The sequence below is a fragment of the Dryobates pubescens genome, chromosome 27 (assembly GCF_014839835.1).
Source record: "Dryobates pubescens isolate bDryPub1 chromosome 27, bDryPub1.pri, whole genome shotgun sequence".
Taxonomy (NCBI): Eukaryota; Metazoa; Chordata; class Aves; order Piciformes; family Picidae; genus Dryobates; species Dryobates pubescens.
Genome location: NC_071638.1, coordinates 3,524,890 through 3,655,987, shown reverse-complemented (window position 1 = coordinate 3,655,987; position 131,098 = coordinate 3,524,890). Strand labels below are relative to the sequence as shown.

At 43.8% G+C, this 131,098-nt stretch overlaps 3 protein-coding genes across 4 annotated transcripts; 1 reads left to right on the top strand and 2 right to left on the bottom strand.

The window, feature by feature from the left end:
- Positions 1-48,254: 48,254 nt before the first annotated feature.
- RIBC2 (RIB43A domain with coiled-coils 2) lies at positions 48,255-62,233 on the bottom strand. The gene is made up of 6 exons (XM_009897219.2): positions 62,117-62,233; positions 59,079-59,160; positions 57,249-57,593; positions 56,515-56,633; positions 51,739-51,966; positions 48,255-48,425 (listed from the first exon to the last, which is right to left on the bottom strand). The coding sequence occupies exons 1-6, from the start codon at positions 62,231-62,233 to the stop codon at positions 48,255-48,257; spliced, it is 1,062 nt and encodes a 353-aa protein (XP_009895521.2).
- A 383-nt stretch (positions 62,234-62,616) lies between these two features.
- Positions 62,617-102,289, top strand: SMC1B (structural maintenance of chromosomes 1B). Of its 2 annotated transcripts, XM_054173912.1 has the most exons (25): positions 62,617-62,725; positions 64,802-64,990; positions 65,519-65,631; positions 66,731-66,934; positions 67,392-67,630; positions 68,136-68,391; positions 69,706-69,846; positions 72,525-72,607; positions 73,573-73,780; positions 77,981-78,166; positions 79,867-80,046; positions 83,087-83,233; positions 84,326-84,463; positions 84,981-85,097; positions 86,088-86,194; positions 87,741-87,882; positions 88,647-88,792; positions 90,437-90,590; positions 91,241-91,339; positions 92,231-92,387; positions 94,851-95,005; positions 98,516-98,667; positions 98,913-98,982; positions 100,899-101,009; positions 101,768-102,289. In XM_054173912.1, exons 1-25 carry the CDS (start codon positions 62,617-62,619, stop codon positions 101,876-101,878), a joined length of 3,714 nt encoding a protein of 1,237 aa, XP_054029887.1. In that variant the 3' UTR covers positions 101,879-102,289. The 2 variants fall into 2 exon arrangements, with proteins under 2 accessions (XP_054029887.1, XP_054029888.1); XM_054173913.1 differs by lacking the exons at positions 98,516-98,667; positions 98,913-98,982.
- Positions 102,290-105,167: 2,878 nt separating this feature from the next.
- FAM118A (family with sequence similarity 118 member A) lies at positions 105,168-119,824 on the bottom strand. Its single transcript, XM_054173780.1, is given in 8 exon segments — positions 105,168-105,760; positions 107,405-107,437; positions 112,697-112,982; positions 114,724-114,852; positions 115,236-115,457; positions 118,791-119,073; positions 119,075-119,123; positions 119,788-119,824. Coding segments are annotated over 8 exon segments (1,143 nt in total). The 3' UTR covers positions 105,168-105,656.
- Between the last annotated feature and the right edge of the window lie 11,274 nt (positions 119,825-131,098).

Sequence of the window (131,098 nt, the reverse complement as noted above, 5' to 3'; positions counted from 1 at the left end):
GAGGTGGTTGAATCCCCATCCCTGGAGGTATTTAAAAGAGAGATGTGGTGCTAAGGGGCATGGTTTAGCAGCAGACTCGGTAGCTATGGCTGGACTCAATGAGCTTAAAGGTCTTCTTCAACCAAGGTGATTCTGTGGTTCTATGATTCTGCAATAATGTTATACTCTGGGAGTGGGGCTGGGATTTACAAAATGCCTACACAAGCCTGAGCAGTGGCTGTGGGAGGGCACCTTATTACAAATTATTTCAGAGGTTATTGTAGTGTAGAAAAGCATCCAGAAGACAAATATTATAAACTTACCGTATTTTCTGGCAGGATTCTACAGAAACTGGCTGACATCTGGCATATGCAAAGCTGGTGAACATTGCTGCTTAACAGGCAGGGTGGATGGATCAGAATACCTTTGGACAGCAACAGGAGTAAAAATGCACAGATTTCCCCTATTAAATGAACCTAATGGATTAAGCTGTGCCGTGCTGCGTGTACCTTTAATTTCCCAGGTCTCAGGACAGACATTTCCATTTGTATACACTACATCATTAGCCTATGTAGATGAGGAGACTGGCTCAGAGGCGTTGGAGAAGAGTGTAGTACACTTTAAGCTTATTTTGCATTAAAATTGGGAGTTTTGTTGGTCAAGGACTACTCTCAGACTCTCTTTAGCTTCTGGCTGAGCTGTGAAAGCAGAGCTAGAAACAGAATTCAGGTTTCACCTAAAAATAGCTCAAACCAGCCAGCCCTGTACTACTCACTTTATCAAAGAAAGCCCATTCTTCTCACTCTCCTTTCTTGCAGCTGTGATCTCACAACTGTTCTTAGACCTAGTCGTGGAGTTTGGTGGTGGGTCAGTGAGGTATTCCTATGAGAGGGAAGACCAGTCCACAGTGCAATCTATAAGAAAGTGTATATGACATACAGACACACAGCAGCAATTTGCACCAAAAGAAGGCAGAAAAAGCATGCTTAATCACCTCTCAAAAATAACACCTCATGACCTCTAACTATTTAGGAATTAATTACCTGGGAGAAATATGGTTTCCTAAACAGGAAGTTTGAGCAGACTTTACCAGAGATTGTCTTTTCATCTCTCTGGTGTACGAGATGTCTTTTGGCAAGGTATTTTACTTCTTTGTGCAATCTGATCTATGAAGTGTTTTGAGCATCATACAATTAAAATGACAGAAAGTTAGGGGTTGGAAGGGACCTTCAAAGATCATCTAGTCCAGCCAGCCTGCCTGCCAGAGCAGGATCACCTAGAGTAGGTCACACAGGAATGCATCCAGGTGGTTTTGAATGTCCTCAGAGAAGGAGACTCCACAACCTCTCTAGGCAGCCTGTTCCAGGGCTCTGTCACTCTCACAGTGGAAAAGTTTTTCCTTATGTTCATGTGGAACCTCCTCTGCTCCAGCTTGCACCCATTGCCCCTTGTCCTGTCATTGGACATCACTGAGAAGAGCCTGGCCCTGTCCTCCTGACACTTGCCCTTCACACATTTATAAACATTAATGAGGTCACCTCTCAGTCTCCTCCAAGCTAAAGAGACCCAGCTCCCTCAACCTTTCCTCAGAAGGAAGATATTCCACTCCCTTAATCATTTTGGTGGCTCTGTGCTGGACTCTTTCAAGCAGTTCCCAGTCCTTCATGAACTGAGGGAACCAGAACTGGACACAATATTCCAGACGTGGCCTCACCAGGGCAGAGCAGGAGGGGGAGGAGAACCCCTCTCGACTACTAGTCATACTCTTTTAATACACCATGGAAGGCCATTGGTCATCTTGACCACGTTGCTGGCTCATGGTCATCCGTCTGTCCACCAGGACCCCCAGGTCCCTTTCCCCTGTGCTGCTCTCCAGCAGGTCAGTCCCGAAACTATACTGGTCCCTGGGGTTGTTCTGTTCCAGATGCAAGACTCCACACTTGCCCTTCTTGTATTTCATTAAGTTTCTCCCTGCCCAACTCTCCAGCAGGTTTCTCTGAATGGCAGCACAGCCTCCAGGGGTGTCAGCTGCTCCTCCCAGTACGGTGTCATCAGCAAACCTGCTGACAGTGCACTCTGTTCCCTCAGCCAGGTTGGTGGATATATTGAATAGCACTGGTTCCAGTACCAGCCCCTGAGGGACTCCACTAGATACAGGCCTCCAATGAAACTCTGTCCCAGTGAGCACAGCTCTTTGACTTCTTTCTTTTAACCAGTTCACAGTTCACCTCATTTCATCCAGCCCACAATTCCTCAGTGTAGCTGAGGGGATGCTGTGGAAAACAGTGTCAGATGCTTTCCTGAGATCAGGAGAAACCACATCCACTGCTCTACCATCATCTCTCCACCTGCTTATGTCCTCATAAAAGGCTGTCAGGTTGGCTGAATGTGACTTGCCCTTGGTACAACCATGTTGACTGCTCCCAATGACCTTCTTTTCCTTGACATGGCAAGACACAGGGCTGAGGATAAGTTATTCCATCACTTCCCAGGGCTAGAGGTGAGGCTGACCAGTCTGTAGTTACCAGGGTCTTGCTTCTTGCTCTTTTTGAAGGCTGGAGTGAGATTTGCTTTCCTCCAGTCCTCAGGCACCTCTCCTGTTCCCCACAACTTACCAAAGACAATGAAGAGTGGCCTAGGAATGGCTGCTGCCAGCTCCCTCAGCACTTGTGTGTGGATCCCATCATGACCCATGGATTTATGGATGTCCAGACTGCTTAACAGATCCCTAACCCAATCCTCATCAACCCAGGCAAACTCCCAGGCAAACTTCTCCTTTATCCTGTCTTGCTGTGGGTCCTCTGGGGTCTGGGGCTTGTGAGGACAGTCTCCAGCAGTATAGACAGAGTCAAAGGCAGCATTCAGTGGCTCTGCCTTCTTTGCATCCTCTGTCAGCAGGGCACCCACCTCATTCAGCTGTGGGCCTGCATAGCCCCTGGAGTTGGTTTTGTCTTCTATGTGTTTGGAGAAGCCCTTTCTGTTGTCCTTGACCTCTCTTGCAAGGTTCAGTTCTGAGGAGGCCTTAGCTTTCCTAGCTGCCTCCCTACATCCTCTGACAACCATTCTATACTCCTCCCAAGTGGCCAGCCCCTCTTTCCATGATCTGTAGTCTCTCTTCTGCCACTTGACTTTGCCCAGCAGTTCCCTGTTTAAACATGTCTCTCTTCATTCCCCTCATACTATGGGATGCAGCTTCGTCTCTAACTGTCAAACAAGCTGCATTAAGAGTTAGCTCTTAAGAACCTGGAGCTACCGACTTCTCATGAATGTGGTATGAGGTAATTTAGGCCAATTTTAGCTTTCCTTCTATTCCCTGTAATTAAAAGCAGCATCCTACATATTTGTCTACATTGGAATAATGTTAGTGTTCAGAACAGTTCTCATAGTCTTTTCTCTAAACTTGGAAATGGACAGCCAGCCAAATTTGTGGCTGAATACCATATGTGTGTAAACAATAGCTTCACTGCAAGTCAGAAAACAAGCTTCTTTCAATATATTAGGGTTCCCATTAAATAGGTGTATTCCCTATGCATTTGGAAGCAATAGAAATTGTGTCATAGCTATCAAAAAGCACATAGCTAAAGGGAAAAGCATTTGCAGAATCAACATATAATGTAGGCAAAAAAAGCTTCTTTATTTGTAAGTTTCACTTTCCCCTTCAGTTTATGCAATATACTGTATTTAAAAGCTCTGCTAAAGATGAGTAAAATCTTGGCTCTATGGAAATCACTGGCAAAATCTCCACTGACTTCAGTGGGGCCAATACTGCTGTGAACTCTTCTCTACAAGGAAAATCCAGAGCACCTAAGAAACTGACCTGCCTCTGTTAAGACCCCAGTCCAGGTTGCTTACAAGTTGAACTGACCTTGGAATAGTTACTAAAATTGTTATTTTTGTGCATTTGCAGGTCCTTAACACAAAACCAGCACCATAAATTATCCCCAAACTTCCACACTGCAATAAAACAAATATTCTCCTTTTCATAAGTGAAAGTACCTACATAGACTTCAGTCTTCCAATAGTTTCACTGACAGTTTTGCTTTTATAGACATTGAAAAAGTCATTCTCAGTTTCAGAAGGAAACTCATGTTTCTTAATTAATGCTGATGAAATGTTTTGCCTTCAGGTCCAACATTTCATTATAAATACACTAATATATGCAAAAATTGGTGAAATCACAGAATCACAGAATCACCAAGGTGGGAAGAGACCTCAAAGATCATCTAGTCCAACCTGTCACCACAGACCTCATGACTAAACCATGGCACTGAGTGCCACATCCAATCCCCTCTTGAACACCTCCAGGGACGGTGACTCCACCACCTCCCTGGGCAGCCCATTCCAATGATGAATTACTCTCTCCGTGAAGAACTTTCTCCTCACCTCAAGCCTAAACTTCCCCTGGCACAGCTTGAGACTGTGTCCTCTTGTTCTGGTGCTGGTTGCCTGGGAGAAGAGACCAACCCCCTCCTGGCTACAACCGCCCTTCAGGTAGTTGTAAACAGCGATAAGGTCTCCCCTGAGCCTCCTCTTCTCCAGGCTAAACAATCCCAGCTCCCTCAGCCTCTCCTCACAGGGCTTGTGCTTGAGGCCTCTCCCCAGCCTCATTGCCCTTCTCTGGACACATTCAAGTGTCTCAATGTCCTTCTTAAATTGAGGAGCCCAGAACTGGACACACTACTCAAGGTGTGGCCTAACCAGTGCTGAGTACAGGGCACAATGACTTCCCTGCTCCTGCTGGCCACACTATTCTTGATGCAGGCCAGGATGCCATTGGCCTTCCTGGCCACCTGGACACACTGCTGGCTCATATTAATTTATTACTTTGTACCTCCTGAAGCTGTCAGAATTAAGGATAATTTAAATATGTTTTACACTGGACCATTAATTCCTGTGACTAGTATGTTTCAGCTTGCTTGTTCCCATGTAGAGGTGACATGAGAATAGGAAAAAAACCTCACTTAAAGGACATCCATGCACAAAGTATGAAGACACACTGATTACACTTTCACACCCTCCATTAAATACTTAGTAATCTACTTCAGTGATCTACTGGAATCTACAGGGCATTAGTATCAATCATAACTTGATCTTATAGTGCATATTCTACTACTTAGCTGTATCACAGTATCTCAGAATGTTAGGGGCTGGAAGGGACCTCAAAAAAATCATTCAGCCCAGCCCCCCTTGCCAGAGCAGGTTCACCTATACCAGCTCACACAGCAACTCATCCAGGCAGGTCTTGAATATTCATCTCCAGGGAGGGAGACTCCACAACCCCCCTGGGCAGCCTGTTCCAGTGTTCTGTCACCCTCACAGTGGAAAAATTTTTCCTCATGTTTCCATGGAACTTCCTATGCCTCAACTTCCACCTGTTGCCCCTTGTCCTGTCATTGGGCATCATTGAGCAGAACCTGCCTCCACTCTCTTGGCACTCAGCTTCATGTATGTATAAACATTAATGAGGTTACCCCTTACTCTCCTCTTCTCCAAGCTAAAGAGCCCCAGCTCCCTCAGTCTCTCCTCATAAGGAAGAGGTTCCACTTCCTTAATCATTTTTGTGTCTCTGCACTGGACTCCTTCACGCAGTTCCCTGTCCTTGAACTGAGGGACACAGAACTGGACACAATATTACAGATGTGGCCTTACCAGAGCAGAGAGGGAGGAGAACCTCCCTTGACCTACTGACCACACTTCTGCTAATACACCCCAGGCTACCATTTACCTTCTTGACCGTAAAAGCACATTGCTGGCTCATGGCCAACCTTCCATTCACTGGGACTCCCCAGGTCCTTTGCTTTTTCAGTGCTCTCCATCAGGTCAGTCCCCAAACTATACTGGTCCAAGGGGTTGCCCTTTCCCAGGTGCAAGACACTACACTTGCCCTTGTTGAACTTTTAAATTTCTCCCTGCCCAACTCTCCAGCCTGTCCAAGTCCTGCTGAATGTATATTACAGTCATGACTGGTTTGCTTTCTGCAGTGCATCACGTGTGACTTAATTCTGCCAGTTCCCTGACCAATACTGAAGGAATGAAAAACAGGTTCCAAGCTGTCACCAGATACCCAGAAACTCTGCATCCAACAGGTAACAGAAAATGGAGCAACGATGTCATAGTGCAACAAACCCCATACAAATCTATCCATGGAGAGTTGTCTATAACAATATGCTGAGGATCTTCCATATCTAAAGTGCTATGTTAAACTTACTGAATGCTGGTATGTGTTAGTGGTCTCCCTTTGATAAATCTTTCTAGATGCCTAGATGCATTTTTTTTTTGGCTCTGGGAGGTTTTGCAATAGATCTTAAAGCAGCCCTATGGAAAAGGATTTGGAGGTGCTGATGGATGAGAAGCTGGACATGAGCAGGCAATATGCACTTGCAGCCCAGAAGGCAAATCACATCCTGGGCTGCATCGAAAGATGTGTTGCCAGCAGATCCAGAGAGGTGATTCTGCCATTTTACTCTGCTCTGGTGAGCCCTCACCTGGAGTACTGTGTACAGCTCTGGAGCCCTCAATATAGGAAGGATATGGACCTGATGGAGAGGCTCCAGAGGAGGGCCATGAAAATGATAAGGGGGCTGGAGCACCTCTGCTACGAGAACAGGCTGAAGGATCTGGGGTTGTTCAGCCTGGAGAAGAGGAGGCTCCAGGGAGACCTAATAGCAGCCTTCCAGTACCTGAATGGAGCCTGCAAGAAGGATGGTGAGAGTCTGTTTACAAAGGCCTGCGGTGGCAGGACAAGGGGCAATGGCCTCAAACTAGAGAAGAGCAGATTTATATTGGATATTAGGAACAAGTTCTGTACCATGAAGGTGGTGGAACACTGGAATGAGTTGCCCAGGGAGGTGGCTGATGCCCCTTCCTTGGAGATATTCAAGGCAAGGCTCAACAGGGCTCTGGGCAACCTGATCTAGTTGGGGATGTCCCTGCTGACTGTGGGAAGGTTGGACTAGATGACCTCTGGAGGTCCATTCTGGCCTGGACCATTCTATGATTCTATTGCTGTTCTCTCCCTAGGTGAAAGAAATTAGATTGTTTGCTCTGAACCAGCAAAGCTAAAAATAGCTTTAACTGTGCAAGTGACTGCCACTGAAATAAATGGCAATATTTCTACTGGAGTGCTTGTTCCCACGAGACGGTATGTAGTCTGATTTCAATACAGCAGAACACCTCATCAGTTTTTTAATAGTCTTATTAACTTTAGTGGGATTACTCATACACCTTCATTTATATGTGCCCTTAAATTATTTTCTGAACTGGGTTGTATGAGGTGTCCTAAACAGAAAAGCTGACTCATGCTTTTCATTTTCCAAAGTACATGTTGCCTTTTCCAAAGTACATGTAGCCTTTCACAACTGTTTCTCAAGTGCTATTTAAAAGGGTAGCATTTGCCAGACTCCACCATGCGTCAGAAGAATCTTTTTCACATGCATGCTACTCATTCCTCCTTCCATAATTTCTGACAGCTCACACAATTTCAGGTCCTTTTGACTTCAGTTGTTGTTACAGTGACCTAATTCCTTTTTTAGCAAAGCCTGCCTTACTAGAACTGTCTGTAAATTCTCTCCTGTTTTTCTGTTAACATTTCTAGTAACAAAATCCATGCTGGACTTCCTGAAGTTTTCACTGCTAGATTTCTATTCAACTTACTACTGGAGAAGAAGACTGGAATAATAATTTCAGCACTGGTTTTGTGTATCTCAAACTGACGTTCAATTTTGAAAAGGTGGAAGAGTCTCTCTGATATTTTGAGTTTGTTTATTTTGTGAAGGAAGCAATGATTGTTTTCCTTTATAAAGATCTAGTTATCTTGTCATGCAGCTTTTGTTCAGAAATTACTTTCTTGCAGAACAAGAGTATGTGTGCATCTTGGGAAACTCTGTATCTCAGGAGTGAGACACAATAGTAGGGACTTTGAGTAAACTACAGGCAAATAGACTGTCACGTTACATAGAATACATAGAATAAACCAGGTTGGAAGAGACCTTCAAGATCATCGCGTCCAACCCATCAACCAATCCAACACCGCCCAAACAACTAACCCACGGCACCAAGCACCCCATCAAGTCTCCTCCTGAAAACCTCCAGTGATGGTGACTCCACCACCTCCCCAGGCAGCCCATTCCAATGGGCAATCACTCTTTCTGTATAGAACTTTTTCCTAACATCTAGCCTGAACCTCCCCTGGTGCAGCCTGAGACTGTGCCCTCTTGTTCTGGTACTGGCCGCCTGGGAGAAGAGACCAACATCCTTCTGTCTACAACCTCCCTTTAGGTAGTTGTAGAGAGCAATAAGGTCACCCCTGAGTCTCCTCTTCTCCAGGCTAAGCACCCCCAGCTCCCTCAGCCTCTCCTCGTAGGGCTTGTGTTCCAAGCCCCTCACCAACTTTGTTGCTCTTCTCTGGACTCGTTCCAGCAAGTCAACCTCCTTCCTAAACTGAGGGGCCCAGAACTGGACACAGGACTCGAGGTGTGGCCTAACCAGTGCAGTGTACAGGGGCAGAATGACCTCCCTGCTCCTGCTGGCCACACTGTTCCTGATGCAGGCCAGGATGCCATTGGCCCTCTTAGCTGCCTGGGCACACTGCAGGCTCATGTTCAGTCTACCGTCGACCAGCACCCCCAGGTCCCTCTCTGCCTGGCTGTTCTCCAGCCACTCTGACCCCAGCCTGTAGCTCTGTGACTGTTGTTTACTGTGTTAGCTAATGAAAGCTGCTTCAGGCATGGTTGTACATGGGAGAATCACTCCTTTATTTGATTGCACAGACATCAGCTGTATAGTGTAGAGTATCTGGCATGGTAGCATCTCACTAGTAAAGACACATAACCTAGGTACTGTTGCTTTAAACAGTAACCTGCAGTAGTAATGACAGTATACTACTGCCTTGCCAGATCAGCTGCATGTCACTGCAAGCCAAGGGCATTGAGATAATCCTTGTTCCTCCACAGCTCCCTTCTTGGGATGGGGAAATTTTTCTGGAAGACTCCAGAAGAATAATTTTCACCATGAGAACAGCTGGACATTGAAATCATCTCCCAAGGGGAACATTGGATTCTCTTACACTGGACAGTTTTAAAACTCAGCTTGACAGGGTGCTGGGTCAGCTCATTTCAACTACACTATCACCTAGAAAGGTTGGACCAGATGATCCTTGGGGTCCCTTCCAACCTGGCATTCTCTAACTCTGTAACTCTGTACATGTACTTTCAATAGAAATGTTGGATGGTAGCCTGAAGAATTCTTTTCATCTCTTCTATCTTCCTACATTCCATGGCTCCTCCTTATACAATATACTTAATATTTGGCTTAGACACCAGTTAAAAAGCTTCAAACCATGAAAACTGCTAACAGCTTTTTAGGAGATTGAGGGCTATTGAGATGGAAAATTAACTAGAGAGCTTTCTTATTTGAAGGACGAGTCTACTCTTAAGAGCACTGCCAGGATGGACACAAGAGCTAATTGTGTATGTGACTGTATAGGGTCCTCACTGCTATGCTAGCAGGATAGCAAGGCCAAAAAACTACTTACCAGCATTTATGCTGCATTCAGCTCAAGCTTACTGTGAGTATTCTGTATGTTTTCCTACAGTGTTAGGTCCTATATGGCCCTACAATCCTGACATATGATGTCAGGAAAAACTCAAACTACATCTTCCTCATTTTGTTTTTTAATTGTATTTTTAATTAACATAGGTCCTAGAGAAAGCTTCTGTCATATCTATGAACACAGTTACGCTTTGTTTCTGTGGCACACTGATTACTAAAGTCACTTTAAAGCTCCTTTGTTCTCTTTAGAGTCATGCAAAAGGGTTTTATGATCCCTTTCTTATTAACAGAGTTGAGCAGCATATACAGCAGCTTGCAGCAATTTTAAGTTATACATTATGACTGCAAAGGCCTTTATGCTGCTTGAGAACCAGCATGCACACATAATGATTTCTGCCTGAACCTCTGTCTGTTCCATATGGCAATATTCAAAAGCTGCACTTACTTTTTTCCTTCCCCCCCTTTTTTTTAACATGAGAAAGTGCTCAGCCAGTGTGACTTTGGCTGGCTCACATTTTACTGAGTCTGTACTGCTTTTGGCTTCGGCCATTCCCATACAACACAAGTTGTATTTTATTTACAGATATTTCCACAGTGCTTCTCTCTACTTCACAGGACTCCCATAAAAGTAAAATGAATAGCTGGCTCCCATTCTACATAGGACAGTGGGCTGACACTTCCTTTGGAATGTGGGATTGGAGCTTTCACTATAGCATGTATAATGACATTTATATAATGAATTGTGTAAGCACTCTTAGCTATCACAAGAACAGGATATGATTTTTTGTAAGATACACACAAAAATACTTAACTTATCACCTTCTCTTTTTGACCCTTTTTGGTTTTGGATGGTAGTCTGAAGAATTCTTTTCTATCTTCCTACATTCCATGTTTCCTCCTTATACAATATACTTAAAATTTACTTTAGACACCAGTTAAAATAGGCACACATATGAAAAGCCCTCACAATTATTTGTGGAACGTGACCAAAATGCTAAGTCTTTATTTGCTTGCATTTATCCACACATGAATGTATTTTTAGGCTGGCCTGTTGGGGTTTTTTTTGGTTCAGCACATCCCCAGTTCCATTGGAAATGCATGGAAGGTTAATGTTCAGTGTCTTATTTTACAAGATCATTTGTACATTTCGGCAAGTAAGACATGTTTGCCTCAGGACCCCTGCACTCCAGACAATTTCAGTGAAAGATTGAACAGATACTCATAGTCTAAAAAGTCATGAAGAAAACCAGAAGTTGTATCATAATCCAAAAAGCAAAGTATAAGTGTATATATATATATATATATAATGTGTTGATTCTCAACTGTCTAATGGCTCCACTCATTTCAACAAAATTGTGTCAAGTTACAGAAGAGGATTTCCAATGCTTAGTGTTAAAAAAAAAAAGGAGGTGTAGAATCCTACATATTTATGTATTTATATATGTAGGGTAGGAAGCAAAGACCTCGACCAACTGGACAGATGGACAGAGTCCAATGGGATGGCATTTAACAAGTCCAAGTGCCGGGTGCTGCACTTTGGCCACGGCAACCCCATGCAGAGCTACAGGCTGGGGTCAGAGTGGCTGAGAGCTGCCAAACAGAGAGGGACCTGGGGGTGCTGATTGACACCCGCCTAAACACGAGCCAGCAGTGTGCCCAGGTGGCCAAGAGGGCCAATGGCATCCTGGCCTGCATTAGGAATAGTGTGGCCAGCAGGAGCAGGGAGGTCATTGTGCCCCTGGACTCCGCATTGGTTAGGCCACACCTTGAGTCCTGTGTCTAGTTCTGGGCCCCTCAGTTTCAGAAGGACATTGAGACACTTGAACGTGTCCAGAGAAGGGCAACAAGGCTGGGGAGAGGCCTTGAGCACAGCCCTGTGAGGAGAGGCTGAGGGAGGTGGGGTTGTTTAGCCTGGAGAAGAGAAGGATCAGGGGTGACCTCATAGCCCTCTACAACTACCTGAAAAGTGATTGTAGACAGGAGGGGGTTGATCTCAGGTCTCAGGCAACCAGCACCAGAACAAGAGGACACAGTCTCAAGCTGCGCCAGGGGAGGTTTAGACTCGAGGTGAGGAGAAAGTTCTTCACTGAGTGAGTCGTTCGTCATTGGAATGTGCTGCCCAGGGAGGTGGTGGAGTCACCGTCCCTGGAGGTGTTCAAGGGGAGATTGGACGTGGCACTTGGTGCCATGGTCTAGTCGTGAGGTCTGTCGAGACAGGTTGGACTTGATGATCCTTGGGGTCTCTTCCAACCTTAGTTATACTGTGATACTGTGTGATACTGTGATACTCTAGCTAAGAATATTCTAGTTTTAAGACATCCCAGCCGAAGTTTTGAAACTCGGACTTGGAAAAATACTCTTCGCTGTACAATCAGACCTTTAATGCATTGTGCTATAAAGCACTCTGATTAGCTGTAATGCTTTAAAATATTCTGACACTGCCTGCAAAATCATACATAGGACCCAGATTTAAAGTTCTTTCTGTTATTACATTTCCCATCTCCTTTTTTTTTAAATGTATTTTTCTTTTCCTGTTTTTGGTTGGGTTTATTTTTTATTTTTCCCTTCTAGTCAAAACTTCTTAAAGCTTCTGCTTCAAATGAAAGAAAAATCTGGTCCCAGATGTCACTAATTGGGAACAGGTTAGCAGAGACATTTTAACAGAGAAGCCTGAAGTTACAATTCACGTGGGATCCCACAACAGTCTATTTTACGCAGCTCTTTCATTTAGTTTGTATGATAATAAACCTTAACTAATGCTGCACAAAACCTAGAGGATACATTTAAGCAGAAAAACTGCATTAATACAGGTGCTACTACATGCTGTTATTGTTTGCAATATGTGGAATACCATGTAGACATCTCCTTTCTATCCGTAGGTTTGGCATAAGCACAGATCAAAAAGGAAATCCATTAAGCACAGTATTTTGTTTCTCTCCTCAAGAAAACTGTTTCATAACTTGGCATTTAAAAGGTTTAAATTGAAAGACCTCAATGTCTTTCAGCATGAATTCTACACAGAGAGAGTGATTGCCCATTGGAATGGGCTGCCCGGGGAGGTGGTGGAGTCGCCATCACTGGAGGTGTTCAGGAGGAGACTTGATGGGGTGCTTGGTTGCCATGGTTTAGTTGATTAGGTGGCACTGGATGATAGGTTGGACACGATGATCTTGAGGGTCTCTTCCAACCCTCTTTATTCTATTCTATTCTAATACTTACAAGGTTTTTACTCCTACAAGGTAATAATGTAGTTGAATGCATGGCATGCTCCAAATGACAGTATTTTGTGAACATTCTTATCCATTGTCCTGTGTCTCATTAACACTGTCATTGGTAGTCCATTAACATTGGTGCTAATTGTCAGCAACATATAGAATAGAATGGAATAGAATAGAATAGAATAGAATAGAATAGAATAGAACAGAATAGACCAGATACTGATAGGCAATACAGTAGCACAGTATCACAGTATAACTAAGGTTGGAAGAGACCCCAAGGATCATCAAGTCCAACCTGTCCCAACAGACCTCACAACTAAACCATGGCACCAAGTGCCACGTCCAATCTCCCCTTGAACACCTCCAGGGATGGCGACTCCACCACCTCCCTGGGCAGCCCATTCCAATGACGAATGACTCGCTCAGTGAGTCCAACTCTCTTTCCTGTAGTCTTTGCTTGTACTGACACACTGTGGTGTATTGTGGGACCCAGACAACCAGGGGCCATTGAGGGAGGTGTATCCCCTTTGTAGGCTTCAGCTCAGGAAGAAGGAGAAATTAAACTCAAACTTGAATTTCAACAAAAATGGAGATTTTCCCTTAAATAAAAAGGGATAGAAATTTTTCATTCAGTGCAACTTGCAGCTGTAGCTGGATTTGAACTTGGAGTCATGCTCCTGCTGGGTTAAAAAGATTTTGTAGTTTTTCTGTAGTTCCTTCTATGGGTTTATGTAAAAACTCTGACTAGAGGAGCTTGGAAGACTTAACCATGTAGGTGAAACGGAAAAAAGCAGACTGACATCTTCTAATAATAATTTCGTGAATCGGCCAAGTAAGGCCATAAGTAAGTTTTCACCATTTTGTCTTATAGGATGTTTCAAGATCTCAAAGAAAGCGTCCAAAATATCATTTAATGCTCAGAAAATCTCACCTTCAACATTTAGTGAGGAAACAAAATAATATCCACTCAGAACAATGGCAGAAGTGGCAGCTTCGGCTCGTGGTGGGAAGAAAAGGAAGATCGAGCACAAGCCCTGTGAGGAGAGGCTGAGCGAGCTGGGATTGTTTAGCCTGGAGAAGAGAGACCTTATTGCTGTCTACAACTACCTGAAAGATGGTTGTAGCCTGGAGGGGGTAGGTCTCTTCTCCCAGGCAATCAGCACCAGAACAAGGGGACACAGTCTCAAGCTGCCCCAGGGGAAGTTTAGGCTTGAGGTGAGGAGGAAGTTCTTCACAGAAAGAGTTGTTAGCTATTAGAATGTGCTGCCCAGGGGGGTGGTGGAGTCACCATCCCTGGAGGTGTTCAGGGGGGGACTGGATGTGGCACTTGGTGCCATGGTTTAGTAATCATGAGGTGTTGGTTGACAGGTTGGACTTGATGATCTTTGAGGTCTCTTCCAACCTTACTGATTCTATGATTCTATGACAGGAACTGCCATATCTGCCTTGTATGTCGATATGTAGCCGTTCACCTCCACACCAGACTGGGACAGCAGTAGGTAAAACCACAGGAATTTTCAATGCATGCAGCAATCTTGCATGAAGACTTAAATCAGATCCTCATCACACAAACCACTGAGGTAGCAATATCATACAGAGTGCAGAAACATTTTCTTGCCCCATTACCCAGAGAAGGCAAACACTGACATCTGGTACTCATGTCCCATCAAATTATAAATATGTAGGTGCAGTGTGACCAAACAGTAGACAGACATGAAGCACAGCAGTCCAAAGGGCTAGCCAGACACAGCATAACTAGAGGCTGATATCTTACATCTAGTAATGTGGATATACAGAGGGCGAGAAGCAAAGCGTTGAAGTACTCACTCAGCTGTACTGAATTTAGGCTCTTCTCTTCCAGTTTTGTGGCTCTTTGTATGAAGTCCAGAAAGCCAATCATATCCTGGGCTTCATCAAGAGAAGTGTGGCAAGCAGGTCAAGGGAGGTGATTCTCCCCTTCGATTCCACTCTGGTGAGACCCCACCTGTAGTACTGTGTCCAGAACATGCTGGAAGGTGTCCAGAGAAGGGCCACAAGGATGATCAGAGGGCTGGAGCACCTCTCCTATGAGGACAGACTGAGAAAATTGGGGCTGTTCAGTCTGGAGAAGAGAAGGCTCTGGGGAGACCTCATTGTGGCCTTCCAGTATCTGAAGAGGGCTACAAGAAAGCTGGTGAGGGACTTTTTAGGGTGTCAGATAGTGATAAGACTAGGGGGAATGGAGCAAGACTAGAAATGGGTAGATTCAGATTGGATGTTAGGAAGAAATTCTTCATGGTGAGGGTGGTGAGACACTGGAAGAGGTTGCCCAGGGAGGTGATAGAAGCCCCATCCCTGGAGGTTTTTAAGGCCAGGCTGGATGTGACTGTGAGCAACCTGATGTAGTGTGAGGTGTCCCTGCTCATGGCAAGGGGTTTGGAACTAGATGATCCTTGAGGTCCCTTCCAATCCTAACAGGTCCCCATCTGAGGGACTAGAAGTGGAACATTATTCTATCGTGGACTTTGGATAAGTCAGAATGAAAAGTGTTAGTTGGAGGGAAAAGGTACAAATGCTTTTCTGGTTTTATGACATCCATGGTGTGCTCAAAGCATTACCAGCAGTTATGAGTTGTACATTAAGTTAATTATGGAAATTAAATACAAACACTGAGATTACTATGAGTGTGAAAATGAGCATTATAGCATTTTTACAATCCTATCAGTCACCTAGAAGTACTAAGAGAAGAAGAAAGAGACATCCTGAAGTAATTTAAAAGCAATTCCTTTTGTTTCTACCTGCTGTGTCTGCTTTCAAACAGCCAGTTTGGCTTAGCAGTAAGGAACAGGAAAAATAAACCTACAGTGCTGATCAGAAGTATAATGTTCAAATCACATTCACTTCATATTAAAAGATAACCACATGGATATCACAGGTCTCAAATCTGTCCCACGGAGCTAAAGAAAACCAAGGCAATGCAACTTCTGCTGTAGACTTAAAATTGTTGTTACTCCTAATCTAGCTATTTGCAATGGCTTTAGAATCTGGAATTCAAAAAGATTTGCCTGTACCAGGCCTTCAGATGTTTTTAACAGTATGAGAGACAGGATAGTGTAGTATTTTGGGCAATTTGCCTGAATCTAAACACATATCAACTGCTGGCAAAAAAAAATAATAGTTTGGTTATGTCAGAAGTGGCAAACATTAAGGAACAAATCCCCTGTGCAGCATGGAATTTAAACACAAATGTAAATGTAAATTTGTCCAACAGGATGGCATTCAACAAGTCCAAGTGCCGGGTGCTGCACGTTGGCCACAACAAACCCATGCAGAGCTACAGGCTGGGGTCAGAGTGGCTGGAGAGCTGCCAAACAGAGAGGGACCTGGGGGTGTTGATTGACAGCTGCCTAAACATGAGCCAGCAGTGTGCCCAGGTGGCCAAGAAGGCCAATGGCATCCTGACCTGCATTAGGAATAGTGTGGCCAGCAGGAGCAGGGAGGTCATTGTGTCCCTGTACTCTGCATTGGTTAGGCCACACCTTGAGTCCTGTGTCCAGTTCTGGGCCTCTCAATTTAAGAAGGCCATCGAGACACTTGAACGTGTCCAGAGAAGGGCAACAAGGCTGGGGAGAGGCCTTGAGCACAGCCCTGTGAGGAGAGGCTGAGGGAGCTGGGGTTGTTCAGCCTGGAGAAGAGAAGGCTCAGGGGAGACCTTATTGTTGTCTATAACTATCTGAAGGGTGATTGTAGCCAGGACGGGGTTGGTCTCTTCTCCCAGGCAACCAGCACCAGAACAAGAGGACACAGTCTCAAGCTGTGCCAGGGGAACTTTAGGCTGGAGGTGAGGAGAAAGTTCTTCACAGAGAGAGTTGTTAGCCATTGGAATGGACTGCCCAGGGAGGTGGTGGAGTCACCATCCCTGGAGGTGTTCAAGAGGGGATTGGATGTGGCACTTGGTGCCATGGTTTAGTTAGTCACGAGGTGTTGGGTGACAGGTTGGACTTGATGATCTTTGAGGTCTCTTCCAACCTTATTGATTCTATGATTCTGTAATTCTGTTCTTACACTTTGAGTCCTGGATGGACTGATATTGTTAGCAGAATTCTTAAAGAGTTTTCCCTCCTTCACTGAAAACTTCAGAAATACTCTTATTCCAACACAAACAACTTTATTTTTTTACTAGATGCACAGACCAACAGGTTGTTGTCTACTACCTGATACTGTTTCATCACACATTAATCTGACATTAAGAACCAAGTTGATGTGCAACACTTACAGAAGACTATGATTATTGAGGGTAATATACACTGTGACCAACAAATAGAATAAGCAAAAGCCTTAATCTAGTAAAATGATTGCAAATTTTATCATAAATCTTGTACTGGATGGCTAGATATACATACAGATATATAAACATTTAATATTCTAATCATTCAGCAGCAGTCTTCTGAAGTGACAATGTGAGCCTAGGTGAACCTCATGAAGTTCTACAAGAGTGAATACAGGGTCCTGCACCTGGGCCAGAACAATCCTCACTATCAATACAGACTGGGAGATGAGGTGATAAGAAAGCAGCTATGCAGAAAAGGACTTGGGGTTGCTGATGGATGAGAAGCTGGCTGTGAGGAGACTGTGTATGCTTGCAGCCCAGAAGGCCAGTGGCAGCCTGAGCTGCATCAAAAGACTCGTAGCCAACAGATGAAGAAAGGTGATTCTGCCACTTTGGTCTGGTGAGATCTCACCTGGAGTACTGTGTGCAGGTTGGAGCCCTCAATACAGGAAGGACTCTGATGGAGAGGGTCCAGAGGAGGCCCACAAAAATAATCAGGGGCTTGGAGCACCTCTGCTACAAAGACAAGCTGAGGGAGCTGGAGTTGTTGAGCCTGGAGAAGAGGAGGTTCTGTGGAGACCTAATAATGATCTTCCAGTACCTGAAGGAGGCTACAAGAAGGATGGAGAGAGACCGTTTAGAAGGCCTGCAGCGAAAGGACAAGGGGCAGTGGCTTCAAACTAGACAAGAGTAGATTTAGATTGGATGTTAGGAACAAGTTCTTTCCATGAAGGTAGTAGAACGCTGAAACAGGTTGCCCAGGGAGGTGTTTGGGGTCCCCTCCCTGGAGATATTCAAGGTGAGGCTCGACAGGGCTCTGGGCAGCCTGATCTAGTTGAGGATGCCTCTGCTGACTGCAGAGGGGGTTGGATCAGATGACCTTTGGAGGTTCCTTACAACTCAAGCTATTCTATGATTCTATAATCCTTGTGCACTAACTTAAAAGACTTAACTGTGAACTAGGTAGGCTTCTTAATGATGGTGAGTGTGGTGGCATATGGATAGACTGAATTTTGACTGGATAGGTAGTGAATAAATAGCAATTCAGCTAGTTATCCCTTCATTAGTAGTTTTGTGCTGATATAATGTTATATTCAAATCCCAACCTTGCATAAACTGAATGAAGTTGAACAAAAAAAAGAAGATTAATTGGTGTAATGGCATTAAGCTGAAGTTGATAATATAAAATACACTGTTTTGAAATCCCTGGAATTTATGAAAGAAAATGTTATGCATTGTAGCTGTGGTGGACTGGAAGTTAATCTAATGCATATGCTTTGGGAATGTCCATTCATACATAAATTTTCAGATGAAATATTTGAAAGCATTAATATAATCTTGGACAGCAATATTCTTCTAGGTCTTCAAATGTTTAGTTTGAGGTTTTAAGAAATACATGCATTAAGGAAGCACATAAATTTGTGTTGAGTCTTAGCTGAACAAAAAAGTCACAGTTGCCTCTTCAGAAAAAGACATTATAAAGGGCTACAGCTTCCAGAGTGTTACAGCAGCCTCAATGAATCAGCAAATGCAGTGAGAACTACTCTGCTTGAAGGAACCCCAGAATACTTTATGAAACAGCCATGGAAAATCATGATTAACATCAGCTTGGGTTTGAACTTTGGTTGTTTGGGTTTTTTGATCATAGTAGGCTTTGAAATTTTAAAACTCACTCTGTATTGAAAGGTGTATGGCAGCTTAATAGCCATAAACACTAAGAGAAGAGCTGAATCCCTAATTAAAGTGCAGAAGTCAATACAATTTTAGCTGGAATCATATTTCTCTAATATTGCCTGCATGTTATTTTATGCCCCAGTTTCCAAGGAGAACAAATACAATGAAATATCAAAGCCTGACTGCAATTCAGCCGGATTTGGAATCAGGCTCCCTTAATGTCAGCTCTCTTAATGTCGGTGCCAAGTTCTTAATTAGATATCCCCATAGCCTCAGAACACAGAACACCACATGCTCAGCAATCTCTAGCTTGGTGACTTTGGTCTTTACTGGTTTTAAAAAACCCAGCATGTTATTTCTACTCCCTCTATTCCCATCAAGAGTGCTCAGCAGCTGGGCTGGAGCAGAAGAAATAAGGCTCATATGAGACCAGAAATGCATCTATGGATTCAAACCAGGGGTCCACTTAGCCTAGTATCTTATTTTTTCTAATATTAGCCAGAAGTGGATGCTCAGCAAAGAGCAGAAGGAAAATCAGACTTGACTATCCCTGCAACAGTCCCTCAGTCTGCAAGCATATTCACATCACACAATTTCCTTAGCTTAATGGCATTTTTCTATTTGGTAATCTTCTGTGGATTTCTCTTCTAAATGTTTGTTCACTCTCCCTAAAATACACAGAAATTTGAGCATCTACAATGCCTTTTGGTAAGCAAATCCATGGCTCAACTACCCTTTGCATAAAGGGCTACCATATTACATTTGTTTTGAAGTTGGCTTAGCCAGCTTTATTTGATGGTCCTTAGTTTTTGTATGAGATGAGACAGTGAACAGCTGATGTGCATCAACTGTCCCCATGAAAGCAAGGACTCACACAGAATCACCAAGGTTGGAAGAGACCTCAAAGATCATCGAGTCCAACCTGTCACCACAGACCCCATGAGTAAACCATGGCACCAAGTGCCACGTCCAGTCCCCTCTTTGTGCGTTTGTTATCAGCTCTCCAAATTACCCCTTTACAAGTTAAAAAATACCCAGCCTGCTAATCCAGCCTTTCTCTGGGAACTCCATACCTTCAGCACCTTTTTTTTCACCTTCTCTGAACATTTTCCAGTTTCAGTATACTCTTTTCTGAGATCCAGGGATCAGAAGTGGCACATTATCCAAACCATGGCTGAATTATAAATGTACATGCTGGAATAATGGTGCAGCATAATGGTGTTCTCTGTTTTAAATCCGGAAAATGCCTGAGAGTTTATTTGTTCTTTTGACTGTCATTGAGCAATGAATCAATGTTTTATGAAACTGAAGATCATAACCTCAGCATCTTGCTCTTGAGTGGTAACAGCTGGTTCATTTTACATGTAACTCCAGAGTTATTTTCACCATGTGTATCGCTTCGCATTTAGCTAGACTAGATTTCAGCTTGGTTTTGTAAGTTCTTCACAGTCTTCTCTTCTCCTTTCTATCTGGGATAACCTAATACCTTCCACAAAATTTTCACCTCACTAGTCACCTCTGCTTCCAGGATATTTATGAGCATGTTGAACAGAGTAGATCACAGCACACACTGCTGCTGTACGTTTGCAAATGAACATCCAAGTACCAGGTTGTACACATTGGCCACAACAACCCCATGCAGTGCTACAGGCTGGGGTCAGAGTGGCTGGAGAGCAGCCAGGCAGAAAGGGACCTCAGGTTACTGGTTGATAGTAGGTTGAACACAAGCCAGGAGTGTGCCCAGGTGGCCAAGATGGCCAATGGCATCCTGGCCTGTATCAGGAACAGTGTGGCCAGCAGGAGCAGGGAGGTCATTCTGCCCCTGTACTCAGCACTGGTTAGGCCACACTTTGAGGACTGTGTCCAGTTCTGGGCCCCTCAGTTTAGGAAAGATGTTGAGTTGCTGGAGCGTGTTCAGAGAAAGGCAACAAAGCTGGGGAGGGGTTTGGAACACAAGCCCTATGAGAAGAGGCTGAGGGAGCTGGGGTCGCTTAGCCTGGAGAAGAGGAGGCTGAGAGGAGACATTATTGCAGTCTACAAGTACTTGAAGGGAGGTTGTAGCCAGGTGGGGGTTGGTCTCTTCTCCCAGGCGACCAGGACAGTCTCAAGCTGTGCCAGGGGAGTCTTAGGCTGGATGTTAGGAAGAAGTTCTTCATAGAAAGAGAGATTGGCCATTGGAATGTGCTGCCCAGGGAGGTGGTGGAGTCACCATCACTGGAGGTGTTTAGGATTAGTGGATGGGGTGCTTGGTGCCATGGTTTAGTTTATAGGTAGTGTTGGATGATAGGTTGGACTTGATGATCTCAAAGGTCTTTTCCAATCTGGTTTATTGTATTCTATTCTATTCTATGAAAACTATTTGTTGTAAAACTGACTTTTTAAACTTATCCTCCTTAGTCAATACTTCAGTCAACTATTTAGCTATGCAAAGACCTTCCTTTTTGTTCTATGGCTGATTAATTTTCTCAAAAGCTTTCAGTGAGGGACTTCATTAAATTCTCTAACTACACAGACTACATTTCCAGCAACAATGTTGTGTTGGTCCTCTGGAAGATCACCCAGGGAGAACTTTCCTTTATAAAAGCCATACTGAGTCTCATATGCGGAACATATTTAGAATAGAATAGAATAGAATAGAATAGAATAGAATAGAATAGAATAGAATAGAATAGAATAGAATAGAATAGAATAGAATAGAATAGACCAGGCTGGAAGAGACCTTCAAGAGCATCACGTCCAACCCACCATCCAACACCACCTAATCAACTAAACCATGCAACCAAGCATCCTGTCAAGCCTCGCCCTGAACACCCCCAGCGACGGCGACCTCACCACCTCCCCAGGCAGCCCATTCCAGTGGGCAATCACTCTCTCTGTGTAAAACTTCCTCCTAACCTCCAGCCTAAACCTCCCCTGGCACAGCCTGAGACTGTGTCCTCTTGTTCTGGTACTGGCTGCCTGGGAGAAGAGACCAACCTCTGCCTGACTCCAGCCTCCCTTCAGGTAGTTGTAGAGAGCAATAAGGTCACCCCTGAGTCTCCTCCACTCCAGGCTAAGCAACCCCAGCTCCCTCAGTCTCTCCTCGTAGGGCTTGTGTTCCAAACCCCTCACCAACTTTGTTGCCCTTCTCTGGACACGTTCCAGCAGGTCAACCTCCTTCCTAAACTGAGGGGCCCAGAACTGGACACAGGACTCGAGGTGCGGCCTAACCAGTGCAGTGTACAGGGGCAGAATGACCTCCCTGCTCCTGCTGGCCACACTGTTCCTGATGCAGGCCAGGATGCCATTGGCCATCCTGGCTGCCTGGGCACACTGCAAGCTCATGTTCAGTCTACTGTTGACCAGCACCCCCAGGTCCCTCTCTGCCTGGCTGCTCTCAGCCACTCTGACCCCAGCCTGTAGCTCTGCATGGGGTTGTTGTGGCCAATGTGCAGAACCTGGCACTTGGATGTGTTCAATCTCATGCCCTTGGACTCTGCCCATCTGTCCAGCCTGTCCAGGTCCCTCTGCAGAGCCTCTCTACCCTCCAGCAGATCAACTCCTGCCCCCAGCTTGGTGTCATCAGCAAATTTACTGATGATGGACTCGATGCCCTCATCCAGATCATCAATAAAGATGTTAAAGAGCATGGGGCCCAGCACTGATCCCTGGGGCACACCACTAGTGCCTGGCCGCCAGCTGGATGTGGCACCATTCACCACCACTCTCTGGGCTCGGCCCTCCAGCCAGTTCCTAACCCATCGCAGTGTGCTCCCATCCAAGCCATGGGCTGACAGCTTGGCCAGGAGTTTGCTGTGGGGGACGGTGTCAAAGGCCTTGCTGAAGTCCAGGTAGACTACATCCACAGCCTGCCCCACATCCACCAGGCAGTCACCTGATCATAGAAGGAGATCAGGTTGGTCAGACAGGACCTGCCCTTCCTAAACCCATGCTGGCTGGGCCTGATCCCTTGGCCATTCTGTAAGTGCTGTGTGACTGCACTCAAGATGACCTGTTCCATAATCTTGCCTGGCACTCAGGTCAGGCTGACAGGCCTATAATTCCCTGGCTCATCCAACCGGCCCTTCTTGTGGATGGGCACCACGTTGGCCAGCTTCCAGTCCTCTGGGATGTCTCCAGTGAGCCAGGACTGCTGAAAAATGATGGAGAGCAGCTTGGCCAGCTCATCTGCCAGCTCTCTCAGCACCCTAGGATGGATCCCATCTGGTCCCATGGACTTGTGGGGATCCAAGAGGCTAAGCAGATCACCAACTACCCCATTCTGGAACAGAGGAAAACCATGCTGCTCCCTGACTCCTTCTGCCAGCTCTGCAGGCCAGCTGTCTGGAAGACATTCTGTCCTGCTAGTCAAAATTGAGGCAAATAAGGTGTTAAGTACCTCTGCCTTTTCCTCATCCTTTGTTGCAACATTCCCCTCCGTGTCCACCAAGGAGTGGAGGTTGTCCCTGCCCTTCCTCTTGCTATTAATATATTTATAGAAGGACTTTTTGTTGTCCTTCACAGCAGAGGCCAGGCTAAGCTCCAAAGGTGCTTTTGCCTCCCTAATTTTCTTCCTACAAGACCTAGCAACATCCTTAAACACTCCATGGGTTGCCTCACCTTTCTTCCAAAGATGGTACACCCTCTTTTTTTCCCTTAGTTCTTTTAGAAGCTCATCACCCATCCAGGCTGTCTGCCCCAGCGGCTCATCTTCCGGCACACTGGCACAGCCTGATCCTGCACCTTCAAGAGTTCTTCCCTGAAGTAGTCCCAGCTCTCCTGGACCCCTTTGTTTTTAAGGGCTGTTTCCCAAGGAACCTTCTGAGTTAGTTCCTTGAGTAACCTGAAGTCCTTCCCTCTGGCAGTCCAGAGTGGAGGTCTTCTTGCTGCCCCTCTTAGCTTGACTGAGTACTGAAAATTCAATCATCTCGTGGTCGCTGGCCCCTGAACAGCCTCCGACCACCACATCACCCACCAGCCCTTCCCTCTTGGTGAAGAGGAGGTCAAGCAGAGCCTTGCCCCTGGTAGGCTCACGCAGCACCTGGGATAAGAAGCTGTCCTCCATGCAGTCTAAGAACCTCCTAGACTGTCTCCTCTCTGCTGTGTTGAGTTCCCAGCAGATGTCAGGCAGGTTGAAGTCGCCCATGAGAACAAGGTCAGGCGATCTTGAGATAGCCTTAAGCTGCCTGTAGAATGCTTCATCAACATCTTCCTCCTGGTTGGGTGGTCTATAACAGACTCCAACCAGGATGTCAACCCTGTTGGCCTTCACTCTAATTCTCACCCACAGGCACTCAACCTGATGGTCCCTGATCTCCAGCTCAATGGCATCTAGTGCCTCCCTGATGTACAGGGCCACCCCTCCACCCTTTCTTCCTTGCCTGTCTCTCCTGAAGAGCCTGTAGCCATCAATTGCAGCGCTCCAGTCATGTGAGTCATCCCACCACGTCTCTGTGATGGCAACTACATCATAACTTTCCTGCTGCAGCAAGGCTTCCAGCTCCTCTTGTTTGTTGCCCATGCTTCGTGCATTAGTGTACATGCACTTCAGCCGGGCTGCTGGTTTCACCCCTGGCTCAAGCTTATCACCCCAGACTCCTGCCTGGGGGGACTGGTTTCAGCCCCTTCCCCCTTCGAATCTAGTTTAAAGCCCTATCTATGAGACCTGCCAATTCCCTTCCTAGACACTTTTTCCCTCTGAGGGATAGGCCATTCTCATACACTCTGATCTTTCCCCTCCTCTGGGACAGATGTGCTCCATCTGTTGCCAGCTGACCTGGTGCAGTAGAAAGTTTTTCAAGATCAAAAAACCCAAAATTCTTTTGACTGCACCAGCCTCTAAGCCACTTGTTGACTATGGCTGCTGTCCTGTTCCTTATGGTATTCCCTCCCACAACTGAGGGTATAGATGAGAAAATTATTTGTGCACCTGACCCCTCAACGAGATCCCCCAGGGTCTTAGTCATTCTTGATAGCCCTGGGAGTTCTGGTTGCAGCATCATCATTCCCTAACTGCGTAACTATTAAGGGGTAGTAGTCAGAGGGCTGCATCAGACTAGGCAGCCTTTGGGTAACATCTCTAACTTGAGCTCCTGGGAGGCAACAAACTTCCCTGTGAGTAGGGCCTGGCCGACATATGGGGCCCTCTGTTCCCCTCAGGAGGGAATCACCAATGACAATTACCCTGCTCTTTTTTTTAAGGGAGCAGGTCCTGATGCCAGGGGAAGGCTGTTCAACCTTAGGCTGCTTTGCCTTAGGCTGTTTAACCTTAGGCTGTTGCCTTAGGCTGTTTTGCCTCAGGGAAAACCCCAGATGGTGTGTCCTCCAGCATCAGAATCACCTCACCCTTGACCTCCAATGCCCTGTACTTGTTTTCCAAGGGCAGTGGGGAAGGTGATGGGAGGCAAGGAGGTTTAACCTTGCATCTTTTGAGAGGAACCTGTGTCCATTCCCCTCTGCTTTTTGGATAACCAGCCTCTGCCTGGGGGGCCTGCAGAGCCTGGTTACTCAGGTTCATCTCCCTTCTACAATCTCTTACATCTCCAAGTCTAGCAACCTCGTCCTTCAGTCTGGCCACCAGGTTAAGCAGATAGTCGATCTGCTCACATCTTATGGAAGAGTTGTCCCCACTACCCTGCATCTCAAGCGCCAGGCTCCAGCACTCTCTGCAGCCAGATGCCTGGACACCTACCACTTGCTTATGACACCTACCTACCTGCTTATATTCCCCCTCAGTCTGAGTCGAGACTGATTTTTTAAAGGAGTTATTGCGGCGAGTTCCCACCATGGCCAGCCCTGCCCGCGGCACCTGCTGGACAAAGGTTTAGAAGTGCAGTGGCGCGCGTCTGAGCGAGAGGACGGGCTGACCGCTGGAACGGACCCGCCCGGGAGGCACCGCCAGCTTTTAAAGCCCCGCGGCAAACGCAGGGAGCCCAAGCGATCCCGAGCACGTGGAGGATCGTTAGGTTTCCACTCATTATAATCTTTTATTAAAGGTATAAGAGAATTCTGCATGGAACAGATGACTGCACATTTCAAGCTCTAACAAATTAGTATTTCTAAACCCAAACAGGTAATTCTTTTTAAATGTATGAGGCCAATAAGGCAATCATTGACTTAAAGAGACTCAGATGATACATCCTTTCCATGGTTCCGATGGGCCACGGTATAAAGGATGACTGAGGGAGCTGGGGTTGTTCAGCCCAGAGAAGAGGAGGCTCAGAGGAGACCTTATTGCTCTCTACAACTACCTGAAGGGAGGTTGTAGCCGGGTGGGGGCAGGTCTCTTCTCCCAGGCAACCAGCACCAGAACAAGAGGACACAGTTGCAAGCTGTGCCAGGGGAAGTTTAGGCTTGAGGTGAGGAGAAAGTTCTTCACAGAGAGAGTTGTTAGCCATTGGAATGTGCTGCCCAGTGAGGTGGAGGAGTCACCATCCCTAGGGGTGTTCAAAAGGGGACTGGGCGTGGCACTTGGTGCCATGGTTTAGTAGTCATGAGGTGTTGGGTGACAGGTTGGACTTGATGGTCCTTGAGGTATTTTCCAACTTCATTGATTCTATGATAATAATTCATTGTCCTGCAAGATTGCTGAGGAAGAAATTATGGTTCAGAAAATAAGACACTTATTCTTGCTGTTTTGGCATTTCAGAGGAATTCAAACTGGCTCATGGGCTACACTAGCTGTAAATTTGCACTGTAAATTTGCTAAGGGTAGCCAAGTTCAGCATGTAGCTCACCAAAGCTACATTTAATTCTTGTCTCTGTTCCTCTGGATGGCATGTCATCCCCCAGGTATGCCAGCTGCACCACCCCTAGAAGCATCCTGTCTATACATTCAAGAAAACAGAGCTAAAACTTAGAAACACAACTATACTTCCCCTGAGAAGTATGAATTAAAAAAGGACTTCTGAGGCATCTGATTTGTGCACAACTTACTCAGAGCCTGAGGCTTCAACCTTTGAATCTCTCTTGCACACAGTTCTAATTGGGATCCTAGTATGACACTGCTGTTTAGTCAGATGATCATAATTGGATTATTCTGCGCATCTAAGACCTCATGTTTCAGCATTTTAAAACTGTTAACATGGCTCCACGCTAAAGATAAACAACAGTCCCTAGACACAACAGCAGCTTTGGTCTGCATAAATGCTTTTTACTAGATCTTAGCAGCATTTGAAAACCGTGCATTCTTTATTTAATGTTACTTGCCAAGAATGAGAAGACCATTTGGGCTGCAATCTTAGAGACATCACTGTTAAAGAACCAACTGATTTTCTCATCTACTTAAACAAACCCTGGATGCTAGATAATGTTTAAAAAAGGTGATCTCCCTTGTCTGTTCCTAGTATTCACATTTCCAGTAATTTACATTTCCTAATGGATACACCTATTTTTAGAGAGGTCAAACGGATCATGCAGAAGGTAAGGTTCCTATTTGCTTCTTCCTCTATGCACTGGAGTCAAAGGAAAAACAAAACTAGCATTGAAAAATTGCCAGTTGGAAGGAAATACAAGAACATGAACTACCTTTGACAGTAATCCACACTATTTGTTTTAGAAAAAAGTAAAAGACACACACAAGAGACTTTCTAAAGAACCTGCCCATAATTGTGTTACTGTCTAACACTCAACTATTAGGTCCTGAGCCAGTAAGACACGTAAGTGCATACCATCTTTAAGCACAAATAGGTCCATTGCCTTCAGTGAAATCATGCATGTTCTTAGCATGCTTTTGTGATTTATCAGATAGTGCTGATAATTATATATTATATAAATATATTAGTATATTATAGTGCTGATAATTTATCAGATAACTGGCTTCAGTCCTGAAATGTGGCTGTTTACATAATAATTTTCACACCATGCCTGAAGTAGTCCAATAGATTCTCATTAACTGTACAAAGTTCTTTTAGATTTTATTAAATCATCTCAAAGATTGCATTTCCTTACATTGTGTGTTGCTTTCAAACATTTCCTTCTACATTTTTAAGCATATGGCCTTCTTATTCATTCTTTTCTGTCTTATGTTATCAGAGAACAAGTAAGATGGTCCATTCACTTTGTCTGTGTTCTCAGCAATCCTGTTTATAAAAAGCTTGAGTGACTGGAGACACCTAAGCTAGCTCTAACCAAGCCTGATTCAGATTGCAACTCTGTATGAATGCAACTGCTCTACTTTTGAAGTTTAGCTGCATTTCAGAAGCAGTTGGTGGTATCACATGAAATAAATCCCTACAAACCTGAGAGGATGCCCACAAGAGCCACAGAAATACTAAGTGCAAATAATGTAAGACTTGTAATAGCTCAGTGTTTGTAAGCTGAGATATTTGGGCCTTCCACCTTGAAGTGTATTGAACCTATCAATTTATCTTAGGATTTTTGTATATTTATCTTGTTCTAGTCAGTTCTGCTTTAGCAGTGCTTATAATTGATGCCATTATTTAATCTTAAGATTTGACAGCAGTGCTGTGAGATAGTCTCTTCAAATTTCAGGTGAGCATAGTAAGTAGGAGCAGATATAAGGATTTGCTTATATTATTTCCCACAGAATTAGTCTGATTTTGCAGACTGGAAATTGAAGTGGAGAAAGCTTAAAGAATGCTCTTGTGGTCAGACATGAAATGCGTGGCACACCAAGGCTATGCAATCCTGCTACTTCAAATTTTTTGACAGAGGACAGTCAGAACTGAGCATAAGGTATTGGATCATCCATTACTGAGTCACTTCATTCTTAGTCTGTCTGGGGTCTGGGGTAGTGACAAGCTGCCTCTAAGACTTCCAGCATCTGTCTGTATGGTATTTATGTTGTGTCCATGGATCACTGTGGCTAGCTTGTTTCCTATGGAACTAAGGCATGCACAATCACAGTGCCCATATTGCCTGTCTTGCACTCCTGCTTTCTCTTCACAGTGATAAACTGAATCTCTTTGCCAGTTTCAACCAAAATAAAAGAAAGTTTTCCATTTCCTTTGGATTTTGCAAATTGAGCTTGAAGAAGCTAGAACAAAACTCATTGTACTTACTGTTCAGGGAAAGGATGTTGCAGGAGCTCAACACATCTGATCAGCGTGAATTTGTAGCAACTAAGTCAGCATACTTGTAACTGAACAAACCCCAGAGCTCGCGGTTAGGTGGCAGAGGTGGGTGTCATGGGGTTAGCCAACTGAACCTGCTGATGCAGTATTCAATACCATGCTGACATCATGCTCACTGCAAAGAGTAAGGGCTGGCTGGGGGTGAAAGGGGTTTATGGTGTTTGGAATCTGTCCTATGCCTTGTGAAGCTTCCAGTCCCAGGTTCTTCTTGCTTTTCCCCCACTTGCAGGCAGGTGTGCCTCCCTTTTGGCTTGGGTTCACTGGTGCGGGCACTTTGCATTTTGTCTGTGCCCCTGCTGCTACATACACCAGTCTTTTTCTTCGTATTTTCTGGTACCACTAAATCTCCCTTATCTCAGCTCTGCCTCCTGTGGCCTTTTTCCTTCTTGCCCACCCAGGGGGAAGTGGTGATGTGGAGGGGAAGAGGAGCATTACATTGCTGGTGCAGTAGCAGAAGCCTTGCCTGCCACGGGGGTTCAGTTCCCAATCTGGGAATGTATGTGAGCAGACTGTTAGAGCACAGCTGCCAGCTCAGTTAAAACCAGGACAGTGGGAGACTGGGAATTTTATTGCAAAATTGCATCATTGCAGGGTAAGTTTAAATACTGTTCTTTTATGTACCAGTGAAGTCTTTTCTATAACTGTAACATAATATTGGAGTACAGCAAGTGTCATATGCTAGAGACCTATTCTACAACTGACTTTCAAGTGGAGATGCTAACATTACTCAAATACTTGATATTTACTTCATTAGAACATCAATAATCCACAATATTTCATCCTAAAGTAGCTAATTATAGGCTATAGAATTTTCCAGCACACTGAAACATGTGAATTAACACAGACAATGAAACTGAAGTAACACTTAAATTTATGGTAAGGCAGCTGAATAAACTCTGGCACAGCAACTGGTATACAGGCATCTTTAACAATCCATTTTGCCAAGAAATAGTAGAATAGCTAGGGAGAAGTTATTTGCTGTGCTGGCCAAGCTTGGAACACTTCTATTGTTCATTAGCTCTTTTTAAGTGGGATGTCTTCCCTGAAAAGGTTGTCAAGCCCTCAACAGGCTGCCCAGGACAGTGGTGGAGTCACCACCTCTGGAGGTGTTTAAAAGCCATGGAGAGATGATGCTGAACAACATAATTTAGTGGTAACCTGGCAGTGCTAGGTTAATGGTTGGACTTGATAAATGTCTCTTCCAATCAAAACAATTCTATGGTTCTAATATTAATTTCCCTGAACCTTTGCTAAGTTGAGCTAAAGAAACGAGGCTGGTGAGAGGCTTCAAGCACAAGCCCTATGAGGGAGAGCTGAGGCTGAGATGAGCTGGGATTGTTTGGCCTGGAGAAGAGGAGGCTCAAGGGAGACCTTACTGCTGTGTCTACAACTACCTGAAAGATGGTTGTAGCCAGGAGGGGTTTGGTCTCTTCTCCCAGGCAACCAGCAGCAGAACAAGAGGACACAGTCTCAAGCTGTGCCAGGGGAAGTTCAGGCTTGAGGTGAGGAGAAAGTTCTTCACAGAGAGAGTTGTTAGCCATTGGAATGGGCTACCCAGGGAGGTGGTGGAGTCACCATTCCTGGAAGTGTTCAAGAGGGGATTGGATGAGGCACTTGCTGCCATGGTTTAGTTAGTCATGAGGTGTTGGGTGACAGGTTGGACTTGATGATCTTTGAGGTCTCTTCCAACCTTGTTGATTCTATGATTCTACCGACTGCTAACTTCGGAGCATATGGGTTTTAGCTGACAGAAATGTAAAATTTATTTTCTTTAGCACAAATATTTCCAGAAGAACATGTACTATGTCTTTACAATCTTTTTAGCCTCACTAATGTCTAGCAAAGGCTTTTTTCTGTTCCGTTCTGATGCATCTCCTCAAACCGAATTACTCCACACTTCTGTGGCTTATTTATAGACAGGCTAGATTTGAAACTGATGCTGTAGTGCAGACTTAATATGACAAGAGCTTTTGTCTTCAGTAAGGATGTAGTATCCTTTGCTTTCTCAAAGCATGAAATTCAAAACCTAAGATTTACCAGGAAGAGAGGAAAGACAAAAAATTGCAAATCTGGGGAACACTGCAGCAAGATCATCTTTTTCTATCCTATTCACTTCTTGTGCTTCACTTATTCCAACATGAAATGTAACTTGAAATACAAGCCCATTTGGCAGCCTGTGATTCCTTCACTTCTACACAACCTGGGTCTTGAATATAATCATGCAGGAAGAAACCTGAAGATTTGTGTTCAATGTCTCAAAAAAGTATCCAGATTGTAAGAGGAGTAAGTCTCGCCAGTGCAGGATATGTAATTACATTTCAAGCCAGCAGGTATAAAGGAATGAGCAAGGCAAAGATTACACAGGTCTGGCAAACCCTGACAACTTTGTGAAATACCAGTGAAGCTGGAAAACAACAGAATAACAGGGACAAACTTAGAGAGAGAGAGAAGATACTGAAACTGTTGCCTTCCATTTTCTTGAGCTTTGTACATGCTGCATTGCATTTTTTGGGAGAGTGGTCACATAGCTATAGCCAAGAGTGTCCAGATCCAAAACCTCAGTGATCTCTGCTCTATTTTTTCTCTGTGGGCTTTCTGCACCACCCCCTCCCCCCCCATTTCTTGGTTAGAGATCTCAAAACATAGACAATGTAGTTAACTAGCATGAAATCTGTTTTCTCTTGTCTAAACCAAGCCTTGCCACTAATGTCTATATCAGTGAAATCCTATCACATAATTTTACACAAAATTAGTTATATTCTATACAAGATGCTAACCACTGGCTTGTCATTCTAGTACCAGGTGGCAATTAGGAATGGAAAAAACCTGCTGGTTTGTCAGCTCCACGTTGTGTGTTAATATTTTTCATGAAATACAAGTCCTGTATTTGTCAGGAAATACCAATCCTGTGTTTTTCATTAATACACAACTTGAATTAAAATTGTGCAGTAAGCAACCGCTTTAAATGAGAACAAAGTGTTCTTCAGCTTTAAAATTAAAGGTATACATTAGGTGACAAACTTTTACCCACTAACAGTATTAGCAGCTTATTCATTTGGTGGCTTTTTGAAAGCTTCAGAGATTTCCTATTTCCTTTTGGTTTCAAGTATCTTAAATAAACATTCTTGCATTTTTACCCTACTGCCATTTGTTGATTGTTTAGATCTGTTCCCTCTTCTTTCCGTGTAATGTAGGTCTGGAAAGAAAGAAGAGTTCATAACCTCTTCCCTCTGTGTGTTTAACTCTTCATGCTTCCTTCTGTTGTTTGATATGGACAGTCTAACAAATGAGGCTCTAGTAAGGTCATCTGCTTTTGATTTATATAAAATCTACCTATGGAAGACCTTATGTAGAGCTTATTAGGGAGAAAAGGGAAACAAAACCAAAAGAGATAAGTACTAGACAAAATGTTGGTTCTCCTCAGGCATTAGGCTTTCACATATCTGTGTTTAAAAGGTCAAGCATACATCGTCAGGGCTCGTTTTGAGACATACATGATTGGTAAGAACTGTTACCTACTGAGGTCTGAAAAATAGTCGTTAGACACTGCCCTAATACAGTTCATTAAAGAAAGAATCTGTTTCCCAGCTCTGGACCAGCTGTATAACACTTGGCTAGCCTTGGCAGAATCTCTCATTCTTCAGTCAGTTAAGCTTTCAATGAATAACATTTTCTTTGTCCAAAAAGCTTATAGTCTCTGTCAAAATGAAATCTGATGCTGGCCAGCTTTCTGGAAGCTCAGTATTACTTCTTCTTCTTCTTTTAATTTAAAGTCATCAAGAGCTAAACAAATAGCTTTGAAAATGGCATTTTGATTTACCTGTATCACAGAATCATAGAATGGCCTAGGTTGGAAGGGAACTCCAAAGGTCATCTAGAACAACTCCCTCTGCAGTCAGCAGGGGCATCCTCAACTAGATTAAGTTGCCTAGAGCCCTGTCTCTCCAGGGATGGGGCCCCAACAACCTCCCAGGTAACCTGTTCCAGTGTTCCACTACCCTCATGGTAAAGAACCTGTTCCTAACATCCAGTCTAAATTTGCTCCTCTCTAGAACCTCCACTCCTTACTGGACCTGGAGGGGAACATGGTGACCAAAGACGAGGAAAAGGCTGAGGTCCTGAACGCCTTCTTTGCCTCAATGTTTAACAGCAAGGTAGGAGTCCAGGATGAGTGGCCTCCTGAGCTGGGTAATAGGGTCGGGGAGCAGTGTAATGCCCCAGAAATCCATGAGGAATTAGTCCGGGACCTGCTGAGCCACTTGGACACCCATAAGTCCATGGGACCGGATGGGATCCATCCTAGGGTGCTGAGAGAGCTGGCAGATGAGCTGGCCAAGCCGCTCTCCATCATTTTCCTCCAGTCCTGGCTCACTGGAGAGGTCCCAGGTGACTGGAAACTGGCCAATGTGGTCCCCATCCACAAGAAGGGACGGATGGAGGAACCTGGAAACTACAGACCAGTCAGCCTGACCTCAGTGCCAGGGAAAGTGATGGAGCAGATTATCCTGGCGGCAATAACTGCGCACCTGAAGGATGGCCAAGGGCTCAGGTCCAGCCAACATGGATTTAGGAAGGGCAGGTCCTGCCTCTCCAACCTGATCTCCTTCTATGATCAGGTGACCCGTCTGGTGGATGTGGGGAGGCCTGTGGATGTAGTCTATCTGGACTTCAGCAAGGCCTTTGACACCGTCCCCCACAGTAAACTGCTGGCTAAGCTGTCAGCTCGTGGTTTGGACCACAACACTCTGTGCTGGGTTAGGAACTGGCTGGAGGGCCGAGCCCAGAGAGTGGTGGTGAATGGTGCCACATCCGGCTGGCGGCCAGTCACCAGTGGCGTCCCCCAGGGATCAGTGCTGGGCCCCATCCTCTTTAACATCTTCATTGATGATCTGGATGAGGGGGTTGAGTCAGTCATCAGCAAGTTTGCAGATGACACCAAGTTGGGAACAGATGTTAGTCAGTTAGAGGGTAGAAAGGCTCTGCAGAGGGACCTTGACCGACTGGACAGATGGGCAGAGTCCAATGGGATGGCATTTAATAAGTCTAAGTGCCGGGTGCTGCACTTTGGCCACGGCAACCCCATGCAGAGCTACAGGCTGGGGTCAGAGTGGCTGGAGAGCTGCCAAACGGAGAGGGACCTGGGGGTGCTGATTGACACCCGCCTAAACATGAGCCAGCAGTGTGCCCAGGTGGCCAAGAAGGCCAATGGCATCCTGGCCTGTATTAGGAATAGTGTGGCCAGCAGGAGCAGGGAGGTCATTGTGCCCCTGTACTCTGCATTGGTTAGGCCACACCTTGAGTACTGTGTCCAGTTCTGGGCCCCTCAGTTTAGGAAGGACATCGAGACACTTGAACGTGTCCAGAGAAGGGCAACAAGGCTGGTGAGAGGCCTTGAGCACAAGCCCTATGAGGAGAGGCTGAGGGAGCTGGGATTGTTTAGCCTGGAGAAGAGAAGGATCAGAGGCGACCTCATTGCCCTCTACAACTACCTGAAGGGTGGTTGTAGCCAGGTGGGGGTTGGTCTCTTCTCCCAGGCAACCAGCACCAGAACAAGGGGACACAGTCTCAAGTTGTGTCAGGGGAGGTTTAGACTCGAGGTGAGGAGAAAGTTCTTCACTGAGCGAGTCATTCGTCATTGGAATGGGCTGCCCAGGGAGGTGGTGGAGTCGCCGTCCCTGGAGGTGTTCAAGGGGAGATTGGACGTGGCGCTTGGTGCTATGATCTAGTTGTGAGGTCTGTTGGAACAGGTTGGACTTGATGATCCTTGGGGTCTCTTCCAACCTTAGTTACTGTGATACTGTGATACTGTGTGATAGTTTGAAGTCATTGCCCCTCATCCTGTCACTGCAGGCCTTTGTAAACAGTCTCTCTCCATCCTTGTAGGCCACCCTTCAGGTACTGGAAGGCTGCTATTAGGTCTCCTCGGAGCTTCCTCTTCTCCAGGCTGAACAACCCCAGCTCCCTCAGCCTGTCCTTGTAGCAGAAGTGCTCCAACCCCATGATCATTTTTGTGGGTCTCCTCTGGACCCACTCCATGTCCTACCTATATTGAGGGCTCCAGAGCTGGACCCAGTACTCCAGGTGAGGTCTCACCAGAGTCAAGTGTCAGTAAATATGAGCAGCTACACTGAAACATCACATGATCATATATAAATAGTAGCCAAAAAGCCTGATGTACTGCAAAATTTCAGTTATCCAGAATCACAGCTTACTCAGATAAACACAGATACAGGGAGACCTGACTCTCCCAAGAATTCACAACTCAAAATTTTCATTGCTTCAGAGGGACTGTTATCCCAGCAGGAGTATGAACCTGGGAAATGACAGTGAATCCTCCTGCATGTGAAAAGACTGACAGCATTTTGTGTCTTCCTGGAGACTGTTGAATAGCAAATGGGTAGATCAATCAAATTGCATGTCTGCGCAGTTTCTTTTAACTGAGATTTCTCAAACAGTATTAAACTGTTGACCAGTTTTACTGTTTTCTCATCTATCTTTTCACTGCTTTCCTCACTCATCAGAACTGCAGAACTGTGTCATTGGTTGCAAGCATTATAGATGTCATGAAAACTGCTTATGTTTTAATATCTCATCACTTGATTACCAGTGACAGCATGAAAACAACAATTAATATTTCAACACTGCCAATGAAATCTTTTACCATATTTTTATGCAGCTGGCTGCTTCTTTTTGTCACATTTTCCTGCATATGCAGTATTTTTTTTCCAATCCTCTCTTCCTTCCTAGCTTCAATTAAGGGAGTGGTATGAATTAAATCTTAAATTGCATTGATGGCAAAGGGTCACAGAAAATGTAATAAAGCTCAAAACTAAATTTTCATTTTTATGTGGTGTCATGAATAGCTAGCTAGGACTTAACACTACCCTTCCTTTTCTAACATACTTCAAATACCACCCCTGTAACAGCAAACACGCTGTTAAGAGAGCCATGACGCATATTGGAGTGCTGTTTTGTTTCAACTTGGTGCAGTAATGATGTAGGATCTGGATCCTCAATATTGCAATAATACAAGAGAGTGGAAAAATGGCAATTAGATTAGATTATGTATTATTACAAAATAACTACTTACCCTTGTCCATCTTTCTGAGGGAGATAAAGTAGGCAGCTATTAGGTTTTAGATCTTAGCATGAGTTTCTGCTGGCTGGACGGCAATTGTGCAATTCCTACTGTGACGTTCAGTGGCTGCTATTTATTTTCTGTGGTTTCTTCTACAGACAAGACTTTTTGTGGTTTCTTCTGTGAAGAACTAGGATTGTTAATAAGATGCCAAAGGAATTAGATTTCTCAGGATCAGAGTTCACTATCATTTTGCTAAGCAGCACTAGATTTCTGAGTTACGACATCAACAAATCAACAACAAACTTTCTAACAGTAATGTCCTCCTCTCCTGACAAGCAAACACTCCTGCAAATACTCTCCATACATCAGTGAAATAACCAGTGCACATTTCTCTAGATCTGGGACAACTACATATTCATATAGCATTCACTGTTCATGACTAGGCTTCTGTACACATTTGATCAATTCTCCTGGATGGTAGTTAGTCAAGAGCTATGGCTTTTAAACTGCAGTAAGGAGTATCTTTCTGAAGCTGACTGCATCAAAATGCAGGTAGTGCATACAATCAGTAAGGTCCTGTTTAATAACTCTTATAATAGATCTAGAAAAGGACAGTATATTTGAAAAAGTATTTAAACCAACAAAAAGTATGCTAAAGACCTAAAAAAGCATTCAGAAATTCATGCAAAAATAGGCTCAGATACCTATCTGTAGCAACAGAAACTTCCAGAACAGTAGTGATGATGTATTTAATAGTCATTTAATAGCCAACAGATTATTAACAGGTCGCCAAGAATGATTAAGACAGCAGTCTGTGGCTCAGTTGGTAGCACATAAGACCTTTAATGGGGAAGGTCGTGAGTTCAAGCCTGCAGTGGGCACTAGTGTCCTCCCTACTCTAGTCATGAGGTCTGTGGTGACAGGTTGGACTCGATGATCTTTGAGGTCTCTTCTAACCTTAGTGATACTGAATATACTGAATACTGAATCTGCTTTGAAAAGGACTCAGGAAGTCCCACAAGCCCTTGTCCTTGGTAAAATGCTATTCAACATACTGATAAAGGAGGCAGATATTTTGATTATATACTTTACTGAACATAACAACCTGCCTGTGTAATAAAAAGATGCTGAAAAGAGCTGCACAAGAACTTAGTGACACTGAGTGATGGGGAGAGAAAATGGTAGGTGAAGCTTGACACAAAAACCATCCAAAGTGACATATATGAAAAAACAAACAAAAACTCTACTCAACTCTCGTTTTAGATACATTTTTGGGTGCCCTGAAATAGCTGATACCACTGAGAAAAAAGATCTCCAAGTCACAAGATGGGAGGTCTATGAAAATTCATCTTTGTCCTCAACAAAAGCCAAGAAGACAAAACTAGATGCTGGGAAATATATGCAAATACGTGTATTATGCACGTACGATGGAAAACATGGAGTAGCCCCAAGAATGCCATTATGGCTGTCTTCTAACCCTTTCATCTCAGAAAATATATATTAGACTGTAGAATATTTTTTTTAAGTACAGAAACAGGTAACAAGGACTGAGAAACCAATGTGACAGCTATTTAAGGAGAAACAACTGCACCAACCACGGAGTCTTCAGACCAGAAAAATGTAAGATTTAAATGGCGATGTGACAGAGGTCTGAAAACCAGTCAAGAATACAAAGAACATCTGTTCAGGTTTTAAAAATATTTTCATAAAAAGGATAACAAGAACCAAAAAAAGAAGCTTGAGGATGTCAGGTTCAAAAAGAAGCAAAAGGTATGGAGTCAAAAAGCATATGACTTTTTTTGTCTTGATTGCTGATTGCAGTAACAAATGCTTGTAGCTGTGGAAGTCCCCAAGAGAGTTTGCTGGAAGAGATACTTAATTCTGTCAATTTCCTTAGTCCCTCTTTCAGGAAAGGAATGCAATAAGGGTAACCATACACAGAACTTTGAAACGCATTTGCTCACACCAATTATCACTTCAAAGACTTAACTGTGCACTTTGATCTGTCATAAATAGTGAGATACACTGCAAAATACATCTCATTTACATATATAATTAGCTATTTCATGTTCCAACTAAATACAAAACTATTTACACCAATCCAGTGTAAACACTAAAGAACAAGAAAACACTGAATGCCATAAAAATCTTTTGCACTAACCAAGAATTTCTAAACAAGGGTTAGACCTTTGCTCCATGTTTCAGATGGAGAAAATCCTCACAGCAGAGAGCAAGGTCATTTAACATACTCTCATGCCTTCTACAACAGCCAGAGTAATTTTGGGGGGGTTTTGTTTTGGTTTGGTTTTTTCCCCTGAAAGCAATCACCATTATCCAGCTCAACAGCATCATCATGGACTTGCACTTCTCTAGAGTGCACGTAAATTCTATTAATACCAACTTTCACTCTTCACCTTTTCTACCTGCCTGCATATGTTCAGCTGTTGTTGTGACTCAGGAAGTATACAGCAACCTTAAAGCAGATGAGAGAATGAACAGACCAGGCAGGAAACAATCATTATCCTTGTGAGCCAGGCAAGTTTTACTGTCATTAACACCCATGAATTTAATAGTATGAATAGAATAGAATAGACCAGGTTGGAAGAGACCTTCGAGATCATCGTGTCCAACCTATCATCCAACACTACCCAATCAACTAAACCATGCAACCAAGCATCCTGTCAAGCCTCGCCCTGAACACCCCCAGCGACGGCGACCCCACCACCTCCTCAGGCAGCCCATTCCAGGGGGCAATCACTCTCTCTGTGTAAAACTTCCTCCTAACCTCCAGCCTAAACCTCCCCTGACACAGCCTGAGACTGTGTCCTCTTGTTCTGGTACTGGTTGCCTGGGAGAAGAGACCAACCTCCGCCTCACTACAACCTCCCTTCAGGTAGTTGTAGAGAGCAGTAAGGTCACCCCTGAGTCTCCTCCTCTCCAGGCTAAGCAACCCCAGCTCCCTCAATCTCTCCTCATAGGGCTTGTGCTCCAAGCCCCTCACCAACTTTGTTGCCCTTTTCTGGACACGCTCCACCAAGTCAACCTCCTTCCTAAACTGAGGGGCCCAGAACTGGACACAGGACTCAAGGTGCGGCCTAACCAGTGCAGTGTGCAGGGGCAGAATGACCTCCCTGCTCCTGCTGGCCACACTGTTCCTGATGCAGGCCAGGATGCCATTGGCCCTCCTGGCTGCTGGGGCACACTGCAGGCTCATGTTCAGCCTACCATCAACCAGCACCCCCAGGTCCCTTTCCACCTGACTGCTCTCCAGCCACTCTGACCCCAGCCTGTAGTTCTGCATGGGGTTGTTGTGGCCAATGTGAGAAAACGTTGTTTGCTTATGTCTCTATAAAAAGAATCAATCTCCTGCGAGCCTTTCTTCAGGGAAGGCAATGAAAGTTCAACATAATATAATATTCAGAGAAATATAGCTTAATATGAAAATGCCTCTAATATGAAATGAATTACTTTTCAGTTGTGCTTCTAGGCATCAGCCAAAAGGTTTTGTGACAACACTTTATGAAAGTATTGAAAATATTCATGTAAAATATCACAAGAAAAAGTAGAATACTAGACTCAGTTCTACCACTGCAGCTTCTTTCTTAATATACCTTTTCCCAGGTTATTATCCAAAGTAAGCATCAGGAGTCTGGTAAACTGATACAACCAACATTGAAAACAAAAAAAATTAAAACAAACGTTAACATGATCAGTACTGACCATCATTTTCTTCCCTGAAATCAGATTATAGCACATTACATCCTGCCCAAATTACTTAAATGGTCTCCGTGGAGCAACACTCAACATGTGGCAAACCACATTGTATTTATATCTAATTAGGCTACTTGTAAAGATAGCAATAGGAATTGATCAGTGTTAGGAATTTCTTCTGCAGTCCTCGTATTTGTTTAAAAAAAGGTGCAAAATAGAATTTTATTTTATTTTTTCTATGATGAGAGAGTTGGTAGCCCTCAGCTTCTGGGCCCCTCGATTTAAGAAGGGCACTGAGACTCTTGAACGTGTCCAGAGAAGGGCAACGAGGCTGGGGAGAGGCCTCGAGCACAAACCCTATGAGGAGAGGCTGAGGGAGCTGGGGTTGTTCAGCCTGGAGAAGAGGAGGCTCAGGGGAGACCTTATTGCTGTCTACAACTACCTGAAGGGAGGTTGTAGCCAGGAGGCGGAAGCTGTGCCAGGGGAGGTTTCGGCTTGAGGTGAGGAGAAAGTTCTTCACAGAAAGAATTGCTAGCTGTTGGAACATGCTGCCCAGGGAGGTGGTGGAGTCACCATCCCTGGAGGTGTTCAAGGGGGGGATTGGATGTGGCACTTGGTGCCATGGTCTAGTAGTCATGAGGTGTTGGGTGACAGGTTGGACTTGATGATCTTTCAGGTCTTTTCCAACCTTATTGATTCTATGATTCTAACAGCTGTGATTTATGTTTATTCCAATTAGCTGTCCATATCCTCATATGGAAGACACTATCTTTTTTGCTGCTCTAATTACTAGTAATAGCTACAAATATCACAGAGACTACCTCAGTAATGGAAAACAGCAACCATTTTCAAACAACACCTACAATCAGTCAATCCTCTTTTAATGCATCTTGTCTACTTCATTCAATATTCAGCAGTAAAAGTTAACACAGTGACATTTCAAAACAAAGATATCAGACCATATCTTGCTTTGTATAGAGCCATACAGCTTTGAGAAGTTCCTGCAAGCACCTAATCAGTTAAGAGAACTCTCCTTTTTGTAACTTCCTATAAAAGGTTTTCAAGCAAGTGAGTAGGTAAATAAATGCTTTAATCAGAGTCCTTCCTTAAGGAAGCTCAAATGTCATAGAATCAATAGGGTTGGAAAGGACCTCAAAGACCATCAAGTCCAACCTGTCGCCACAGACCTCATGACTCCTAAACCATGGCTTCAAGTGCCATGTCCAGTCCCCTCTTGAACACCTCCAGGGATGGTGACTCCACCACCTCTCCGGGCAGCACATTCCAATGGCTAACAACTCTCTCTGTGAAGAACTTTCTCCTCACCTCAAGCCTAAACTTCCCCTGGCACAGTTTGAGACTGTGTCCTCTTGTTCTGGTGCTGGTTACCTAGGAGAAGAGACCAACCCCCACCTATCTACAACCTCCTTTCAGTCATCTAATTCCAACCTGTTTTACTTAAATTGTACAGCTGTCAAAGTCTGTAAACACCTACTCAAACACGTTGGACAAATGAAGACAACTTCATGACCTTTTCAACATTTTATTCATTCTTCTGTTAGGTAACTAAAACTTTAGTTGAAAAAAACAAGTCAGAACCTGAAATAGTCAACACAGATCCAAATCAGCTTTAGTTAAGAGAAAACTACTATAGCTAGCTGACTATTTTACCCTCCCACCTCGTTTTATGGCCTTTCTATTCCAAGTGCCTCCAAGTGTAATTTAATGTAGTATTTGGTAATAGTACAAAGACATTCAACTGTGTGTGAATCCTAGTTTGACAAATAAATAGATCTCCAAATACTATCACATTGGAATCTCATGAATATCATCCTGTCTTACTTTGTAGTCCAGCTCATTATTAATGGTGCAAATGTAATCCCCTCTCAGTTTCATCTTCCAGCTTTTCTGACTAGCCCATTCTGCAGTTCCTGCATTGCAGCCACACTGCTTTTCTGCCCCGTTGTATTAACATACTAAAACTGGGACATTTATTTTGCTATGAGTTATCCTGTTCCAAGACACAACTTGAACCATTTTTATATTCTCCTTATTTGATTTTCTTCTTCCTCTCCATCTAAAGGGATTAACATGATGGTCTTTTCCAAACTCCTGTTATTATTACCTGGTTCAAAATGGTAATTAGTCATATCAGCCTGATCCCAAAGGGCCACTATATTCAGCTGAGCAAACAGACTTGTTTGAAAAGAGTCCCCTTGGAAGGAATGTGAATAGAACTGCTTGAACAGGTCTTTGTTTGATTTAAAAACAAACAAACACACAAACCACAACCAACCAACCCCAAAACTTCCTGTCTAGGTCATCTTTCTTCCTTCCCAAGGGACCTACCAAATGTGCACCACTTGTGATCTATGTCAGGCAGCATTCCCCTCTGGCCAAGATGCACAAAGTAGCATTATATTTTAAGTTGTGATTCCCTTCCAGAAAGTCCTTTCTAAAGGCACAGATAATGTAAATATTAGTTAAGCCTGAGACACAACACCCAAACAGCCTACTACTGAATCTCCCTAGTTCTTTTTGGGAAAAAAAACCAACATTACAATGCTTTCCTCTTCTTCGAGCAGATGTGGCCTAGCAGACTGCCCTTTAGTTTGAGTGCACTGTTAAAAACAGACAAGGAAGAGATTAAAAAACAAAAACAATCTGAAATAAAAACAATGAAGCATGGGATTTCTCAATTGAAAAAAATAATTTAATAGTCTACATACTTCCATATATTTCAGGTTGTTTTAGGCAGAATGTCATCGGCTGGTTGTATTAAACTGTGCAAAATATTGATCTGTGGGTACATTTGCATACTCCTCTTCTTTAAGATATATGTTCCTAGAAATAAATAAATAAATAAAAGCATGCAGTTAGTAAATGCTTCCCCATTGAAGCTGAGAAACCTAAATAGGATACATAGAATACATAGAATACACCAGGTTGGAAGAGACCTTCGAGATCATCACGTCCAACCCATCAACCAATCCAACACCACCCAAACAACTAACCCATGGCACCAAGCACCCCATCAAGTCTTCTCCTGAACACCTCCAGTGATGGCGACTCCACCACCTCCCCAGGCAGCCCATTCCAATGGGCAATCACTCTCTCTGTATAGAACTTTTTCCTAACATCCAGCCTGAACCTCCCCTGGCGCAGCCTGAGACTGTGTCCTCTTGTTCTGGTACTGGCTGCCTGGGAGAAGAGACCAACATCCATCTGTCTACAACCTCCCTTCAGGTAGTTGTAGAGAGTAATAAGGTCACCCCTGAGTCTCCTCTTCTCCAGGCTAAGCAACCCCAGCTCCCTCAGCCTCTCCTCGTAGGGCTTATGTTCCAAACCGCTCACCAACTTTGTTGCCCTTCTCTGGACTCGTTCCAGCAAGTCAACCTCCTTCCTAAACTGAGAGGCCCAGAACTGGACACAGGACTTGAGGTACGGCCTAACCAGTGCAGTGTACAGGGGCAGAATGACCTCCCTGCTCCTGCTGGCCACACTGTTCCTGATGCAGGCCAGGATGCCATTGGCCCTCCTGGCTGCCTGGGCACACTGAAGGCTCATGTTCAGTCTACCATCAACCAGCACACCCAGGTCCCTTTCCACCTGACTGCTCTCCAGCCACTCTGACCCCAGCCTGTAGCACTGCATGGGGTTGTTGTGGCCAGTGTGCAGAATCTGGCACATGGATGTGTTCAATCTCATGCCCTTGGACTCTGCCCATCTGTCCAGCCTGTCCAGGTCCCTCTGCAGAGCCTCTCTACCCTGCAGCAGATCAACTCCTGCCCCCAGCTTGGTGTCATCAGCAAATTTGCTGATCATGGACTCAATGCCCTCATCCAGATCATCAATAAAGCTGTTAAAGAGCATGGGGCCCAGCACTGATCCCTGGGGCACACCACTAGTGCCTGGCTGCCAGCTGGCTGTGGCACCATTCACTACCACTCTCTGGGCTCGGCCCTCCAGCCAGTTCCTAACCCATCGCAGTGTGCTCCCATCCAAGCCATGGGCTGACAGCTTGGCCAGGAGTTTGCTGTGGGGAAATAGGATGTAATGCATAAAACCCTCAGACATACTCGTAATGCTCAGAATTCTTAGCTATTAAATTGCATTTCTAGGTAATTTATTGTCAAAGTGCATGCCATGTCTCAATAAACCACATTTTTTTTGGACCTAAAATAACCTTCAAAAAATAATCTCATAGTGAAAAACTAAATTAACATAATTTTGAAATTTTTAAATTGAAATGGGTTAGGAACTGGCTGGAGGGCCAAGCCCAGAGAGTGGTGGTGAATGGTGCCACATCAGGCTGGCAGCCAGTCACCAGTGGTGTCCCCCAAGGATCAGTGCTGGGCCCCATGCTCTTCAACATCTTCATTGATGATACGGATGAGGGGATTGAGTCAGTCATCAGCAAGTTTGCAGATGACACCAAGTTAGGAGCAGATGTTGGTCAGTTAGAGGGTAGAAAGGCTCTGCAGAGGGACCTCGACAGGCTGGACAGATGGGCAGAGTCCAATGGGATGGCATTTAACAAGACCAAGTGCCAGGTGCTGCACTTTGGCCACGGCAACCCCATGCAGTGCTGCAGGCTGGGGTCAGAGTGGCTGAGAGCTGCCAAACAGAGAGGGACCTGGGGGTGCTGATTGACACCCACCTAAACATGAGCCAGCAGTGTGCCCAGGTGGCCAAGAGGGCCAATGGCATCCTGGCCTGTATTAGGAATAGTGTGGCCAGCAGGAGCAGGGAGGTCATTGTGGCCCTGTACTCTGCATTGGTTAGGCCACACCTTGAGTACTGTGTCCAGTTCTGGGCCCCTCAGTTTAAGAAGGACATCGAGACACTTGAAGGTGTCCAGAGAAGGGCAACAAGGCTGGGGAGAGGCCTTGAGCACAGCCCTATGAGGAGAGGCTGAGGGAGCTGGGGTTGTTTAGCCTGGAGAAGAGAAGGATCAGGGGTGACCTCATTGCCCTCTACAACTACCTGAAAGGTAATTGTAGCCAGGAGGGGGTTGGTCTCTTCTCCCAGGCAACCAGCACCAGAACAAGGGGACACAGTCTCAAGCTGTGCCAGGGGAGGCTTAGGCTGGAGGTGAGGAGAAAGTTCTTCACTGAGTGAGTCGTTCATCATTGGAATGTGCTGCCCAGGGAGGTGGTGGAGTCACCGTCCCTGGAGGTGTTCAAGAGAGGACTGGATGTGGCACTTGGTGCCATGGTCTAGTCATGAGGTCTGTTGAGACAGGTTGGACTCGATGATCCTTGGGGTCTCTTCCAACCTTAGTTACACTGTGATACTTCTGAATTTTCTGCTGTCATAATAGGAAAGCATTAGATAGTAGAAACTCTTTTGGAATACTGAAGTATGCATGCATGATGTGAAAAAAAAACAAAAAGAAGTGGAAGAACAGAAGGCCAAGTCACTTGGTTTCATTGTTTTCCTTCACATATTATCTTCTTCCCTTCCCATTACAGTAGACACAAGACCTCTCCACCAACATATGTGCAGTGGTTAGCTGAAGAATCATCCATTTTTGTCAGACAGTGGGAAAAGCTCTGTTTGTGCCATTAGCTTAACCCTGAGCTATCAGAAACTGGTAATCCCACCGATACTCATCTTTTTCATTTCAGAAAACTATAGTAAATTAAGGAAACATACAGCTGGTAACATAATTTTCTGCAGAGTTAGTGTATTTATTCTCCACTTTTGAGACAGTTTTAGGCCATGCCTTTAAGGAAGGGACAGTTACTGGAACACTCTGGCTGAATGTTTTGGTGCGAAAAGGAAAACAAAGATAATTCTAAACGAATTTCATTGGTAGAATGCAACTTTAAATTTTAGGTTCAGTTCAGTTTGAGTCTCAGTCAGTTCTCTCTGTTTCAGTCTGCCTGAGCAGCTGCTGTCTTTCCTCTGTGCTGGCTGGAGATGACCTTGAGTTAACGAGATAAGAAACGAATTCTTTTCTTCCCTTAACATATGCTTTGAGCTAACAGAATTTCCTCCTTAGTAATTGCTTCTCTCTCTCTCTAACCCTTTTCAGGGAAAAAAGGGAGGAAGGGAGAGAAGGGGGTTTTGGGGGGACCCTCCATGCTGGAGTAGGGCAGGTTTCCTGTGTTACATTCTTTGCTATATATTTCTGTATATACTGTAAATATTGTATATTGTGTATATATTCATTGCACTTCATCCTGCTTGTAAAATATAGCTCTTTCCCATTTTTGCTTCTCCGACTGAGTTAGCCGTGGTTTGGGGCAGGGGCAGGGGGAAGAACTGAACTCTCTCTCACCACCACAACTTTGCTATCATAGACTCATAGAATCAGTAAGGTTGGAAAAGACCTCAAAGATCATCAAGTCCAACCTGTCACCCAACACCTCATGACTACTAAACCATGGCACCAAGTGCCATATCTAATCCCCTCTTGAACACCTCCAGGAATGGTGACTCCACCACCTCCCTGGGCAGCACATTCCCATGGCTAACAACTCTCTCTGTGAAGAACTTCCTCCTCACCTCCAGCCTAAATTTCCCCTGGCACAGCTTGAGACTGTGTCCTCTTGTTCTGGTGCTGATTGCCTGGGAGAAGAGACCAAGTCTCACCTGGCTACAACCTCCCTTCAGGTAGTTGTAGACAGCAATAAGGTCTCCTCTGAGCTTCCTCTTCTCCAGGCTAAACAATCCCAGCTCCCTCAGCCTCTTCTCATAGGGCTTGTGCTCCAGACCCCTCACCAGCGTTGCTGCCCTTCTCTGGATACGTTGAAGAGTCTCAATGTCCTTCTTAAAATGAGGGGCCCAGAACTGGACACAGGACTCAAGGTGTGGCCTAACCAGTGCTGAGTATAGGGGCACAATGACCTCCCTGCTCCTGATGGCCACGCTTTCCTTGATGCAGGCCAGGATGCCATCGGCCCGTTTGGCCACCTGGGTACACTGGTGGCTCATGTTCAGCCAGCTGTCAATCAGTACCCCCAGGTCCCTTTCTGCCTGTCTGCTCTCCAGCCACTCCGACTCCAGCCTGTGGCACTGCATGGGGTTGTTGTGGCCAAACCACAGCACTCAGCACTTGGACTTGTTGAATGCCATCATGTTGGACTCTGCCCATCTGTCCAGCCTGTCAAGGTCCCTCTGCAGAGCCCTTCTACCCTCTAACCAATCAACACCTGCTCCCAACTTGGTGGCACCTGCAAATTTATGGATGACTGACTCTATCCCCTCATCCAGATCATCAATAAAGATATTGAACAAGATGGGGCCCAGAACCGATCCCTGGGGGTCACCACTAGTGACTGGCCTCCAGCTGGATGCAGCACCATTCACCACCACTCTCTGGGCACGGCCTTGCTATCTATACAAACCATCTGTTGTCAGTGTAATGCTTTTAAGAATTACAGCTACTACATGCAAGTCAGTAAAAATACATAAAATATGTAAAATACATGTAAGTCAGTCAAAATCATAACCTGCTCTTTGAAAAATCATTTAAATAGTACTGAAAAACACACTTGAGCTGAATTAACTTTTTGAAATGTGTAAGCTTGTCACATGCTGTGGTGGTTCAGGCTGGGTGCCCCCCCTGGTGCCACCACACAAGCTACAGCTGTGGTGTCCCAAAGGGTCCAGCCCAATGGGTGGGCACGGGAAGTTATGTATTTCATCCCATAATGCCCTGATCCCTTATAAGACATCAGCGAGGGTCCTGCACTTTCTCTTTCTTCCCTCACCGCTACCTGGTAATGGGGTGAGCCATGCTGCAGCCTCTTGGGCCTGGCCTGGCTGCTGTTCCTGCTGGCTAGGCCCAAGGCCTGGGGAGGGGGAAGAAAGAGCCCTGGGGGTTTTGGGTATACCCTCAGGTGGGGATGGCATACTTTTGGGTATGCTTTGGGATCTCTTTTGTCACTGTGCTTGTGGTTCTCTGTAAAGTTTTCACGTCATAGAATACATAGAATAAACCAGGTTGGAAGACACCTTCGAGATCATCGCGTCCAACCCATCAACCAATCCAACACCACCCAAACAACTAACCCATGGCACCAAGCACCCCATCAAGTCTTCTCCTGAAAACCTCCAATGATGGTGACTCCACCACCTCCCCAGGCAGCCCATTCCAATGGGCAATCACTCTCTCTGTATAGAACTTTTTCCTAACATCTAGCCTGAACCTCCCCTGGCACAGCTTGAGACTGTGTCCTCTTGTTCTGGTACTGGCTGCCTGGGAGAAGAGACCAACATCCGTCTGTCTACAACCTCCCTTCAGGTAGTTGTAGAGAGTAATAAGGTCACCCCTGAGTCTCCTCCTCTCCAGGCTAAGCAACCCCAGCTCCCTCAGCCTCTCCTCACAGGGCTGTGTTCCAAACCCCTCACCAACTTTGTTGCTCTTCTCTGGACACATGCCAGCAGGTCAACCTCCTTCCTACACTGAGGGGCCCAGAACTGGACACAGTACTCGAGGTGCAGCCTAACCATTTAAGCTTTCCACCACTTTTGCAATCCGTTTGTCTGAGTCTTTTCCTTTTGCCCATGGTGGGAGGATTGACCTTGTCAACCTACCACACAAGCGTATCAAAAAAATGAAACAAGCAAGTTAAAAAGCTCTTTGAAAGCCAAGCGGTTGTGTTAGTGGTTAAGCATTTCACAGGGGAAGAAGAAAACTCTCCTGTTACTTACTTTGATTTCTGCTCCTGAGATAGCTCTGCATTGATGCAATCTAAAGCTCGGCGGCATTCCCGACTCTGCTGTTCCTGCTGGCGCTCTAAAAGCAGCTGTGCTCTTGCAGCCTGTATGCGCTGCCTGTCCCATTCAGCATCTCGTCGGCGTTCTTCCTCGGTTAGTCTCTACACAAGTGAAAAAGCGTGCTTAATTTTCTCTTTGTTCAAAGATAGAAGACTTGCCCCTGTACTTAGCACTTGGCATTTGAGGCTGCACCTCAAATACTGTGCTCAGTTTTGGGCCCCTCATTACAAGAAAGACATTTAGTTGCCAAAGTGTGTCCAGAGAAGGGCAAGGAAGCTGGTGAAGTGTCTAGAGTGGAAATCTTCTGAGGAGTGGGATTATTTATTCTGCAGAAGAGGAGGGTGAGGGGAGACCTCATTGCTCCCTGCACCTACCTGAAAGGAGGTGACGGTCAGTATCAAGACACAGAAAGAGAGGAAATGGCCTGAAACTGACCACTGGAACAGGTTACCCAGGGAGGTGTTGGAGTCACTGTCCCTGGAGATGTTCAAAAAACCTATAGGTGTGGCACTACAGGACATGGTTTAACAGCCATGGTAGTGTTAGGTCGATGGTTGGACTTGATCTGAGGGGTCTTTTCCAACCAGAACAATTTTATGATTCTGTGAAAAGGCTGTATAACAAAGTCTAGTTGATAAATTCATCCAGACAAACTTGCTTACCTTTACTCAACACTAGAAGTAGCATTTTAAATAAGGAGAAAAGTAAGCATGTTCAAACTAGGCAGGAGGCCAAGCATTAGGCAGAAGTAAGATACTGCAGATGAAAAAGCTATTGTTCTCCAGGGACCAAGAGAGTCTCCTACCTCTGTACGTGTTAGGAAAACTAGGATCTGCTACCTGGCAGAAGTAAGCTCATCAGTAAATAACTACCTCTACCTGACATCTTAGCTCCCTCTAAAATCTAGAGTAGCAAGATAGATTTATTTACTTTTAAGTTCTTGTTAGCAAGAGCTGTAACTTCTGAAGGTCAGTAGTTAGTAGACATCCGTACTGCTTATGACATAGCTAATTCTGTGTAATAAATAAGCCACCAACACCAAACAAGTAGGCACAATCTTTTTTAAACTCTACTCTTGTTCTATCATCACTTCCTCACTTCTTGTCTGACATCACATTGAACTGATTCAAGAAACCAGGCCTCCAAAAAAATCTCACTCTTCCTGGTGGGTTTTATTTTCTGCCAACTGCTTGAATGAGTTCACTTCAAGGTTTTAAGAGAGCTAGGAAAATGCCCATCCTACCTTCAACAGCAGTAGACAGGGCATACTGTAACATACTGCATTGCAGAGATTAAGAACCAGAACTGAACAGCTCTTCATCAGCTGATATGAATCTAGCCTCTGCACTGAGTGAGGGAAGTATCTTCCTACTTACAGTATCTAGGCCTTTACAGTCATGACTGCATAGGAAGGGTAGATTTCTGTACTCTGAGTGCCTGTTTCTATGTATCTTTAAAGCAGTGGGTATAAGCAATATTGAGGTTTTTTTCTGTATTTCAATCCCAGAGCATGACTGAGAGCTGTGTGAGATGGTGGAAATTCCATTGCATTCATGAACTTTTAAGACTCTCTGATTCTGTGACATATGCACAAGCAAGATCACCGGACCTGCTCTATTTCTATTGCTTGAGTACTCCTGAGCAGGAAAACATTGCCCTGGCCTGCCCTGCTCTCAGTCTCAGCTCCTAGCCCATTCCCTATGGAGCAACCTGCTCCTGCCCATCACTTGCAGGAAGCTCATGCAGCCTCAAGTCCTGAACTGCACTGTGGCACCTGGGTCTAGGGCTGTGCAGGACGTTGCTACTCAGCTGAGCCACCACAGACCTATGATCCTCCAGGCTCGTTGGCCCTGGACTCCATAGCTATCTTCCACCCACGTCTCTAGCCCACTCCTGCTGTTCCTTGTCATTTCCCAGGTGTTTAATAGACACTGTGTTCACCTTGACTGATGCTCAGTGCCAGGCAAGATTATGGAACAAGTCATCTTGAGTGCAATCACACAGCACTTACAGGATGGCCAAGGGATCAGGCCCAGCCAGCATGGATTTAGGAAGGGCAGATCCTGCCTGACCAACCTGATCTCCTTCTGTGATCAGGTGACTGCCTGGTGGATGTGGGGCAGGCTGTGGATGTAGTCTACCTGGCCCTCAGCAAGGCCTTTGACACTGTCCCCCACAGCAAACTCCTGGCCAAGCTGTCAGCCCTTGGCTTGGATGGGAGCACACTGCGATGGGTTAGGAACTGGCTGGAGGCTGAGCCCAGAGAGTGGTAGTGAATGGTGCCACAGCCAGCTGGCAGCCAGTCACTAGTGGTGTGCCCCAAGGATCAGTGCTGGGCCCCATGCTCTTTAACATCTTTATTGATGATCTGGCTGAGGGAAGTGAGTCCATCATCAGTAAATTTGCTGATGACACCAAGCTGGGGGCAGGAGTTGATCTGCTGGAGGGCAGAGAGGCTCTACAGAGGGACCTGGACAGGCTGGACAGATGGGCAGAGTCCAAGGGCATGAGATTGAACACATCCAAATGCTGGGTTCTGCACATTGGCCACAACAACCCCATGCAGAGCTACAGGCTGGGGTCAGAGTGGCTGGAGAGCAGCCAGGCAGAGAGGGACCTGGGGGTGCTGGTTGATGGTAGGCTGAACATGAGCCTGCAGTGTGCCCAGGCAGCCAGAAGGGCCAATGGCATCCTGGCCTGCATCAGGAACAGTGTGGCCAGCAGGAGCAGGGAGGTCATTCTGCCCCTGTACACTGAACTGATTAGGCCACACCTTGAGTCCTGTGTCCAGTTCTGGGCCTCTCAGTTTAGGAAGGAGGTTGACTCGCTGGAGCGTGTCCAGAGAAGGGCAACAAAGTTGGTGAGCGGTTTGGAGCACAAGCCCTACAAGGAGAGACTGAGGGAGCTGGGGTTGCTTAGCCTGGAGATGAGGAGGCTCAGGGGAGACCTTATTGCTCTCTACAACTACCTAAAGGGAGGTTGTAGACAGGTGGGGGCTGGTCTCTTCTCCCAGGCAGCCAGCACCAGAATAAGAGGACACAGTCTCAAGCTGTGCCAGGGGAGGTTTAGGCTGGAGGTTAGGAAGAAATTCTACATAAAGAATGGGCTGCCTGGGGAGGTGGTGGAGTCACCATCATTGGAGGTGTTTAGGAAGAGACTTGATAGTGTGCTTGGTTGCATGGTTTAGTTAATTAGGTGGTGTTGGATGATAGGTTGGACGTGATGATTTTGAAGGTCTCTTCCAACCTGGTCTATTCTATTCTACTCTATTCCAGCTTGGACAAAATTCAGATCAATGGAAAACATGGTCTTCTAATTGGATGTGCAAGGCAAAGAGCAGTATTTTCTTGTAAAGCCACTTTCTGTAATATTATTAGAAACAGGAACACAGAATATGCATGTAAGCTTAAGTACCTGTTTCTCCAGAACTTGTTGCTGCTGGGAGTAACGGATTGCCATCAGCTGATCTGGACTCATTCCCTTCCACCTATCTGGGATCACACGGTGTCTACCAAAGGAACTCACTGCTTGCTCAGGGTTTTCAGACAGTAAGTCTCCTTGAAGGAGGTTTGAAATTTCATCCATGTCTTCTTTATTTTTTTGACGCTTTTCCAATTTCTTTCTCTCAGCCATTTCAGAAGCCTAAATTCAGCGAAAACAGAGAACAGAGTTTTTCCACAGTAAGTTGAGGGATGCAAAGTTAGCACATCATAACAGATTTCTTTCCCATTTGCATATGTTGTCAACAGCATCACACATGATTACTAGGGCCGTGGTCCCATTGGCTAAGATCATTATTTTGGTCATTTTATTCAATGTCATTCCACTGTGATCTAGCAACAGGTGAAAAAAGGCACTTAGGCCTTGCAACCTTACCTTTGTCAGCCAGAGGGAGAGCCTACAATTTCTGAGTTGCCTTGGAATATTACAGAAGGAAACTCTCACCTCTGTGCACAGTGATGCATGTAGCAGCACTATGCAATGGTTAATCACACTGCAAAATAAGTATTTTAAACAAACAAAAAAAGAAACCACCACATTTAATCAAGTCACATCCCCAAGAAAACATAATTCATTGCTGCTGCACTAAAAAACCCAAAACAGACACACAAATACATGCTTTTTATTTTGATTTGTGCTCCAACATTACATATCTCCCTTGCTACCAAATACTTCTTTTGATATTGATTCAAGTCATAAAGCAGAAGAGGAAATGCACATAGAAACATTATGAGGCCAGGATTTCACATGCTTGAAGTAACACCAAGTTTGAGTGTGTGAGGAACTAATTGCTGCTGTGCTAAAGGAAGGCACAACTCCTGAAGTCCTTATTTTTAAATCACAGAGCTCACAGATGACCAGAGTCATCCATCCAGGGCACTTGTGAAAGAAGTAGTATTACTTTGTATACTGAATGTAATCCCTTTGTCTATATTATGCAGATAACGAATGTAGACAATTGTACATCGTAGAATCATAAAATGGTTTGGGTTGGAAGGGACTTCTAAAGATCATGTAGTCCAACTCCCCTGCAGTCATCAGAGACACCCTCCACTAGATCAGGTTGCTCAGAGCCCTGTCAAGCCTGACCTTGAACATCTCTGGGGATGGAGTGTTAACCATGTCCCCAGGAGCCTTTTCCAGTGTTTCACCACTCTCATGGTAAAGAGCTTGTTCCCAACAGCCAATCTAAATCTGCTCTTCTCTAACTTGAAACCATTGCCTCTTGTCCTATCACTACATCCAGCCAGTTCAAGCTAGGAACTTCTGCTAAAAACCAGAATGTGCACTATGCTTCCTCTTGCATGAAAGCATGGTTAAAATGTTGAAATATTTAATATTAAAATGTTGAAATATTGATGACTCCTAAATACTGAATCCTCTTGAACACTGTATATTAAAAATAGGATGCAAGTGATGAAAGATTTGCACAGCACACTTCAAAGAATGATAAAAAGCTACTCTTCTATGTTTAAAGCAGTGATGTATTTCATTTCAGATGGAAAAAAAAAGGCTCCACAGTTAAAGCACATACATAATTTATTAAAAGCCTGGAAAAAAAAAATACTTCTCTGAAGTAGCTGCAGGTTCTGAATGTGTTACTAGCAGTGTAATGTTGAGTGTATAAAGAATCAGAATAATGCCACTGAACATCCATGATTACATTATCAGGGAAACTATCAAGCTGTTTTGGTGTGCCTAGGAATAAATTCTACTGACATAAGGCCTACGAGATAGTTAAACAGTCTACAATATGAGGACATTAAGTTGCAGATCCTCTGTAATCACATCCATTCCTTTTCTTAGCATTACCTATAAAGTGCCTTGGAAAATATTTTCTTTCCAATTATATCATCCTTAGTGCAGAACATCCTTCTGCAACAGTAAGATTCTGCTATGGAATCATAATCACATCAAAAGAAAAATAACCATTCCAGTCAGAATCCTGGGTAGCCTTAATTTTTTTACCCAGCTTGCCAAATTAAAATGATTACTACTGCTGTATAAATAATTTCAGCAGGAATCACTGACAGTTTAAGCTTGTAGAAGCCTTCTGCTATACCCAGGACAAAAGCAACATTGGTGTTCCCAGTTAATACATACGTAGGTAAGAGAAAATCTGAGAGGAATGATATTAGTAATTTTCTGCACATGAAAGATTTATCACATCAATTACAGAAAACATTTGGTTGGAAGGAAGAGACCTCAAAGATCATCCAGTCCAACCCTCAACCCAGCACTGAAGGGTCAACATTAAACCATGCCCCTAAGCACCATGTCCACACACTGCTTAAACGCCTCTAGGGATGGTGACTCCTTCACTGCCCTGGGCAGACCGTTCCAATGTTTGAGAACCCTTTCTGTGAAGAAATGTTTCCTACCATCCAGGCTGAACCTCCCCAGCACAGCTTGAAACCATTCTCTCTAGTCCTAGTTTATAGTACAGGATCCTTCAGCATTGGAGAACCAAAGAGATCATCAATTCATTGTCCTGATAATTAATCCCTGAAGAACAAAAGAGCCATTAGAGGTAACCTTCTCAGCAGTGAAGTCATTGGCAATGGTACTGTGGTTAAGTGGAGCAAGGTGAACCACTGTCACAGGGACAGCAACACCAGACCTTGTAACAAAGCAGGCTGTAAAGAACTGAGATAACCTACCCTGAGTATTGTATCTGCTAGGATTCTTTACTAATTAACTATCAAACTGACCAAACCATGTTTTCTCCTGAAGTACATGATGTGCTGGGGAGATGGAGCATTTTGTTTTAAAGAAAAATTATTTCATTCTTTACATCCCCTAAAGATACTGACAACCATAAGGACTACAGGACTAGGTTCACAGAGTATCTGACTGGAAGGAACCTCAAGGATCATCTAGTCCAACCTTTCAGACTATAGTTTAAATTAGTTGGCCCAGCATCCTGTCAAGTTGGGCCTTCAAAATGTCTAAAGTAGGGGAATCCACCATCTCCCTTGGGAGTTTATTCCAATGTCTACTAGTTCAAATGGTGAAAAAAAAATTCTCTGGCATCCAGTCCAAATCTCCCCAGTAGCAACTTGTACCCACTGATGATGGCCATTGAGACTGAGATAGATCCAAAGCCAAATTGTAGGAAATTTCTTCTCGATTTCCCCTATTCTTTATCTAAGTTACAATAACTGAGGGTTGCCTTAGGAAGGGTGGGTTTGTGCTTTCCTTTCCTCTACTGCCATCTCAGACTTTGCATTCACTCTTCCCAATGAGATCTACCAATCACTCATTCTAGAACAGAGTTCATTTTCTTTTCATTTGATAAGTGATCTAACAAATGCTGAAGTTTCATGATCATTAGACTGACAACATCAGTGAAAGGTGTAGCAACCTGAAACCTCTGGCTTGCATGCTTAACAAAAAAATCCCAACAACATAATTTTGGGGAAATAGAAGGGCTTCTCAAACACTCAAGAGCTAAACCAGAGGACACCTGAAAAAAGTATCACGGTCTTAAAAAAGAAAAAGAGCTGCAGGCTGTAACTTAATCTATACAGCAGAGCAAGAGACAATAAGAACTAAATGAAAACTGTTGCCCCAGCCTCCATTATCATGCCCTTGTGTCATTAAAAAAAAGAGGAAAAAATCCCAAAGAGGATGACTTTTAAACATACTTAACAAGTACACCCTTCAAGCAGAATCTGTGTATCTAAAGATTAAAACCCACACCACACATGAACTTCTTATGTCATCCCCAAACCCTGTCACAAATTCAGGAATTTTTACATGGAAACAATTGGTATAACAAAAACTACTTGGGATACTACAGCTACCCCTAAGTGCCCCAGCCACTTGCAGTACCTTTATGGTTATTCATACAAAATAGTTCAGTAGCCGTGACTTGAAGCAACAAAAGCCTTTGCAATTACCTTTAGCTATCTATAAACAAAATTACAGGCCAAGCATGCACTTAAAGGCCCAAACACCACTTACACAGGCTTGCATGCTTATATATTTGAACTAAAAGATACCATATTTGAGGAAGGTAATTTTAACATGGCTTATTTTGAAGTGAATACATAAAATTTAAAGCCAAGTCACACCAAATAGTTTAACCAAACCAACAGCATCCATGTAACCCTTTGAGCTTTATGTACAAGATGAATGGGGGAGGGGGGAACCAAACAACCAAACCAAATACTGTGCAGTAAGATAAAAAACTAGAGCATGGCAGATTGTTTCCATGTTTCAATAGGTTCCAAACCTATTGAGCCAACCTTGGTGAGCAAACACCAAGTAGCCAAAATGTCAGAAACAGCAGTGGTGGGGAAATTAGCACAAGCAATGAAGACAAAAAGCTACTGTTAGTAATGTTTCCACATAAGCCAAGAGAAAAGCAGGCAGACACAGCTAAAACTATCTAATGACTGATAAAACTAGAAGGAAGCACAGGATGCTTTTGTCTACAAGTCCCTGAGAGGCTGATGAGTTGTTGCTGCCCTCTAGTCAGCAAGCTGAGTACCAGGAGAAAAAATTTTGACAGAAGGTGAGTAGTTAGAGAGCGAGATCCTTGGGGAGGACAAAGTACTGAAACAACTTTGGAAGTTAGCTGCTAAGCAATCTCCATGAAAACATCATCACTCATTGTACTTTTGTGCATCTTATTTTCTTTGTCTCCACTTTTTTTCAAACCAAACAAATCCAATATTAATTTACCTGGGTTCTATTGAAATCTTTAGTAGCCGCACAAACAGCACGCCTTTTTTCTTCTTCTTTACGTTGTTGTTCCATCGTATTTCGGTCAACTTCGATCCTATTCTTGTCATAAAGGTAATCTAAATTAAATTAACATTAAATTTAGACAATATTTACTATAAGACAGAGGAGCTACAGGTACAACAAGCTGAATAACGTAACTATTTCCAAATCCTGCAACTGAACTTTTCCATCTTGGAGTTTCAGGGGCCTCATTAAATCAGTTTATTATGTAAACCATCTTATCAGTTAAAACAATGTTAAAATTAAAAGCATGTTACATTCTGCAGAAAAAAAAGTGGTACACAATGCAAGCCAGAAAAAAAATCAGTATTATTCTGTCTGCTCTGGAACAGCAAAGGCTAGACAATTTGGTCTGATGAAGTGAACATACCACCTAGCACGCAAACCAGATGGTTCCTCAGAATGTTCCTGATACTTCACCCAAGGCATAAAATAGAAATTAAACTCAGGTAATATTAGAATTATCACAATAATAAACATAGATTTCTTAAGTGAGATACTGGATACATTAGAGCCTGTAAAGTAAAAAACTGCTGCAATATTTCTAACAGTCACATACTGAAGGTACTAAAACACTGCTATGTCAAGCTGACACAACAGGCATATTTGCCAGATACATCAGGATTTCATACAAAGCAGATTAAAACCTTATTAGCTTCTTCTTTTGTTACCTGCAAATTTTTGATCAGCTAATGCATTCTTCCAGTCTCGCTGTTGCTGAAGAGACCACTCCCTGAACTGCTCCTTTTGAAATTTCATCCTCTGATCGTAGTTTAAGTCCTCACCCATAAACTTCTGCAAGCCAGATACCGTACACCGAGGATCATTGTCTGAAAGACGAGCAGGTCTGTCCTTCTTTAAGGCCTGTGGATCAGACAGGTCAAACTCACGTCTTGTTTCCGGCGCCTGAAAATTCTTCCAAAATTCACTGAGAGCCTTGTTTATGTTTCTGATCTCATTTTTCTGTCGTTCCTCTAACATGCACATGATCTTGTCATTTTGCTTGCTTTCATTAGCTAGAGAAAAGGCAACATAATGAAAACACAACTCTTAGAAGTGCACGCCATGGACCTGTACACGTAAGATGGAAACTAAAATTATGGAGAAAGAGTAAGACTTCAAACTCTTATACTTTAAGGAGTACTTGATTTACCAGCCCAGCAAACCCACCAATGTTCATAATATTTACTTACAAAGTACTTGGGGTTTTTTAGCATCAATTCTCTTATTAATGTTACAATGACTTCATGTTTGCAGTTACAATATGCATGTGAAACAGACAATCAATAAATGCTTCTAGATCTATGAGTTTTCATTTGGTTAAAACTTGCAGTAACACATGAAATGCACTGTATACTAATACTTCTGATTTACTCTTAGTTTACAGTTCCAACCAAAATACATGATGTTGCTTCTTAAGAAGCAAAGAAATAAATCAGACTCGCAGTAAAAGGAATACAGATAGTTGTTTCATAGTTCCAATGATTCTTCTAACCGTAGCACTAAAACAACTGGCTGGCACTAACAGTTTTTGAAGAGCTAAATAGCTCTTGCCCATTTAATCAAAATTATGTAATTGATTTAAAGAAGAACAAAAAACAAAACCTCTCCACCTGAAACTAGCCATTTTAGCCATTTAAATACAATTCACAAGCAAGGATCATTTCTTCTGTTGCCACCCTACGCTTCTGGTGGTTTCTTGTAAGTCAGAGTCTGACAGGTATTCTGCCATAAAAATCACAAGCAGCCATAGAATCACAGCATGGAATTTGGCAGCACCATTGCAGATCTTTCTGAAACACACAGAAACATCTGTGGGACCTTTCACACGATACCACAGGAGAGCCTTTCAAACAGAGGGACGCCACAAAGGGTTCTGAGGTCAGGGAACACGAATGAAACATCTGTGTGGCTACATGCTATGATTCAGCAGTGGCTCCTTCTGACAGCCCTGTTGTGCAAAACTCATGCTCCTAGCAGTAGTAATCCACAGAGGATTCTATAGAATATACATATATTGAATAATGGCTAGACAGAACATGGGCTTACTCTGCAGAAAAGCTACCAAACAAATTTGCCATTGATATTCTGAAAAGAACAGTATTAAGTTTTTGTGGTAAATTCTCCTGTATCTCCAGGTATCTAACAGTGCTGTGTGTCAATATTTATTAAAAGAAGACAGTGGAAATTCCAGACTATAAGAAACATGGAGCAGTTTAATCATGCCAGCATAAATCTTAAGATACTCAGGAAAATGCACGTGTATCAATGCAAACTATAGCATTCAGTTCGGATGTCTGAATTCAGAGAAAAGCCTGTAATTGTGCAGATACACATACATGCATATATAAAATCTTGATTGATAGCTTTACATGGATAGAGCTGTATAGCAAGATTCAAGGAGATAGGCTCTATGAAACACATGAAGGGGGAAAAAAGCAGGAGACAAAGGGTAAATTACATTTACTTCACAGAAATGTCATTAATAGCTATGAATATACCAAGTTCTTCATTTCGTGCTTTTTCAGCTGCTTCTTGAATTTTTTTGTCCTTGACCTGGCTATCCAATGCATCTTTATCAACCTGTTAAGATGAAAAAAGAGGCAGCTCTTTAAGAGACGCTATATTCCAATGACTAAAATCAGGCATTGTCAAGCTACATTGATACACAGTTGTACAAGACAGATATAAAGCCACTAGCAAGAGAGTATATACACAACGCTATTCAATGTTGGTCACTTACAAAGAAAATCCAGAAACAATTTTATTGATGTGTTTTTACGACAGGTATATTCCTGCACCTAACCAGAACAAAACACCACACTGTCATAAAAAAAGGATTTAATGAAAGAGCAAAACAGAATGCAGTATAATATATAAAAAGTTACACTCAGCCCAGTGAAGGTGCAGCAGTCACAACACCTAGAAAGGAAGAGAAGCCCGAACAGAAAGTTGCTCTCTCTGCAGCAAACTTCCTCCTTTATACTGAGTGTGATGCTCATGGTCTGGGATACACCTGTGAGCTAACTCAGGTGAGCTGTCCTGGCTGGGTCAGAACTGCCAATGGCCTGTAGCCCAGGACTGACCTGTGGTTCTGTCCCTTCAAAACCAGGACAACCCTACTTACAGATTTGTGGTGTCCAAGTCAAATACCACCTTGTTTTTTTTTTATTTTGTCAGCTCAGCTAAACTGCTGAGAGAGAGAGAGAAAGCAAGCAAAGAATCTAAAAGTACATTGGAAATACTCATATCTCTCCATATAGATCTATTGACTTCTCATGCTTTGCACTTGGTCCGACTTCAAAGCACAAGCGCAGCCCTTCCTGTCAGCAGTCACTGTTCAGCCATCATGCAAGGTACACCAAATGATGTTAACAAAAATATTTACAAAATTCCTCCAGTGGGCTCTCCTTCATGTTAGATCTTTCTCTCCTGGAAATGGATCTATCAAAAACTGTATGAAAAGTCAGTTCTGCAAAAGCATTTGGGAAAGACCTCCAGGTGGTGGGCTTCAGTACTGCTCAACAAAGTGTGTTAAGAGATGCTGTTTTGTTCTCAGCTATCTCATTAGCTTAGAATATATGCTTTACATTTAATTTTTAAGGCTCTACAAAAGCAACCTTACAGGAAAATTATGTATTTCCAGATGAAGAAATATGAACTACCTGCCTATACATAAATCATATCTGTTAAAAAAAGGGTTCCTGGCTCCTTTCATTTGAGCATATTGTTGCCTACCACATATCAGGACACTGTATCAGGTAGACAACCTGTGTTGTTCTTCAAGTGGTAACTGCTCTATAACCATGACTTTTTCATAAAAGTGACATGAAAAAAATCCAAGGCACTACAATTCTACCAGTCCAACAAAATCAACAAATTTGGTTTATTTTCACCAATTCTAAATGTGGTTCTACAGTAGTTAACTCTACAGCACTTACATGTGATGTGTGCATAAGTATACAGCACTTAAATCATTCTGCAAGCAAAACTTAAAAGTTACTTCACCTCACAGCACTCTTCATATGCATACATACAATGTCAGCATGGGCCTTTGGACACGTAACAGGAAGGGTGAATAGAATAGAATTAACCAGGTTGGAAAAGACCTTTGAGATCATTGTGTCTAACCTATCATCCAACACTATCTAATCAACTAAACCATGGCACCAAGCACCCCATCCAGTCTCTTCCTGAACACTTCCAGTGACGGTGACTCCATCATCTCCCTGGGCAGCACATTCCAATGGCCAGTCACTCTTTCTGTGAAGAACTTCTTCCTAACATCCAGCCTAAACCTCCTCTGGTGCAGCTTGAGACTGTGTCCTCTTGTTCTGCTGCTGGTTGCCTGGGAGAAGATACCAACCCACTCCTGGCTACAACCTCCTTTCAAGTAGTTGTAGACTGTAATAAGGTCTCCCCTGAGCCTCCTCTTCTCCAGGCTAAGCAACCCCAGCTCCCCCAGCCTCTCCTCACAGGGCTGTGCTCCAAACCCCTCCCCAACTTTGTTGCCCTTCTCTGGACACGTTCCAGCAACTCAACATCTTTCCTAAACTGAGGGGCCCAGAACTGGACACAGGACTCAAGGTGTGGCCTAACCAGGGCTGAGTACAGGGGCAGAATGACCTCCCTGCTCCTGCTGGCCACACTATAAAACACAACATCATTTCCTCATGTTCAGGGTGCAAACTGCATAGATCAATGTACAGAAGACCCACCAAAATGAAGCTATGGTCCCCACAGATCTTCACAGACTGATGTGTATTCACATTCTGACATCCACTCCAAGAAAGTCAGACATCAGTCATCTCCATATACATAAATATGGCCTGATGGATCCATCCTATTTTCCCTGCTGCAAAATAGGGACCAATTGTAGAATCCCTTCCAGCAATAAATCTCTCACTGATTCCAGCTTCTAGTGAGACTCAAGCAGATGAGGGTAGAAGTGTAAAAAACATCATTTTGTTCATGCCACATGGTGTGAGCTGACTCTGCAAGTTTCTTGATTACCTCAAGGTAAAGCACACTCCTACACAAATAAAGCTAACTCCTAAATAAATACTGCAACACACAGTTTGATCTTTGTGTCCTGTTCAGGAAAAAGAAGTTTTGCCTTTGCACCCTGCAAATACAAGCTCCCCCAAGACTCCGTCACACACGCCAGCGACAGATGTCGAAAATAACTTTTGAGGATGCCTAGAGTACAAATGGCTTTCACTAGCAACTTTTTAAAGCACCTCAGCCCCGTCAAACCCGCAACAGAGCGTTTCCCTCCCGCTACCCCGTTGCTCTGCTGGCAGACACCTAGGAAGCCCTTAGGGGGCCCACTGGGGCAACCGCCTGCCGCCCTTCCTCGGAGCTGGGCTCGCCACCCTCTCTCGTCCGCCCGCGCCGGCAGGGCTGCCCCTTCTTCAGGCCTGCCCTAGGGGTCACCTCCGCTTTAGAGCGGGCTCCACACGGGTGCAGGGGGAGGTCGGCGCCATTCCTCCTCGCTGGCACCGCAGCCCGGGACGAGAGCTGGGGGCCGCGCCCTCACCCCTATGGTCCGGAGCCGCACGTTGAAGATGCGATTCTGCCGCTGCAGCTCCCGCTGCCGCCGTCGCTCCAAGGCGGCAGCCTCTTGTAAGTCCCGCTGGAACCCCAACCTGTGCATGGCTTTCAGAAGTTAACCGGCTACCGGCGCTGCGCGGGCTGCAGGCAGGAATGAAGCACGGCCGCAACCTGCCGCCGAGTCCGGAGAACAACACAGGGGGTCACCATGGGAACGGGAGCCCCACCCCCTCCGCCGCTTCCCCGCGCCCTCCGCATCGCCGCCAAGTATGGCCGCCGGCCCGCAGGCACGAGGCGGGCGCTAGCGGAGTGGCGCGAGGGACGGCGCTGGGCCTCGGCTGCTGAGGGGAGAGGCTGGGGCGGATCGCGGGTGGAGGGGCGAGAGAAGGCGGACTGATAACGTACTGCTGTATTGTTTAAATATTGGGTTGGTGTTGTAAGCTCGCAGCTAACAGCCTCAGCTGTTCCTTGCCCAGGGCTGCAGGAATGGGTTACCTGAAGCTGCTGGTGGTGAAGGATTTCAAGTCCTGGCGGGGGCAGCAGGTTATTGGCCCCTTCATGAAGTTCACTTGCATCGTGGGGCCCAATGGATCAGGTAGCAGGCTGAGGCATGTGGGGAGGCTGGCAGTGGGAACCGGGTGGCTCTGTGTCTTCATTGTAGCTGTTAGGCTTTGATTTTCTGGTCTTTGCCAGGTCTTTTGTGTGAACACCACAGGCCTGAGGGGGAGCAAAAAGCAGTAGTGCATGTGCAGGCCCAAGAAGAGGGCCAGCATGCCTGCTCTGAGTGGGTGAGGGCAGCAGGAGTTTGCCTGTGGAAGACCACAGGGGTTGATGGAGGGGAAGTAAAGACTTGCTTAAAATCTCTTCATACACATCTGAAGGTGTGGCAGCAGAAGCAGTGTTTTGGAGGCTGCTGATCAGCCAATGTGTTTTGAATTTTTTTACCTTAAGGCATAGATATTCTCTAGCATGGGGGGACAGAGGTGATAGGGTTGAAATGGTTCCATTTGGTCTACTCTTTTGAGCCTACCTTGCCTTTGCCACTCTAGTTTGTAGTTTAGCTTACTGAGGTCACATAAAGGTGGGTTTACTTTATTGTTATGAGTTGTAAGCTGTAGCAGTAAAAAGCTGCTTCTTGATTTGGCCCTGTGATTTTTGTCATATGAGTAAATAAATGCCTTTGGAAAGGAGATAGTAGCTTTTCAGGGTTGCAGCTGCTTTGTAGTTTAGCCCACAAAAGCCTTGGTTTATAGACTCCACTTTGTTATCCTGTGAGTGCTGGAACTTCAAAAATTTTATTCACTTCTGAAAACTCCAGTGAACAATTGGGATTTTTATCATCTATTTGACAAGAGAACAATACAACAGGAAATGAAGGTTGTCTGAATGAAGAACCCCAAGGATTCTTGTAGTCTTCCCCACATTATTAATGATTTAGTTTAAGATTTAGTTTTTGTTGATTTGCTGGAGGGTATGAAGGCTCATCAGAGCGGCCTGGGCAGGCTGGATCAGTGGGCTGAGGCCAATCATGTGGACTTAAAGTCCTGCACTTAGGATGCAACAGCCCCATGTAACACAGCCTTGGGGCTGAGTGGCTGGAAAGCTGATCAGCAGAAAGGGGCCTTGGGTTGTTGGTCAACAGCTGGCTGAACGTGAGCCAGCAGCATGCTCACATGTCCAAGAGGTTTAAGGGCATCGTGGCCTGCATCAGGAGTAGTGTGGCCAGCAGGAATAGGGAAATGATTGTCCCCCTGTACTTGGCACTGGTGAGGCCACACCTTGAGTAATGTGTTCAGTTTTGGGTGCCACAGTATAAGGAGGACATGGAGGTGCTGGAGCAGGTCTATGGCAGGGCAACAAAGCTAGTGGAGGGTCTTGAGAATAAGTCTTATGAGGGGCAGCTGAGGATGCTGGGGTGGTTTAGTCTGAAGATGAGGGGGCTGATGAGAGACCTTACCACTTTCTACAGCTACTGAAAGGAAGTGTGGAGAGGTGGGTGTTCATCTTTTCTCAAAAGTCATAGCTGATAAGACGAAGTGGCATCATTACCAGGGGAGGTTTAAATTAGACATTAGAAAGAAATTCTGTACAGAAAGGGTTATCAAAGGCTGGAACAGGCTGCCCAGGGAAGTGGATGAATTGCCATCCCTGGATGTATTTAAAAGTTGTCAACATATGGTGCCCAACCATATGGTGCAGTGGTGGCCCTGGTAGGGTTAGATAGTGGTTGAACTTGATGATCTTGAATGTCTTTTCCAATCATAGTGATTCTTTAGAAGATTTCTAGTGGCCAAGTTCTAGTTATGCAGTAGAGTGGTTATGTGGGAAACCTTGCTGACTGCATTGCAGAAATGAAAATATCAAGGATGATGATGTTGCTTGCTCAGTTTAATGACATTCAGAGATACCTTTGTAAGGAAAATTTGTTCCACAAGACTGAACATATCGAATCTGTGGTGATCTTTCTTATAGACAGCCTTACTGTCTGCTGCCAGGATGTTACATCTTAGAACTGGATTTTCTCCTCACATGCAATATTTTTTTCTTCAAATGGAGCACTAGAAATATTATTAATTATGGATTTCACATTTACATATGGGGTTTAGTTAATAACTAATCAGTTGCCTCCTTTGATTTCTGCTATGTCAAAGCAAATTATTATTTTTTTAAGGGAAATCTAACATAATGGATGCTGTTAGTTTTGCAATGTGTGAAAAGACATCTAATTTGCGAGTTAAAAGCGTTCGAGAGCTCATTCATGGAGCACATGTTGGAAAACCAGTTTCTTCTGTGGCCAGTGTGACACTGGTGTATTCTGAAGAAGATGGGGAGGAAAAGAGATTTTCAAGAGTTATCCGTGGTAGGTAGCAGATTCTGTTAAACCTGCTTTCTGTTGCCTGATGTGCAGAAAATAGAGATCAAGAATACTCAGCTTTGAATTTCAGATGCTTAATATTCTTTTGTGTTTGGGTGGATTAAGCCCCTCAGTATTGCAATACTTGTTAGGATCCTTTGGTAGCATTTTGATAGGCACATGTTAAAATGGGAAAGAAACATATTGGGGCAAAGTTAAAAAAATCAGTGAGTGTGTTCTTTGGTTCAGACTTTGATATGTAGATGTTCACTTGAAAAATACATAGATGGTGTAGGCTCTAGAAAATGGGATCTGACATCTTGCTGCAGGCATGTGCGCTCCAGGATCTGTCAGTACTTCTGGAAGTTGCAGCTAGAGTTTTCATACAGAACAATGAAGTGACTAAGGGACTAATTGATGTCTGTTTTCTTCTTTGAGGAAATTGCTCAGTGAAATTGTTTCACTAGTTTATTTTTTTCCTATGCATTTTGCGTTGTTTGTTGCTTGGTTTGTTTTTACATTTCCCCTTTTTAGGTAACTGTTCAGAATTTCTTTTCAATGATAAATCTGTTGGCCGATCTACGTACCTCTCTGAGCTTGAAAAAGTTGGCATATTTGCCAAAGCTAGGAACTGTCTTGTTTTTCAGGTGAGTATTTAAGGTAAAGAACATAAAAACAGTTGAGGTGATTTCATAGGAGTACACAGTTATCTATTTGAAAGAAATGAGGGCACCCTGAGCGAATTTCCAAGTCAATGCATGACTTTCTTCACCTCAGCCAAGAACTAAAACACTTAAAAATGGAGGTGATGAATTTTGTGTGTATATGAGCGTATTAGTAGGACAAAAGCTAATCTGGAAGCAATGGTATAGTCTTATTATTCAGAGACTATAAGAAAATGTGGATCTCTTTTTCTTTTCTTTTCTTTTTTTTTTTTTAACATAATGTTTTGTGTCTTCTAAGAATCCTATAAGTGGAAAAAGCTAATTTCATCTTAAAACACTCCTATTAGTCAAGATGCATGAAAATATGTCAGATTTTTTATTAAGAGATTGCATATCCTACAAGGTTCTCAAGTATTTGACTGTCTAGGTCAGAAATGCTGCATATTTAATTAGACTATATTTAACAGGATTGTCTTCCTTGCAGTTGATAAGGAAAATTCCCAAGGAAGAAACTTATTTCCTACTCCTTACTGAAAATAGTAACTCCTTTGTGTCAGTGAAAATTTGAGCAGCCAGGGCACAGACAAAGACTCTGCTCCCCTTTACCCTGGCAGTGATGTAGTCTTCTAGTGCATTGATTTTTGCCTGTTTTGCTTTTGTAATACTGAGGGAGGTGTTACTTCATTTTTCTCTGTAAATGAGTTTCAGTTCCTTTAATGAGGCTAAGAAGATTTAATTTTCCCAATGTGATACTGTGCACTGATTTGTGCAGGTGGATTTAGTTGGAAGGTGTTTTTCATAGGTCATATATGACATTCTAAATCTTTTAATGATGTAATTTAATTAGGTGGGGTGGATGGGGCGATACTCCTTTTGGTATTAAATGTTTTGTTGAGTTTTGAAAAACATTTCCATAGCATTCTGTTAACCATAAATATATCCAAAGATAAATCTGTATTATAAAGAGATTCATTAGACAACATAATGACCTACAGTGCTTAATTTGTTTATATATATGTGTGTGTGTGTGTGTGTGTGTGTATATATATATGTATAATGTTTCTCCCAATTTTTACTTTAGGGAACAGTAGAATCAATTGCAATGAAAAAGCCAAAAGAGAGAACTCAACTTTTTGAACAAATCAGCAATTCATGGGAGTATGCTGAAGAATATGAACAAAAGAAGAAACAAATGCAGCAAGCAGAAGAGGATGCACAGTTTAAGTATAACAAGAAAAAAAGTGTTGCAGCAGAACGCAAACAAGCAAGGGTGGAGAAAGATGAGGTAACTCAAAAATTACTTCTTTTTTGCTTAAGATCTCAGATTCTGCATGTTTTATAACCTTAAATACTGATTTTTCTCATGAAAAGCCTGAAGAATTGTTGTTTTAAATCTAGTATTTTTAAGTATGGTATACTATATAATTTATAGTATTGTATACTGTATGCATTCTTTATGTAGTATGCATACTAATAATGTGCTGTATTTTATATACATACACAGTATATACTATATTACATGCTGTATCATCTCAAAGGATAGAGCAACACATATAATAAAATCTAAATAAATGAAAGTAGTTTTTCCAGTCTAATTAAAGTGTTGACTTACATGTTTGAGTTCTATGATCAGTGCACATCGCTGGAATTAAAACTGTTCTATCATCTTTGGACTTGAAATCAGACTGTTCATAGCTGAAAATACTTTTTTACAAACCATAAATAAAATTGAATGTTGATAGGCAGAGCATTACCAGATGTTTATAAAGGAACTTGATGAAGAAAGGATACAACTGCAGCTTTTCCAGCTTTATCACAATGAAAAAGACATTGACTTCCTGCGAAAAAGTTTGGATGAAAAGAATATGGACATTCATATGAAGAAAGAGTCTCTTTCTGCAGCAGAAGATGCATTTAGAGCCAAGAAAAAAGTGTTTGGTGTGCTAAGCAGAGACCAACAGCACATGGAAAGAGAAATGAAGTAGGTTTTCCAATCAGGTTCTCTGGTAGCTGAGTTAAAGCATTGTTTGCTCTGGGAATTGCTTGGAAGGTTTGTATTTCCTGTTAAGGCAGTTGGGTAGTATCCTAACACTATGGAAGTCAGCATAAGTAGTTTACTAAGGTAATATCTAGACATGGATTTCATCTCCACCACCATGCCCAGGTTGTCAGTAAATTCTTTACATAATACTTGTTTGCTGTTACATTTTTTAGACAGTTATGCTTCACTTCTTGTATTTGTTTTTCCAGTGGATAATAAAAAATGGCCTCTGGGTATGTAACCTTGAAGCTGACACCTGATTATTTGTTTGCATGTGTGGTTGGGAGGGGTGCTTTTCTGTTTGTTGGTGTGGGGTTTTTTGTTTGGGTTTTTGTTGTTGGGGGTTTTTAGTGTTTTCTTAATATATATTTGTTGTTTTGGATGTGTTTTTTGCTTGTTCGGTGATTGGGTTGTTTATTCGTTTTGGGTTGTTTGTTTTGGTTAGGACTCTGGAAGCATCACTGATTCAGCAGAGACCTCTCTATATAAAAGCAAAGGAGAACACTTCCTACCAAATCAAGAAAGTAGAAATGTCTAAAAAAACTCTAAGGGAGAAGGAGAAATCTTGTGATAAAGAAAAGCAGAACATAAAAGAACTAGAAATAGAACTAAATGATATTGAGAAGGCATGGAGAGCATTTGAGAGGAAGGCTGAAAAGATACTGCAGGCAGCAGCAGATGTTGAGCTGAGGGAAAGTCAGGTGAGTGAGGAGACCAAAAGGTACTGTTTACTAGTGAAGTCCAAAAAGCCCTGGTGATGACAGAGAAACTCTTCTTTCACTAATAACTTGTAATTTCTGATGATCTTTAGGGCACTTGAGCTTAAACAAACATCAAACTATTTCTAAATAAAAGTTAACAATTTTATTGGATGAGAAGAAAGGATAGTACAATGTGGAGGGAGTGGGCCATTTCCTTTCTTGGTGGGAAGTCAGATCTCACAGAAGTTCCAAAATGTGGGGCACTTCTAGGGAGTAAATCCTAACTTGTGTAGAGATGTAAGAATTCACCATTGTGAGATTAGAAGCAATATGCTTCCATCCTAGGGTGTGAAGTGCATATTCTAATTGATGTGAGAGGATGCAGTGAATTTTCAGTGAACAAAAAGTTGAGGGGAGTTTGATAGAAACTTCAGAATGGTTGTATACAGGGGCTGTCATCTGTGTGTTAGAATTATAGCTACATGTAATCCATGGTTAGGTTGTTCTTTGACTATTTTTTTAACCTTTATGAAAGTGCACATGGTACACTGGTAAGTTTTGAGGAGTGACTTGTCAGCTGAGGTGCAGGAATTCAGTTAGGAAAAAACAAGACTGCAACAAAAATGCAAGCCAGATGTAACATCTACTGTGGGTCAGAATCTAAACTGGGTAGCTTCCTTGTAAGCTGTTTTTAAGGTATTTTAAAGGGAAGGGCTGCATCACTTTACAGCAAATTCACTTTAAAGGAAGCTATCTATGCATCCATATTGCCAGAAGTGCTTCTAAAATGAAGTGCTAGCTACTTTTCACTATTGTCTCTTCCTTAAAATGCTTTCTGATCAATTGAGGGAGAATCTGTAGAGCTGTTCTTTTAGTTTGCGAATCTGTGCTTCAGAGACATTTGGTCATTTAGTCATCACTTTGCAGGACTGTGTATAATGTTTACCTTAAAATTGCTTGATAATATGAGCAAAAAATATATATAGCAAAACTTAGAACAAGTTTGGGCTGTGCAAAAACTTAGTGCTAACCTTAAAACTGATTGTGAAGTACTGCAAATTTCAGAAATGTTCCTGAAAAATAAGAGTAAACAGAAGCCTAACACAAGACCAGAGGCAAAAACTGTTAACTGTAAGCTTTGGGTTGAACCTTTAATAATATGTAACTTCTTAAAATGCATTTAGTAGCTAGTAGGACCTTCTGGAGGGTTTGGTGGTTTTCACATTCTTAATTATCATAATGTAGGCAATTACTGTTGGAGGTTGTAACAATGCTTTCAGTGGAGTGGATTTTTTTTGTTTGTTATTGATCCAGTTGGAGCGTTACAAAGAGCTAAAGGAAATAGCAAGAAAGCAAGTAGCTACAATAACTCAGCAGCTAGAAAAACTTCGTTGGGAGGATAAAGCAGATCAAGAAAGGCTGAAACTTAATCGGAGGAAGAAAAAAGAAGTTGAGGTATTTGTGTCAAGTTAGAGTTGTTTTAAGGAGAAAAATGTTTCTCTGCCCCTCCCTCTGGTGTAAATGTCTGTATAAACATGTTAAATGCTTTGACATAAATACTCAGCAAAAGAGACATGTTGCAAGAATTAGTAGAGTTTTCCTGTTGTGACAAGTGTGGCAAAATGGCTTCTGAATGTGTTTAGAGAATGATTGTGTAGGCCTATGCTGAGGATTTCCTTCTGAACGCTTTGGGTCTGATAACCAGTTACTGGTCTTGCAAGCATAGTTTTCTGTCTGAGATGTCCTCTCACTGTTTATCTGTATCATACTCACAACCTTCAGAGGCTTATTTTGATCCCAGCCACCTTTTTGCTGAGATGTTTCTAAGGTTAGTGGTGTGTATGAGTGTGTTGTATTTGGAAAACTCCCCTTGGTGTCCACTTTCCTGTTGCATTTCTGAGGCAGGATGTTTGGTATAAATACAGATCATTATTGTTGGGTTTTTTCCAGGTTTCTTTTTGTCATGGCAGATGTAAACATGTCGCAATAAGACACCTATATTTTCCAGTATGACTTTCTCTTCCAGAAAAATCATCTCCCAATTCATTATGCTTCTGATAGGACAGAAAGAAAGGACAGAATCTCAGCTGTCTATTGATGGAAACCTTGCACACACCGAAAACATAATTTCCGCCCCCCACCCCCCCGGCTATGCTAACCATGCAGTTCTATCATCTATTAAGTAGTTAGAGAGGCAATGTGCACTCACTCACCTTTTAGTTATGGAGTCCAGGTTTAGATGAGACTCCTTGTGTTCAGAAAACTTAACTTAAAAGTCCATGAGATGGGACTTTACCAGTTCTAGATTTCCTAATGCCTCATTCATGTACATACAAGCTTGCCTATGTGGGAAAGTCTGTATCTCACTATATAGCTGTGAGGGTGTAAAGTCTATGCCATGATAACTAAGTTAATACTTGTGCATCCATTTGCTCTTGATAAAGCACTACTTTTTTCCTACTTTTTCTTTTTGAACTAATAGTTATTATGCAAACCTCAACACAAAGTAAGTTTTATTGCTTGTGCTTCTAAAAATCTCCAAGTCCCATTGTGCTGCTGAAAGGGGAAAAAAGGGATAGTTGAGAGTTCATAAAATGCTTGTCTGTCCATTATGAGTTGGCATTGCTCATCTGTACTCGTGACATTTGGTGAGCACTGCTTACAATGCAGTGTGCATGTGAACGCATGCTCTGTCTGGCTCTGTTGTCCCCAGTGCAAGAGGCACCCTGGGATGAATCCAGCAACCAACCACCAACTGGCTGGTGCTAGAACACCTGGTTTATGAGAAGAGGCTAAGAAAATGGATTCTGTTCAGCCTGGAGAGAGACCTTATTGCTGTCTGCCATTACCTAATAGGCAGAGGTGCAAAGTGATCGTATGGGAGACAGTGGGCATAACAGGACATTCTGTATAGGTATTAGGTGAACTGTTTAACCTCAGGGATAGTGAAACATTGAAACAGGCACACAGGTTGCAGACTCTTCATCCCTACAACTGTTCAAAATGACACAAGGATACCTTAAATTAAGGCTTAATAAAATGTGTAGGTAACAATATATTTATTTTTCTTTCATTTGTGTTAGTTTAAGTGTGTCTCTATTCAGTCTGAGTAACTGAAAATACTTGTTTCACTGTTGGTTTGGGTTTTATTACTATGCTTCTGTGTCAGGCTGGAACCTCTTGTGTCAATTTCTTCATGTGTCTTTAGGAAAAAAGCCTCTATCTTTGTCCAAGGAAGGCACATTTTTATTCTTTTTTTTCTCTTTTTATCACCTACAATTCTTTGTGCAGAAGAGGCTTTTTCTTAATTTAGCTGAATACAAAATATCCAGTAATGGCCTTGATAAAATAATTTCCCTTTGTTGTTCATGGTGCAGTTAGGCTAAGAAGGCAAATTGCATCCTGGCCTGTATCACAAATGGTGTGGCCAGCAGGAGTGGGGAAGTCATTGTGCCCTTGTACTCAGTACTCAAGGTGTGGCCTAACCAGTGCTGTGTCCAGTTCTGGGCCCCTCAGTTTAGGAAAGATGGAACGTGTCCAGAGAAGGGCAACAAAGCTAGGGAGGAGTTTGGAGCACAAACCCTGTGAGGAGAGGCTGAGGGAGCTGGGATTGTTTAGCCTGGAAAAGAGGAGGCTCAGGGGAGACCTTACTGCTCTTTACAACTACCTGAAGGGAGGTTGTGGCCAGGTGAGGGTTGGTCTCTTCTCCCAGCAACCACCAACAAAACAAGAGGACACAGTCTCAAGCTGTGCCAGGGGAGGTTTAGGCTGGATGTTAGGAAGAAGTTCTTCATAGAAAGTGTTATAGGCCATTGGAATGGCTGTCCAGGGTGGTGGTGGAGTCCCCATCACTGGAGGTGTTTAGGAAGAGCCTGGATGGGGTGCTTGGTGCCATGGTTTAGTTGGTTAGATAGTGTTGGGTGATAGGTTGGACTTGATGATCTCAGAGGACTTTTCCAACCTGGTTAATTCTGTTCTGTTCACTATTGAAGATGAGCTGCTGTTAGTAAGGTATGAAATAAATACAAACAAGGAAGAACAAAGCTCTGTGTCAGCACTTGTTCTGAATTGAGAGCTTTATAGCTGTCATTTTCCTCTGACATGTTTTTAACATTCTATTTGTGATTGTACAGGAATACATAAAACAGACTGCGGAACACATAGAAGAGCATGAAAAAAAAATAGAGAAGTTGGAAGAATATATCAAGATGTGCATGTATGTAAAAAAAAAAAATAGAAGCTAATTGGAGTTCTTCTGTGTTTACACATTTGTCACATTACTGTGGCAGTCTTCCAATTTTCTAGTCTTTTAGAATTAATAAGAATCCTAGTTCTTATATAAAATTTTAATTAGCGTTTCAGTTACTTTAGCTGTCAAGGTATAAAGTGTGATGACTCCTCCATATTGTTTGAAACCAGTTTTATTATTGCTTCTAATGTCTTGTGGGTGTGCAGATGTGGGGCTACTAGTGTATAAATTCTGAGCAAGAGAAAGAGGCAGCGCTGCAGCTGGCAGCTCCAGAAAGCATTAATATTTATGTTGCATAGTGGAAGCATAGCTCAGTTCTTGTTTCCTGGGTCTTGTCTCCTACATGAGTTTTACTTTTTGTGAAATGAGCTAATAAGCCTTCATTGAGCAACCTGAACTAACTTGGACATCAGTGTTTTATGCAGGAGGTTAAAGTAGGTAATCTCCATAGAATTACAGATTTTTTTTTTCAGTTAGTCTTTTGCTGTGCATCTTTAATGTGGCTTAAAGCTGTCACTGAACAAAATTCTGCTATGGCTAGGGAACAGTAGACCCATTGTGATGGTTGTGATACAAAATTACTTTAATGGTAGCCTAAAACTGTCACACTCTAATAGAGTGTGGTGAAGCCTTAGTGATTTTGCATGAGAATTCTCAGTTTTACAGTTATCAGGACTTATATTGATGGAGGATGAAACAATAGGGCTACATGATAACACAGGCAAAAGCTTTCTTGTGAACACTGTTTTGAAACCTTAAAAAATAGGTTATACTGCAGAATGCAACTTGTATAAGTAGTGGCTTCTTAGGGATACTTTAAATCTCTAATGACTTTCACAGTCCCTGACTGTAGAATGACTTCAGTTCAATAAGCTTAAAGCTTGTCTGAATGAAACAGTAAATTGGTCTCTTACTTTTGCTTCTGTTCAAAGGGAATTGCTGAAAGAGAAGAAAGAGCAAGAAGAAGAGCTAACTAAGGAAATTGAGAATTCAACAATACGAATGGCTGAAGTGAATGAAGAATTGAACAAAACAGTTGGTGAGCTGCAGAATGCCAAAATTGATTACCACGAGACAAGGCGTCAGCAGATGAAAGCAGAGATCCTGGAAAGTCTCAGAAGACTTTATCCAGATTCTGTGGTAATTAAATGGCCTCATTGTAAATGCTCTAGTTTACAATTGAGATTGGAGAGTTCTGCCTTAGGCTGACTAAGCCGTTAGAGTGAATTTGACTGTCTTGAATTCATCTTTTAAACTTTATGCTAGCTTGAATGTACTTGGCCAAAGAGTATTACTTGACAGTAGTATATACTATCATTGTTTTTCACTTTCCAGAAGCAGACAAATTACCACTTGCATCAAAGAATAATTTTAATCTCTTGTGTGATTCTGTGGAGTTTCATTAGCTTTGGTTTTGTTTTCTTCTGTTCTCAAATTTAACTTTGATCACTTTGTACAAATCAATGGAAAGGTTAGCTGTGAGATCCAGAAAGAATGCTTCTTCCAAAGGACCATTTTGCTTAGGTGAATGAGATTTTTATGTTACCAAACAGTTCATCTTTGCTTATCATATACTGTGTCTCATATACATTACTCTTCAGTAATGTCATTGTTTTGTATATTGATTCTGAATTGCCAGCAGACATTGATTGGTTTATAACCCATATTTACACCTTTTTATTGACACTTAAAAATATTTACTCCAATATTGGAGGCCATTCCAGATAAGAACTTTTAAATCTAATCTAATAGGTGATCTCTGACTATGTCTCAGTCCAATAAATCTGTTCTGATGTTCATGGTCAGTTGAGATGCACAAGCATCCTGGCCTGCATCAGGAACAGTGTGGCCAGCAGGAGCAGGGAGGTCATTCTGCCCCTGTACACTGCACTGGTTAGGCCACACCTTGAGTCCTGTGTCCAGTTCTGGGCCCCTCAGTTTAGGAAGGAGGTTGACTTGCTGGAGCGTGTCCAGAGAAGGGCGACAAGGTTGGTGAGGGGTTTGGAGCACAAGCCCTGTGAGGAGAGACTGAGGGAGCTGGGGTTGCTGAGCCTGGAGAGGAGGAGACTCAGGGGTGACCTTATTGCTCTCTACAACTACCTGAAGGGGGGTTGTAGTCAGGCAGAGGTTGGTCTCTTCTCCCAGGCAACCAGCACCAGAACAAGAGGACACAGTCTTAGGCTGCGCCAGGGGAGGTTTAGGCTGGAGGTTAGGAGGAAGTTTTACACAGAGAGAGTGATTGCCCATTGGAATGGGCTGCCTGGGGAGGTGGTGGGGTCGCTGTCGCTGGGGGTGTTCAGGATGAGGCTTGACAGGATGCTTGGTTGCATGGTTTAGTTGATTGGGTGGTGTTGGCTGATAGGTTTGATGCGATGATCTTGAAGGTCTCTTCCAACCTGGTTTATTCTATTTATTCTAACTGAGAATCTTGTGGGTTTGTTTTGGGTGGTGTTTTTTTTAATGGTTACATATCTCTGATTCTTAGTGCTGCCATAAGAACATTGCAGAAACCTACAAATAAAATGTTTCCAGTTGTTCTTTGCTTTTTGGTTTTTGGCAAAACCTCAGAATCTCACAAGTGTCTTGATTATGGTGTTTTGAAGAAATATGCTTTTCAGTTGTCCTTCAGAATTTTTTCATCCATGTTAACATGATGTTCCAAAACATCCAAAAGCTGATTGATATATGTCTTTTTTGCTCACTCTAGAGCTGGGTCAAATTGGTGATAACCCTGCTGGCTTATGGAAGAGCTGATGTTCTTCATGTTTTGTCATTTACATTCAGGAGGTGCAAATTTAAGAGTATTTACAGGTGTGATGGCTTCTAAAAATGAAAACCAGAGTAGCCATGCAGCAATGGGATTGTGCTCTATGAGTGGCTGGTGTGTTTCCATGTGTTGCCTGATCAACAAAGTGAATTTTGCAGCTGATCACATTTTTACAATTTAATTTTCAAAATTGCATTCCTACATTGGTAGTTTTAATTGGCAAGATTGCTACTGTTGGGCTGCAGTATTTGTTTTCACAGAAATCCAGTATTCTGTCTGGACTTAAATGCTTGTATCTGAAAACAGTTAGATCCACTGTACACTTCTGTGTGTTTGAAACTTCACATGTCTGAGCTGCAGATAGAACCATCCAAGTAGATTGACAGTGTGTGAGGGAACCAGGGAACTAAAGACCTTTGTGGCGTTACCCTTGCTTCAGCTTTGTTTCAGAAAAGGAAAGACACCATCATCAGTAAATTTGCAGACGACACCAAGCTAGGCCAATGGCATCCTGGCCTGTATCAGGAACAGTGTGGCCAGCAGGAGCAGGGAGGACATTCTGCCCTTGTACACTGCACTGGTTAGGCCACACCTTGAGTACTGTGTCCAGTTCTGGGCCCCTGAGTTTAGGAAGGAGGTTGACTTGCTGGAACGTGTCCAGAGAAGGGCAACAAAGTTGGTGATGGGTTTGGAACACATGCCCTGTGAGAAGAGACTGAGGGAGCTGGAGTTGCTTAGCCTGGAGAAGAGGAGGCTCAGGGGAGACCTTTTTGCTCTCTACAACTACCTGAAGGGAGATTGTAGCCAGGTGGGGGCTGGTCTCTTCTCCCAGGCAACCAGCACCAGAACAAGAGGACAGAGTCTCAAGCTGTGCCAGGGGAGGTTTAGGCTGGAGGTTAGGAAAAGATTCTACACCCAGAGAGTGAGTGGCCATTGGAAGGGGCTGTCCGGGGAGGTGGTGGAGTCACCATCATTGGAGGTGTTTAGGAGGAGACTTGATAGGGTGCTTGGTTGCATGGTTTAGTTGATTAGGTGGGTTGGATGATAGGTTGGATGCGATGATCTCGAAGGTCTCTTGCAACCTGGTTTATTCTATTCTATTTGTCCAGAGGAGGCTAGGAAAACAGATCGTAGTAGGCTGTGATCTAATCTACTGGAATGCCTTTCAATTATGTCATTTATGAAATTATGCTTTGAATGGGCTTAGCAGCTGTCTTTGAGAAGATTAAAACTGTAGAGGCCAGAGGAGACCAGTAGCCATATGTCAATAAGCAGAAAAATTACTCTTGCATAAATTGACAGGTTATAATGTTAAGAATGTACGCTGGTAGCATTAATTGCTAAGAGAAAGCTCAACTGTACCTGTAATTACAGAAACAGAACAGAAGATCTTTAAGAAGCATGTACAGCAAAGAACTGATTTGTATTTCAATATATGGCAAAACAGGCTTCATTGTATGGACTAAAAGAAAACCAGTTTTTCTTTCCATGCTACTAAAGTAGGCAGATACTTTTGAACTGAGACTGGAATAGTGCCTCTCTGACTACCATTTTCCGATTGACAGTTCTTACTGTCATTCAAAGGTCACATTTTGTGTTACATTTTTTCTTTTCAAGAAAGTTGCTTAGCCAGCTTCACTATTGTCATTCTGTGTATGTGTATGCTAGACATTCTGAGTAAAATACAGAGATACTTAACAGTAACCTCAGGGCAAGTAATAAATCCCTTCAGATTCTGAAGGCCACAGGGCTCCCACTGAGGTCTAGGCATAGTCATCAAGTTTTCCTCTGCATGCAAAGGGCCCACAGACACCAATGTGTTCACACCTCTGTCTTTGTGACCTCGCATAAAAGCAAGCTAGATAGACTGCCCCTGTCCTCAGCACTGGTTAGGCTACACCTTGAGTCCTGTGCCCAGTTCTGGGCTCCTCAGTTTAAGAAAGATTTTGAGATGCTGGTAGGTGTCCAGAGAAAGGCAACAAAGCTGGGGAGGGGTTTGGAGCAGAGCCCTATGAGGAGAGGCTGAGGGAGCTGGGGGTGTTTGGCCTGGAGAAGAGGAGGCTCAGGGGAGACCTTCTTGCTGTCTACAACTACCTGAAGGGAGATTGCAGCCAGGTGAGGGTTGGTCACTTCTCCCAGGCAACCAGCACCAGAACAAGAAGACACAGTCTCAGGCTGTGCCAGGGGAGGTTTAGGCTGGAGGTGAGGAAGAAGTTCTTCCCAGAAGGAGAGATTTGCCATTGGAATGTGCTGCCCAGGGAGGTGTTGGAAGTGTTTAAAACCAGCCTGGATGAGGCACTTTGTGCCATGGTTTAATTGATTAGATGGTGTTGGGTGCTAGGTTGGACTTGATGATCTCGAAGGTCTTTTTCAACCTGGTTAATTCTGTGATTCTGTAATTTGGATTGACTGCCTTGATTTCTATTTTTCCTGTTGTACAGCAGTTGTAAGAGTAGCACAGCTGTTAGATACTTAACACATTTGCCTCTTTACTGCTTCAGCATCTTGTATGCAGAAACATTTTTTCATGTGTAATGGAACATACTAATATTTCTCTGTATTTTTATCTTCAGTTTGGAAGGTTGCTTGACCTGTGTCATCCTATTCATAAAAAATACCACCTTGCTATTACCAAGGTGTTCAGCCGATACATGACTGCTATTGTTGTTGCCACTGAGAAAACAGCGAGAGATTGCATTCGGTACCTAAAAGAGGAACGAGCTGAACCTGAAACTTTTCTTGCTTTGGATTACCTTGATGTAAGTCCATTTTAATTTTTCTTGTCTTCAGCAGGTTAGTCTTGCTATTGGCTTATTTACACCTAACTGAAACAGGCTCAAGTATTAAGGCAAAGCACTTAGGAGGTGACCTTCATGAGGTTCCTGTTGGTGTGTTTCTCAAGCCTGCTGAGGTCCCTCTGGAAGGCAGCATGGCTGGCTGGCATGTCAGGCATTCCTTTCAGTTTTGTGTTATCAGCAAAATTCTGAGAGTACACTGTGCTACATCATCTAGATCCTTAATGAAGATGTTTAACCCACTACAATGTTCCCTGACCAGGTCTTTCTTCAGTTCTTACACAGGGACTCTGTTGGTTCATCATCCTTCCCCAGGCAGAGCTCCATGCATTCCAGTGGTTCTCTCACACACAGGAACTCCACCTCCTTGTCTTTCTAGTGTGCCCTTCCTAAAAAATCTGTTATGGTGGGTTGAAATTTCCACCCCAACATTAACTTTGCCAGACCATCTCAGTTGTAAGCAAATGAAGACCTGTATTTACAAGCAAAACTACACTCTACAATGGAATGCAATGAATATGTGCAAAATATACAGTATTTACAATATTATACAGATATTTACAATTAAACAACATGAAAATCCCCCCTTGGCATAGACCAGGGAAGCTGTTTCACTGCCCCCACCCAACCTCCTGTTCACAGAGAGAAAGCAGGGGTTAGTCTTAACTGAAATAATGCAGCCAAGATTAGCCGAAAAGCAAGTTAATCTCTCCTGAGCGAAGCAAGCAGGAAAGAGATCAGAAAAGAGAACTGTTTTGGTACAGCCACTCTTACAGCAGATGTTTCTCCAATGCATTTGTTTAGAATAATCTTTAGTTTACCTTTTTACACCCAGTAGTGACTTATTTATATTTTTCTACTTTTCTGCTCAAAATCTGTAACAAAATTTTAAAGGCATAGCCTAAACCCCCCCCACAATCCACCCCTTCTGAACAATTTCATTGGCCACCAATATTATCCATCTAACCTGAAACAATATCTACAATAATGTGTAAATAAAGCTCATAGTTCATTCTGGTAACCTCAGATGTAGATGATTCAAAAGTCGAAAAAACAGGAAACAAGAAAACAGTTTGCTGCTTTGCAGAAGAGATGAAGAAAAGGAACAGGGACTCTCAGGTGACTCATGGCTCTTGGAGTTCTTAGGGTTCATGCACTGTAGATTGCCCACGGAGTCTTCCTTTGGGCATGATGTTGTATCTGTACAACACTCTGAATTTAAACTCTCTCAGCTAAAGTTAGATTTCTTTGCAGAATACACTGAATTTCACCATTCTCTTGCATCACCCAGTAAGTGTGACCAGGACCTTCAGCAGAAACCACCCCTTGGACACCTGTGTTCCTCCACTGCAGCACTCCAGTTATGGGATACATCCTACCGTGTCCTCATGATCCTGAGGAGATTGTAGAACTGCAACTATAAACTGATCTCTGACTCATTTTGTTTATTCTTCCTGCTACTTGCATTTCGTGTGCAGTTAAAGAGGTTATGCAGATTTAAGGAATATAACATACATAGAATGTGAAACCAGATCTGTCTCTAGTCTTACAGTGACTGAGACCCCTGCTCTGTTGCTTTGTGTGTTCTCTTTCCAGACCACTCGCATTCAGGCATGCTTTACTCTTACAACACGGATTCTAAATGCTGCTTATTTGCTTGACAGGTGAAACCAATCAATGAAATGTTAAGAGAGATAAAAGGAGTTAAATTGCTGGTGGACGTTGTACAAACCCCGTTTCCAAGGATAAAGAAAGTCATTCAGTTTGTGAGTGGGAATGCCTTGGTCTGCGAGACAGTTAAAGAAGCAAAACAAATAGCATTTGATGGACCAGTGAGACTGAAAGTAAGAAGCTGAATTCTGTTGAATGTTGTTCATTGCAGTTACATATTTGCCATTTAAATAATTCTTCTGTGGTTGTCCCCTGTATCACAGATTGATACAGAATGGTACTGTCTCATCTATTCCCACATAAATAAGCCCCCAGATATGTCACATGGTTATGTTTTCCTCTTTAGCACCTTGAAGTCTTTTCCTTAGAAAAGCAGGCAAATTGGAGAAAAGTTACTGTCTAAATATATTTTTTGGTGTGGTTGTTAGGATGAAAAGGAGGAGGGATGGTCCTGTGTAATGGGTTGGGGCAGATCCCCTCCCCACCACAGGCAGAAATAACGACTCAGGCAAACGGATTGCAAAAAGTGATGAAAGTTTAAATAGAAAGCAGTGAATGTTACAGAAACCCAAAGCGCAGTGACAAAGAAAGATCCCATCCCCACCTGAGGGTGCATGCAAAACCCCCAGGGCTCCTTCTTCCCCCTCCCTCTGCTGGGCTAGTCTCAGCTGGCCAGGCCTGAGACTGCCCATCCCCCTGTGGCCTTGGGCCCAATCAGGCCCATGGCCGGGAGATCTCTCCCCCAGTTACCAAGTCTCGGAGAGGGAAGGAAAGAGGAAGTGCCAGACTCCGCACTGGATCTTATAGTGGTGCAAAGAATTATGGTAGGAAATACACAATTTCCTGTGTCCATCCCTCTGGGCTGGACTTCTGGACACAGGAAGTGAATGCACCAGGGGGGCACCCAGCTCAAACTACAACATGCCACCCCTGTATTTCATACCATAATCCTTGCACCCAAACACATCATCAGATCAGAAAACTTCTGATGACATGTCCGGCAGAGTCCATCTCTTCATCTGGGCGTCCACTCAAACAGTCTCTCATTCAGGCTCAAGCATCAGTCCATTCCAGTTGTTCTTCCTCATGTGATGGAACCTCCCAGCGACGCAGTCCTTCTCCTGCAGTGTGAATTCCTTGTGGACTCCTTGGGACATCCTGGTCACCTGGAAATACCTCACAACTTCTCAGCCAAGCCTTTACTCTCCTATTCAGCGGCAAATTCTCCACCCCTGGGGCAGGCCAGTCGGAACAATCCGGCTCCACGACTGCCTTTTTCAATCCATCCAGGGTGCCGCAGCCAACCGCTTTCACGCGGACCAAAGCTACACGGATGCATGTCAGAGGCACTCCGCACCCCCCGGCTGGGCGCTCGCGTACCGAGGCAGGACAGCATCCGGCTGCACAACCTCCACCCCCGGAAGAGGGAGGAGCTGCGCCACAGCCCGCTGAAGAAGCAGGGAGGCGGAGCCAGGTGCTCGGCGCCATTTTCGGAACACGTCCGAAAACGCCAGGGAAAGATTTACAGCTGCTGCCGCCGCCGCCTGAACGCAGCCCGGCTCGGGCGGTGCCGCCGCCGCCGCTTGAACGCGGCCCGGCCCAGCCCCCGCCGTCTCTGTCGCTGCGATGCAGAGTCCGAGTCACCTCCAGCAGTCGCTTGCCCGCTCGCCGCGGGTGTCCGCTCCCCGCAGCGGCCGCGGGCCGACCACGCTCTGCTTGCCGCTGCCCCTCCTCCGCTCCCTGCCGCTCCGCAGAGAACGAGGAGAAGGCAGGTCTCGCCTTCTTAGGCTACTCGAGCATTCTTAAGCTACCCTGGGCAGAAAGTCACAGAAAGAACCACCCCTCGCTGTTCCCAAGCAACAGGAGGGAATTCCATGCCATCAGCTACGCACCAGGTATCCTTCTGCAGTCTACAGGAGTTCACACAGTCGCCCCGGTAACACAAAACCTGAGCCCCAGCTTCTCAAACCCAAACCGACGCCCAGAACTAAATTTAAACTCTCCATCTTTTGCAATCCGAGCTGCAGTTGGCCCCACGTTGGTGCGCCAAAATGTAATGGGTTGGGGCAGATCCCCTCCCCACCACAGGCAGAAATAACGACTCAGGCAAACGGATTGCAAAAAGTGATGAAAGTTTAAATAGAAAGCAGTGAATGTTACAGAAAACCCAAAGCGCAGTGACAAAGAAAGATCCCATCCCCACCTGAGGGTGCATGCAAAACCCCCAGGGCTCCTTCTTCCCCCTCCCTCTGCTGGGCTAGTCTCAGCTGGCCAGGCCTGAGACTGCCCATCCCCCTGTGGCCTTGGGCCCAATCAGGCCCATGGCCGGGAGATCTCTCCCCCAGTTACCAAGTCTCGGAGAGGGAAGGAAAGAGGAAGTGCCAGACTCCGCACTGGATCTTATAGTGGTGCAAAGAATTATGGTAGGAAATACACAATTTCCTGTGTCCATCCCTCTGGGCTGGACTTCTGGACACAGGAAGTGAATGCACCAGGGGGGCACCCAGCTCAAACTACAACATCCTGTTGTTAAAACTGTCTCATTTGAAAATAGGAACTTGTTGGTTTTTCTGTGAAGAAATGCTTTCTAAAATATTTGGCAGAATCTCTTATTTGTAGATATAGTCTGCATTGGATGCTGGAAGCTTCTCTGTCTCTTCCTGCAATTCATTCTGCTTATTTAGTGCCTTGACTGCTGTCACAGTTGGAGGAACCTTTATATGCACTTAATAAATTTTAAAAGAAAAGTCTTGATTAAACTAGCTTTAAGCTGAAAGTGAGTGTGAAGTTTCCGCTTCCCATTACAGGCACAGGTTCCCACTTCCCATTACAAACAGTTTTCCTTCACTCCATTATGTGGTTTACTCTGCTGACTCAGAACTTTCTCAGGTGCTAACATACACACAAATGCCTCAGGAATGTGCTAAATACAAGGAAAGAATACAATTTCATTTCCTTCTCTGATCAGCTGTAATAATACCTACATGTGACTAGTGCCAAGAAACTACAGATTTCCAGTGTTTTTTAAATTGTTTTTTTTAATGGCCTCATGTATAAAGTCAGCAGGTTTGGAACAGGAAACAAAGTTGGAGTCCAACTAAAATGTGGCTGGTTTTGTTTAACTGCCGTATCATGGTGCACTGCTTCTTGGGGTGGTTTGGCTGCTTTTTGTTCAGATATATTTGATGTTAGTTATTTATTTATTTCTTCCAGACAGTGGCTCTTGATGGAACTTTATTTTTAAAATCTGGAGTGATTTCTGGAGGATCCAGTGATTTAAGATCTAAAGCTAGATGTTGGGATGAGAAAGAAATAAATAAAATGAAAGAAAGAAGAGATAACTTAATTAACGAGTTAAAGGTAAGGTCTCTCTATGCCTTTGCACTTATGTGCTTTTAAAGGAGTGAAAGTTGTATCTAATTTAATTCAGCTCTGGGAAGATGATTTTTTGAACTCCTAGAAGATGCAGACAGGGCATAGTAGCTGGTTTAATCCTCTTCCAGTTAACGATAAATCAACTGTGAGTTTCTGCCCTCAGCTGCCAGGTCAGTTTACGTATCACAGAGGTGGAAAATCAGGACAACAGTGTTGATACAAGTTCTTTCAAGGAGAAAGAACTGGTCAAAGTATTGAGGACTTTTAGTGGAAAAGATGATCCAGTTTCTCAGAGTGTCATACTTTCAGTTGTTTTGGAAGAGGGACAGAGTGGGAATTAGGAACTTGCAAGCTTATGCTTTCTTTTGGCATAGCTGTTTCCAAGTTCCTATTGAATATGACCAGTGCTATCAGCATTTACGTCACTAGAGACTTCTTTATGTAGTGCAGAAGTACAAAATGCACTGGTTAGGCCGCACCTCGAGTCCTGTGTCCAGTTCTGGGCCCCTCAGTTTAGGAAGGAGGTTGACTTGCTGGAACGAGTCCAGAGAAGAGCAACAAAGTTGGTGAGGGGTTTGGAACATAAGCCCTACGAGGAGAGGCTGAGGGAGCTGGGGTTGCTTAGCCTGGAGAAGAGGAGACTCAGGGGTGACCTTATTACTCTCTACAAGTACCTGAAGGGAGGTTGTAGACAGACGGATGTTGGTCTCTTCTCCCAGGCAAGCAGTACCAGAACAAGAGGACACAGTCTCAGGCTGCGCCTGGGGAGATTCAGGCTGGATGTTAGAAAAAAGTTCTATACAGAAAGAGTGATTGCCCATTGGAATGGGCTGCCTGGGGAGGTGGTGGAGTCGCCATCACTGGAGGTTTTTAGGAGAAGACTCGATGGGGTGCTTGGTGCCATGGGTTAGTTGCTTGGGCGGTGTTGGATTGGTTGATGGGTTGGACGCGATGATCTTGAAGGTCTCTTCCAACCTGGTTTATTCTATGTATTCTATGTAAAATATGAGCAATTTCCAATGAAGTCACTTTTTGTTTAATAAAATGCCTTTTTTTCTTCTTGTAATATTTTTCTAGGACTTAATGAAGATCAGACGTAAGGAGACTGACTTGAAGCAGTTGCATGTTCAGTGCAGTGGAATTCAGACACGTCTTAAGTATTCACAGAGTGAATTAGAGATTATTAAAAAGAAACATCTTGCTAATCTCTACAGGGTATAGTGCAAAGCTTTTAGGACTTTCATGTTTAATAATTTTATTTATCTGAAGCTGTTACTGGTGAAGTAAATACCACTTCTTTACATAGTTTTTTCTACTTAAGTTTTGCATACAGCAGTTAACATAGAATCAACAAGGTTGGAAAAGGCCTCAAAGATCTGAGGAATTAATAAAATATAAAAACCAAGACTGCAAAGTAATTATAGATGAGGCTTTTTCTATTTTGGGTCTTAACTTCAAGTTTCTAGTAAGCTTCATTTGTATAATTAAGCAACCTTCAGAAGTCTGTAAGTCAAAATGCACTTTAAATGGTACTTGTCTAATTTCAACTCACAAAAACTGTAATCATTAGATGGAAACATGCAGTATTGGTGGGTAAGAGGCATTTGAGAAGAAAACATTTATGCTTTTAATCACGAAAACATGATCTGGAATTGACCTGTCCCTTAGTGTCTAGAATGTTGACCATCCTATTAAGAAAAAAAATGCCACCTTTTCATTTCTTTCTATTTAGGAAAAATCAAAACTGGAAAGTGAATTGGTAAATATTGAGTCTCAGTATGATATGCTGAATGAAGGAGTAGCACAAAGAAATGGAAAAATGGAAGAGTTTAAGAAACAGATTAATGAGGTAATGTCTTCTATCATGGTGTTGACAGCTTATGCTGTTAACACTGCAGAAAGTTCTTTCTCTTCCCGCTAACTTTTTTCACCTGAGTAACTTGTAACTTTGGAAACTGCTTTATTGGCAAAGGTTACCAGTTACTCCAGCAATCTTCCCATATTCTCTGCCTTTCTGACCAAGGTAACTGTGAACAGAAGTGCACATGGATGTTAGCATGTATGTCTCCACTTTGCAAATTAGTTTCCTTAAAATGAAAATTCTGTGACTGTTACATGCTAAAACACAAACCAAACTAACCAAATCTTCTTGAATATTAGGTGAGATAAAGCTTTTATACACTACCATTTCATTTGATGCAGGAGAACATTTTTGAGCTTGAAAAAGATGGGTTGGTTTTCACCCACCTTTTCCTGCTCTGCTAATAAATATGATTTAATTCTTGTAGTATTGGAACAAGGACAGTCCATTGAAGTTCACAGCTTTAGAGCTCTCAGTGCAAACTTTCACTGTACAGCAAAGCACGGAAAATTACTCCACAGGTCTTGCATGACAGGATTAAAATGAATCATAGAATCAGTAAGGTTGGAAAAGACCTCAAAGATCATCAGGTCCAATCTGTCACCCAAAACCTCATGACTACTAAACTGAACCACACCAGCAACTTAGATGACTGTCCTGTGTACTGTTCAGTTTTCTCAGCAGTTGACTGTGAACAATAGACAAAACCAGGGAAGTTGGTTATACTGTGATGACTTAAAACTGTCTTTGGAATGATTAATGCTGTCAAGAAGAGCTTAGATCAGTTAACCTTTTGTAGACCATGTGCCTTGTACATGGGATTTGTACCAGGAACGTTACTTGAAAATTTCAAGTACAGATTTTTTTTCTCAATAGTTCAGTTTACTGTTTCTTTGAAGTACCTTGAAAATCCAGCCTGTACATAAAGTGATCATCTAGATATGAACACTTTTTTGCTCCATTTCTCTTTATTCAAAGGCTGAAGATGCTGTTTTCCGGGAGTTCTGTGAAGAAATTGGTATAGAAAATATTCGTGTGTATGAGCAAGGACAAGTGAAACAACAAGAGGAGATCGATAAGAGAAGGTGATACTTGCAATTGAAAACTGTTAAAAAGTGGTTTCATTAGATTGTGCACACTGGTTAGTGAGTATCTCCATCACAGGAAAAACCCCAACAACCTAGAAGACTGCAAAATGTTGTATTATTGCTTGAAGGATTAGTTAGCAATTGCAGTGCTAGGGTTTGAGTTTATTAGGCAGTTATATTTTACAGTATATCTTATAGGCATATATAATATGGAGACATACAGTATTTATTGTTTTGTTTTGCAACAAACTTCAAAGATAAAATTTACCATTTTGATGGCACTGTTGGTGTTCTGACACCAAAGCAAACAATCGTTTTCTGTAGTCCTCATTGAGTAATGGCTCAATCACAAATTGAGGATGGCATGAAGGCTCACTTCTGTATCAGAAATCTTAAAGGAGATCTGGGTTAAGATGTAGTCATTTGGTAAGGAAACACACTACTAAGGAAACAGGATCTGAATTTTCCCACAGGCATTCCCCTCAAACAGGCATGCCACAGGCCCACAGGTCTGTTTCTTAAGGCTAAAATGAGCTCTCTCTCCTTGTGCTATATGTGTTGTCAGGCAGATAACAGTTTGTGCGTTTCCCGACATTACTTGTAGAAAAACGTACCTTTTCTACGTGACTGATGTACCAGTACTAGTCATGAACTCCATTTTCTGTTCAGTCATCTGCTTAGCTGCTAAGGGACTCTGTGGTTTTCAGGAACTAGCCCAAATGCATGTTTTTGGCTGGGGCTGCAATGAGGTGCTAGTGCAGTGCTTGCATTTGAAGGACCTTCTGGCGGAAGTGCCCACATCTAAAGAGCCTGGTACTGACGATATGCCAGTTCTATTGCCTGAACAGCACTAGCAGCAAGTACTAACAGCAAGTCATTTGAGAATCTCCAAGCTTAGAGGCAGACAGTAACATCTGAGAGGAGACCTTTCTGGAAATAGCTGCTTGGTTTTACTTTTGTCCTTCATGACACCAGCGTGTGAACAAGTTTCTGCCATTGCATCCCTTTAAACCAGTATAGGTCTCCAGTGAGTAGTGATAAGCAAGGCACAACATGGCTTAAAAAGCTCTGATCTCACACTTCTTAACTGCCATCTCCCAGATGAAAGATGCACAATATTCAGGTAAACACACATGCCAGCTGATTGGGAAGCTTGTGAAGCTGAGCAGGGAGTGCAAGCAATGGATAAAAACAGCATCACTGTAGCTTTTGCCGAGCTCCTACCTGATCATTTATAGGTACACCATTCCCACTGAGCTGCTTGAACTAATGGTCTCACTCTTCATATTGAATGTGACCACAATGTATTGTTATATGCTGGGTTTTGAACTATTGTCCCTGTATTTTTGCAACTTCCAGCACAGCCACAGGATGTGGGGTAGGGGAATTGATGATCCAAATGTACGTGAATTTTTGTGTTCACGTAGAAGATAGGCAAATTCTACCTAAATGGTCACAGTGAAAATGTGTCGTGGAATAACTTGTAATCACAGCTGTTAGCCTGCTTTTTAAGCTTTGGTTTGAATTACTGTACTTTGACTAGACTGGAGTTTGAAAATCAGAGGACACAACTAAACATTCAGCTGGAGTATAACCGTGATCATCTACAAAAGTCTACAAATGCAGTCAGCAAGTTGAGGGAGTCCATTCATAAAGATGAAGCTGAGATTACCAAGCTACAGAAGGTAAAATATAGAGAGATAGAGGTATTTGTCTGGGACTGGAAGAAAAGAATACATTGATTTACTGTTTTAAATAAACATAGTAGATGCTATTGACTTTTTCTACTAAAACTGACTTTGACTTTGTAAATGTGTAAAAAAACCCCAAACATACAGTTGCTTATTTTCACTTTGACCATGGAGTAACCTGTCGTATTAGGGTAGTTATTAATTATTGGTTAGTATATAGAAAAAGGCAGCACCAGTGTTTGGTTTACTATATTCTAGCATCTAATTTCTAGCCATTTAGCAGTGGGTTATATAGGGGAAGACACTTTTAGAGTACCCACACAGATTCTATGTTGTCTGTGTGTTACCTGAGGATGTATCTTTAATGAACAACACTTCTAAAAATATTTCTGCTTACCTTAGAAGCTGCTAAATAGGTAGTAGATGTACAACAAGGCTAAGAGACTAACTGAGGAGAACAGGGAGTAGTTGTGCAGATCTTAGGTGTCCTAGGATCCCTGCCTTGTTCTGTGGCTTTATGGTTTAGTCTGGTACAGTAAGAAATCCAGAGCTGGCTGTGCCTGTTTAAACAAAACATCTGGATCTTGCTATGTGTAAGACAGGCTGTTCTCCCAGTGCCTTTCAGATTTGGTGCTGTAAAACATGTGAATGTTACTGTAACGTGATTAAAGCTTAACTCTTTTCTTTTGTTATGTATGATAAAGGTTCCATCTCAAGATTTTTGGTGAAAGGGTAAAAATGTTAATATTTCTCTGCAGGATGAGGAAATGCTTCTGAAAAAAGTTAATGGAATTGTGGAGGAGCAGCAGCTTCTTAAGGATAGATTAAGTGCTCATAAATCTCGGGTTATAAAAGCCCAAAATGAAGTTGAAGAGTTAAGAAAGACGACATTATCTATTAATAGGTAATTAGCAATTGTACTTCTGGGAAAATGATTGGTGTCTTAATAATGTAAGAGTTTGATCAGATATTTGAATTCCTCTTGTTCTGTTTTCTCATGAAAGATTCACTAGAGATATGGTAATCTTCATTTGCAGTATACATCAATTGGAAAGTGGTTTCCAAAAGTAATGTGAATGAGATCATTTCATGAGAGCCAACCATAGAGAACAATATTTGTCATCTTACCTACCTGGCGTCAGGTCTCATGATTTCTGATAAAGAGGCAGAGGCTTCTGAGAAGTATGTATTTCCTTAACACTTGATTGGAGGGAGCATTGGAGCAGGGAAGTCATTGTTCCCCTGTACTCTGCACTGGTTAGGCCACACCTTGAGTAGTGTGTCCAGTTCTGGGCCCCTCAATTTAAGAAGGAAATTGAGACACTTGAACATGTCCAGAGAAAGGCAATGAGGCTGGGGAGAGGCCTCGAGCACAAGCCCTACGAGGAGAGGCTGAGGGAGCTGGGGTTGTTCAGCCTGGAGAAGAGGAGGCTCAGGGGAGACCTTATTGCTCTCTACAACTACCTGAACGGAGGCTGTAACCAGGAGGGGGTTGGTCTCTTCTCCCAGGCAACCAGCACCAGAACAAGAGGACACAGTCTCCAGCTGTGCCAGGGGAAGTTTAGGCTTGAGGTGAGGAGGAAGTTCTTCACAGAGAGAGTTGTTAGCCATTGGAATGTGCTGCCCAGGTCGGTGGTGGAGTCACCATCCCTGGAGGTGTTCAAGAGGGGATTGGACGTGGCACTTGGTGCCATGGTCTAGTAGTCATGAGGTGTTGGGTGACAGGCTGGGCTTGATGATCTTTGAGGTCTTTTCCAACTTTGTTGATTGTATGATATGAAGCTTGCTGGTAGTTTGCTATTTTTGTTTGAGTTGTACAGTGGGTTCAATTAATAAGATGGGTTTTTTTCTGATTTTTTTTCTGGTTTTATTGTCTGTAGGCCTTTTTAAGTGTTGGATACCATACACTAATATTAATTTTAGGTCAATACCCAGCTTACTGTTCTTTTACATCAACTGCTTTGGGGACTGTGGTTTCTTATTATTGATGTTTAATGTATCTTAATCATTTTATGGTGTGCAATTTAAACAATGACTGTTCTGTCTCTGCCTTTATTTGGCAAATTGATGTCATCAAAGGAATTTGTTCAAATAATCAAGTTGTATTTCAAGTAGAATAGTGATAAAAGAGACATGATTAAATTTTGAAAGTCTCAGATCTCCATACATGTTCAGCAGAGCTGAACAGAACAGAGTGTAGCTCTAGTTAGACGAAGTGGATGTTTGAAGATGCTGAACTTGGCAATACGTTGAAACTGTGTCTGTGCTCTGAGCTTTACCTTGCCATGGACTTAAGAGTTAAGCCAACACTCCACTGTAATCTATTGTGTGCTGCAGTAACATGTGGTTCCCAGCTCCCTCTTGAGTAATTTGGAGGGATGAAGAGGATGGGGAGAAATGAAGTGTTACTATCCTTTGATGAAGATGGTAGAGGAAAAAGAAAAGCCCTCTTTGTGCTTGGTAACTGTTTTTCATGCTGTATGGCTGTGGATGCTACTGGCAGTGTTGTTTCCACTCTTTAATGCTTTTGTACCCTTTGTGCATGTAGAGAAGTGACAACATTACAAAAGGAAGCTACAGCTATAGAATCCTCTCTGGAAGAGAAAAGATTAAGACGACATAATATGCTGCTTGAATGCAAGGTGGAGGACTTGAAATTACAGCTTCTCTCTGGGTCACTGGATGACATCAGCGAAGTAGAGGTACTTTTCATGTTTACAGAAGATAGATATCCTTTGGTTCAGTGAAAGAGCTTTGGTGAGAAAAGGACTGACAAAGCACTCACTTCATTCACAGAAAAGCAGCTGCTTGAAATTCAAGCTTACAGAGTCCAAAAGTTACTCTCCTTGTGTTGTACAGAACTGAAGCTACTCATTTCTTCTGAGGCCAGCTAAGTGGAAGAAATACTTCAGTGACTTTCCTTGAAAGGGGATTGAATTATCATGGGAACGTATATCTTTCCAATCAGGAGATTTACAGTATGCACATAGAAGCATAGAATTGTTAGGGTTGGAAGGGACCTCAAGGATCATCTAGTTCCAACGCCCCCTGCCATGGGCAGGGACACCTTAACACAACTGTGCTCAATATCTTAACAAATTATTTACTGCTGCTTTCATCTTAGCTTCAAATTGAAATTAGCACATTTTCATTTTTTATTTAGAAAGTGTGGGATTTAATTAGACTCATAACAACTAAACTCCATCTTGGCCAGGGAACAGGCTGTGGAGTAATTCTACTTCATACCGCGTTATCCACTCTCTTCTCATTTTACATCCTTTCACTGTGTTGGTTTAACAGTTTAAAAGTTAACTGTCATATTTCTGAGCTGGAATGTCCTTCACATTTATAGCTAGGAACTGAAACAGAAGGCACTCAGGCTACATCAAGTATCTATGAAAAGGAAGAGGCAATTCAGATAAACTACAGCAGCCTAGCAGAAGACTTGAAGGTAATCATCTTTTTGTTTGAAATAATTTGAGATTGAGATTTTTATTTGAAATATTGTTGAAATTATTTGTTCTTCACCCTAGTCTATAAATGAAACTTACTGAAAACACCATAAAGCTTAAGTGTGGGGGTGGGGGTGGGGGGGTTGGTTTTGCAGTCATACGTAGCACTAACATATGGGATTTCTGGATAGGTCAGTTTCCCTTATAACTAAACTTAAAGTCTATCCAAACCATGAAAACAGAATGGAGAAATAGTAAATATACCTCTGATATTTATTTTTTTCATTTCTACTTTAACTTCTTCCTTTAAGTTCCAGCACTAATGGTTATGACTCAAAACTCCACAACCCAATGATGGGTTGCCAGGGCTGTTGTGCCACCTTCTGTAGTGTTTTCAGGGACTAGAACTTGCCATGCTTCCCTCTGTAAAGTTCCATTAGGTCATGTTTACTTAGCAGTTTCTTGTAAATTTCTTTGGGGGAGGCATCATAAACAAAATGATTAATGTCAGAGGCTTGGTGTAGAGCAAGGAATGAATCTATTGTCACTGGAACTTCTCTTGAATAATTCATCAACAACCTATTTTCAAAGGTTTTCCTTGCAAATCAAGTGGTGAAGCCAGCTAACCCTGCTCTGCATTGTATTTTAACCCAGGCTTCTAGGCTGAGGGGAGTTTGTCTTTAATGGTCTTGTGGAAGAATAACTAGGACCCAGTAAATCTATTCTGAGGACTGAGACTCTGAGCAGAGCTTTTTGTTACGGTTTCAGTTAAAGCAATTGGATGAGTGGGGTACTTCCTCCGGAACCATGGGTCCTTGCCATGTGTGTTGAAATGCCTTGGCCTAAAGCAGATTCTATTGCTCTATTATTTTTATTTGTTTTTTCATTAGGACCTAGAGTCTGACAAAGATATAGAGGAACATCTGAACCAGATGCAGCAGGAAATAAAATTAAAAGAGAATACTTTAATGAAGACAGCTGCTCCAAACCTGAGAGCAGTAGAGAAATTACAAATAGCCCGAGACAAGTTCCAAGAATCGTTAGATGGTAATACTGTCTGTCATGTTAATCTCTTTTCTGACCCATGAGAGTTTTCACCCAAAATCAAATTCCTTTTTCTGGGGTTTGGCCCTGATGGCTTTGCTTATTTCAGATATTAAGGTATTCATTATGCTCAAGCATAAGTCCTCCGTTAGCCTCTTAAAATATATGTAACCAATGTATTAACATATAATTTACTCTGCAGTAGTTTGTTGAAATACAGCTTGAATGATTGGAAAGATACTTTGTGGGCCAAATGATGTTAAAAAAGTGGGTTTAATTATTTTCTAAAAATTACTGGGTCTAATCATAAATTTATTTACATTTTTCCTAAATAATGAAAGTAACACACATATTATGCAGAACTTGCACTTGAGCATTACTGCAAATTTATTGGTATCCTCCAGGGCTGTTGCAGACACAAATTAAGAAACCCAGTTCTGAAGTTGTTACAGGTGAATGCTGCTGGTTAAGGCTACCCAGCTTACAGAAGGAGCTTTGTTCATTACTCCAGATCAATGTGGCCGTAGAGCAGATTGACCACAACCCAACTTTACAGGTTTTGGGACCTCCATTTGAATTCTGAAAAGAAACTTCAGCTGTGCTTGTATGTGCCTTAGAACCTTTTTCTGGACTAAATATTTTCCTTGTGTAGTGCTGTGATGCCTTAGCCCACATGCACCAACAATGAAGCACAGCCTGGAGAGGAGGAGACTCAGGGGTGACCTTACTGCTCTCTACAGCTACCTGAAGGGGGGTTGTAGTGAGGCAGAGGTTGGTCTCTTCTCCCAGGCAACCAGTACCAGAACAAGAGGACACAGTCTCAGGCTGCACCAGGGGAGGTTTAGGCTGGAGGTTAGGAGGAAGTTTTACACAGAGAGAGTGATTGCCCATTGGAATGGGCTGCCCGAGGAGGTGGTGGGGTCGCCATCGCTGGGGGTGTTCAGGGCAAGGCTTGACAGGATGCTTGGTTGTATGGTTCAGTTGATTGGGTAGTGTTGGATGATAGGTTGGACACGATGATCTTGAAGGTCTCTTCCAACCTGGTCTGGTCTGGTCCTATTCTATTCTATTCTATTCTAAACTCAGCCAGAGAAGTGAATGGAGCCTGTATTTTACAAGCCATAATGAAATGCAATTAATATATACAAAATATACTGTATTTACAATATTATACAAGGATTTACAGGAAAGAACACAAACACTGATCCTCCCAAGGAGGATCCCCCCTCGGGTTTCCTCCAAACCTCTCTCCCCCTCCTTCCCTTTCCCCTAGTAGTTAATTAGACGAAAAAGGAGAAAGAGAGAGAAAAGGCTATTAAGGGAAATTCGTTAGCTCAAAGCAGTTGTTAAAAAGTTAATTACTCTTATCTAATCAGTTTCATTCCAGGGTCAGTTGCATGCTCTCTGGCCAAGAAACAAAAAGTCAGAACAGACTGAAGCTGGAGTGAGTGAGAGAAAGAATGTTAGAGATACTTGCTATGGTACATCTCACATCTGACCAATGAAATTAGTTTAGAATTAATCTTTGTTTTCCTTTTTACACCCAAACATTCAGCTAGAGAATTCTGCAACTGTCTTCTTAAAGGCACAGCCTAAACTGTCACACCTTGATATGGTACACAATATTATTTTTTTTTCCCTTATTGAGGAGTAGTTTGAATGCTGGGTTCTGCACATTGGCCACAACAACCCCATGCAGAGCTACAGGCTGGGGTCAGAGTGGCTGGAGAGCAGTCAGGTGGAAAGGGACCTGGGGGTGCTGGTTGATGGTAGGCTGAACATGAGCCTGCAGTGTGCCCAGGCAGCCAAGAGGGCCAATGGCATCCTGGCCTGCATCAGGAACAGTGTGGCCAGCAGGAGCAGGGAGGTCATTCTGCCCCTGTACACTGCACTGGTTAGGCCACACCTTGAGTACTGTGTCCAGTTGACTTGCTGGAACGAGTCCAGAGAAGAGCAACAAAGTTGGTGAGGGGCTTGGAGCACAAGCCCTATGAGGAGAGATTGAGGGAGCTGGGGTTGCTTAGCCTGGAGAGGAGGAGACTCAGGGGTGACCTTATTGCTCTCTACAGCTACCTGAAGGGGGGTTGTAGTGAGGCAGCGGTTGGTCTCTTCTCCCAGGCAACCAGTACCAGAACAAGAGGGCACAGTCTCAGGCTGCATCAGGGGAGGTTTAGGCTGGAGGTTAGGAGGAAGTTTTACACAGAGAGAGTGATTGCCCATTGGAATGGGCTGCCTGGGGAGGTGGTGGGGTCGCCGTCGCTGGGGGTGTTCAGCGCAAGGCTTGACAGGATGCTTGGTTGCATGGTTTAGTTGATTGGGTAGTGTTGGATGGTAGGTTGGACACGATGATCTCGAAGGTCTCTTCCAACCTGGTCTATTCTATTCTATTCACTTGGGAAGTCTGGATGGCATTTCCAGTTCTGATACAGTCTCCTTTGAAAATGCAAGTAATTTTTTTTCTCACAGCTTTTGAGGCCAGCAGAAAGGAAGCCAGAAGAAGCAAGCTGGAGTTTGAACGGGTGAAACAAAGGAGATACGAGCTTTTTAGCCGGTGCTTTGAGCATGCCTCCGTAGCCATAGATCAGATCTACAAGAAACTTTGCAGAAGCAGCAGTGCTCAGGTGAGTCATGTTCTTAGGTGCTTGGCTTTGGCCTACTTGATTCTTCATTATCTAGAATAAGAGAACCTCTAGAACTTTTGCTTTGGAGCTTATGTTTTCCAAAGGCAGTTTCAGTCCTAAGGGAGAAAATTACACAAAATTTAAAGATGTCAGAATTTTAGGGCCAGACATGCTAAAAGAATGCTTGACATGAGACAGGGAAATGAGATCTGAAATGTAACATAATTAGGTACTACTCAGTTTGGGTTAGTTTTACTCTTTGTATTTAGTAGGCTTGTGTCGTGATGACACAAATGTGAAACATTCCAGTACTTCATTTTAAAATTACTGACCTAGTGATACCCATGGTAAGTAAATAAAAGCACTTAATTGTTAGCATAAATAAAATCATGAATCACTCCTTCAGTGCTAGTGTTTTATATGAGGTTTTGAAGCTCCTTACACCCCACTTTAATTTAAAAAGATAGACTTAATGCATTCACAGCTTTTTGGAAATCTATAGGGGGAAAAAAAGATACATCACAATTGTATTCAGCTTTGCTACTGTTGCAGTGATAATGTTGGAGGTAAAGAGGAAAGTCCCAAATGGTTTAGTTACATCAAATTCTGTAGATAGTCCAATGTTTAAAGGGCTTAGGCTTGAAAACTTGCTGGATTAAACTTCAAGTTTGTAGGAGCAGGGAGGTCATTCTCCCCCTGTACTCAGCACTGGTTAGGCCACACCTTGAGTCCTGTGTCCAGTTCTGGGCTGCTCAGTTTAGGAAAGATGTTGACTTGCTGGAACATGTCCAGAGAAGGGCAACAAAGCTGGGGAGAGGTTTGGTGTGCAAGCCCTATGAGGAGAGGCTGAGGGAGCTGGGGTTGCTTAGCCCGGAGAAGAGGAGGCTCAGGGGAGACCTTAGTGCTTCTACAACTACCTGAAGGGGGGTTGTAGCCAGGTGGGGGTTGGTCTCTTCTCCCAGGCAACCAGCACCAGAACAAGAGGTCACAGTCTCAAGCTGTGCCAGGGGAGGTTTAGTCTGGATGTTAGGAAGAAATTCTTCATAGAGAGAGTGATTGGCCATTGGAATGTGCTGCCTGGGGAGGTGGTGGAGTCACCATCACTGGAGGTGTTTAGGAAGAAACTTGATGGGGTGCTTGGTGCCATGGTTTAGTTGATTAGATAGTGTTGGATGATAGGTTGGACTCGATGATCTCAAGGGTCTCTTCCAACCTGGTCTAGTCTGGTCTGGTGTATTCTATTCTGTTCTATTCTCCCCTCACTCAGGTATTTGGCAAACACTTCAAATACCTTTAAATGCATCCTCTCTACTTCTAGATTGGACAGGATAATAAAACATTTCTTTCTTTGTCATTACTGGGCACACACCATCTCCTCATCTCCTCTAGACTAAACATCTTGGTCTTGATTTTGCATTACTCTAAAACAACCAGTTGTCAAAACTAATTGATGGTGTGCTTGCTTTCTGAGGTGTGTGATGCCATGTCTTGGTTTGAGCCATAGTGGTAACCTGGTCAAGAGATTATCCTGCAATTAGCTTGGAAGCTAAACTGCCTGCTAGAAACTAACACAGCAGCTGAAGGAGGCTGCTCTTACTGTTCTGTGTGTGGAAATTGTTCTGGTTAGCTAAAGAAAGGCTTGGCTCTGAATTTTGCCATCAGAGGAGGTATCCTAAGCTGCAGATTGAACAGATACTTTTCAACCAACAATAACATTTTTTGACAGGAAGATATGCTCTTATTACATTTTAATATTCCTTAATATTGTTATATTAGTTACATGATCTACTGTCCAGTCCATAAGGGAGAAACTTTGCTAGACTGAGTTAATTTAACCTCCAGAAATTCTGGATTCTGAACACTTGTGCACTGAATATATTGCATAGTAAAATACACTTAAAGAGCACACTGTTACAAGTACTTTAAAAGAAACTGCCTCCTAAAAAGTTGTACATACACAGATTCACTGCTGCATTCTCCACCAGTTCTCTTCCAGTCACCTTCTGCTGAGAGAAAAATGTCACTTCTTTCATATACTGATGAGCACCATGTGCAGCCTGGTAAGCTGCAAGATGATTTTTGCTGATAGCACTCCTACATCTGAAAACCTCTTGAACAGAGAAAAGCAGTGGCTGAGAGTTGGGAGTTGTTTACAGCCTGAAGATCATTGTCACGTACCAATGGCAGGCATTCTCTCAGCAGACAAAACAAGATGCATCCCTCTAACAAAATAAAGATCCTGCAGGCACTATCTGTTCTTTCCAGGACTGTTTACCACAGAAATTATTTGAAAGCAAAATACGTGGTTTGTTTCATTTCCACTTGATCTGTGATCCAAGAGGAGCCAATTGAAATGTGTCCACTATGGGAATTTCTCTTTTACCTGTACCTGCTTGTGCAGAGAGGAAGACTGTTATTTTATTGTCTTTGCTAGTTAATGGGAGAAATAAACCATGGAGCAATTCATTTATCCATCATACTGTTTAATGGTTTGGTAAAGTGGCCATTCCTTTAAAATGTTACTTCTGATTTTTGGACCTGGGCACCAGGATACAAAGTACAGAGGAAGCATGCCTATTTTAAAGCTCAAAGATAGCTGTTGTAAAACTAACCTTTCACCAAAAAAAAAAGGTTAGGATTTCCTTCCAAACAAAAAAGAAAACTGCTTTTGAAGTCTTATATTTGTTGGGGGTTTTGGTTTGTTTTTTTTAAAGTACTTAAAGCAGTTACATAGGTGATAAAGCCAAGTTTTTCTAGTAGTTGAAAGGTTGCAAATAACCAACATGTAGAGCTGTTTCCCAAATGGTTTTGTTAATTGGCCTTCTAGCCTGCGGTTTGTTGACTAAGGTATGCTCACTGGGAAATGTTAGTGTTGCTCTTCAGCAGCAGTTATTTCCTGCAAATGAACCTAACTTACCAGTTTCAACACTACCTTAGTATTCACGCCTTGAGTAATGTGTCCAGTTCTGGGCCCCTCAGTTTAAGATAGATGTTGAGATGCTGGAATGTGTCCAGAGAAGGGCAACAAAGCTGCTGAGGGGTTTGGAGCACAAGCCTTATGAGGAGTGGCTGAGGGATCTGGGGTTTACCCTGGAGAAGAGGAGGTTCAGAGGAGACCTTATTGCCATCTACAACTGCCTGAAGGGAGGTTGCAGCCAGGTGGGGGTTGGTCTCTTCTCCCAGGCAACCAGCACCAGAACAAGAGGACACAGTCTCAAGCTGCTCAAGGGGAGGTTTAGGCTGGATGTTAAGAAATTCTTCACAGAAAGAGTGATTGGTAATTGGAATGGGCTGCCCAGGGAGGTGGTGGAGTCGCCATCACTGGAAGTGGTTAAGAGACTGGATGAGGCACTTGGTGCCGTGGTTTAGTTGATTAGATGGTGATGTGTTGGACTTGATAATCTCAAAGGTCTTTTCCAACCTGGCTCATTCTGTATTCTATTCTGTACAATAGCCATCTTAACAATTTTATAACTGTCACTATTGATGGTGAACTGTGTGTGTTTCCAGGCATTCCTGAGCCCTGAAAATCCTGAGGAGCCTTATCTGGAAGGCATTGGCTTTAACTGTGTGGCTCCAGGTAAACGATTCATGCCAATGGACAGTTTGTCAGGAGGTGAAAGATCTGTGGCAGCTCTGGCTCTAATGTTTGCTATACAAAGGTAAAAAGAGAGATTTTGCTCTGTTACCCAACTGAGTAAGTGGCAGGCAGACAGACAGCGTTACACTTAGCAATGTTAAAACAGTCTGCTGGTAGAGTATGCAAACATTGCTGAAGTCGTTGTTCTTTACTTGTCATTACTTCTTGTCAAAATGTTATGATCGATTAAGTGAACCTCTGAAGTAATGAGAATGGTTTTGTAACATTTTGGTAATTAATGCAAAAATGCTGCCTCCTCTTCTGCAGTTTTCGGCCAGCACCGTTTTTTGTTCTGGATGAGATAGATGCTGCCCTGGATAACACAAACATCGATAAAGTAAGTTGCTGCCTTTCTCCTTTTACCAACAATAGAATAAAATAGGATAGAATTAACCAGGTTGGAAGAGACCTTTGAGATCGAGTCCAACCTCTCGTCCAACACCATCTAATCAACTAGACCATGGCACCAAGCACCCCATCCAGTCTCCTCCTAAACACCTCCAGTGATGGTGACTCCACCACCTCCCTGGGCAGCACATTCCAATGGCCAATCTCTCTTTCTGTGAAGAACTTCTTCCTAACATCCAGCCTAAACCTCCCCTGGTGCAGCTTGAGACTGTGTCCTCTTGTTCTGGTGCTGGTTGCCTGGGAGAAGACACCAACCCCCACCTGGCTACAACCTCCCTTCAGGTAGTTGTAGACAGCAATGAGGTCTCCCCTGAGCCTCCTCTTCTCCAGGCTAAGCAACCCCAGCTCCCTCAGCCTCTCCTCATAGGGCTGTGTTCCAAACCCCTCCCCAGCTTTGTTGCCCTTCTCTGAACACATTCCAGCAACTCAACTTCCTCCTTAAACCGAGTGGCCCAGAACTGGACACAGGACTCAAGGTGTGGTGTAGCCAGTGCTGATTAATGTTACCTTTTGGAGAAGGATGGCTACTTTTCATTACAGTTTGTTGGGATAAAGAGATCGATTATACTGTCTTAACCTGGTTTAAAATATATGGGATTTAGGACTGAAATAATGGTTGTGTGAGATGTTAAACCAGGGCTAGGTTTACATTCATACATCTCAGTGTTTTTTAATCAGTTGCCAAGCTGTTGAGGAAGAGAGGTCAGGAGTGTGAAAGCAGGCTGCATGACCACCTGTAGTGCAGTCTGACCTGAAGGTCACTTGTGAATTGCTGCTTGGATTTGGCTGTAATTTTTAAGGCCTCTTTGCTCTCTTACACTCCTTTCTGCTTCTTAGAGGTATCTGTATATTGAAAATTCTACCACTGGACTATTTATTTTATATAATTGGCCTACAAAATATTTTTACATTGACACCAACTGAGGGCTGTTGCTCTCATTTCACTCACATGAATTCTTGCTTAAAATGACTTCCTATCCTCCTCTCAATTTCTTTCCCTTTTTGACAATAACTATTCACTGTAACTTACAATAGAATGCACACAGTAAAGATTGCCAATTGTAGAAGTCAGGGAAGAGGTGATTTAATACAAGGAGATTGGCTGTAGGAGAAGAATCAAAAGGATGTCACCTGGGATTTAGTCTATGGGGACATTCCTTTCCACATAAAGGATCAAGCTGTATTTCTGCTTGCTTTAATAGTGGTGTTGTTCTCGGTAGATCTTAACAAACAAAAGCAGTTTTGTAAACACCAGACTTTTTCTTGACTTCTCAATGGAGTTGACTGTCATGGGTCAAGTACACCAGGTTTGCTTGCAGGGTACCACTTTAGTGGACAGCTGGGAAATCTCATCTACTGGTGCCTGCCAGATAGAATTCCTTCTCAGAGACTACTGACTCCATGTAGCCTTGTGAGAAGTGTTTTCCTCAACCTGAGTTTCTTAAACATTCCTTGGAATACAAGTCTATGATATGCAGATACCCATCATCCACTACTGCCAAGCAGATAATAGGCCCCAAGTTTTGTTTTAACCTTGTCCACTCTTTCAGCAATACCAAATTAGGTGTTGTGGCACAGTAATGAAAATGTCTAAGCAAGCTTTAAGGTTTGGCTCTGAACTTCTTCTGTAACGTTAAGTATTATTTTACTATGTTTTTGAAAAGCAGATGATCTAAAGATGTCTTAAAACCATTTTATTTCTCATGTTGCCCTATTTATTTCCTAACTGAATTACTGAATTCTGCAGCTAACATATCTGAGTTGTTTCCTAATGACTCCCTAATTTCAGCACGGTATAAGTCAGCCAGAATTAACTTACTGAAATCTTTGGCTTCTTCCCCAAAGGTCTCAAGTTTCATTAGAGAACAGGCCCATGAACAGATTCAGATGATAGTCATTTCACTAAAGGAAGAGTTTTATTCCAAAGCAGATGCATTGATTGGAGTGTGTCCAGAGGTAACAATTATTGCCAAATTTTAAGTAAGACACCCTGCTTTAAGTATTGATTCACACCCTTAAGTGTTACTACAGTGACTCATGTACAGAACGGTGTTGCTGAACTCCTTTCTGTTCAGGAATAAGCACAGGTACTGGGTGACTGAAACAGCTGTTGTTGTATCTCATAGTCATTTAGAATCATAGAATCAATAAGGTTGGAAATAACCTCAAGGATCATCAAGGTCAACCTGTCACCCAAGACCACATGACTACCAAACCATGGCACCAAGTGCCAGGTCCAGTCCCCTCTTGAACATCTCCAGGGATAGTGACTCCACCACCTCCCTGGGCAGCACATTCCAATGGCTAACAACTCTCTCTGTGAAGCACTTTCTCCTCACCTCCATCCTAAACCTCCCCTGGCACAGCTTGAGACTGTGTCCTCTTGTTCTGGTGCTGATTGCCTGGGAGAAGAGACCAACCCCCACCTGGCTACAACCTCCCTTCAGGTAGTTTTGGACAGCAATAAGGTCTCCCCTGAGTCTCCTCTTTTCCAGGCCAAACAACCCCAGCTCCCTTTGCCTCTCCTCACAGGGCTGTGCTCAAGGCCTCTCCCCAGCCTCGTTGCCCTTCCCTAGACACGCTCAAGTGTCTCGATGTCCTTCTTAAATCGAGGGGCCCAGAATTAGACACAGTACTCAAGGTGTGGACATTTAGGAAATGCTTCTTACAAATACCAGAGATGTTTTAAACTGTGCCATCCTCCTTCTCCTCAGAAAGATGACTTCATGTTCAGCAGAGTGCTGACTATAGATCTTACCAAATATCCAGATGGGGATGATCAGGAAACAACAGAGAAGCACAAGCGCCGTTCCGTTTCAGAATGAAGTGTGGATGATTTCAGGGCCAGGTGACAACAGCGAGAACTGAGTTTACAGCCAACAGTTATGAGTCTGAGTGTGGCTATTAGAGGTTGATAATGTTCACCTTTCACATTAAGTGGGTTTGTGAAATATTGAAGGCAGGCACTGATAGTTTTGGTGATTAGTAAGAGAACCAGAGGTGGGTATTGAAGTGTATACATTTGGTAAGCAAAGCTTTCTGAGCTGTTATGGGGTTGGGTGGTTTTGCCTTCTTTTATGGAAGGTGGTGTGTTCAGATCCATCTCCAACTGTTTTGGGGTCTTTAGCTCTTTTGCCATAAGATGACACATTACAGGTTCATATAAGCACAGCATTGTACAGAAGCAGCCTCTTGCTTTTATGAAAGGTGGTGCATTCAGCCCCATCTCCCGTGCACTCAGAGGCCTCCCACTGCTGGTCCAGACCACTAGCGTGTGTTTCTTATGTGTTGAATCCATTTACCCTCAGATAGGATTATTTCCTGGTTTTGGAAACAAGATACCAGAATCTGCCCATTTATCTTACGATGTTTGTGATGCCCAGCTAGACTTCAGTCTTCTACTGGAACTTTACAAACTTACTAAGTAACCTGCCAAAAAGCTTATGATGCATCTCTATAGATGTGAACTGGAAAAAATTCACCTTTGAGGTATTCTACCCCACTCACAAGTGGAAAGAACAAAACAGGTGTGAGTGCCATGCCATAGGCAATAGCCTGAGTGTGTTGGTTTCAGTTGGGAGCGTTAGTGTGTAGGTTTCTCACTAGTCAAGTTTGTATTTTGATAGCCACGCCTTCATCTAAGAATAAAGTTAATGAAGCTGGTTACAGAACACTATTTGAGAGGGCTTGAAGCACTTTGTCTGGCTCATGTGCCCACCTCAGTGTGTGCTGAAGAGATTTGCTTCATGGCTGTTTGTAATAATTACATCATCTTCTGGTCGTGTGCTAACTTCCTTTTGTCCACCATACTGTTCACACTCGCGTACCTGCCTCTGTTGGGCACAAGGGAAGGTGTCTGAGCATGTGGGGTTACTGCATAAGGAATGATAACACAAGCAGCAGATAACACGTTCACCTGGGTGTGTTTCAACAGCCTAAGTCTGTCTGCTCACACTGTAGACAGCTGTTTATTCAATAAAATTAGTTACTGCAAGTCACAAGTTAGCATCAGTCCCTTCATTCAAAATCCACTGACAGATGGGGAAATACTTGTGGTACTGTGAAGGATGAACAAAAGAGATGCCTCTAGGGATTGTCAAAAGGTTTTTGACCTACATCAGTCTGTGCCAAATGCAGAAGTTTCGGGTTGGGTTGTGTTTCTTTGTTTGCTAGCAACAGCTGGTTGAAATAGAAAACCAAAGTATTGAACAAGCTGAAGAAGGATGAAGGCTGCAGCTTTTAGCTACTATACATGAATGGTCTGTTGGGCTTTAAATGTTTTATTAGAAGAGCATATGCCATCATTTGAGATGTCCTATCACCTTCATTACAGAGCTTGAACAAGATAGTAAATGGTCACCAAGTTTGTTTTCAGTAAATAGTTTTCTGCTTAAGCAGAAAGAGCAAACATCCTTTAACAGGGCAGCTTGCACAGTTCTTTCACAGTGCTCAGGTACTAGTAGGAACAGGGGCTTACATGAAAGTGACAAGTTTCAGGTTCTGTCCCTTTTGACTGTAATTTAAATCCTGAGGTAAGCTGCAAGGCAATCCCATCCCATCATATAGTCTTTGGGAGGAGGGGGGGAAAAAAGCAAATCCCCAGACTAGACATTCCTACCTTCTTATTCTCATTTGTAACACACACACAATAAGCCCTTACTTCTTTCTCAGGATGCAAGTAAGTGACCCTTCAGTCAGGGGAGCTGGGGTATGAATTGTGGTTCAGAGTCTACAAGAGGGAAGAATTAGCAATAGTAAGTGGAAATCAGCAAAGGAAAGGGATTTCCTAATGAGGATCTGACCTCAGGCACAAGGTAGGGATTGCATCACTCTAGAGCAGGCCTTAAACAACTGCAGTAATTAGCATCACAACCAGCTCAGCTCATCTGATGAATTCTGTTGCAGCAACAATTTTAAGTGTTCTAAGATGATACCTCAGCAATCCAAACAAACACAACTGATCACTTCTCAAATCAGCCCAACAAAGCAAATCTGAGAGGTTAGTGTTTTACAGGTAATAGTGTACACGCTGCTAAAGGACTTAACTTTTTAAAGGCAATGTATGTATAAATAATCTCTCATGGGGAGAGGATGAGTATGGTCAATATTCAGCCTGGGTTTGCTTTTGCTTTTTATCTTTGAAAAATCCACAGCCAGCTCCTTAGTATTACATACTGAAAACCAATTATGGTTTCCAGGCTATCACTTGTGCAAAGTGTGGGGGTGTTTTCCTCTAGGGTAAAAGAGAAGTCAGTGTACATGCATTGTGTAAAATTGTTTCCAGCCAAAACGTCTTGGAGGCAGGAAGAGGCTTTCATGCCACACAAACTACCCCTTTCAGCGGCTTTAAGTCTAGAAAGCAGCATGTACCTTACTTACAGGCGTTTCCTTTTGCACACACACAGAGAACAAGCAGAAATTGGATTTGTAGCATGTCAGCTGCCAGACCCATCGCTCCTGCTCTCCCTAACAGCTCATTGTAGTGTGATGTGATCTTGGAAAACACAACAGATCAAATCCACAAGAAACAAGCAGAAAAACCTCACTGAATCAACCCTCCAGGACTGCCCGATAGGAATGTGCTGGCCTCAGAACAAAGACTGGTGTTAAACATGCTGTCTTGCAGACAGGTGAGACGCAGCTGACTCGAAAATTTCAAAGTAGTATCAATGGTACCATGGGCAGGTAAAGTAACAGCACCTCAGGAGGGAAAAAAAAATCAGCTAATGCAGTGCCTAACCTTCATCAGGTGAGTAGCTCCCCTGAAGTCAAACTGAGGAGCGAGTGGTTTCACTGAAGTCACTACAAATTGTCTACAGATACATATTAGGCAGTACCTGGTTTTAATTGTGCTGCATTAGGACTATCTGCTCTTGGAGAGAACCAACAGCATATCTGGTCATTTTAAAAACAGTATCTGAAATATTTCCATGGAAACACTGACCTATTTACAGTGTAAGCCTCCATGCAGACAGGGCATCTCCTTGCTGATTGCATCTTTTCTCCTCATGTAATCTCATGCCTTAACAGACTGACAAATGGAAATAAATACTCATGCTAAGAGTTGAAAATAGGCAGGTTATCATGATGAGCCTTCTAGAAATGTGGCACACTTCCCACTCCTAACAACTTAGGGATCTGAACCTGAAGCTTGTAAGCAGACCCTGAAGAGCTCAACTACCAGCAGCCTAACTGCAGTTCAGCCAGTAAGAACAGAAAACCCTGCATTTCAAAAATCAATGAACACAGGTGTACAAGAATCAGTTCTGACCCCATTCAAACATTGCCTCTGTTGTGGCTTCACCTTGCTAGGAGCTTGGCTCAAATGGCTCTGAAGCACAGGCAGAGAAAACTTGCACCTGCTTCTAAATGGCTCTCCAGCTAGTTTCAGTAGCGTGAAAGTGCCTGCAGAGCAACTGGTAGGACTCTCAAGTTTACATACATTATACATGTAGAGCTCTAGAAAAGAACAGGCTAAGACAACCAATTTTTATTCCACTTAAAACCATGGAAATAACTCAGCTCAAAACTTTCCACACAGCAGATAAAAAGCATCTACTGTTTCAAAGCTTCTGTGTTGGGTTTTGGTGGTCGGGGTGTTTTTCATTCAATAGAGGCTACGCCATTATGTGACTGCTTGATTCTCTTGGGAGAGTCAGGGCCGTTCCCTCCTAGCTTCCTTTTAGCACAGTCCATACATGGAGTTCCTGGGGAGGAAAGGAACAACCCTTTAATGTTGCCACATCCTTGTGCTTTGCAAACCTTTCATTGCAAGCACCAAATATTAAGATAAAAGCAAGACTGGCCAACTGAGCTTCTTGTCTTTAGACTCAATGGTAACACTGACTCCGCTGAAAAGCTGCAGCAGTTCAGTGCTCTCAGGTTCTGATACCAATCTATAAATCAAGAAATAGCTAATTACACCTCTGCCTCTAAAAGAAAGTAACTCCTGTGTGGCAATGCCTGTGGAGCTTGCAAAGGAGAAGCTTCTTTAAAAGGTCTGGATTCCTTATTCAGAGGGAGAAACTCGGTGGTGTGAGCTACTGTTCAAAGTATAGACAGCAGAGCTGGGCAGTGAAAATGAAGGGAAGGGAAATGCATCACTTTTGTGTAATACCCCACAAAAATAATACATCTAATCTATGTTAAGACTTTTTTTTACTTCCTATGTATTCCACAAGACAAGTAAATGGGTACTATCGCTTGTAAAAGAGGGTGTTATAGGAAGTGGAACTGAAATAAATTGTACTTAAGTTCTTGGCTGCTCCTCCACTAAGTGGGGAAGCCTGATGGTATTTCACTGGAAAAGGCATTTATGATTGTTTTTAATGAAAAGACATTGAAAGATCAAGAGCCTGTTGGAATTACAGAAGTAATGTCTAACTTTACACCTGCCTGCAAGTATCCTGGACCTTGTGTACTTTTGATTGTGAAAACTGGGGGTGGGGGGAGACATTTAATCACCTGCAAGGCCAAGGGCTGTTATATGCAATAATGAAAATACTCTCATACAATTCTGGTATTATTTGCAGCAGCAGCACAAATACCTTTTTAAGCTGAAGTCTTGCTTATTCCCAGAAGCATCATCACAGATACCTGAACAACACTTAGCCAGAAATTCACCTCCAGTACTACACAATTCATAGTATCATGGTATCAGTCAGGGTTGGAAGGGACCACAAGGATCATCTAGTTCCAACCCTCCTACACCCCACACTAGATCAGGCTGGCCAGAGCCAGCTGGATGGGGCCTCAACCACCTCCCTGGACAACCCATTCCAGGGCTTCACCATTCTCATGGTGAAGAACTTCCTCCTGACCTCCAGCCTGAATCTCCCCACCTCCAGCTTCATTCCATTCCCCCTAGTCCTATCACTACCTGATATCCTGAGAAGTCCCTCCCCAGCCTTCTTGTAGGCCCCCTTCAGATACTGGAAGGCCACAATTAGGTCACCTCAGAGCCTCCTCTTCTCCAGACTGAACAGCCCCAATTAAGTTTGATATTCATTCTTTTATACTTTAAGGAAGCTATTCAAAATAATTAAACACATGTTTGGAAATTGAAGCCAAAGCCTCGTGGATGTGAATATTATCTTAGTATTCTCTGATCAGCATTAGTAATTTTTATACTTTTTCCTGGAGCTTTTCTATTTGATGTCATTTTATTGATAGTTGTAAGCCAGCAGTTAACTCCTGATATGCAAAAAGAAAATAAAGAGGGTAAAGAGACTCTGTTAAGCAGGTTTGCAGAGCAAAATCACAGTGCTGCACAATAATAATTTCATTACTTTGTAAATAATACCTTCCCCCCCATCTTGAATACATTCTGTGAAAATGAGACCATTACTTACCCAATAGTGTTGTGCTGTCCACTCCATCAGCATCTAGAGAAGAGACAGCAACAGCACAAATCAACATCCAGGGCAAGGTTGTATTTAGAATCACAGAATAGTTTTGGTTGAAAAGGACCTTAAAAATCATCCAGTTCCAAGTTCACTGCTTTCTACTTCACAGTCTCACAGTATAACTAAGGTTGGAAGAGACCCCAAGGATCATCAAGTCCAACCTGTCCCAACAGACCTCACGACTAGACCATGGCACCAAGTGCCACGTCCAATCCCCTCTTGAACACCTCCAGGGACGGCGACTCCACCACCTCCCTGGGCAGCACATTCCAATGACGAATGACTCGCTCGGTGAAGAACTTTCTCCTCACCTCGAGTCTAAACCTCCCCTGGCACAGCTTGAGACTGTGTCCCCTTGTTACAGTATCACAGTATACTTGACCAGATTGCTCAAAGCTCCATCCAACCCAGCCTTAGACAGTTGGGGGGGGGGGGGCATCCACAGCTTCTGTGGGCAAACCTTTTGCTTCACCACCCTCAAAGAATTTCTTCCTTGCAAATAATCCACATCTACTCTCTCAGTTTTTAACTGTTAACCACTTACCCTATCACCACTCTAATATAAAGAGTCCCTTCCCATCTTTCCTGTAGCTCCCCTTCAAGTATTGGAAGGCTACTGTATGGTTTCCCATGAGCCTTCTCTTCCAGAAGCTGAACAGCCCAAACCCTCCCAGCCTGTCTTCGTAAGAGAGGTGCTCTAGCCCCCTGAATTATCTCCATTTTTCTCTTGGGCTGCGGACTCCATAACTGAGCACAGTACTCCAGGAGGGATCTTCTCAGAGCAGAGGGGAAGAATCACCTCCCTCAACCCACTGGCCACTCTTCTTTTGAGGTAGTCCAAGATGTGATGTGCTTTCTGGGCTGCAAGAGTACATCACTGGCACATACTCAGTTTTTCATCCACCAACATCCCCAAGTCCTTCTCTGCAGGGGTAGCTCTCAACCCATTCATTACCCAGCCTGCATTTGTGCTTGGTATTCCCTGTGACAGACTACATCTTGTCTCTCTTGATGTGACTCAACAAAGGTAAAATCACTTTTGGTGCTTACCCAGACAATAGCTGATGTGTATTGGGCAGATACATATTGGCCACTGGATAATGACGCTCTGGAATGTGCACAGATAAGATCTTCTCTACCCAACAGCTACCCCAGAAAGGGAGAATGCTGCAAAGGGTAAAGACTGCTCACCAGACTGCAGCTACCCTGGAAATAGTGGGCAGAAGCCACTGCTATCGATACTCTCTGGAATATGCATATTCACCACCTGGACACATCCCCAAAAGAACTGCATGAAAGATCTGAGCAGCTACTGGCTCGGGAGAAGGAAAAGACCTGGGCAACACTGCTCTGAAGAAAACCTAAGAATACTAGGAGAAAAAAGGACAGACACAGGAGAAAAAGATATCACCATGTAGCCTGGAGACAACAGACCAGGAGGAACCCTCTCTTCATGTCCTAAGTTCTGCCTGCTGCAACTCATGGAGGTGAAGAGGCTGCTCAGAGAAGGGCTTGGACTTGGAGTTTGGGATCGCTCCCTCCCCTCCTCTGCTGGAGGACAGCGCAACCAACAAGGGTGACCTCTCCTCCATGCCAAAGCTGCAGCTTTGGGTCAGCTGCTGCAGACCCAACATCTCCACACCAAAGCGGCTGCACCCTTCCTCCACACACCCAAACTGTCTTGGGGGATGAGGTAATAGAATTCACAGTATCACAGTATAACTAAGGTTGGAAGAGACCCCAAGGATCATCAAGTCCAACCTGTCTCGACAGACCTCATGACTAGACCATGGCACCAAGTGCCACATCCAGTCCTCTCTTGAACACCTCCAGGGATGGTGACTCTACCACCTCCCTGGGCAGCACATTCCAATGATGAACGACTCGCTCAGTGAAGAACTTTCTCCTCACTTCGAGTCTAAACCTCCCCTGGTGCAGCTTGAGACTGTGTCCCCTTGTTCTGGTGCTGGTTGCGTGGGAGAAGAGACCAAACCCCTCCTGTCTACAATCACCTTTCAGGTAGTTGTAGAGGGCAATGAGGTCACCCCTGATCCTTCTCTTCTCCAGGCTAAACAATCCCAGCTCCCTCAGCCTCTCCTCATAGGGCTTATGCTCAAGGCCTCTCACCAGCCTTATTGCCCTTTCCTCTCCTCTCTCCCTCTTCTCTCTCTCCTTCTGATCCATCCACTTTATTCTGTTAATAAACAGCCTTGAGGGCTGTTGATATTTTGGCCTCGTTTGTGCTCTAATTTCATAACACAGGAATGTTCAAAAGAACTGAGTCTCTTTCCCTCTCTGGGCTGAGACATTCCCCCAACCCAGATGCAGGACCTCGCACTTGGCCTTGTTGGACTTCTAAAGTTTTGCTCAGGCCCATCCTCTCCAGCCTGTCACAGTCCCCACGCATGGCATCCCTGCCCTCCAGCCTGTCAACCACAGCACACATTTTGGTGTCATCAAACTTGCTGAGGGTGCCTTTATCCCACGCTTCATGTCGCCAACAAAGAAGAAGTTAAATAGCACCAGTCCCAGTACCAACTTGTGAGTAACACCACTCATCACTGGTCTCTACTCATACATCCAGCTGTTGACAGTAATTCATTGAGTACAACCATCCAGCCAACTCCTTATCCGCTGAGTGGTCAATCCATCAGATCCACATCTGTCCAACTTACAGACAAGGATGTCATGCAGACAATGTTGAGTTCTTTAAACAAGTCCAGGTAAATAACATCAGTTGCTCTTCCCTTATCTACCAGCACTGTAATCTCGTTGGAGAAGGGCACCAAATTCGTCAGACATGATTTGCCACCAGTGAAACCACATTGTTTGTCACCAATCACCTCCTTGTTTCCCATGTGACCTAGCAGAGTTTCCAGAAGGATCTGTGCCATGATCTTGCCAGCCAAAGAGGTGAGACTGACCAGCCTGTAGTCCCTCAGGTCTTCCTTTTTTCCCTGTTTAAAAATGAAGGTTATGTTTTCCCTTTTCCAGTCAGCAGGGACTGCCCTAGTCTGTCACAAGTTTTCAAGCATCATAGAGAGGGGCTTAGCAACTTCATCCACTGGTGGAGAACTCTGCCAAGGCATGACTGCTGCAGCCCAGGCTACTGCCAATCCTGACTCCTCCAACCACAAGCAACAGGTCCAGCAGAGCCCCTCCATCACCTGTACTAGGAATAATGGCCTCAGTGCACTCCAGTAGTTTCCTGGACTGCTTGTAATAAGCTGTCCTGCTTTTCCCTCAGATGTCCAGTCCCTTACCAGGATGAGGGTTCATTATCAGGACCATTTTTTTCACATAACCCTTTCAACAAACCCCTTCTGTTATTTTTTTAAAAGAGAATTCACACATTGACATGAAAAAGAGTAAGCCTGAAAGTCTGCTAATGTAAAGAGTAGTTATGCACATTTGAGAACAGTTTGGTTTGGGATCTTGACTTGTACATGAGATCAGGGAGATTCTGAAGGCATTAAAGTCCCTCTTCTTGCCAGTGTTCACTGAATGGAAATAGGAACACTACAGTCTGATTGTGCAGTCATTTAGAGCTGTTGATGCCTGTTTTGGTATCAGTGGCTGCTTTGGATTACATTGGATACTGCAGGCTCAACAGGCTCTGCTCAGACTATTGTAAGTGAACATCCATGAACATCAGCGTGTCAAAGAACAGACTAACAGGCAGGCAAAGGCTAGTTCAATGTCTGAAACTGTACCCCAGCTTAGGGGTCTCCACTGCAGACAAACTTCACAAAACCTAGGTGCTATGCTAAGTTTTTGTTGGTTTTGTTTTTGGTCTTCATGGAAAATATAAAAACAGCACACCTACTTCAGTCTAAATGGAATATTCATCCAGTTACAAAACCCATTACACAATTTGGGTTTACAGCTGCAATTTTGTTTCAAGGAGGGCAGAGGGAAGGTTCCTGCTGGGAATAATTTTAAGACAAACCAGCTTCAATGACATGATAACCTGGAGCACAGCCCTATGAGGAGAGGCTGAGAGAGCTGGGTTTGCTTAGCCTGGAGAGGAGGAGACTCAGAGGTGACCTTATTGTTCTCTACAGCTACCTGAAGGGGGGTTGTAGCCAGGTGGAGGCTGGTCTCCTCTCCCAGGCAACCAGCACCAGAACAATAGGACAGAGTCTCAAGCTGCACCAGGGGAGGTTTAGGCTGGATGTTAGGAAGAAGTTCTTCATAGAAAGAGAGATTGGCCATTGGAATGTGCTGCCCAGGGAGGTGGTGGAGTCACCATCACTGGAGGGGTTTAGGAAGAGACTTGATGGTTTAGTTGGTTAGTGTTGGATGACAGGTTGGACTCGATGATCTCAAAAGGTCTCTTCCAACCTGGTTAATTTTATTCTATAAAAGAGCTGTGAAACAGGATTCTTCCCAACGTTGTTTACTCTAGTTATTTTCCTCAGTTCTCTCAATAAGCCACATTCTTATTTGGAAAACATTACATAAGTCTCTTCCCTTCTACATGCAGGGCTTTTTTTCTGGTTTTGTCTTAAAGGATTTTCATTGTTACAGCTCAGCAACTGGATGACTTGAGAGACAACAGGATGGAGAGGATGCTGCTAGGGGGAAGCAGGTGAACAGACCTACTCAGCAAAATTTAGCTCCCTGTCAAAGCAGGACTTACCTCCAGCAAAGGCACTGAGTTATTTCCCATGTTGGCATTAAACCCCCTGTACAGAATGCCATTCATGGTCACAATGCAGTATTGTTTCCCCAGCCACTCCTATTTTATTGTCACAAACCATTATCCTCACACTTGGGTGTTCTCCCCATCACCTAGCTGCATCAATCCAAACACTATTGGGTGTACCAATTTGATTTCATATTCTATGCTTAACCAGATACCGTGGCCCAACCAGCTTATCTCACCGGTTAATTCCTTCCGTTTTCTTAGTCTCTTTTACTGATATGTTGTAATTTCATATCACATAATACTCTATATACTGGAATAGTTCACATCAATAAAATGACACAGAGTAGAGATTTGAAACCCAGTGCTAACAACAGGCTTAGGAAACTGAAAGAATCCACAGCCCTTGCCAGAAAGAAATTTGGTTACAAGTCAGTCAGGTGCTCCACCTCTGCACACCATTCAGAAGCAGACATGCTGCACAGGCTGACCACTAGCTACACAGGAGGTCAAGACCTCAGACTAATTGCGGACTGCTCAGACATGGCATCCTGCTCTACAGCTATTCAAAATGCTCATAAAGATGTTACCTGGACTTTTCTGCTTGCAGATCTGAGCAGACAGATCTTGTACGTACTCCGGGAATTGTTTAAAGCAGTCCCCGTAGGACACCACTTTTATTCCGTGCAGCAGCATATCTGCCTGGAGCTTGAAAAAGTGGTCTTCATTTTCTTTAAGCACCAACATGTAATGTTCTAAATCCACTTTATTCTTTACAGCATAAAGAAAGAGAGCTTGGAATATCTGATCACGCAGAGTCTCTCCGCAGCCCAAAAACAAAAAAGACTTCCTTCGATACAGGTTTTGAAGAGCCTCCTGTCAAGAAATACAACACACAAGAGCTACATTGACATTGGCAGTCAAAAGTCTAAGACAAGAGCTGTTTAAGTATGTCACAAAAGGAAAAGCAGAGCAGACATCCCTATTGAACTGCACTAAGCATGTTTTAGGATCAGTGCAAACTGACATTTCATAAGCATTGTTTCTACCAAAAAACAACAAGTAAATTTCAAAAGCCCAAGTTGCCTTACAAAATTAAATACATGTGTGTTTCCACGAAGGAAACTATCTGTAAGTAAGGAAAATTAATACTCTTACATGTTTGACTTCTTAAAATACCTGCACTATGACATTAAGCCCAAGATCACAGAATCACAGAACGTTAGGAGTCGGAAGGGACCTCAAAGACCATCCAGTCCAAGCCCTGCCTTGCCAGAGCAGGATCACCTATACCCATACACAAGAACACATCCAGGTGGGTTTTGAATACCTCCAGAGACTCCACAACCCCCCTGGGCAGCCTGTTCCAATGTTCTGTCACTCTCACTGTGAAAAGTTTTTCCTCCAGTTTCCAGGTGTGCTGGGTTGAGGCAGCCCCCTCTCCCCACCACAGGCAGGAATGAACACTCAGACAAACGGATTGCAAAAGTGATGAAAGTTTAAATAGAAAGCAGTGAATGTTACAGAGAACCCAAAGCGCAGTGACAAAGAAAGATCCCAAAGCAAACCCAGAGGCATCCCATTCCCACCTGAGGGTACACCCGAGACCCCCAGGGCTCCTTCTTCCCCCTCCCTCTGCTGGGCTAGTCTCAGCTGGCCAGGCCTGAGACTGCCCATCCCCCTGTGGCCTTGGGCCTAGCCAGGCCCAAAGCCAGCAGACATCTCCCCCAGTTACCGGCTGAAGGAGGAGGAAGAAAAGAGACAGTGCTAGACTCCGCACTGGATCTTATAGTGGTGCAAAGAATCATGGTAGGAAATACACACAACTTCCTGTGTCCACCCCTCTGGGCTGGACTTCTGGACACAGGAAGTGAACACATCAGGGAGCACCCAGCTCAAACTGCAACACCATGGAACTTCTTATGCCTTAACTTCCACCCACTACCCCATATCCTGTCACTGGGCATCACTGAGACGAGCCTGGCTCCATCTTCTTGGCACTCACCCTTTACAAGCTAAAAGAGACCCAGCTCCCTCAGTCTCTTCTCCTAAGGAAGATGTTCTACTCCCTTAATCATTTTTGTGGCTCTGTGCTGGACTCCTCCAAGCAGTTCCCTGTCCTTGATCCAAAGCTGGTAACAGCTGAAGCCCCTACAAAGTTAATCCAAGCAATCAGGTACCAATGAATCCTCGTTGTGGTGTCTAGCATTTTGGGGCTAGTGTTCTTTTATGAGATAAATGCAAAGAACTGTAGAACTATGACATACAGCTGAGGGTTGAGATTGCCATTCACAAAGAACCTGCACACAGGAGCATACATTGCCCCAGCAAGATCACTGGCTTTCTGAACAGTACTGCTGTTCTTCAGGGCCCAGTTATTTACTCTGTTTGGTCTGACAAAGCCTCAGGTCATGTGCATGCAGTGATTCAGTATTCAGTATCACTAAGGTTGGAAGAGACCTCAAAGATCATCGAGTCCAACCTGTCACTACTGCCCACTGCAGGCTTGAACTCACAACCTTCCCATTAAGGGTCTATATGTGCTACCAACTGAGCCACTCCAGCTGAACTGAAATAATGGCAAAACACAGTTAAAAATTTTAAAGCTCACACAAACCATGACTTCAGGATCCTGAGTAACATCTTTATATCCCGAGGGATCTAGCACCATTCCACAGGGATCTGTATATAAGCCATGAATATGCAGGACTCCGTATTTTATATGGCCTCTTGCCCACTGAAGAACCTGAAGCAAATTATGTATGTTACATTCTTTCTCTCAGACTACAGTACAAAGATTCTGCAAAATTACACAGCGGTTCTAACTTAGGAAAACACTTCAAGCACAGATAACTTCTTTTGCACCTTTCTGCAGAGCAAAATTACCCAGAGATTATTATAATTACTATTTAGACAGCTTACTTTAAATTACGGTAAGAAGGTGATGGCTGATACTGAAGGCTGTTCTCTGGCTGTTTGGTCTAAGCAAGTATTCAACCAAGAAGCAAGTTCCAGACATGCTTTAACAATTAGGAAGTTTCAGCCTTAGCACTCTAAAAAGGGAAATATCTTTCAGTGAAGCTTGAGCTGCTTTCTTTTCAAATGAGTATAAAAATTTTACTGTCATACCTTATCCTTGTCTTTCAAGTCTAATGATTCCATAGGTTTACCCTGTTGCTGACCAAATATTTCAAGTAAATTATCATAGTTGGTAGTCAGAACCATTGTGCCTCTTTCCATGAGTCTCAGAATCGATTCCAGAACAACAGGATTCTGAATGTGTTGTTCTAAATTATCAAACACCTCCATCAAGCAATCCTGGAAGAAGTTGGGTTTCGTGTCCCCAGTACGCTGAAGAGAGAAAGAGAGGAATGTTTCCTAAGGACTGCATACAGCATGGTTAGTGCCTCCAACAGAAAACCCACCTTCTTTGTCTACTTAATGCCAAAGCATTTCTTTAAAAGAAGGGTTACAAAGTGTGCAAAGCATACCAATCTCAAATACTTCAGGTGCTCTGCTTTCCACTTAATGTCTATCAAAATAATAGTCTCATTTTCTCAAGGGAGCTTGCAATACAGGCATGATAAAAACAAGACTTGTTTTGCTCCAGCTACATCCTCACCCATCACTTCCAAGCTAACAGAAAGGTATGCCTTCCTAAGAGCACAGGTTGTGTTTGCCCAGAGTATCTGCTGAGACTGACAGGAACATGTAACAAATCTATAAAGCATACAGGCATCCTACTTAATAAATTGTATTACACATGGAACAAATGTTTCTTAGAAGCCTGATATAGTTACTGACATGTACCCACACACCTCGAGTCCTGTGTCCAGTTCTGGGCTGCTCAGTTTAGGAAAGATGTTGAGTTGCTGGAACATGTCCACGGAAGGGCAACAAAGCTGGGGAGGGGTTTGGAGCACAAGCCCTATGAGGAGAGGCTGAGGGAGCTGGGGTTGCTTAGCCTGGAGAAAAGGAGGCTCAGGGGAGACCTCATTGCTGTCTACAGCTACCTGAAGGGAGGTCGTAACCAGCTGGGGGTTGGTCTCTTCTCCCAGGCAACCAGCACCAGAACAAGAGGACACAGTCTCAAGCTGTGCCAGGGGAGGTTTAGGCTGGATGTTAGGAAGTTCTTCCCAATGGGAATGGGCTGCCCAGGGAGATGGTGGAATCACCATCACTGGAGGTGTTTAAGAAGAGACTGGATGAGGCACTTGGTGCCATGGTTTAGTTGATTAGGTGGTGTTGGGTTGGACTTGATGATCTTGAAGGCCTTTTCCAACCTGCTTAATTCTACTCTAACTACAAGGAAACCTCACCTTTCTCAGTATGTCTGGGCTTTTTTGCTTCCTAGTTGAGAAAAAGGTATTGATCATTAAGCCTGCTGCAAAGCATAACCATACAAGTAGACTCCTCCCAAAAGATAGGCAAAATGTAGTAATAAGCTGAGGAGAAGCTCATCATGCATTGCAAAGCACTCAGCAGATCCTACCACTTAGGAGTATGTATGTCACCCTAATTATTTCAGCTCGAAGACTTGGCAAAGCTGTTAACACAATCTGAAAACCTCTGGAACCTAAGATGAAGGGCTGAGAAACTGCATGTGTACAGACTGTCTTCAGCAAGGTGTGACCCTGAGTGCTGATAACAGCTGTTGTGCCTTCAGCAAGGTGTGACCTGCACTGCTGATTAAAGCTGTTGTGACCCTAGATTATCAGTAGAGTCACAAGGCCTAGCTGTACTTTCAGAGTATCTCTAGTTTTAGTCAGTAAAGCAGTAAATTCTCTCAGTTCCAAGAAAAATGATGGTTCACGTTTAGTACTCAAGGTTCTTGCTTGCATAAATTATGATGAAAGCTTACAGAATCAGAAACATTCAGGTTGGAAAAGACTCTTGGGATCATCAAGTCCACCCAGTAACTCTAGTCTGCAAAGTTCACCCCTAAACCACATCCAAACAACCTTTAAACACATCCAAGCTTGGTGACTCAACCACCTCCCTGGGCAGCACATTCCAATGCCTGACCACTCGTGCCCTGGAAAAAGTTTTTCTTCATGACCAGTCTAAACTTGCCCTGTTGCAGCTTGAGGCTGTTCCCTCTTGTTCTATCACTAATTACCTGCAAGAAGAGACCAGCACCAACCCTTCCACAGTGTCCTTTCAGGTACTTGTAGAGAGCAAGGAGGTCTTCCCTCAGCCTCTTTCCAACTAAACAGCTGTGGTGGGTTGAAAGGAAAGGCTGCGCTTTCCCTCCCGCACTGAGGAAGAAACCACGGCTAGGCCAGTCGGAGAAAGCAGGCTATATTTACAAGCATATATAGGAAGCAGATTACATGTAACACCACAAATACAGGTATCTTACCATATATACAGGAATACACAGCAAATAAACACGATCAGAAACCAGACCCCCAACAGAGGGGGCTTCCCCCTGTGCCCCCTTCACCCCCCTACCTCCCTTCTCCCCCAAAGAGGTAGAAAAAGAGAGAAAGGATGGTTAGCAGGGTGTGGTTGTTTGAGGCTGTGCCTTTAAGAACAAACACTGCTGGAACACACTGGCTAATGTTTTTGGTACTAGAACCAAAACATTCTGATATTCTAAACGAATTTCATTGGTTGATAAACAAAAATTCAGCTTTAGATTGTGAAGCGGTTGGAAAATTTTTTCCTCAGTTCAGTTTGGTTTGGGAGTTGGGGGAGTTTGGTGTTTCAGCCTGTTCTCCCTGCCTGCTTCTTCTGCGAACTGCTGGACTTGGCCTTCAGATAAGCAAACACTAATCCTGCATGGGCTTTTGAAGCTTGCTAACAACTCTTTTCCTTAGTAACTTGCCTTTCTCTCTCTCTAACCCCTTTTTGGGGAAAAAGGGAGGTAAGGGGGGGAGAGAGGGGGTTCCAAAGAGGGGATCCCTCCCTGAGGGAGGGATTTTTGTTGTGTTATTTGTCTTTGCTGTGTATTTCTGTGTATATATTGTAAATACCTGTATATATTGTGTTATATATAACCTGCTTTCCATATATGCTTGTAAATATATAGCTTTTGCTCTTCGACTGAGTTAGCTGTGGTTTCTTACTCTGTGGAGGAGGGAGAGCTAAGCCCTCTCTCAACCTACCACACAGGGCAGGAAAAAAAGAAGGCCTGGTACAGGAGTTAGTATCTCTTTTCTGTTAGTTGGCCAGAAGCAGTCCAGCTGAAAGGGAGAGCGGAGAAAGGAAAACTGAAGGCAAGTCCCAGCTCCCCTGGGTCTAAGACCATCACCTCCCCCTTAATTAGCCAATGAAATTCGTTTGGAATAAAAAATATTTTATAAACATTTAGCCAGTGTGCCCCTTCCTTAAAGGCACAGCCTCAAACGGTCACAACAGCCTCAGCTCCTTCAATCACTCTTTGTAAGGTGTACTCTCCAGGCCCTTCACCAGCTTCAGTGCACCCTCTCCAGCAGCTTGACATCACTCTTGTATCGAGGTGCCAAAACTGGACACAATACCCTAGGTGTGGCCAAGCTTACACTAAAACCCAAGGAACTTTCAGCCTCTCCAAAACACACAACATACTACATTATAATCAAAACGTCCTTGTTTTTCACTACCAGAAAGATTTCAAGTTCTAGAAAGCCGACAAGAGTTTGTTGCTATCAAGAGAAAAGCACATCGAAATTTCAGAGATCTGTATTAAGTGATACTCACTGGTGACATTTTCCTGATGAGATCATGTGCAACCACAAGCAGGTCTCTGTCTTTGATCACTTTTTTACGGAATTCAGCAACATCTCCTGGGTGAAGCACCTCCAGCTGTTCAGCTGCCTCAATTACAGCCTCAATGCAGCTCCTCCAGGAGCACAACGCTGGGATCCCTGGTGCTACTGCAGCACTTACCCCCGTTCCAATCACGAGAAGAAGGTCCTGAGGTTGCTTTCTTATTAGACTTCTTAAGAATTTTCTTTAAAACAGAAAACAAAAACATTTTTTCTACAGTGCATTTTCTAACTTGCCTGGAGATCTCAGGAGTGACACCGAAGTCTGCTTGTGCAAAACAGTAACCAACCGAAAGGAACCCAGCAGGGCAAGGGAGGGGATTCTCCCCCTCTGCTCAGCTCTGCTGAGACCCCACCTGGAGTACTGCCTCCAGTTCTGGAGCCCCTATTACAAGAGGGATATGGACATGCTGGAACATGTCCAGAGAAGGGCCACAAGGATGAGCAGAGGGCTGGAGCACCTCTCCTGTGAGGACAGACTGAAGGAGTTGGGGCTGTTCAGTCTGGAGAAGAGAAGGCTCTGAGGTGACCTCATTGTGGCCTTCCAGTATCTGAAAGGGGCTACAAGAAGGCTGGGGAGGGACTGCTCAGGCTATCAGGTAGTGATAGGACTAGGGGGAATGGAATGAAGCTGGAGGTGGGGAGATTCAGGCTGGAGGTGAGGTGGAAGTTCTTCAGCATGAGAGTGGTGAAGCCCTGGAATGGGTCGTCCAGGGAGGTGGTTGGGGCCCCATCCCTGGAGGTGTTTAAGACCAGGCTGGATGAGGCTCTGGCCAGCCTGATCTAGTGTGGGGTGCCCCTGCCCATGGCAGTGTGGTTGGAACTAGACGATCCTTGTGGTCCCTTCCAACCCTGACTGATACTATGATACTAAGTTCTTCAGTTCCTCACAGAATGGTGTTGGCAGCCGTTCACAGTCCTGCCCAAACCAACAGCACACTTCAAGCATTGTTCATACCCCGCCATGGCAGGGGGGTTGACTAGACGATGTTTAAGATCTCATCCAATCCAAACCATTCCACAATAAGTATGTTACGACAAAAAATGGCAACAACTTCAAATCACTACTGCCTTTGAAATCCAAACCGACAATTACCACTTTTGAGTCCACCAGGCCAGCCAAACACCGTTTCAGATGAAATGTCAAAAAAAAACCCCAAACCCAAAAAACAGTCAAAGGACTGTCCAACGATTTACTTCACACATCTGACAGAAATTAACTAGAACTCTCTCAAAAGGACAAGCCACAGTATTTCACACACACAAGATTTTGGTTTTACGGGAACAAGCAGTATCTTAGTTTCATGTTATTGTTATTGTAGGATACATGAAGATAAGAATAGTGGTGCTTATAGAAGTGAAGGATTCTCCTAGCCCACTACTCAGATGTTATTAACCACAGATCATCCTCAAATGCGTATCTGGTTATATATCAGCACAAGAAACCGTCAAGAAATTCTGGCAACGCTTGGGCAAAGCTAAGAAAAAGCATTTAAAGCACACAGTGAAATCACAGTTTCAGTAACACAGAACCTTGGAATTCCCCTGACTTCCAAAACTACCTTTACAGGATTTTAATTCCCATTAATCTGGTAATACAGATGTTTAGCACCTCTTATTTCATTATCAGCTGAAATGAGCTAGCTAAAAGTACAATGTTTAACTTGAAATGGCTTCAGGCAAAGCAATTCATAAACATGTAGCTAATGCCTACAAATAATACATTGCTGATAACCCCCATGCCTTCCTGCTACCTTCAGCACAAGCTGCTTCCTCTCAACAAGTGTATTACTTACTCCTCATGAACAGCTTAACCAAGTATGAAGCAGTTGGTCAGTGGTGAAACAAGTTTCTGGGATCATTTCAGGTTTCCAAGCACAATGCTGCTCTCATACCCAGTTTTCTAGTAACACATTCCACTGTTTTCAGGTTCTCATTAAGACACAGTTTTGTCTAACCTTTGCAATGCAAGTTACCTGGATTTCTCCTCACTTCTGATTATTGATCGTTCTGATGAATCCATCACTGAGCTCTAAGTAAAACAAAAAGTAAAGTAATTCTTAATGCTTCTGCCTTGAAAAAGGACAAAATTATACCCAGATCTATTCACATTTGATATTTATTCTTATCAAGTATCTTAAAATCAAGACTCTGTATCGCAGTACATTAGAAGTTGGAAGGGACCTCCAGACATCATCAGGTCCAACCCCTCTGCCAAAGCAAGATCACTTATAGTAGTCTGCACAGGAATGCATCCAGGTAAGACTCTACAACCCCTCTGGGCAGCCTGTCCAGTGCTCTGCTGTCGGCGACAGAGACTGGAGTCAATACAGAGACCAATAGGATGGAGTATTGTTCCTTTATTGTTCCAGTATTGTAGGACGATAGTGCGAGCATAGTGAGTATAGCACAGTAGAGAAGGTAAAGTAAAGCAAAGAAGTGTGTATCAAGGGAACTTCTACAACTCATATAAACTCGGAGAGCCTCGTTGGCATAGCTTCATTGGTTCCCACGAGTGACCACACATCACACTGTTATAGATTATTGGTCCAACTACTACTGACAGGCGAGGTGGTTGATGCAGGTGCGTGTCCTGCTGTTCCCAGATAACTTTCTGTGTTTATAGCTACCAGTGCCCTGCTTTAGTTACATGCTGCAGGCACAGCACTGTTTGGTGCACTGCTAGCTGGCTCTGCACTTATGCTGAGCATGGCCTAGCACCACGTCAGGCTCTAGGCCTGCACTGCCAGATTGCTCACACTGCTCGTCGCCGGCTGTAGTGAAGGATGCTTATGGTCAGGATGGTGCCCCAAACATTTCTGGAACATACTCTACTTACACCATATTTGGTAGGTGTTACTCCATTGGTTAACCTTGCGTTAGCAACAGAATGCTCATTGGGCCAGTATTCACTGGGGCAAATGGTAAATAGAGGTCGTTTGGTTGATGAGCACACACATCGCGTTGGAGCCTGTGAGTGTGTGCGTGCCAGTGCTGCCGTGGTTCACCTTGCCCGGGACTCAAGCCAGCGCCCCAAGAGACCTCACGCTCCTTTGCCACCGTCACCCTGCTGCGTGCGGTGCCATGGACAGTACCCCGTGGGATCAAGCACTGCACGATCCCTTGCTGCAGGAGGAGCGCCAGCAGCCCGTGTGAGCCAGCGTCGCTGACCTGCCACAGCCCCCCTCGAGCAGGAGACCTTTGTGTCCTGGGAGGAGCAGCAGCCACGCGGTGCAGCCACGCGGCCGGCGCCACTTCCTGTCTCCGTCTTACGGCACATCCGTGCCACGTTTCTGGACTATAAATATTATTAAGGAGAGATCTCACGAAGTCCTCAGCTTGTAAGTCAAGCCTTTCTTTATAGTTTCCAGTTGAGGTAGCGTTTGGATTTCTCCGAGTGGAGGGTTGCCGGTCACCGACCAACCCCTCCCCCGCCGCTTTCTGAATTAGTTTCGATTCTAGGTTCTGTGAATTGTTTGATTCACTTGCCCATATTTAAACATTCTGTAAACATTGTTTCACTAACCGGATATTGATACCTGTGAAGGGTGACTGTAAATACCCCGTTACAGAGTTTATAAATTAATTTAACATATATTTTCATTGGTGCATCTGCCGCTCATTTTCTGAGGGCATATTCACGACACCGGCATTGCCACACTCTGCCACCCTCATTGTAAAGAAGTTTCTCCTCATGCTGAGGTGAAATCTTCTGTGTTCAAGCTTGTACCTGTTTTTCCTTGTCTTATCAGTGCACACCACTGAAAAGAGCTTGGCCCCCTCCACTTGACACCTACCCCTCAGATATTTATACACATTGATGAGATCCCCCTCAGTCTTCTCAAGACTAAACATCCCCAGGTCTCTCAGTCTCTCTTCATAAGGGAGGTTCTCAAGTCCCCTAATCATCCTCATGGCTCTCCACTGGATTCTCTCCAGCAGGTCTCTGTCTCTTTTGAACTGGGGAGCCCACAATTGGACACAATATTCCAGGTGTGGTCTCAGCAGGGCAGAGTAGATGGGTAGAAGAATGTCCATAGAACTGCTGGCCACTCTGCTTTCCTTGATGCACCCCAGGATACCATTGTCTCTCTTAGCCACATGGACACATTGTCATCCCATGGAGAACTTGTTACCTGTATGTCACATCTCAGTTAAGCAATGCAGATTAAAACAAAGCTGGCAAAGCAGGAGCTCACAAACTCACCACAGCTCCATTTAAGTTCAGCTGATTGACGAATTGAAGCCGACAGACATGAGGCTATTTATGCAGCTGAGAACTACTTCCATCTAAATTAGATACAATTTCTCATATCCCCTAACATGTTGATTCATTGCAAGTATGTGGATGCATTTATTGAATTAATGCTCTTCACAACAGTTGCTAACTGAGGAGTTCGTGGGAATTGGACTTCTGTAGCACATCATGACCATGAGAGGCCCTCTGCTACACACCTGGCTACTCTACCGGACCACACAGCATGAAACCTTCCCCCCCCCCTTCAGCAAGTATTTTAAGCAATAACAGAAATATTTCCCTATCATCTGTATTATGTCTAAATAATAGAAGGAGGACCACATCTTGCTGGAACATGTCCAGAGAAGGGCAACAAAGCTGGGGAGGGGTTTGGAGCACAAGCCCTATGAGGAGAGGCTGAGGGAGCTGGGGTTGCTTAGCCTGGAGAAGAGGAGGCTCAGGGGAGATCTTATTGCTGCCTACAACTACCTGAAGGGAGGTTGTAGCCAGGTGGGGGTTGGTCTGTTCTCCCAGGCAACCAGCACCAGAACAAGAGGACACAGTCTCAAGATGCTGCAGAGTAGGTTTAGGTTGGATGTTAGAAAGAATTTCTTCATAGTGATTGGCCAGCTGTGCCAGGGGAGGTTTAGACTTGAGGTGAGGAGAAAAGTTCTTCACTGAGCGAGTCGTTCGTCATCGGAATGTGCTGCCCAGGGGGGTGGTGGAGTCACCGTCCCTGGAGGTGTTCAAGAGGAGATTGGACGTGGCATTTGGTGCCATAGTCTAGTCATGAGGTCTGTGAAGACAGGTTGGACTTGATGATCCTTGAGGTCTCTTCCAACCTTAGTGATACTGTGAAATAAGACCCCACAGCTCATAAGGTTGCTTGCATGGTTCACATGCTGGAAGCTAATTTGGAAGCAAGAGGAGCAAAGAAATGTGGAGATCATTTGACAGAAAAATAGCACACTAAACTGCATTCAGGATGTTTTTTCAAGAGGAAAAAATGCTGCAATATTTCTTTTTCTCCATGTTACCTTCCTTCACTGACAATACCCTACCAAAGATGCTACCCTATCATCTGAACAGCATCAGCACATTCAAAATTCAGAACCACCACCTATCCAGAGCAAAACATCTCAAAATCTGGAGAGCAAGATTCCTTTGCACATGGAAAAGTTGTGAGTTCACCACACATGAATGAAGTACAACTCAGGTATTTGAGGAAAGATTCTTTTATAACCTCATCCAGCAAAGCATTGGGGAAAGAATCCTCAAGAAATCTTTACTACAAATAGTAACATAAGAAAATTTATACAATAAGCATCTCACCACAAGATGCTGTCAGCACCAACATTTTTCGACCTTGTTCTTTCCATTAATTCCTTAAAACTAGTTTCTGAGAGCAGCAGCTGTTTAAGTGGCAGCAATTATCACCAAGCCCTAAGAGCAGCTAAACTGCAGGTAAGTTCAAATTTCTCCATGCCTTTGAGTACTGGTTAACTGTAACTATTCTTGAATACTCTCTCCCTATATGTAATAAACACTTCTTAATGTAATAAGCACAGAGTGTCAGACCAGGGCACTAGCATTCAACACTGTTTTATTTAAAGACACATCAGAATAGCCAAAGCTGTGCCCACAGCTGCTGGAAATCATAGAACAGAACAGACCTTCAAGATCATCATGTCCAACCTATCATCCAACACTATCTAATCAACTAAACCATGGCACCAAGCACCCCATCAAGTCTCTTCCTAAACACCTCCAGTGATGGCGACTCCACCACCTCCCCGGGCAGCACATCCCAAGGCCAAATCACTTTCTATGAAGAACCACACTGGCCAGTTTCCACCTCCCCGGGTGCAGCTTGAGACTGTGTCCTCTTGTTCTGGTGCTGGTTGCCTGGGAGAAGAGACCAACCCCCACCTGGCTACAACCTCCCTTCAGGTCGTTGTAGACAGCAATAAGGTCTCCCCTGAGCCTCCTCTTCTCCAGGCTAAGCAACCCCAGTTCCCTCCGCCTCTCCTCATAGGGCTTGTGAGCACAAGACTGAGGAAGTCTTAGAATAGAATAGAATAGAATTAACCAGGTTGGAAGAGACCTACCCCTCAGCAGCTTAGTTACCCTCCTCTGGACACGTTCCAGCAAGTCAACATCTCTCCTAAACTGGAAGAGACCTCCAACGTCAAGTCCAACCAATCACCCAAGCCTATCTAATCAACTGGACCATGGCACGAAGTGCTTCATCCAGTCTTTTCTTAAAGACCGCCACGGACGTCGACCGCACCACCTCCCTAGGCAGCCCATTCCAATGACCAATCTCTCTTTCTGTGAGGATCCTCTTTCTAAGACACCCCACTGTAACTCAGATGCGCCTTAAAGTGCGGCATGGAAGCCGAGTCTTTACTCCAGACGCAAAGAAGCCTCACCAAAACAAAATGCAACTTCGTCTTCTCTTTCCGCTCAAGAAATTAAAGCGCTGCTTTAAGACAGTGGTATGATTGAACACAATGCTTTTTTCCAGGCAGATTAATAAATGCAAACAGGGTAAAACGTCCAACGCAAAGGAAGCGCCAGCGAGGGGCAGCCTCTTTCCCCTGCCCGCTGACGCTCTCGGGCTGGGCAGGACAGTGGCTTCTCCCGAGGACAATTCCCACCCTCCCTCCAGTCACCGACCGGCGCTAGTCGGGTGGGCACAGCAGGAGCCTGCCGGCGCACACCACCCTCCCCCGGGGCCGGCGGCAGTCCTCTCTCACCCACCAGCGAAGAGGAGCCGCTTCCACGGCACCGCTGCCGGCTCGGGCTTGTCCCGCTCCCACCTGTGCCGGAGGTCCTGCTAGCACCCCGACGTGCCCGGGACCCGCAGCCCCACCACGGCTGCCGGACGGTTGGGCACTCGCCCCTTCTCCCCGGCCACCTGCCGCGCCCAGCCCAGCAGCTGCCGCCGCCACCCCCGCCCCGCGCTTCCCGGCGGAGACGGCTCTAAAGGCGGGAGGGAGGAAGGTGGTAGCGGCGGTGACACCAGTCTCGTTCCCCGCCGGCACAGGGCCGGCCCCCGGCCCCGGCGCCGTTACCTCATGGGTGCGATCCGCCGGGCGGGGCCAGCGGCACGAAGCTCTCCCTGCCCCAACCGCCGTCTTCGCCACCAGCGCAGTTCCCTGAGCAAAACCTCCCCTGCCGGCAGGGAAACCGCCGCTGCCAGAACAACATTCCGCCCGAGAACGGTTCCGGGCTAGCCGATGCTGTAAGGCAGCTCCTGTCGGCAGCTCTTGCCTGCAGTGAAGCCTGCTTAAAAACCGCACCCTGTGCAACGGTTGCGCAGCCAGAGCAGAACAGACCTGCAACCCCCCACCCGCCCTCGAAAGCCTGGGGGATGCTGGGCAAGGTGGTGCATAATCCCTCGGCAACACCCGGTCCCTAAAATGAAGACGGGTCACGTTCCTGTATCCCTAAAAATAGTCGAAACTGCAGCCCCAAATATAAATTCGCAGTCTGTGTGTCCGTAGGTGGGGGTTGATCTCCCTAGTAAGAGCAGACAGGACGAGAGGAAACACCCTCAAGTTGCTCCATGGCAGGTTCAGAATCACAGAATCATTCAGCTTGGAAAGGATCCTTAAGATCACCCAGTCTAACCATTAACCTTATTCTACCACTTTCACTGACAAACCACATTGCCAAGTGTAATATCTGAACGACCTTTAAGCACCTCCAGGGATGATGATTCAACCACTTGCCTGGGAAGTCTGTTCCAATGCTTGACAACTCTTTCACTGAAAATTCTTTTCCTAATGTCTAGCCTAAACCTGCCCTGGTGCAGCATGAGGTAACTCCCTCTTACTCCGTCAGTTGTGCAAAGAGACCAGCACCTCTATATTGTCCATTCCAGGTAGCTGTAAAGGGCTATAAGGTCTCTTCTTCCTCAAACTAAACAGTCCCAGTTCACTCATCAGCTCTTTGTAAGACTAACTCTCTGGACTGTTCACCAGCTTAGTTGCTCTGTTAGAAGACAGTTCTTCACTGAAAGGGTTCCCAAACTCTAGAACAGGTTCCCCATGAAGCTGGTTGAATCTCCATCCCTGGATGTGTTTAAGAGATGCAGAGATGTGGTGCTAAGGGACATGGTTTAGCAGCAGACATGGTGGATTTAAATAATGTTTGGATGCAATGATCTTAAAAGTCTTTTACAACCAAAATGATTGGAAAGAGCAATTCTCAGAGGAGAAAGGGAGGTGGTATGACAATGGGGTTAGTGCTCTGAAGGGTTATGGGTGTAAAGATGGCAAATACTAGGATGAGGAGAAAGCAAAACAGAGCAAACAGCAAAGAGAGATTTCAGAGTTACCTTCTGTGGCTCTGCTGGAGGCTAGGCTTGACTCTGAGTGCTGATTAAAGCATGACGAGGCACAGCACTGGGGTAGGTTAATGGCAGGTGATGTGTTACCTGCAGTGACCGCAACACAACCCATCACAAAGCCTGAAAACTTTCACCACTGTTTATTAAAGCATTCAATTATGCATATTTAGCTCAGTTCCACCATTTGTCTAGCAGCAGGGTCCGGCTTTCTCTGCAGAGCTGTGGGTTTAAGGAGGCACCTTGTGGCGTTGCCGACATTGGAAACAAACTTCTTAACACCGATTAAGCATTAAGAAGCAGGTGGTTCTTTTTTACAGCACTGGGTGCCTGGGGAGTTTTGAAGAAAAAATTCACCCAGTTCAATGAGATGTTGTCTCAGTTCAGCTGGACCTCTTATTTCCTTTTTCCCCTGGCACCACTATTGCCTCATAGAGTTTCCCATATAAAACTTCATACGGGCTTAGCTTCACCTTAGATTTAGGTTGAAATCTCACTCTCAGGAGAGTCAAAGGTAAAGCTTTCAGCCAGCTTAATGAAGTTTCCTGAAGTTTCCTACTTCCTTTCCTACTGTTGCTTCAAAGTATTTGTGCTACCCTCCCACTGGATTGAGGTCTCCATGGAGCATGCAAATGCCATTTAATATCTAACGTTCTACCTGTTTCTTGTACGCCTTCAGCAATAAAATGAGGCCCCTTGCCCAATGACATCCTTGAAGGTACTCCAAATCTAGGCATTCTCTCTTTCGAAATGCATTTTACTAGTCCCCGAGCTTTGTTGATATGAGTGGGAAAAGCCTCTGTCCACCCCAAAAAAGTTTCAGCAAAACACTGAAAGATATTTATACCCTTGCTTTCAAGGTAATTAGTTAAAATCTGGCTGCAAATAATCTCCTGGTGAACTTCCTTGGTAGGTGTGTCCCAAAGGGGGTCTTTCAATGTTTAGGGGACTATTTCTTAAGCGTCAATGGACCCCAGACAGCCTCCAACCACCACATCTCCCACCAGCCCTTCTCTGTTTGTAAAAAGAAGGTCAAATAAAGCCTTACCCCTGGTAGGCTCACACAGCAGCTGTGATAAGAAGCTATCCTCCATACACTCTAAGAACTTTCTAGACTGCCTCCTCTCTGCTGTGTTAAGTTCCCAGCAGATATCAGGCAGGTTAAAATCACCCATTAAATGCCTTTACCTTTCCCAGGGGTCTTGCTCAGAGCTCTTTAGTTTGGGGATTGGAGGTTCTCCCCAAGAATCCTTCAGTGCCAGGTAGAGGTTCTGCAATCCCACAGATCCATCAAGGGTCAGAAGCAATGTCCCATCTGGGTTACCAAAATCAGGAATACACCTCTTAACACCAGTGCAGTATTATGAAGCAGGCATTTCTTTCTTACAGCACTCTGAGTGTGTGGGGATCACTCCACAAAGCACACACCCCAAGGAAGAGTTCTTGTGGCTGTTCATACATGAATTTTACAAAGTAATACCTATCTAATACAATTATTCCTACTACTTATTACATATTCATAAGGCATGACTTCTCAGAACACTTGGTAGTCATTGGGGAGGTTTCCCCCTCCTCATATTATTCTGCTATGGTACTGAGTCACCTCAGTATTTAGATATTTAGATACTTAGATATTTAGATACTTAGATATTTAGATATTATATACTTAGATATTATATATTATATATATTATATACTTAGATATTTAGATACTTAGATATTTAGATACTTAGATATTTAGATACTCAGATATTTATTCCAACAAGGTAAGGATGTTCCTTAAACAACCATAGCTTCTTTCTCATCTATCATTGGTTTACATATTTGAAGCACACAGATGGTCTTGGAGCTGATTAACGACCTGGCTGGACTCTCGTATTTCAAGATTAAAAGCTTCCCAACTAGCTCCCTAGACAAATGTTAAAAACATTCTCAAGGCCTTTGGCCTTGGATGAAGAAATTCCATAGCTGTACATTGATTCAGTCGGAACACTAAAGCTTTGCACTTTGAAATGCAAGCTCGAGGTAACAGCAGCAGTGTGCAAAACCCAGGTAGTCAGGTATGTGTAAAGGCCAAAGAATACTACTGTATCATTCTACACCCAAATTCCAGTGGCAGAACTGTGCTGAAATGGCATCATTCTCTGATTTTAGTTTCTTAACTGCAGTTTCAAAACTACTGTTTGTACCATTTTACAGAATTCTGAACAGCTGAAGTACTTATTGGCATAAGTTGCCCAGGTGGCCGAGAAGGCCAGTGGCATCATGGCCTGCATCGGAAATAGTGTGGCCAGTGGGAGAAGGGAGGTCATTGTGCCCCTGTACTCTGCATTGGTTAGGCCACACCTTGAGTCCTGTGTCCAGTTCTGGGCCCCTCAGTTTAGGAAGGACATTGAGACACTTGAACGTGTCCAGAGAAGGGCAACAAGGCTGGGGAGAGGCCTTGAGTGCAAGCACTATGAGGAAAGGCTGAGGGAGCTGGGATTATTTAGCTTGGAGAAGAGGAGGCTCAGGGGAGGGGAGACCTTATTGGTGTCTACAACTACCTGAAGGGTGGTTGTAGACAGGAGGGGGTTGGTCTCTTCTCCCAGGCAACCAGCACCAGAACACAAGGACACAGTCTCAAGCTGTGCCAGGAGAAGTTTAGGCACCAGGCGAGGAGAAAGTTCTTCACAGAAAGAGCTGTTGACCATTGGAATGTGCTGCCCAGGGAGGTGGTGGGGTCACTGTCCCTGGAGGTGTTCAAGAAGGGCTTGGATGTGGCGCTTGGGCTTGATGATCTTTCAGGTCTTTTCCAACCTTATTGATTCTGTGATTCTGTGAAGCCATGGTTTAGTTAGTCACAAGGGTTGGGTAACAGGTTGGACTTGATGGTCTCTGAGGTCTTTTCCAACCTTATTGATTCCATGATTCTATGATAAGCTTCCCCAGCATAGGTCTTACAAGATTTTCTTGGTTTCTCTAGTCACTTTCTTTATTTTGGGGTACAATCAGGATTCACAGGGTTTTGCCTGCCTGTGTGAGAGGTTTGATCATTGGCTTTTGTTTGTTAAATGTCAGTGTTGTATTGATACTCGGCTATACTTCTAGAAATAATTTTGCCAAGGATGGCCAGTTTTGCAGATGAAACGTAAACCCACGGGTTTTACTCCACATCTGATGTTATTTTTGGCAAGTGTAACTGTGTTGACTGCACTGACTTCCCTTTCAATTTGGACAAGAACATTGTGTCCTTGTGAACCCTCCACGTAGTATTCTCTAGACATGGCTTCTCACTTTGTCATTTTTTTCTCAACAAATATCTGGAGAGTCATATTCTCCAAATAAAGATGGAGGACAGGATCAGGGAGTAGAGTAAGGGAGAAGAAAAGAATAACTAACTCTAGTCTCACATGAAAACTGAAATTTGACTGAGTTAGAGAAGCTCTGCAATGCTTCCAGCAAGGTATTTTATCAGGATGATATTCAGTAAACCCGAAGGTCATCGATCTTGTGTTTCAAAAGAACCAGGTGATATTCTGCTCCCTTAACCCTGGTAGCTATGTGTGAAATCCAGCTTGGAATGCCATTTGATGCTGCATTGTAATAACATTGGAATGTATCACTAAACAATTTGTCTTAGAATGTTTTGTCAGCTGTAGACAAGAGT

What these genes read in the sequence shown, in the direction of transcription:
- RIBC2 (XM_009897219.2), bottom strand. Translation starts at nt 62,233, where the DNA reads ATGCACAGGTTGGGGTTCCAGCGGGACTTACAAGAGGCTGCCGCCTTG. An exon ending in AGCACGAAATGAAGAACTTG is followed by an intron (nt 57,594 to 59,078) that starts GTATATTCATAG and finishes CCTTTTCTCTAG; the next exon opens with CTAATGAAAGCAAGCAAAAT. An exon ending in AACAAGTTCTGGAGAAACAG is followed by an intron (nt 48,426 to 51,738) that starts GTACTTAAGCTT and finishes TCACTTGTGTAG; the next exon opens with AGACTAACCGAGGAAGAACG.
- SMC1B (XM_054173912.1), top strand. Translation starts at nt 62,617, where the DNA reads ATGGGTTACCTGAAGCTGCTGGTGGTGAAGGATTTCAAGTCCTGGCGG. An exon ending in CGTGGGGCCCAATGGATCAG is followed by an intron (nt 62,726 to 64,801) that starts GTAGCAGGCTGA and finishes TATTTTTTTAAG; the next exon opens with GGAAATCTAACATAATGGAT. An exon ending in GCAGAAGCAGCAGTGCTCAG is followed by an intron (nt 95,006 to 98,515) that starts GTGAGTCATGTT and finishes GTGTGTTTCCAG; the next exon opens with GCATTCCTGAGCCCTGAAAA.